The 144,179-nt window shown below is 38.1% G+C and overlaps 1 non-coding gene and 2 pseudogenes across 1 annotated transcript; 1 reads left to right on the top strand and 2 right to left on the bottom strand.

Annotated features, from left to right (window-relative positions):
* Positions 1-11,491: 11,491 nt before the first annotated feature.
* LOC149188512 (small nucleolar RNA Z102/R77) lies at positions 11,492-11,575 on the bottom strand. The gene has a single exon (XR_016256640.1). It is a non-coding gene; the product is annotated as a small nucleolar RNA Z102/R77 (small nucleolar RNA).
* A 29,836-nt stretch (positions 11,576-41,411) lies between these two features.
* LOC149188511 (putative inactive leucine-rich repeat receptor-like protein kinase At3g03770 pseudogene) lies at positions 41,412-111,704 on the bottom strand (annotated as a pseudogene).
* A 32,328-nt stretch (positions 111,705-144,032) lies between these two features.
* LOC149188510 (GTP-binding protein BRASSINAZOLE INSENSITIVE PALE GREEN 2, chloroplastic-like) overlaps positions 144,033-144,179 on the top strand; it is a 12,683-nt pseudogene continuing 12,536 nt past the window's right edge.

Raw genomic sequence — 144,179 nt, 5'->3', positions numbered from 1 at the left:
AGATACACAAACAAACTAATTAGACATCCTCCCCAATGGAGTCGCCATTTTGTTACCGGGAAAAGTGTCTATTTAGAACTGCTCTATCCCACTAAGGTGTGACAGCTGCCTTAGAAACAAACAGAGAAAAACTACTTTTGTATTTCCTTTATGAACTATAGATAGAGAGGAATAGGAAGAACCAACCTGTGTCTTGCGCTAATCCTTTGATCCAATCCCTCTCTTCTTTGACAGCTTCCAGCTACCTGCTCCCTTACTTGCCCAGCTTCACCAAGTACCTGTAAGATCACAGAAGAAGAACACTATACAAAGACATGGATCTATATTCATAAACAACTTAGGATCAGATTTAAGTTAACCATACAATTGTAACAAGCATCAATGATACAAAAGCATGGAGGAAAAACTCAAATAGTTTTTATTGATAAACAAGAAAAGATCCAGGAGGAGTTACAACCGATGATTCCTAACCCAGCATCAACCTCCCAGCAAAGAAGCCCCTCTTCACCTCCAACAAAGCATAGATCACCCAATACTCTGATGTTTGTCTCAAAACCAACAGCAATTCCTTACAATGTGCAAAATTCCAGCCTCTGGATCTCTGGGATGAGAGATCCATATATAGATATGTGTAAGGAGGATGAGTCAGCTTGTGATTTGATTAGTGTCTTCTCTCTGTCAGTTCTTGCTTCCACTTGGAGACTGAAGGCCTCTTACTCATCCTTGGTCGAATTCAGTGAGGCAAGTGTCATAGGAGAAGATTCTGGAAGCTTCCATTGTCTCTCCACCTCGCGGAATGACACTGCCATTTGTCATTTCTCGCCCAACGCACCCTCATAGTGCATTTAGGTGCGTTGCAACGCACTTAGCCAGTGTATTTAGGTGCAATGCAATGCACCTAGCCAGTGGAGCAGCTGAAATGATCCTGTTTTGACTTATTCTGAGTAGTTTCTGGTGGAGAACTTCTGGGAGAAGCTGTAATTTGTTGACCTTGTTCCTTTAGGGGTTAGAACAACACTTTTATGGACTTAGGAGCCCTTGGTTTATGGACATTTCATGCTTGGAGTTGTAAGGCACAAAAATGTCTATAACAGTACTGCTCCTTGATGGCATCCCGGAAGGAATTCCAAGTGGGTGCGACTGAGAACATTGAGTCCGTAATTTCATCCTTCTGCTCACAGTAGGTTTCCCACTAGTCCTTGACGTGGGGGCTGATTTGAGAAGAGCGAACACAATCTTTTCCCGACTCGAAAATTCATGAACAGAAAAATAACCCTCTAGAAGATTTAACCATTTATCTACGGCATCTGCGTCTATCTGACCCTTGAATGTGGGGATTTCAAAATTAACTTGTACCTTAAAGGGCATGGCATTTCCAAAGTAGCTGCTGGAAGTTGATGCGTCGCCTCTGGGTAGTCGGTGAAGGATCTACGCAAAGTTGTCCATCATCGCGTTCCTTTTTCACTCGAGGGCTTCTTCGAGCAAGATTTTGATAGGATCTCCTGCCCCTCGTCTTTCTTTTCATCTGCTATGGGAGGCCGTCAGGATTTGCAACGCTGGTCTTGCAAAGGTTCGACTAGTTCAAGCCCTAACTCCTTATATCCTGACCTCGTTGGGGACATGCAAAGAAAAACAAAGAAAAAGCAGACCGCTATGATACCACCGATCCGAAATTAAACAAGAACGCAACAGATTACAGAGATAACCATAAATACAGATATGCAGCAAAAATAATACTTCATTTCATTAATGTAAAATACTGAAATATGCTTACAAACAGAAATGGAAATAAACCAGCTAGGGCGATGGTAGCTTATCTTTGAGAAGAGATGTGGCAGCTACATGCCTTTGAAGTGCGTTACAATGAGGCTCGAAGGCCTATTTGTTGTTGAGAAACAATGGAAAACCCTTAAAATCCCAAAACCTAACCCTAGAAGATGAAACGTCAAATTGTGGGCCCTGTTTTGGGTAAGTTGGTACATCAACTTCCCGGGGTCGTAACTTCGGCACTCGATCTTCGTTTGATGCGTACAATAGCTCGTTAGAAAGATTTATCCGAGCACTACAACTTTGGAAAGAGCAACATGTGTCCATGGACCCATGGACACATGTTGCTCCCAGATTTCCCAAAAAACATCATTTAGGGCCTCAAAATGGCTCCGAAAGTTCAGGACCCGAAAAACTGCTAAAAATAGTAAATTGTGCTACAATTATGGAAATTGAAAAACTGAAAGAGACAGTTGTGGGGGTCCAAGTGGGATAGGTGGGTGGCCACCAACATCCACCTGGATCATTCCTTCCCCCTTAGGAAGAAATGGTCCCCATTGCGTTGAGTTCCTCCATCCGCTAAGCTTGGTCCCTTGTGAGTTGTTTTGCAATCTCTGATGTGTCTAGTAATGGTGGGAAGCATGGTCGAGGGCGTTCCACATTGAACACTCGGTGCAAGCGAAGGAATGGAGGAATGCTATGCTCCAAAGCATTGTTTCCCACAACCTTGGTAATGCTGTAAGGACCATGTCATAGTGGTCTGAGCTTCTGATGGGCTCTTGTCAGACGTTCTTTCTGTAGATGCAACCAGACTTTGTCACCCACCTAAAACTTGTGTGGTACCCCTGTGGGTGAGGAGAAGTTGTTCCTGTGTTCTGTAATCGTATCCCTTTGTTGCTGCTACTGTATGGAGGAACCCTTCGCGAGGGTCATGGATGTGGCTACGATCTTCCCCTTAGTTTGGGAGCGAACCAGACAAAAAATGAATTTCCTAATCTGGGAGACGATCTTGCTGCATTTCTTAGCAAGATCAAAGAGGTGGCAGTAGGTGGGGCTACCTCCGGTATCTTGTATAATGAATTACCCAAAGTAATAATAACAACGCAAGGCCTTGACTCATACACAACATGTTGCCTCCACAAGTATGGTTGGCCAAATAGTACATCACACACATCCAAAGGTGTAACATCACACAATACCTCATCTGTGAAGGGCTTGATGCTTTAGGGAAGGCGGCACTGCTGGCGAACTCGAAGATCTCGTCCTTGGTGAAGCCACCCAATATTATATGGTTGCGGGTGTGGTGTAGTCAGTAGGCCCAAACGCTTCACGACCTTTGCTGAAATGAGGTTCTTTTGGATTCCATTGTCGATAATGAATTGTAGCGGCGAACCCTTCACCCACATTTGTGAGTGGAAAAGACACTCCCCCTCCTCTGGATCTTTGAGCTCATTCTTCTGGATCTTGGCAGTGGCAATAGTGACGCTAGGCTCTGCATCAATGATCTACTTCCCTTTGCCATTCCCCTTGTCGGGTTCTGACTCAGGGTCGGAACATGCATCTGATTCTAAAGCCTTCAACTCGGCCACCAGCGACTGCTTGGTCCGACACTCACTTGTGTTGTGAGTGGGGCTCTTGTGGAACTCACACCACTTTCCTGTGTCCTTCTTCGACTTCGTGGTGTTGTTCTTTTCTTGCGGCTTCGACGGGTTGTCTTGGGTCACCCCGCCTTGGCTTTGTCCTTTGGTCTTCGGATTTGCAGATCCAAAGTCTCGCTTCTTCTGTTTGAACTTCTGCTCGATTTTGACAGCGTATCGGTACGTCGTGCTGAGTGAGGAGATGTTCAAGAACTCCATCTCTTCCTGGATGTACCTATGTAGGTAGCCGCGGTATTTGAGTACCAAATTCAACTCAGAATCCTTGATACCCAACTGTGTGCGAAGGGTATGAAAAATGTTTGTTTACTCTGGCACATTTTGGTCCCTTCCCTGCCGCAACGTGGTCCACTTTATGTTTTTGTCCTTATAGATTTTGACAGGTTAGTACTACTCCTTGATGGCATTTCCGAAGGAATTCCAAGTGGGTGCGGCTGAGAACAGTGAGTCCGTACTTTCATCCTTCTGCTCGCAGTAGGTTTCCCACCAGTCCTTGACATGGGGGGCTGCTTTGAGAAGAGTGAACACAATCTTTTCTCGACTCGAAAATTCATGAACAGAAAAATAACCCTCTAGTAGATTTGACCATTTATCTACGGCATCTGCATCTATCTGACCCTTGAATATGGGGATTTCAAAATTAACTTGTACCTTAAAGGGCGTGGCATTTCCAAAGTAGCTGCTGGAAGCCGATGCGTCGCCTCTGGGTAGCCGCTGAAGGATCTGCGCAAAGTTGTCCATCATCGCGTTCCTTTGTCGCTCGAGGGCTTCTTCAAGCAAGATTTTGATAGGATCTCATACCCCCTCGTCTTTCTTTTCATCCGCCATGGGAGGCCATCGGGATTTGTGAGGCTGGTCTTGCAAAGGTTCGACCAGTTCAAGCCCTAACTCCTTATATCCTGACCTCGTTAGGGACATGCAAAGAAACACAGAGAAAAAGCAGACCGATCTAATACCACTGATCCGAATTTAAACAAGAACGCAACAGATTATAGAGATAAACATAAATACATATATGCAGCGAAAATAATACTTCATTTCATTAATGTAAAATACTGAAATATGCTTACAAACAGAAATGGAAATAAATCAGCTAGGGCGATGGTAGCTTATCTCTAAGAAGAGATGTGGCAGCTACATGCCTCTAAATTGTGTTACAATGAGGCTCGAAGGCCTATTTATTGTTGAGAAACAATGGAAAACCCTTAACATCCCAAAACCTAACCCTAGAAGATGAAACGCCAAATTGTGGGCCCCGTTTTGGGTAAGTTGGTACATCAACTACCTGGGGTCGTAACTTTGGCCCCCGATCTTCGTTTGACACGTACAATAGCTCGTTAGAAATATCTATCCGAGCACTACAACTTTGGGAAGAGCAGCATTGGGCCATGGACCCATGTTTCTCCCAGATTTCCCAAAAAACGTTGTTTAGGGCCTCAAAACGGCTCCCAAAGTTCAGGACCCAAAAAACTGCTAAAAATAGTAAATTGTTCTACAATTACAGAAATTGAAAAACTGAAAGAGACAGTTGTGGGGGTCCAAGTGGGATAGGTGGGTGGCCACCAACATCCACCTGGATCAAATAATTTCATAATATCTTGTTCATTTATTATCCAATCTTGGTCCTCCTGTAGCAAGGAGAAAGTCCCTAAATTATCTCATCCTCCAAATCTTCATAATCTACCCAATATTCTCACAATATTCTACAAAAATAAATAATATTAGGCACATAATAAGCAAGGATAAACCAAATTCCTAAGGACCCATTAATACTACGAATTAACTCTATGATGTGCAAGTAAGGGGGTCAAATACATTTTTTAAGTGTCTATAAATAATCAAATGGACCTAATAAAATAGACAATTCTAGGGCCCGTCATCTCCCCCCCTACTGAAATTTTTGCTAACCCTTCTTGATGTCTTAGGTAGTTGTAGAGGCGGTTTCTTCTGAATAGAACTCAACCATGGATGGTTCTGCTCTAGGCGGCCACTCTGATCTAGATACTAGTTTGATGGGCAGACTTGGTGTTGTTGTCCCACATCCTCTACCTTCTTTGATTTTGCAATCTGCATCCATTTGTGAGTTCTTCCCCTCTCTTTTTCCGATTCGAATAAGATGGGTACTGTAAATTTCTCAAGAATAATCCTTCATGCTTTCACAAATTTATAATAGGACTCTAGGTTAGGTTGTGGTTTAGGCTCTCGGAGTTCTTAAGGCTTATTTCTACCTCTTTTGATGTTGCTTCCTCCTCTTGTAGCACATTTTCTTGATCTTGTAGTATTTTTTCTAGATTTTTTCCTTCATGTAGTAGCCCTTTCTTTCTTTTGTAGCACTTTTTCTTGATCCTGTAGCACTTTTTCTAAATTTGTTCCTTCCTACAACAGTCCTATCTTTCTCATGTATCACCCTTTCTTTCTCTTGTAGCAAGGTTGTTTGTGCTTTTAGTTTCTTAGTTGTGGTTGATCTAGTGGTTGGCCTTGTCATGGATGTCATAGGTTGTTTACCCTTGGCTTTGGGGAGGTGACCTCCTCAATTTTCCCTTCCCTTGGCCCCAATTATTTTCTTGTTGGCTAGTTGACTCTTCAATTTTGATGGGGATTGTTGAAGGAGGTTGAGGGTGATGAAAATGAGGCTAGATGAAAATGAGACTAATGGTGATGAAAACAAAGTTAGATGAAGATGAGGCTAGTGGGAGATGAAAACAAGGCTAGGTAAAGATTGAGTTTGGCGAAGCATTTAGCTTGTGGATGGTTGCCTTTATTGACCCCCAATACTTAGACACACAAAAGAGCAATTACATAGCACTCATGAAGCCCAAAGGATTCGATTACATACCTTGCCTACCTGTGGAGCTGCTTGATGGTGTTGATGTTTTGGATTGAAGACTTGTTCTACAGGTGTTGTTGGAGCCAAAGACTGTGTTGCAGGTGTTGCATGGTGGCCTGATTCATCATTGATGCCTATTGTCAGAGGTTTCTTTCTGATGTGTTGATCCTTTGATGGTTGCATGGTAGATCTGGACATGAGTGAGGCTATTTTTAATGTATCTGTGAGGTTATTAGTTTTCCTCCCTTGCTTCTTGCAATTTCTTGAGAAAAATATGAAATTTTTATGTTCTTTGCTAGCTGAAACTTGATGATGTAGGTATTTTTCTTTCATGTAGGTGCTCTTGGAATTAGCCACTACTACTTTGTTGGGTGGTCAAGAATTTTGTAGCAACTAATCAGGAGGACTTGTAATTGTTGAAGGATCAGGGTTGTAATCTTTAGATTCCCATGGTGACTGATTTCCAATTCTAGAGCTTTGGCTGCCTTGATGTCTGCATGCTGCTCCAAAAAATGGTGGTTGATCTGTTGACTGTTTGAGGTGCCATTTCCCATACTAGTTGCTCCATGCTTCGGCTCTACTTTGGAAATTTGTGTACATATTTTAGTGAGATGTGCTTGACTGAGCGTTGTCACTATAGGTCTTATTGATGGTGGATCAAGTTGCTACTGTTGGAGATGATCAGTGACACTATAGTAGCTCTGCAAAATATTTGTGGCTGCCCAAGATCAAGGAGATGATCCCTAAATTCTTCATGATGGTCAATTCTTCATTCTGGTGCTTTCAATAGCTTTGATTGTGGTTCTAGAGGGCTTGGGCAGACTGCTACAAGACTGGATTATTTCATGTAGAAGTCACATAGACCTCCCTATGATCATAATAACCTTCACAAAATGCATCCAAAAACTCTGATAATTCATGTTAAACTCATGGAGAAGGATTAGAAGCTTTGGTTGTGGTGAAAATTGTGGGAGAAGGGGTGAAAATGGGTTTTTTCATGGACATAGATGAATTTTTGGATGGAAAATGGCTAAATGGTGTGGAGAATGGATGATGGAGGTGTGGTAGACTTATTTTTTATTCCCCCAAGGAAAACATAGGATCTTACCCCTCCCTCTATCCCGATCACAATCCTATAGCAATTTTGGTCACCCCTGTAACAATTCTGGAACACTCTTGTAGCAAAATTTATCCATATCTCTCAAACGGTAGATTGGATTGAACTGAAATGTTGTGAGCATGTACCAATCATCCTTATGCATCTCCCTATAAAAATCTTGTTTAATGAATGCACGAATCTTAAGAAAAGTTAAAAATGGATGTATGTGATGGTGACCAATTTCTCGAAAAGTGTGCACTCAAACTTGTTGAAATTTCTTGGGCATGTTACCACCGTCCATATGCATCTCCTCTTGAAACATCTCAGTAAAAAATATGCATAGTTTTTTAAATATGGTATAAAAAAATGTCATGTGTATTTTGACAGTCCTGTAGCAAAATAGAACCTTCCTGTAGCACTTTAGGATAGCAAGGAAAATGAATGGGAAAGGCTTGGGAATGATGGGTGGATGTTGGAAATAGATGAGGGTGATGGACTAATATGGCCTTGGTCTTGTTGGAGGATCTGAGTAAAGGAGGAGAAATCCTAAGTTTGACTTTCTTTGACTAGGTTTTTTATCAACTTTTTTCTTTTGGTGCTAACTTTTTCTTGTTGTTTGTGAAGGTTGGAGAGCATCTACATTCATCAAAGAGAGATAAAGGAGCAAAAAAGAAAATGTTTTCATTTTTTTCTCTTTTCTTAAGCCTACTAGATGCCTCAAAAGAGGTTTTCACCTGAGATTTTATTACTTTCTTCTTATTTTTTCTCTTTTTCATTTTTTATTTCCTTTTTCTATCCTACTCTACTTGAAAAAACTAAAATCTCTTTCAAGTATAGGAATACTTCCAATGGAGCCATGTGCGCATCAAGATGATAGATAAACTCGTGTGTAGGTTCGAAATATATGCTTTGACATGTACCTGAATGTGAAAGACCAACAACTTTGATGATGTCAAGAATTATTGAAGAAAAGTGTGTTGATGCAACTTAGTGATTGTCTAGAACCAAATTTCAATACAGTTGTGATGCCCTTGGTTCACTTGCACATTTGGATCATTCTTCATGTCTTCTTTTTATGTGCCATTCAAATCTTCTATTATTTGTTGATTACTCTCTTGAACGCATGGAGGATTTGATGGTAAACATGATATAACTTTCTCAATCTTTGATTCTAATCTCTGCTCTCCATCAAGTGCAGCCCGCGATTCTTTGGTATCCTCATTTGAATCTTTTTTTTAATGTCGTCCTTTAATGGCATCAAGAGAATCTCTTTTTTGCAATACAATCTCTGATCTAAGGTGAATACCATTCACATCAAGAGGATTTGTTTGGAAGTATTGTACCTCAACATTGTAAGTGGGTTGAGTTACTAGATTGTTTGGGTTTGGAAATGGTTGTACAATTAGTTGAGTGGGAGTGGAAATTTGAGATGCATGTGGTTGAGGTTGTGATTGTAGTGGAGGTGGATGGTAGGGATAGCATGGAGTTAGGTAAGGGGAATATTGGGGATATTGTAGATTTTTCCCGTAAGGTTCTTGCCAACCTTGTTGCCAAGATTGGTTTTGGAGTTGAGATGGCCAAGGTTGCCAAGGAAATGGTGTGGTCCAATTACTTTGAGATGGATGTGCATAATCTTGAAATTGTGAATTAGGTTCTTGCATCATATCAGGTTAACTATGCTTTCATGGTCTTCTTGGAGCTACATAACATAGTTGTTTTGGTGATTGACTTGCTCCATTGTCCTCTTGGTAAACTTCCTTCAACCTCGGTAATGATGGGAAATATTTAGTACCATGTAATTATCCATGGATAACATCACTATGAACATCTTCTTTTTTCTCATTTTGCATTCTTAACGTTTCTACTTGTTCGCTTATATTGTTAAGGATATTTTTTTTAGTTACCAAGCAAATTTCCAAGTTCAGTTTTACTTACCAATCTTGATGTTGATTTACTTTACTCCTGCCCTTCCTCTTGATATGCGCTTGCATGTTTCACAAATTTATTCAAATGATAATTGGTATACATCAACTCTACTCATGAAATCAAGGATATCAATCCACTCATCCCTAATTGTTCTAAGTAAGACAGTTTTAGTGTGTGAAATCCTAAATGATGTAAATTTTCCCTCTTAACATTATACATAAATCTATATATTAGATCTTCAAGGCTCTCATCTTATTTTTGGGTCATTCTAAAGATTTATTCTTTAAGATCATGATCTTTATATTTTTCTAGAAATATATTTTTCATATCACTCCATGATCTTATTGAATTAGTCCCTAAACTCATGAACCATTTAAGAGCTCTATGCTTCAATGTTGCCGGAAACAATCTCAATTTTTGAGTGTTTAATAAGTAACCATAAGACCTACAAAGGATTCAAATTCAAATAAAATGGTTTCTGGATCCTCTGACCTCATACCATGGAAGTTGGGAAGGAAAGATGGAGGGATGTTATTCATATGCATGCTAACATCAATATCTTGAATGGGAAATCCAAAAGGATCTTCTTCATTTTCATCATATCTGTCCATTTGTTCTACCCTCTTTGCCACCTATTCTTCTTCTACCTGCAAAAGTGGAAGGCGATGTGGTTCTTACTGCACCACATATGTAACAGCCCAAATAATTCTTAATTATGACTTAAGATCAGAATCACCTTGAATTCATCAATGATATCCATATGGAATTTTCATTCATTGTATTCTTTTCATTAGCTTTATTTTCTCTTAGTTGTACCAGGAATCACACCATCTCTCCATATTTTTCTCATTTTAACTCATCTAATTCTTTCATCATTAGTCATGAATGATTTACTTGTTAGACCTTATTAAACCAAAAGGGAAAGTTAAAACCCTTGTAGTCTCTAAAAAGCATCAAAACTCGACACTCATGAAACAACTCATTGTAAGAAGGGGAGATCAACAAAATAAAAAAAAGTAATATGGCAATTCAATTCAGGTGCCATTATAACATTCCCAAATCATGGGCATATTTTGTTCTCATAATATCCTACCTTATATCGCCGAGTGCATTCAAAGAGTGCATGACATTACAATATCTATAAATATATACACACCCGCTCATGAACTAAACAAAAGCCCTAGCAATCCTACAATGGTAAAACTTGATGAAAATTGCTCCATAGGAATCATCTATTGGGGGAGATCACAGGAAATGTGTTTCTGCCACATTTGCCCCTACAATAGCAACATCTCCATGAGTTCAAGTCATCCCCAATAAAGACACCGTATGAATCATCTATAAGATGAATAGATGAAATTACAAGGCATTGGTGAACAGTATATTGGAGAAGATTGCAAGCCAATTATGACTGGTTATGAATACTGCAGACATCCCAATAAAGATACCCAATGAACCATCTACCCAAAATTAGAGGACTAGACATAGATAATTGGCTATGAATAGGCCATTGAACAATATCGCAAGACATTGTCGCTTGTCAGTGTATGGTCTGGTGGTTATATGGCTCTATTTGCTCCCACAAAACCAATGCTTATGATTGAACCAGTTCTGCATATTTTGAATCTGTTGTATAGGCTTGAAATGCATGTGAGGCAATGTGACCTTGCTTCGGAAAAAAGAAAAACGGGTTTCTTCATACAACTGCATCTATATATCAATGTATGGCTGGACATTGTTGCTTTGGATTCTAGAAAAACGTATTTCTTCACACAACTGTATCCATATACCATATCGTTGGGTATTTATTCTATGAGTTCCTTTCCTAAACATAAACTAAAGAACCTTCTGAACCTTTAGCAAAAAGCTATATTTTCCAAAACGTTTAATAAATGGACTATGAAATCAAAACTAGCATAAATGGTTTACACGGGAAAAAAAAAAAAAAACCTCATCCTCTTAGCAGAGGAAAAAGATAAAAACCGATGGTTCCAACATGGAAATTCAGAATACTTGGGTGCTTTGAAGAAAGAGTTTACCCACAATCCACCGTCTTCGTAACACAGAGTAACCTCCCGTTTTTATAATTCATGTAAACAACCACCCTTTAAATGCCTGAAAGAAATTACTCACGAGAGGCCGAAATCTCCCAAATATTTAAATGCACCCTTTAAAACGAAAACCCATAAATAATAAGCATAGAATGCTCGGCCTGCAGAGTGATCAGATAGACTAATAACTGAGAATGCCATCATCCCGACACTCAAACCAATAGGGAATCATTTGCTCATTATTTTGTTCGGTTGGGCACTATTGGAATTGACAGTTTCTCTGGTCCGAATACAACAGTAAACTCTCACATGTCTTTATTTCTTGATTATCCCACCATATACCATCATCACATGGAAAAAGGCTTCTGGCCCTTGCACTCTGATTGCAAGTACCAAATACCCAGTTCTCCAAAAAAAGGCTCGAAACAAACCTATTAGCTACAATACATCAGCATACGCCGCGAATCGAACCTGGATAAAGGTTCAACATTTATACTAAGCACCATGATCCGAATGAAAACAGGGGGTCTTATACCATATGTAACAGCCCAAAATAACATGTAATTAATCAAGTACTTTATATTTTTTTTTCTATGTTAAGACTAAACTAAGTACCCACGGGGAATTGAACCGGTGACCTATCGCAAGGAGTGCCTTAACAGTGCACCCATTCACCGTCAATCCAAAGCCCCGTGGGCGTCAAGTACTTTATATTCAACATGCAATTATCAATTAATTAATATCAAGTTCAAAACTATGAGTAGAACACTTACCTGTACCTGTGATTTCGGTTGAAGTCTGCTAACTGCAACAAGGTTTTGGGGATGACTCTCCACCCAACCGTAGGCTCAATTGCGCAAGGTCTTGCTACAACTGGCCACCCCCGAGCCCTCAATCAACGTACTACTGCCAATGAATCCTCTGTCTTAGAACACTATTCTCCCAAGAGAATGAATGATAGAATCTTGGAATGATGGAATGCCTCCCATCTTCCTCACCATCTAATAAATAGAACAAACATTGGAAGGGGAACCACATGCACACACTCCATGTGTCTACATGCAACTTTATTGCTTTCTTGTTTTATTTCTTTTTGATAGCTTTACTGATTTTTTTTTACTGTTTTCTTGTTTTATTTCTATTTATTTCTATTTAGAGCTTTAGCATGGTTATTTATTATTTATTACTATTTTTTTATTTTTTATTTTATTTTGTTTTATTCATTGTTTATTATTTATTTTCTTGTATTTTTTTAATATTATTTATTATTTATTATCATTATTATCATTTTATTATTATTATTTATTTTTATTATTTATTATTAAGGGAGGGACATTACAACATAGTCAAATGGGGGACTTTTAGTGTTGGAGAAGTATTTTTATGTTTTTATAAAAACAAATTGAATGAGAATGCTAATGCAATATATTTGTTTTTGAAATGAAATATGCCTAATGCAATTTTTTTGCTTTTGTAGAAAATAAAAGAAATGAATCAAATAGGGAAGAAAACGTTGCATACTTTGACACCTCTCTGAAAATGGCGCCAAAAAGTGATGAGCCTTAGCATTGCAACAAGAATGTTGCAACTCCCAAGGCTACCAACTTAAATTATCAACCCGAGGTTCATACAAACTTAAGAGGTGTCAAAACTATATGTGCAACATGAAATGTGTCCTTCTTTTGTTGATATGATGCAATGAAGTGAATATCATGAAATCAAACACTAGCCTAATTGCAGAATGTAAAAGTTGCATTGAAAAGGAAACCTAGTCTATGGAATGGAAATAATAGTGCTTGAAATAGAAACCCTAGCTTAAGAATAAAGAAAGTAAACTAATCTAACATGCATGAAGGAAAGAGAATGTAATCAATCACTGCATTCCAGAGAGGTTAGATCCATTGAAATAGTTCATTAGATACTTCATGTGGCAATCAAGGAAATCATTATTGTGCTATCTAATTCATAAATTTGTCCATTAACCCAAATTGTTGAGATGTGTTGCAAGGGTAAAAAGGAAAGTCCTAAGTGGTATTTGGTCTTCCTAAATCATGGATTTAGAGCCTAGGGGTCATTATTCAAGCCTAAGAGACAAAAACCAAGCTTTTGGAGCAGATCTGGTCAAGTTTACATGTGTTACAGGAGTGCCACATGAGTGCTATAGGAGTGAGATAACTTGTTGAATTCCCAAGTAAATCAAATGAAAATTAGATGAATTTTTTTTTGTTATTAAATAGGATGTCCTAGGACTCCGTTCCAAGTGGAATCACTTCAAAATACCTTTGTTAACGCATCCTAAAAAATTACAGAAGATTACTACTCTAAAAACTAGAAATTCAAGAATTAGTGAGCTAGTTAACCTACCAAATACCTAAGCTAATAAAGTGAAAATGCTATGGGGTAAATTTTGTTATTAACTTGAATGTTTTTATGACCCAATATATTAAGTGTAATCAACTCAAATGAATCTCATTAACACATTCTAAATTATAGAAGAAAACTACTACTATTGTGCTACAAGGGACTTCTAGAAATTTTATATTTGTGAACTAGTAAACCAATCCAAATAGTTCAATGATGAATATGAATTTTAAAATTTTTTATAAGGATGAATCATGCTTGTGACTCTGTAAATAACCTGCAAAACAACTCACTTCAATCATTTAACCAAGATGACCTACAACAAAATAAGCATGAATAGTAAATGCATAAATAAGAGATGCAAGTGAAAAAGACATTCAAAAGAAATAAAGAAATTGTAGAAGAGGGCTCTGAGGCTCCTGTGATGGCCAAGCCCAAGAAAAATCAGAGAATATGGAGGAAACCAATCTTTAGAAGCTAAAAATGGCACCAAACTTCATTATTTGAATCAATCCAAGTACATCCCTACTAGAAATGAAAGTGGAGCTACTAAATAACAAGTTTTCTCCACAAGAAGACTAAGAAATACATGCCTCTAGAGGAAAATTCGAATTTGTACTTATACAAAGTGATGAGGAAGCATTCTCCTTGAAATGAGGTAGTTTTCCCCTCCAAAATCCCTCAAAAAGTGGATTTAGTTCCCAACACTAGGAATTTGCATTAAATGACAGGGAACACCTTCCTAAATTTTCTCAATCACTAGAGCTCCATAATTTGTGCAATAATTTCATAATATCATGTTAATTTATTATCCAATCTTGGTCCTCTTGTAATAGGGAGCAAGTCCCTAGACTATCTCATCCTCCAAATCTTCATAATATGCCAATATTCTCACAATATTTACAAAAATAAATAATATTAGGCACATAATAAGCAAGGATAAACCAAATTCATAAGTACCCATTAATACTTCAAATTAACTCTATGATGTGCAAGTAAGGGGGTCAAATACATGTTTTAAGTGTCTATAAATAATCAAATGGGCCTAATAAAATAGACAATTATGGGGCCCATCGCATGCCCATAAACATTAGTTGACTCTTTTAATCAATCTACCGCATTCATTATGAATGTGCGTGATGAGTTAGATGAGACTCTGAATCTGTGGTGCATATAGAACCATGTCTGCACAGTTGCACGAGAAAACAATGAGATAACCAAGGAGGTTGCAACCATGTGTGTCAAGGCTTAATTCAACCCGCAAACCATCACCAGGAATAATGAGATTAGATATTCAAGAACTCGTTGAATCAAGGGGAACCTAAAATGGTAATTAACCCCTGCATTCCTCTACAACACTAGCCATTCAATTTCTCTGGTAAATTGTTGAGATTTATTGGTTAGGTTTGTTATTAATTTGGATTTTAGGAAGTTTGGGCACACATATGGCTCCCCTCCACAAGAACAAAAGAAAGGACCTTGTTGCTAGGTTGCTCCATAGCTTGAAAGAAGAGAGGGATGTAATGATTGTTACATTTCATGTTTCTACCTCCTTTGAGCAAAAGTTTTATATTAAGGAATTAGAAAAATGCACCAGAGCCTTGAGAATGTTGATAAAGAAAGGTAAAATGGAAGCTAAAATCATTGACTTCATGAGAGACACAAGAACCTCTCACACTAGAGGCACCAAGGTCCAGCAGACTCAGGAGCTCCACTAGCACACAAAGGGTGTCATTGCTTAGGCATTATTGTTCCAAGAGGAAGAAAAGTAAAGCATCCTTGAGATATTGGATATGGTTGAATGGAAAAAATGGTTCCTTATTATCTTTATTTCTTGGCTTGTTAAAAAATAGGCAGGGGAAATCATGGTGCGGGCATTAAGCGTCTTCAGTGACACTCCTATTGATCTTTCTGATGAGGCAAAGCATTGTGACAAGCATTGAACTCCTTTCTATATATATGCGTTTTTAGTTTCTTCATGCATGCTTGTCACAATCAAAATTTTAACCTAGATTCCCTTCACAAGCAAGCCTTGTTTTGTTATGTTGACTATTTGGGTCATGAGAAGGATTCAATAATTTTAGTTTTATAAATGCACAAATGGACACTGATTTTTTGGGTTTCCATCAATGACTCTATTTATGATAGAAATAACCATTAGAAAACAAGTAAGAGACTAGAACATAATGTATCTATGTCATGGTGTTTCTTCTTTTTAATAATCTAATGCAATAAAAATCCTAACTTTAAAAAAAATGGTAATGTTATGGTAATGTTCTTAATCAAGTTGGTGTGAAGCCTTCAAAATTAAACAATCTTAGAAAAAATATAAATATTAAGAATATTGTTATTAAAAAATATGAAGGTGATTTAAAAGAACTGTGTTCTCAATCAAGTTGGTGTGGAGCCTTCAAAACTAAATGGCCTTTTGGGAAAAAACATTATAATCATAGGATAGATGTTACAGTATGATTTTCTCAAAATTATTTCTAATGGAATTAAAATTTGGTTAATTTTGATTATAAATAAAAATCCATGACCTAGTGCCTTATTATAAGCAAAAAGACATGATTTGGTGATCCTTTAATATTTGTTATATTACAACAAAATTTAGAGAATAAATAAATATTTTTTTATTTAATTAATAAATTTAAATTATTCTCCCCACAGTGTGTGCGTTGATGGGCCATCCAACTCACCCTCGAGATGAGAACATACAAGAGTATAAGGGAAGGCAGGATGCCTTCCACCTTTTAGCCTGCATGGACACAACATTATCGCATGAGGTGGCAAGCATATGGTAAGTTAATGGTTGTTGTTGCAACTTAGAGTTGGTTCATGCAGTGTTTAGGGAAGGTAAAATCGCACATGACTTCATACAGTGAGGAGAGGAGGTCTCTCATTATGGGAGGTCATGGAGTGTAACAAGTAAATAATGTCGAAAGGTGGCGAGAATTATATCAATTGGTAAGGAGAGAGCGCCTATGTATGCTTATACACACCTAGCCATGGTAAGAGGAAAATAAAGTTGGAGTTCTTGGATCAACATAATTAATCCATGGAACAATTGAGGTTAGGGGGTTCGATCCTAATCTTGAACAATCACTGCTTCAGACTCCTCTCTCCTTCTCGAGTGATCTCTTGCAGCACTACCAATAATTGTAGGTTTGGTCTCTTAGTTATGCCTCTTTGGAATCTTGTCTCAATCTCGAATTCTCTTGTTTCTGGTTCTCTTTCATGTATGAGTTTTATAGGATTTTGGTTTTTTCTCCCCTTGTTGGGCTTAATTCTTCTGGGAGGCTTGTTTCTGTTTTAGTTTCACTCCCTTGTCTCTCACACTTCTCACCTCCCCTGCCCTTTCTTTAGTCTCCTCCCATGTCCCTCTAGTTGACCTCTTGGTCGTCCCTCCCCTCCCTATTCCCTCCTTTATCCCTTTCTTTTGTCCCATGTCCCTTTAGTCGACCTCTTGGTCGTCCCTCCCCTCCCTATTCCCTCCTTTATCCCTTTCTTTTGTCCCACCCCCCTTACATCCAACCTCCCCTCTCCCCATTATGTGCTTATAAGTTCCCCTTTTTCCCCTTCCATTGTTTCATCTATTCTATCAATTCACTCTCAGCTTTTGTCGAGTCTTTGGTTTTCCCTTCCCTCTATATGGCCAGACGTTGATTATTTGAGTCATCTTGCATAGGCAGGTGAGAACTTTCTAGCCCATATTCTTCTCCAAAATTCATTCATTGCTCCAGTCACCACACTCGAGCACAATTAGTTGCAAGAAAAATTATGGAAAGATACAAGGACATCATCCCTATAGTTGTTCAAAGAGCAATATCTAATGTGGAAGAACAAGTAAGGAAATCTCGGAGGTACATTCCTAACAAGCATATGGACTAGGAAACTAGAGACTAGATCCCAGGCATTGAGAACTCTACCAAATCCAAAGCCTCCTCCTATATGCAAAGGGTGAATCTATGTTGGCACATAAAGACTCTAATGGTAAGAGCCCTCACAGATAGGGTTGATACTTCGCATGAAACCATCATATAGATGGGAGTGCTTTTGGAGAAAGTGGATAAAATCAATAGGAATATCACACTCCAAACTAAGAGTTTGATAAACATGAATCCCTCTACATCAGACTCTGATAGAGGGCCTCAGTCGCTTGGCCCATAGGACATCCCCGCAGAATGAAAGGCAACAAAGAACCACCTCACAATAACAATTTAATTTTCAATAGTCTTTCTAAAATTTCTATTATATCTCAGATTTTCTATGTAGCATTTTGTGTAGTTTTTCTATCATCATAATTTCATGTTAAATTTATCATGAACAATCACAAAATTTTATGCCTATGCTATTGGTCTAGTTTCCTGAGTGGCAAACCAGTAGCGATAATCACTTATGTATTCCCATGTTTTTTGTCGTAATATAAACATTTTTATCTTACAAAAAAATGAACTTCTTTAAAGATGAAAATAATATTTGCAATATTTAATAGCCAAAGAAGTTACACAGTTCTATATAAATGGTAAAACTATATTAGAACACAACATAATTTTGTAAGTGTTTGAGTTGTAGAGATGAAAACACACTTGACAAGTTTTTATTGCATTGAAAGGCGCTTTGTACACTCCAATATGTTAGGATATAATGCATGGATTTACGTGAGAATGGGTTAGTTTGAGATTATGGATTAGTATTATCAACAAGTTACCATGTTGTGTCTGGATTTGCATAATAGGGATAGATGGTGGATTCAGAATACTCTTCACTCCCACCCTTTTCTACCTTGACCTTTGTTTGAATGGAATATTAGTTTTCAATATAAAATTGTTTAACCTTCCATCACGTAGACATATGATACAACTTACATGAATCTATGAAAATTAGACCTCAATTCAATGTTAGAAAATGATCAGTAGAATTTCCCTTAATCTAAATAGATTAGTAATGGCCTCAAGGTTATGCACAACTTAACCTATTATTTATGTGAATACAAAATGGAAGGTTATTAGATGTTGATATGCACTACTTGAATGTACTTAATTTTCTATAAATATGAATTATTATTTGGTATTGGCCACTTACGACATTGTAATCTCTAAAATGTAGGATATAGAGAATTATATTTTTCATGTCAAATAAGGTTCATTTTTAGAAGAGTCTTATTCTCCAAACAAAGTAATGAGAATCTTAATATAGTGTTCAATCATGATAAATAAAGCAATGATTAAAAGAGTTTCATTGTAAATTTTGGTTATCCCATGTGGTTGGGAGGAAGGAATGGAATCCCCCCCACCCGGGTTCAATTCCTGCAAGTGACATGATGGATGTTGACAGTATTGACAGTGTAAGTATATTCTTCATATGGAATATATAGTGTTGTTCCTATGAAAAAAAGGATGAGAAGAATTTCAATATATATTAATGAATGCTAAATATGAAATTTCAATTGTAAAAGACTTAACTAACGAGTCATACATATGCTTCTTTAAATTATTCCACAAAATAGTCATTTGATAAGGCCATACATTTGTTTGCAACAAATGATTATTCCACAATCACAATAAACATTATTTGAGATACCTATATCACCCTATTGCATGCAATGTTGTTGTGATAATAAGAAGCAATTCTTCTATTGAAACAAATGAGTAACAATTGGAACTTGAATTGCTGATTTCATTTGGTGCTAATGTGATTCTTACTTCAAACTTATGGAAGTCTTATGCATGAATTGTTAATGGTGCAATTGGAAATGTTGAATAAATTGTGTATAATGTTGGAAGTTTATTCTTGAAACCTCTCACATATGTTTTAGTAACAATTCGTAAAATGTGTTTAAGTAATAATTGATAACTCTATGGAGATTCAATGGGATGAATTATTTCCTTGGATTGATTCTATTACACCTATTAAAATAGGTTAAATAAGACATATTCCATTGAGACTTGTTTGGGGATTAGAAAACAATAATTTAAGGGATTGACATTGGAGAAAGAAATATCTTGAGTTAAAGGTTTGAATGGTATTTAATATCAACCTTTTTTCATATTATCATAAACAAAATTTTGATTTGACCACCCAAAATTGGAATCAACATCCATATTATCCCTAGATATATCAAGCACTGAAAGGGATTGAATCTCTCGAGGTGTTAATCTTTCCTCAAATTTTTTCTCTAAAAAAGGTTTGCAACTCAAGGTATTTGATCTATCTAGACCCTTCATAGTTGTAAATACAATATGAATCTAAACTGGTAAATAATCAAATATATATCATGCATAATAAACAAAACTCGTTATAAACAACACTTCTTAAATATTTCTCATAATGTTGTAAGCTTATTTTGTCATTAATTCATGAAATTTTCAACATCTAATGTAAAATCTCCCACAAATATTTATCATTCACACTACATATATATTTATCAACATATTTACAAAACACAACATGAATTAAAAAAATAAAACACTTCTAAAACAAGATCCATGTTGCCAGGCCCACGAGTTGAGTCGGGCGCGCTCACGTGCGACAAGCGTCCGTGTTGACTCGACTGAGGCATTTGTGTGACAGTGGGTAGACTTTCAGTTTTATGCAACCGGCACGCCCATGTGCAATGGGTGGGCATAGCCCTATGTGCAATGAGTCATGCAGAGAGCGCGTCGGTTAAAGGCGACGGATGGGCGCGCACCCATAGTGGCGGGTGAGATCAGCGAGTGCCCGATGAGACGTGCAGAGGATTTGCAACGACAGAGAGCGACTCGTGACAAAAGTGCGACGGAGTGTTAGTTGAACTGTACGACGAGGAGGTCGAGTTTATACAACCGCCTTGGGTGTGCGACATAGGTAGGAAGACGTGTTGAATGGATGGGCCAACATGATATATGCGATATTGAGCAGATAGGCCGACGTGCGGAAGGAGGGGGCCGACCATGGAGAAGGTCGAATGGACGTGTCGATTGGGTGGCGTTTGGGTCCACCCGACCCATATATATTGGAGAAGTGTGTGATCACTTGGAGGAAATCATTCGACCAATGAAATTGCTCTGAAATCACAGAGATAGGAGACGAGCAAGGGAGGCATAAGGAGGTCAGATTACTTTGGGTGAACCATAGGTGGGCGGACGAGTTACAAGCCTGCAGGCGAAGTTGCAAGGCGTGGGTGGGTGACTCGACCCGAGGGCGTCGCAGGGCCTGAGCAGGCGTGCAAACTCGACCCGATAGGCAACCCGATCTGAGGGTGTCACAGGGCGTGGGCGACCTGACCCGATTGGCGACCCAACCGAGTGGGTGAGCTTACCCAAGGGTGCAAGTGCAGATTTGGGCAGGCGGGCCAACCCGAGGGCGTGCAGACTTGAGGGTAACATGGAACCATGTGCAGTGAACGGTGCAACAAGAGGTTTGGGCACAACAAGGCACTACAGGGCATGCGAACGGGCAGCCGAACAACAAAAGTGTCAGTGCGACAGTGAAACTGCAGAATTCGTTCTAAGGCAAGGAAACTTGGGGTTTCATCATAACTTGTGTGGGAAATAGGAAACCGAGTAGCTGCAAGATTGTGACACGACATTTGGTGGATTGTGCAAGCCAACGAAGTTGGCAGCACATGACTATTATAAACTTGTAATTGTAAGATATTGTACATTATAGTTGTATATTATATCGAGCATACTTTAGGGGATTTGCCCCTCCCAAGTATAAGTGTGTATACTTGTATGGTTTATGATTTTAGTTGCATAATAATGATGATGAATTGTAATTGAAGTAAATGTTATTCCACTGCATTGTTAACACTTGAAGAAATGGAAAATTGGCTGAGTGTTGAGTTAGGCATAGTCCATACACTCTAGTATTGGTGAAAAAAAAGTGTAGTGGTGTCACACCCCCTTATGTGTAGTTGAAAGACTACCACCGGACTAGAGGTGTGAAATATGGTATCAGAGGCTTGATTCAGGACGATTCGAGCTTGATTTGAAGGAGGCTTGATTTAGGGTGAGTTAAGCATGATGAAGATTGAAGGTGAAGAAGGTAGTGAAGACTTGAACTTGCTGAACGGATGAAGATGGCAGAAAGAGCTTTTCAAAAGCTTGAATACATGACAGGTTATTGGAAGGACAAGAAGCAGAAGCATTATGAGGCTTTCGTGTAAGAGAGGGAACTCTTGGGGCACATTGGAGATGAGATAGTGGACATGCGAAAGGCCTTGGGTAATCTTCATGGAAGGATTGTTGAACTTGAAGAACTTTATGAGAAGATAGAATAGGGTGACCAAAGACTCCAAGAACTCATGGATGAATGAGTTTGACTAAGGGAGCTAAGTACCATGTTGCAAGATAAAGTCAAGGGACTGGAGGACGAGATCGAGAGGGACTTTCTTGATCATAAACCCGTTGTTATAGAAGAAGTTGAGCTTGATTACATTGACAGACTTGGAGCATATCACTGAGCCATGAAGGAAGATGTTCAAATGATTGGGTCACTTTGAGTGGAGGAAGTCAATGTGTGCCAAGTAGGTGCACTTGGGCAGGATGTGATGAAGGAGAAGCTTGAAGGGACTCAAGCTAGACCAAGATCAAGTTGCTCAGATGAACCGAAAGGGGAGATAACATACCTTAAGAGGACATTCAGGTCGAGGCATAAGTCGAAAGACCCCTCTAAGGTCAAATTGTTGAAGAAGGTTGTTGAGATAAGATGCAAGACAAAGCCTAGGGAGGATGGTGATGCCTTAAGGTTGAGTTTTGTGTAGGTAACCGTACATGGCAAGAAGTTTGTTGCATTGATTGACACATGGTCTACACATAGTTTCCTTGGCAGGAAGACAACAACATCTTTTGGTAGGAAAGTTGAAAGGGAGAAATAGTCAAGTGCTTTCAAGGCTATAAACTCTACCATGAAATTTGTGACAGGTATTTTGAAGAACACACAACTGAGAGTTGGCTTGTGGTTTGGAAGATTGGATTTGAGGGTGTTTGATATGGATGATCATACTATGGTGTTGGGGCAGGATTTCTTGGTAGTTGCACAAGCCATACCGATGGTGGACCGAGACATACTCTTGATCATAGTTGGAGGACAGACCATGATTGTTCTGATGAACAGGAAGAGTCGCTTGGGATATCAACCGAGGATTGCTTCAATGACTTTGTGTCCAAAGGACCCAGATGTGAAGCATGATTATGTGGGGCAAATGGAATTTAGATGTATAAATCAAGCAACGAAGGAGAAGAGGATTATTGATTTCGTTGTGAGAGCTGGGAAAAAATATGAAGGTGGAAAGGCAGTTTCACACATCTTGAGGAGTATGACAGGTGCATCTTCTACTGAGGAACTTCACCATGGAGTTGTTGATGGGAGGGGGAGTTCGAGCACTTCTTCTAAAGCAGTGGTTGGGGAAGGTTTTACAGGTAGAGATCCAACTGGAATCATATACTTTTGCAGGTATGACATGGGCATATATGACTTTCATTTGATGAAAGACAAGTTGGGGAAGCTTGGATGTACACATGAGGACATTGTTGTTGTGCATGAGTACTTGAGGACACAATATTAGTCAGATACATGGGTGGATGAGAGTCAAGGAGGCAACTTCCTGGACCTTCTCACGAGATAGACCTTTGGAGGTGGGTGTGTGCGGTGCCTTAATGATGAGAAGGACTACACCGCCCTCACAAAGGGACCTTTGGGGATGAGGCCTCTCTTTGACATATGATGATGATGATGCTTGGATGGATGAGACTTTTTTGACACCACATTTGCATTAGCATCATGGATAACATGTTGCAGATGGGATGATGGATCACTTCATGGACCTCAGCATGGCTTATTCTACACTTGGGATGGATTCTTGATTGAGTTGAGATTGTGATAGGATGCTAAGAGAAACAACCGAAGGTGGCATGAGGAGGAGCATTCTCATGGTTTGGGCGCTACGGTTGGATTAGCTACCCAACTAGTTCGAGTCATGGGGGAATGCAGTGCACCGAGTTTTATCATAAATATGTCTTGGTTATGGCTGAGATGTGTTGTGTTGGATGGAGTATCATGGCAGGAGTTCACATGATGAAGATACATGATGAGTCGACACAATATATGTTGCAGTGATAACATGTAGCTTGAGTTGGAGGGACCAGCCTTCCATGGTGGGGCAGCATGTGGACATTGTGATGGATGTGGTTGATGATCATGGATTGAGGAGACTTTCCCATTCATGGAGTTGTGAGCCTTGATGGTTTGTGCAATGATGGAGCAGAGGTTGGCAGCATGGACATTTCGAATATGTTGGAGCTAGTGACACTTTATGATGGTGTATGATGGAGTTGTCGAGGACAACAACCTTATTTAGAGTGGGGGAGGATGGCAAGCCCACAAGTTGAGTCGAGTGCGCTCACGTGCGATGAGCGCCTATGTTGACCCGACTCGGGCATTTGTGCGACAGTGGGTAGACTTTCAGTTTTATGCAATGGGCAAGCATGCCCCTATGTATGACAAGTTGTGCGGAGAGTGTGTAGGTTAAGGGAGACAGGCAGGTGCGTGCCCATAGCGGTGGGAGAGACTGGTGAGCGCCCAGTGAGATGTGCAAAGGATGTGCGACGGTGGAGGGCGACAAGGGTGACTCGTAAGACCTGTGAAAAAATTGTGATGGAGAGTTGGCTGAAGTATGCGACGGGGAGGACGAGTTTATATGACTGGCTTCGGCGTGCGATAGATGTAGGCCGACATGTTGAATGGATGGACCGACTTGATATATGCGATATTGAGTGGACAGGCTGACGTGTGGAAAGAAGGGGCCAACCATAGAGAAGGCTGAACAGACGCGTCGGTTGGGTGGCATTCAGGTCCACCCAACCCATATATATTGGAGAAGTGTGCGAGCACTTGGAGGCAATCATTTGGCCAACGAAATTTCTCTAAAATCACAGAGATATGGGATGAGCAAGGGAGGCATAAGGAGGTCGGATTACTTTAGGCGAACCGCAGGTGGGCGGACGAGTTACAGGACTGTGGGCAGAGTTGCAGGGTGTGGGCGAGCGACCCGACCCGAGGGCGTCGCAGGGCACGAGCGGGCATGTAGACTCGACCTGAGGGCGTCACACGGTGTGGGCGACCTAACCCAATGGGTGACCCAACCCGAGGGCGACATAAACCCATGTGCGGTGAATAGTGTGACAGGAGGTTTGGGCATCACAGGGTGTGTGACTGGGCAGCCAAATGATGAAAGTGTCGATGCGACAGTGAAACTGCAGAATTTATTCTAAGGTAAGGAAACTTGGGGTTTCCTCATAACTTGTGTGGGAAATAGGCAGCCGAGTAGCTGCAAGATTGTGACACGACACTTGGTGGATTGTGCAGGCCAAGGAAGTTGGTAGCACATGACTGTTGTAAACTTGTAATTGTAAGATATTGTACATTACAGTTGTATATTATATTGGGCAGACTTTACGGGAGTTGCCCCTCCCAAGTATAAGTGTGTATACTTGTATGGTTTATGATTTCCGCTGCATAATAATGATGATGAATTGTAATTGAAGTAAATGTTATTCTGTTGCATTGTTAACACTTGAAGAATTGGAAAATTGGCTAAGTGTTGGAGTTAGGCGTAGTCCATACACTCTAGTATTGGTGAAAAGAAAAAGTGTAGTGGTGTCGCACCCACTTATGTATGGTTGAAAAATTGCCACCAGGGTAGGGGTGTGACACACGAGGTGGCAATGTCATTGCTCTTGCTTTTTTTTTTACATTGCCACCATGTGGCTTTTGTTTATTGTGCAAGAATGACATGAGTTATGTGTGAAAATAATATTCTTACAAAAAAATATATATATATTTAAAAGAAAGAATTATGTTTTTTTTTAATGTATATATATATTAACAATGAATATAAATTTATATTAATTTTATATTTATTATAAATATTTAAAGATTAATTTTTTAAAAGAAAGATTTCTAAATTTATCAATTTTAATTAATATTTAATAATTAATAGTTTTAATTTCTATAAAAATTCAATCTTTCTATCTTTTATATAATTTATAAATAATAATAAATATAACAAATCCTCAAATTTATTGAATAATTAATACTTTTACATAATAAGATAATCACCAATCTTAATTAATATTTAATTATTAATAATTTCTATTTTTTTGAATTCAATTTTAAAATAAATTATCTATATATTTAATAGTATTTCTATAGATATTCAATCTTTCTCTTTCTTTTATATAATTTATAAATAATAAATACCATAAATGATCAAACTTATTTAATGATTAATACTTTTACATCATAATAAATAGGAGGGATTAGAACAATCCATTCAACATATCATAAATAAAAGAATATAGCTAGATGAAGTGAAGTAACTATACTCTATTAGAAGGGTATATTAGTCCATGATATTGCCATATTCCTGACATTTCTTCAATAGGCACAATTTTTGTATCCAGGATGAGAAAATACAGGAAGAGAGTCATGATTACCATCCAAGCAATATAAAACAGAAATATGTCGAATCTAAAATGGTAGAGCATGGACAAGAAAACATGTGCCAGAACAAAGGTGACCAACAGGTTTATCGAAACATTGACAGTTTGCCCCACAGACTGAATTTCAAGGGGAAATCTCTCTGGGAACCAACTATTAGGGGACCGTGTGACCATCCAAAGGAAAATGCATAAGCACATATAAAAAACACGGCAAACGATAAATATCCCTTGCTCATTCCATTGTATCTGAACTTCAACGCCAGGATAATAACAATCAAAACCTACAAGGTAACGACCAAGACTGAAGGCTTAGTGCTAACACTGATACTCTCAAATTATTCTATCCTTAAAGGATCTTAGAATGAAATCAAAGTGAAAATTTGTACCATGAAATATTGGATATTAGATTTAAAAAATGAAAAAAAATGTGGCAAGATCATGACAAGAGAATGAAATTGTTTTACCCTTGTATCAAACCAATAATTGTTTTACCCTAGTATCAAACCAATTATTATTAGCATTAAACAACAATGATTATTTACATAGAAACATGGTGCCTTGTTACAAAATATCTCTATATAGAAACAGAGAAATTGTAAATTCAGACTAAGTGATAAAAATACAAACAAAAAATGACTAAATCATCATAATTCAACAACTCAAGCAGCTAAACTAAAAAATAAAAACAGAAAATGACATCCATGATTATTCTAAAGAGGATTTATTAACAATGAGAGATTGCATTGTGCTATTGGCATGAAGACATGAGTCGATTATTTAATATCAAAACAAATAAACACATAGAACAACAACAAAAATGAAGTACATCACACATTGAGAGTTGATATCAAAGAGCATAAAAAATATGAATATAATGATTTCATAGATGTTATGTTGTCATCTTTGCATTTAAATAAAAAGTGTTCTTTAATATTGGTATCCATATGGTTCAATGGGCAGGAAATTGGCTTCTCAAGCCACCCTCTGGGGTCCAAGGTACCAATTCATCTATGCAAGCAGGCCACTATGATATTTACCCCTTTCACTTTCAGGAAGTTGAAAAAACATGTTACTCAACCTGTTATTTTTTAAGGATAACTCTAATATATCCTGAAACATAGAGGATACATTATATAGACTCAAGCTAATACAATTGCAACTTTGAGTATTCCCAATGTAAGATGTGTATAATACAAGGTGTTAGAATAAGTCATATATTGTATTATCTAAAATGAAATTATAAGTTTTCAATTCAATGGAAACTCTCATATGCATTATTATTATTGCAATCACAAAGATAGCATATGTTACAATGAATGATCTTATAACACCTGCTTAATATCTATAACTCCTAACGTTACTATGCAAGCACATCCCCTTCCTTTCTTCGCCTTTAGGATGTTGTCAAGACCCTTCAAGAGTACTTTTCAAAATAACAAGCATTAAAATAAGAGCCAAATAAGTTTTTATCCAATAGTTTCCCCATAATTCAGAGTTAAAATCGCCCTCTAATGTGTTATTACTCCAACAGTTAGCTTTTACAAAGACTTATGGAGATTGAAGTGGACACCCTAACCTAATTACCTTAACACTTTTAAACCAATGGGATCCCTATGATTAATTTTAAAAATATCCTCTAGTTTCCTACACTCCTGGAAATTAAGTGGACACCCTAACCTATTTACTTTAATCGTCTTTACCTGTGAGAAATATTAAAGATTATACAAAAAAAGAGGGGATGTATTTTATACATTTGTTCAATAAAGCAGTATTGTGATTTGAATTGGATCATTATATTGTTTTTCATCTATCTTTATGCATTTGGAGTGGAAAAAGTGGAGGAAATAACTCACGGGACCGTTTTTACCAACATGACCCAATTTGGAAAAACGGGGTTTGAAACTTTTTGAGAGCGTTTTGAGGCATCAACCGACGTTTTTTTCGGGTAAAATTTTTCTGCATTAATTCCACATCATTTCATGTTAATCTACATAGATATATCTTTCCAACGGTGCAAGAAGCACGTCAATCAGAATCTGTATGCAAAAGTTATGCCACTCAGAAGTTGACCTTCTTATTTTCACACCTATAGTTCAGAAGGATGTAGTGTCAGCCCCCGTTATTCATGGAAAAGGGGCTAGCCACATGATTATGATGTAAAATATTGCATAAGGGTCTATACTATAACTCTAGTTAAGAGTTAATGTAGTCAAAATTAACCACTAGTAGGCTATCGGGTTGTGTTATATTTGGGCCACTAGGAGGAAGAGGCATTCCATTCTTTCGAGAGAATTTTGTTCCATAGCTGAGAAAAGATAGCCAGGAGAGATAAGAGGTAGAGCACACAAACAGGATATCTGCACTATAGCAGCCCACAGACCACAGGCATTAATTTTTTGTACCTGCAGCTATATTTCCAAACAGAGAGAGAGCAAAGCGGCCTCACCTTTGAGATAGGTTTTCTCCCGAAAGGGTTTCCCAAAGAGAATATCTTGTATCTTATGTGTGTGTGTGTGTGAGAGCTTATTTTTTTGTTCTCTACTTTTATGCATAATTTCCATTCACATGCATGCACTAATTACAGTTAAATCTAAAGATCTTAAAGTTTAATAAAACTGTAATAGTGTAGAATCTCATATTTTTAATATAATCTTATCATATTTTTTGTGAAGGATTGCCCAATGGAATATCCACAGCAATTTACATATCATATTGGCTATCAGAACCCAAGATATACTAATGCTATCATGTTTCCATAATCTTTATTTTTTAGTCAGACTTAAGTCTCCATAACATTATCATATGTTAGCATGATCACAAATGGGCTTTTATAGCTGGTACTACATAGAACATAGACAAAATAAAGCAGCCAACATATCAACCCAAGCATTCCAAATACTCAATTAAGTATAGAAAAATGCACAAAATCTTTTCAACTGTACCTTCACTTCAACTTTCCGCATTGTCTTTATCATAAACCGATCATCATCAGATAGATAAAAAAACATTGCCATTATTTCCTGGAGAGGACAACTCTCGCAATGCATCTTTTCCACAAATAGAAAGCATATATTCAGCAACATCAATTTTGAAAAGTTCACGAAGATGCATGAACATGTAAATGGGTAGTGAGTTAACAAATGAGTTACTTTATCCAATCAAAAAAATAAAACCCAAGTAAACAACTTGTTCGATTCAAGCTTTCACAAAGCATTTCTTTCATAAGAGTCCTCATAGGTTTGTTCATGTTTAAAGCATTGTATAATGGATAACTCTTTGACTACTGCTAACTACAACAGTTAATGTTGGACTTCAGAACATGCCTTGTTTCAAAAGTTACTTATACTAGATATAACATGCATTTTAACTAAAACTGATATAAATTTTTACATCAAATTTCAATTAAAAGACATTGCCATGGAAGCAAAGGTCTCTTTCAACAACTCTACTCATTGAAACATGATAATTTCAATGAAAGACTACAAATCTGAGTCTATTAAATAAAAATAATAAATAAATAGAAATAGAGTAGTTACCTATTATTTTTAATTTACGAATAAATACAAACATAAAGCAAGGAAAAATAAAGAAAACTAATTAAACAAATTAAGGAGAGAAATGCTTAGTAGATCCCAAAAATTATAATATAAGCACAATAATAAAGATAGTTGGAGAAATGCTCCCAACTACTCCATGAGACTGGAAAACCAAAAGGATTCATCACTCTCCAAAGTTGTATTGGTATTGTTGTCATGTGCTCAATATAAAATATAAGGTTTACTTCATTGCAAAGTGCAGTAAATGTTAAGAAGAAATTCAATAAATGCAACAAAATTGACAAGCATTCAACATCCTTTCAAGATTTAAAACAATTAGAATAGTATGTAAATCTCTTTCTTGTGCACTTGATTGAATATTTTGGACCAAGCATATTCATAGGCTAACCGTGTTCAGTTAGAAATTCAATAAATGCATCATTGACAAGCATTAAACATCCTTTCAAAATTTAAAACAATTAGAATAGTACGCAGAGCTATTTCTTATCCACTTGATCGAATATTTTGGCCCAAGCATATTCATAAGCTAACCATGTTTAGTTAGAAACTATAAAGGTTAAATAAAATATTTAAAAACTATAACTGGCTGGACATTCCATTGTTTTTGCATCAAGAACACTTGGGGTTCTACCTTCTGTCGTATGAGATTAATACATACCTTGTATAATCAAGGACAAGTTTCAGTATTTTGTCTTATCTTCAAAGTGTACATTTTTTATTAAAATTTAAAACTACGTAAGGGTTGGACATATAACCCTATTTAGCTCTTTGCTAGCTAATAGAGACTAAAAATCATAGACAAGGAGAATGTGAGGGTCTATTGTACTGTTAAATTTGGATGCACATGGAATAAGATAAGGTTAACCTCATAACAAATAATGTAGTCGTCCAAAAAATGAAATGTCAAACAGTGGTAGTCTATAGCCATTGATGCATCAACAAAAGTGTATTCCGATTGGATTGTTATCTTGGAAATTAAATTATCATAATAAGAAGGAAAACATGATGAAGTTTTATCACTGGTTTATCTAGAGATACTGTTAATTTTGTTGGCATTATGATTCAAGTTTGGCGCTATGGCATAGGTGTTGTACTTGATGGCAACTCACTCAAGTGGCAAATCTCTGTTCTGGCTCTCAAAATGATGGAACATAAGGGGTTCACAGATACACCGTTCAAAAGGTGCGGGCCCGCAGGCACACCGTTCACCAAGTGCGGTCATGTCTGCAGGTTATCCGAACAGAAGGTGCGGACCCCAGTCCACTCACTCCAATGCAGAGAAAGCGCGCACACGTGGGAATTCTTATGTCTGGCCCAAGGTATTTAGCCCGACGTTCATGATCCTATGGTTTTGGTCTTTGGTATAGGATCTAAATTATTGAACCCCGGTTTGGATCCCTTGTATTGGTTTTCAATGGTTTTGTCCCATGGTGTGAATAAGGGCTTGCCTATAAAAAGGAAAGGAGATCACTTGGCTAGTCACTTGTGAAATTTGAATATCTTAAGATCTGAAATTTTGGGTGATCAGTTTGAAAAGCTAGATCTAAATCAAGGTGAAATTTAAGGTGAATCTATTGATAGGTCGTGATCTCTCGGGCGCATGATCAGATCTGTGGATCTGATTGTCTGTGGCACATTGGAGGACTGTTAATTTGGCTCTATTCAGAGGTCCGCAGCGCAGCAGAAGGCGCAGGTGCGGGGGTCCGCAGCGCAGCAGAAGGCGCAGGTGCGGGGGTCCGCAGCGAAGCAGAAGGCGCTGGTGTGGAGGTACGCAGCGCAGAAGAAGGCACAGTGCAGAGGTACGCAGAGGAACAGAAGGACCAGGTGCGGAGGTACGCTATCAGGCAGACAGTGCAGGTGCGGATCTGCGCAGAGGTACGCAGTGTAGCAGAAGGAGTAGGTGCGGAGGTACGCAGAGCAGAAGAAGGACCAGGTGTGGATCTGCGCAGTTTAGACACAGAAGAGCTGCAAATATTTGCAGGTTTCTATTGGTGAAGTTGCGGACTTTTCTTGAAATATTTGTTGGCTGCCTTTTATCTATTGCTGAAAAGTTCTGGGTTTAGATTACTGGTATTGTTTTTCTGGTTATTGCATTCTGAGAGGCTATTGATTCATTGGTTGATTGAAAAATGAGATTGGTTGATTCATATGTACTTGATGATTATTTGATGTTTATGGATCCAGTTTGAAAATTTATGAAAAGTGGTCCTTGGAAGAAAAGAAGTAGGTTAGCACCTACGTACTAGTAGATTAGCTAGTACAAGAGCTAAGGGGGTTATAGCTCCCTTCCAGGAGAGACTGGAAAATGAGAGAAGGTTGTAGCTCTCAGCAGGTTGCAGCCTGCGTACTCGTAAAGGACTGCACCAATACAAAATCATTGTAAAAGAAGTTTCTAATTGAAAGAAGATAGAGACATATTGCAGCAGGTGGTTTTCACCCACATTGGGTTTCCACCTTATATCTGGTGTTCTTTGGTGTGATTATCTGTTTCTCCTATTCTTGCTCATTATTATATGGTACTGACATACAAACAAATGATCAATATATGAAGAATAAATTAAAGTATAAATCTGGAAGATATATTGAAAAGAATTTGATAATACTGATTCACCCCCCCTCTCAGTATTATTTCCAACAATTGGTATCAGATCCAGGTCCTTCTGAAGAAGCTTGATCACTTAAAGGAAGATCCATCATCATGAGCAACTACGAGAGAGAAGCATCTATCAGGCCACCAATTTTTGACGGGACAAACTTCGTATATTGGAAGGTAAGAGTTACTGCCTATCTTCAATCTCTTGGTACAGAAGTATGGGATATCATAGATATAGGGTACACTTTTCCATCGGCAACTCCTACAGATCCGGCTGAGAAGAAGAAATATGAAACAAATGCAAAGGCTGTCAATACTCTACTAGGATGTCTATCAAAATCAGTATTCATGAAGGTTATGCAGTATAAATCCGCAAAAGAAATATGGGACAAGATTGTTCTGAGCTATGAAGGAGATGATCAGGTAAAACAAGCAAAACTTCAAACCCTCAGAATTCAATATGAACATCTCAGAATGCAAAACGATGAAAGTGTGGCTAACTATTTCCTTCGTGTAGATGAGATTGTTAATTGTATGAAAAATTTGGGTGAAGAAATAAAAGAGGCTGTTGTGGTTGAAAAGGTTCTAAGATCTTTGTCCCCTAGGTTTGAATCTAAAGTTTCTGCAATAGAAGAAAAGGAGAATCTACGAAACCTTACCATGTCACAGCTGCACGGAATTCTGACTGCTTATGAAATGAGGAAAGGAGGACCATCAGACAGGAGAGAATCTGCCTTCAAGGCTTCTGACAAGGGAGATTACTATGAGTCAGGACATGTGTCAGAAGAAGAAGAAGAATCAAATTTTGTCAAAAACCTTCAACGGGGTGCTGGACAATTTCGAGGAAAGTTACCTTTCAAATGCTTTGCTTGTGGAAGAGTCAATCACTATGCTGCCAAATGTCCTCATAAGGATAAGATTGACAAGGGGAAGGAACCTGTCAGATGGAACAAGAAACAAAATGCAAATAAGAAAAGCTATTACACTCATGAAGATAGTGATGGACTTTCAAATAGTGACGAAGATGAACGAGGTAGTAATTATACACTTTTAATGGCTTTTGAAGATGATGATTATATGGATGTTGTAGATGAAGAAGGTCTTTACGAAGAGATTTCTAATCTCAAAATTTGTTTAGAAGAGAAGAATGTGATTATTGATTCTCTGCAATGTCAACTGGTTGAAAGGGAAAAGCATCACGAAAAATTGGAATGTGAAATTGTTAGTCTTAGAAAAGAGATTGAGAAAACAAAAGCTCTTAATCTTAAATTTGTTAAAGGGTCTAAAACTCTGGATGAGATTATCAATGTGCAGCGTTCTCCACTAATCAAGACAGGTTTGGGATATAATGGAGAAGCATCTCAAGCATCGACCTCCAAAAGTTATCTTGATGCAGCAAGGAGGAGCGAGCAAAGGCCTAATAGAAATCATCAGGTAAATCAGGGACAGTTTACCTCAAGAACGAACAAAGACTATCAAGAAAATCAGGGGCAAGCTACCTTAAGGACAAACAGAAGCTACAACCAGCCACAGGTAAAATCTTCCCAATTTGCCTCAAGAATGGATGTCAGTAGAAACTACAATCGGTTGGGTGATAGATTTGATAATCGCAGGAGTTTCTTCAATGGCCAATGTTTCTCTTGCCATAACTTTGGTCACAAAGCAGCTCAATGTGTTGCCTATAAGACAATCATGACTAGAGAAGCTCAAAAACAAAGAAATATGATTGGAATCACGAAAAGGACCTATAACAACTTTTCCGCCCTTGAAAGTGAAATTGAATGTTCTATTTGTAATAACTTCGGTCATGAAGAGTCTGAATGCAGGAGCAGGTTTCGGAAGACAACTCAGAAGGAACAAACCTCAAATGCTAGAACATGGAGAATGAAGGAACCACAACCAGAAAGATGTGGGATAGCTTTATATGCAGAAGGATAGGAAAATCAATGGTACATCGACAGTGGATGTTCGAAGCATATGACAGGTGATAAAGAAAAACTTCAATCATATAGTGCTTTAGAAAAAGGAAAGAAAGTTTCTTTTGGAAATGATACCCCTACAGTCATGAAAGGAAAAGGCATTGTTCAGTTGAAAGAGAAAGTCAAGGCTGGAAATGTTTTTTATGTTGATGGCTTGAAGCATAATCTACTGAGTGTCAGTCAGATGTGAGATCAAGGAACTGAGGTAATATTTCGATCAAATGGATGTAGTGTTCGTGATCTTGATATAGGAAAAACAATGATCAAAGGCATAAGAACTCCAAATAATTTATACATATTTGAAGAAGGACAACAACAATGCTATTTGAACAAGAATGATAAACACTGGTTATGGCACTGGAGGTTGGAGCATCTAAGCTTTTCACAAATAAGGAAAGCATGCAAATACCAGGCAGTTCATGGTCTGCCAGACATCAGAATTCCAGACAATACAATATGCAAATCATGTCAGTTTGGTAAGCAAACCAGAACTAACTTCCTTGAGAAGGAAGGATTAGCTAGCAAGCCTCTTGAACTAGTCCATACAGATGTATGTGGTCCATCTAGGAAAAGGTCACCTCGAGGAGAAGAATACTTTATATTATTCATTGATGACTTCTCCAAGATGGTTTGGATAGGACTTATGAAGCACAAAGACGAAGCCTTCGAAAAATTCAAATCTTTCAAAGCCTTGGTTGAAAACGAATCAGATCACAAAATTAAGTGCCTCAGGTCTGATAGAGGTGGGGAGTTTACCTCAAATGAATTTTTCGATTTTTGTGAAGAACATGGAATAAGAAGGGAATTCTCTACAGCTAGGACTCCTCAGCAAAATGGAGTAGTGGAAAGAATGAACAGAACGGTTCAACAAATGGCTCGTGCTATGCTTGATGAATCTGGAACTCCCGCAACCTTCTGGGGTGAAGCTGCATTTGCTGCGGTCGTTATTCTCAACAAAACAAATGTCCGAGTGAACAACACTCAAACTCCTCATGAGCTCTGGTATGGTGAGACTCCTTCGGTAAAACATTTCAAAATATTTGGAAGCAAATGTTATATTAAGAATAATGATGAACATCTTGGCAAGTTTGAACCTAGAGCAGATGAAGGGATTCTCCTTGGTTATTCTCCTCACAGCAAAGCATATAAGTGTTACAACAAAAGACTTGGAAGAATAGTTGACAGCATTGATGTAGTGGTTGATGAAGAAGGAAACATTCCTAGGCAAGTAAATTATGAAAATATCGAAGAGGATGAAGATCATCCTTCAAATCAGACTGATGATGAAGAAGAACCTCAAGAGGCACCAGAAGAACAGATAAGGATAGAAGAGAAGACTCCATCTAGGTATGTTCAAAAGAATCATCCAGAATCTCAAATCTTGGGGCAAAAGGAGGTAGGCGTACAAACAAGAAGAACAATTGCAAAAGCTTCAAGCTATTTGGCATTACTCTCCTCCACTGAACCACAAAATGTAAGAGAGGCATGCAAAGATGAATGCTGGGTCCAGTCAATGGATGAAGAACTTGAGCAGATCGAAAAGAACAACACTTGGGAGTTGGTTCCTAGACCAAAAGATAAGAATGTTATAGGGACAAAATGGGTCTTCAAAAATAAGTTGAATGAAAATGGGGAAGTAATTAGAAACAAGGCTAGACTTGTTTGTAAAGGGTATGCCCAACAAGAAGGAATAGAGTTTGAAGAAACTTTTGCTCCCATTGCTAGACTTGAGGCCATCTGAATGTTCCTTGCTCTCTCAAGCTTTCAGAAGTTCAAAGTATTTCAAATGGATGTGAAATCAGCCTTTCTGAATGGAGACTTAGAAGAAGAGGTGTACATTGAGCAACCAGATGGTTTCATTCTTTGGAATGATCCAAATCTTGTATGCAGACTAAAAAAGGCTCTTTATGGTCTTAAAGAGGCTCCAAGGGCTTGGTACTATCATTTGGAAAAATACATTCATCAACAAGGCTTTTCAAAGGGATCAGCAGATAGCAATATTTATATAAAAATTGAAAATGACAAATTGCTAATACTTGTTGTGTATGTAGATGATATTATCTTTGGCAGCAATGAAGAAACTATGAGTCAAAACTTTGCCTTGGTGATGCAGAAAGAATTCGAAATGTCATTACTTGGAGAGCTGACATATTTTCTTGGTCTAGAAATCCAACAAAATGAAGGCGGTATCTTTTTGTCTCAAACCATGTACCTCAAGCAGATTTTGAAGAAGTATGGCATGGAAGATTCAAAACCAGTATGTACCCCTTTGGTTACAGGATGCAGCCTCAGTGCAAATGATGTATCAGCAGCAGTGCATCAACCAACCTATAGATCCATGATTGGAAGTCTACTTTATTTGACAGGTACCCGACCAGACATCATGCATGTAGTGGGAATAGTTGGAAGATTTCAAGCAAATCCCAAAGAAACTCATCTTCAGGCAGTTAAGAGAATCTTCAAGTACCTTCAAGGAACTCAAAACTATGGCTTATGGTATCCTAGAGATACAGATCTCACACTTCATGCTTATACAGATGCAGATTGGGCCGGAAGCGTGGATGACAGGAAGAGCACAAGTGGTGGTGCATTCTTTATGGGTTCCAGATTAGTATCTTGGTTCAGCAAGAAACAGAGTTTGATTGCTTTATCTATAGCTGAAGCGGAATATGTGGCTGCTGCATCTTGCTACACTCAACTCCTTTGGATGATGCAGACCTTGCAGGATTTTCAAATCACTTGTACACCACCTATCTCCATCTTATGTGATAATACAAGTGAAATCAGCATTTCAAAGAACCCAGCCATGCATTCAAAGACCAAGCACATGCCGATCAAGTATCACTTTCTCCGGGAACAAGTGTTGGAACAAAAGGTCAAATTGGAGTATGTTCCTTCTAAGGAACAAGTTGCTGATATTCTCACCAAACCACTGCCCAGGGAAACTTTTGAATACCTCAGGCAAAAGTTGGGGGTAGTTGATGCATCATCTTGTTGTTGAATCTCATCTGTTTCAGAGATTGTTGGTTGTACGCAAGTTTCATATGGGGTATACGTGTACATTTGCTGGGTTATGGATTGGTCGAAGATCGAATGGCACAGGTTCAGGGGGAGCATATATTCTTCAAATAATGCATTGTTGGCATTATGGTAGAAGATCTTGGAGGAGAACGTACAGAAGGAGAACATGAATGCTGATCTGAATATTGCTGCTAATATGTCTCTATCTCTCTTGTCAAGGTCATGTATGGTGTATAGTAGATTATGGTTCTTCTTGAAGAATTTTTCTTTTACAGATCTAGTCTATAGTCAGGGGGAGCTCATTCAAAAATTTCAACAGACACTCAGGGGGAGTATGGACAGCAAAGGAAGAGAATATCTTGGTCTGCCCTTTGCCCTTGATGTCAAAGGGGGAGAATGACTTTGAGGATCTTGGGGTTGCCATCAAGTCCAAAGGGGGAGATTGTTGGCATTATGATTCAGGTTTGGCGCTATGGCACATGTGTTGTACTTGATGGCAACTCACTTAAGTGGCAAATCTCTATTCTGGCTCTCAAAATGATGGAAAATAAGGGGTTCACAGGTACACCGTTCAAAAGTTGCGGGCCCGCAGGCACACCGTTCACCAAGTGCGGTCATGTCCACAGGTTATCCGAACAGAAGGTGCGGACCCCAGTCCACTCACTCCAATGCAGAGAAAGCGCGCACACGTGGGAATTATTACGTTTGGCCCATGGTATTTAGCCCGACGTTCATGATCCTATGGTTTTGGCCCGTGGTATAGGATCTAAATTATTGAACCCCGGTTTGGATCCCTTGTATTGGTTTTCGATGGTTTTGTCCCATGGTGTGAATAAGGGCTTGCCTATAAAAAGGAAAGGAGATAACTTGGCTAGTCACTTGTGAAATTTGAATATCTTAAGATCTGAAATTTTGGGTGATCGGTTTGAAAAGCTATATCTAAATCAAGGTGAAATTTAAGGTGAATCTATTGATAGCTCGTGATCTCTCGGGCGCATGATCAGATCTGTGGATCTGACTGTCTGTGGCACATTGGAGGACTGTTAATTTGGCTCTCTTCAGAGGTCCGCAGCGCAGCAGAAGGCGCAAGTGCGAGGGTTTGCAGCGGAGCAGAAGGCGCAGGTGCGGGGGTCCGCAGCAAAGCAGAAGGCGCTGGTGCAGAGGTACGCAGTGCAGAAGAAGGCATAGTGTGGAGGTATGCAGAGGAACAAAAGGACCAGGTGCGGAGGTACGCTGTCAGGCAGATAGTGCAGGTGCGGATCTGTGCAGAGGTACACAGTATAGCAGAAGGAGTAGGTGCGGAGGTACGCAGAGCAGAAGAAGGACCAGGTGCGGATCTATGCAGTTTAGACACAGAAGAGCTGCAGATATTCACAGGTTTCTATTGGTGAAGTTGCAGACTTTTCTTGAAATATTTGTTGGCTGCCTTTCATCTATTGCTGAAGAGTTCTGGGTTTAGATTACTGGTATTGTTGTTCTGGTTACTGCATTCTGAGAAGCTATTGATTCATTGGTTGATTGAAAAAGGAGATTGGTTGATTCACATGTACTTGATCATTATTTGATGTTTATGGATCCAGTTTGAAAATTTATGAAAATTGGTCCTTGGAAGAAAAGAAGTAGGTCAACACCTACGTACTAGTAGATTAGCTAGTACAAGAGCCAAGGGGGTTGTAGCTCCCTTCCAGGAGAGACTGGAAAATGAGAGAGGGTTGTAGCTCTCAGCAGGTTGCAGCCTGCGTACTGGTAAAGGACTGCACCAGTACAAAATCATTGTAAAAGAAGTTTCTAATTGAAAGAAGATAGAGACATATTGCAGCAGGTGGTTTTCACCCACATTGGGTTTCCACCTTATATCTAGTGTTCTTTGGTGTGATTATTTGTTTTTCCTGTTCTTGCTCATTATTATATGGTACTGACATACAAACTAATGATCAATATCTAAAGAATAATTAAAGTATAAATCTGGAAGATATATTGAAAAGAATTTGATAATACTGATTCACCCCCCCTCTCAGTATTATTTCCAACAAATTTCTCAATCACTTTGTGAAGAAATAAAAATAAAATAGAAAAAGAAGGGAAATAGAATTAATTGTATTAGTTTCACAGGAAGAAACCTATGTTAACACAATATTATAAATCTTAACCAGTAGAACTGCATAGATATGCAAATAAAAGTGCCTCACTTAGAAATACCCTACCTTTCCATGAGATTTTTCACACATGTGCGCAGACGGACTCAAATTGTGTGTTTCTTCTTCAAGATCCCCCAAAGAAAATGGGGGTACTATGGGATACCCATTGCACCTAGTCTCATTGTTTGAGATATATACTCTTACATAGAAAATGAAAAAAAAATCACCAAAATTATATAGTATCTTTATATAACTTTACATATAAAATGAAATAAACTCAGGAAAATTATATAGCAAGATATTGATGCAAATATTATCCTTTATTTCAACACTTCCAAATATAGCATTAAACTTTAGCCTTGTGCCATATGCTAACTTGCTACAAGTTTCTCGAGAAGGTTACTCATTCTAAAAAATTAGGACTCAATTGTAAGTCATATCTAATATACCCATCCTCTCTCTGTTTGGATGCAAGGATGACTAGAGGCAAGAGAAACTAAAGAAAGAAATCACACCCCTAGCATACATGGGTAGTTGTTGAAAAGTGTGCAACAAGAAATGCTTGTTGAGAATGCAACAAGATGATGGAGCTTAGTGGAAAGGAGTCACCTTCACTAAGTGGGCCCGCAGGCAAATTATGGCGCAAGTTCTATTTTTGAATCCCAGCAGGGATGATCACAGCTAGAGTGACCACAACAAGGATGATCACAGTAGGAGTGACCACAGCAGGGATGATCACAGCAGGAGTGACCACAGCAGGAGTGATCACAACAGGAGTGATCATAGCAGGAGTGATCAAAGTCTATTTTTAGACTGGCTGTCAAAAATAGAAAAGTCGAATATTATTGTCTCATAATAATATTTGGACTATAAACTTGATCTTATTCTCTTGGAGCACTTCAGTTTGAGCTACAGATGTGGCACATGCAGTTGTCAGAAGGAAGTACGCTTCTTTGTGGGTAAGTTGAGTTGTTGCATGCATGACTTCAGTTAGAACTCAATCAATTGAGTTTGGTGGAGTTGATTGTAGAGTTGATGGAGTTGTGTTCAGTTTGACTTGGTTAAACAAGTTGTAATTAGTCTAACTGCAAATAGACTAATGATGAGTTGTTAAACTAATTATTAACTCATAGTGCAATTATAGAATACATCAGTTAACTCAGTTGCATGTCAGTGCATGTTCAGTTCAGCAGGGACAGGTGTTAGAGGATCAGATTGCTATCAGTTGTGACTATAGTTGTGCATGATGATTTGCACAATCAAAGGGATTGAGTATGCCAATGAATTGGCCAATACCAAGTATTATAGCCTCTGCTCACGTCTTTCCCAGTGTGAGTGATTCTTTGGAGGTTAAATACGAGTTTGGTAAACCATTCTCATTCATTCTTGAGCAGGTATTGAGCTGTGGAGGTAGGCAAGCAGTGGAATAGATTTGGAGATCAGATCTGAGCTGTATTGTGTGTAGCATGTGGAGATAGTACTGAGTACTTGTGAGGAGTATTGTACTATGTATTGTTACATGATTCAATCACTATAATATACAGATAGTTGGGGTTTTTAGCGAGATGCTTTCACCGGGAAAATACTGTGTTGATATGTGTGATTGATGCTTCTATGTACGCCTGTTAATGTTTTTTCTTCCGTAAATTGATGATCAACGTAGAGGAGGCTATGTATTATGCATGTTCCGCTTATAAGTGTATAATCAGGATAATCTCTTTGAATATGTGTCATATTATTCAAAATTTCTACAGTAGTTTCATAAAAATTATTAAATATATGAGAGAATATATGGTGCATTAAAATTTGTAACAACAATTCTAATTACAGACACAGTGTACCATGCAACCACAGTGTCTTCTACATATATAGAAAATAAATAAATTATAAGAGATACATTGCACTTCATTCCTTTTTAAATCCATTTAGGGAGAATGCTAAGGATGAGAAATCTAAAGGAGAAACATCTTACTTGCATTAGCTAGAAGATCAAAGGAGAACCCTGTTGAGGCATTTTCTGCTATTAGTTTTCTCGGCGGCTTCATCGCTCTTTTCCTCTCTGATATTTTGAGCAGCACTAGCAGCACAAGTCTTAATGTCACAAATACTCCCACAATGCCCAGCACAATAGCTACCTTGATAGTTCTTGATGCTTTCTCTGACCTTCGAGGATTAACTCCAATTGCAGCTGCAACATTTTTGAAATATGAATATGGGTGTTGGTGTTGCATCTCGGTAACCAAGCAATTCTCGACAAATCTAATGGTTTTCTTTTGGCTTACTAGGGAGATGAGACATGGGGGCAACTTCCCTGTCAAAAAATTCGAATATAGATCAACAAACTCGAGCCTACTGCCACAAGTGATATTTTGGGGAAGAGATCCACTGAATGAATTGGCAGCTAAGTTCAAGTAGGAAATATCGGGCAGTAAGAAAAATGAAGGTGGAGGTGGCTTGATAAGGTCATTCCAAGATAGGTCAAACCTTTGTAATTGGTTGAATGAACTAAGATCCAAAACATGAAACCTGAACTTTTTTTTTCTCAATACAAGCTTGACAACTTGTTTGTTTCCTAGAATTGGGAACATGGGTCCAAGACTATTGCCTTGCAAATCAAGTTCTTAAAAGTTTCTCAAGTTGCTGAGATTTGGAAAATCCCTAGACAACTGATTTCCTGAAAGTTGTAATACTTTGAGGTTTTGCAATGTACTCAGAGAGATTGGCAGAGGACCACTTAACAAGTTGTTCTTCAAACTCATAGAAGTTAGACTAGGGAGGGCGCTTATCTAGTAAGGCATTGTGCCATTCAACATATTATTGTCTAGTATAGGGTTTGGAGATTCCTCCGAAGATAAAGCTCATGCGGAAAGTTTCCATAGAAAAATTTGAAGTGATATTTAGTATAACTAGGGAGGACAAGCGACCTATGATTGTTGATAGAGGACCCTAGATTCCCAGAGACACTAGAGAGAGAAATTTAAGACTTGAAAGCTTGTAGAGGGTAGTTAAAAATGAATCTATTGAAAAAGATGATGACAAAGTCTGGTTTGAAACAAAAAATGTCCTATTTCCCTTTTGAAGAGAACCCTTGTCACCCACAATTTTCAGTTGTGTTATTGCTCCCTCGTAGCATACAATGGTGAGAGATGAAGGAGGAGTAAGGTTGCAAAAATTTGTATTGTTGTTCCAACCTTTTAATGCACTAGGGTACTCCAGGAGCTTCTAGAGTCTCAGCAAGGTCTGGACATTAGAAGAATGGAATTGTTGGGAACCTGGCAAGAGAACCAGAATGAGGATTGGAATCAACACTTCCCACTTCGAATAAGAGAATGAAGCCTTACCTCTTGTCATTGATTTTTGCCTCATTTTCTTTGAATAACTCATATTGGGTAGAATTGTATTGAGTGCTTGCAGTGACATGTTTTTGAAATCAACCATTTAGAACATGAACCCAAGTAGCATATCCCTATATAATCTGCAATGCAAAACAATACCCAATAGTGAAAAAACCAATTTTACCCAAATCCTCTATAGTGTTGGTTGTTCTCTAGAGCTTTAACCCATCTTGGAATGAATGACGATCACCCAAATTCATCAGTGCACTGGACATTGACAACATTAATCCTTCAACATGAATATGTGGTGAATATGCGGTCCTCGTATGAGTAAGTGGTCGAGGAGGGAATACATGCCACAAGAAAAGAATTTTTGGAAAGTAGAGTCGTCGAAGCAAGTGGAATTAAATTAATTCTCTACTTAGAATGGGAATGATCATTATGTTAAGGTTCAACAAATCTGAGACCGTCAATGCATTGTTTCATTTAATGGCATTGATCATTGAGACAAGCATTCGGCGAGTCATGTGAATTTACAAAGTGTACAAAACATTTAAACTGCCAATGCAAAGCATGCCACTACATTGGGCTTTGTAGCCCTGATATGGCCACACTATTGAGGTCACTGTATTGGGAAAATAAAAACCTAAGGTGAACCATGGAAACTCAATAGGTTTTTTTCCAAATTTTTTGTACAGACAGGTATAGTACAAATGTATGGATGATAGATGTCAATGCTATGTAGTGACACAACGACTCCACTCTTGATTTTCCTACTTGCGTAACATGATTTTTCAAGGAGATTCACAATCTTAGTTCCAATAGCATAAAAGACTCCAAGCCTTCTCCAAACAAGTCATAACCTAAGCCTTTATACTCTTGTGTGCCTTTCTACTCTTGCATCACACAAGTACAAAGAAGATTGCATAAGAAGTACATCAAAAAGATACAAATGATATTTAATGATTAAGATTTCATACCAAAATTCTCTCATTCATTAAGATTTCATATATATATGTGTGTGTGTGTGTGTGTGTGTGTGTGTGTGTGATAGGTGAGGAAGGCCAACTATAGAAATAGGGATAAGTCTACAAGAAATTTAGTCTAAGCCATAAAAGTAGGTCCACATGAGGAGTGATCATCTCCAAGGTGTACAAATGTTGCAAGGTGGTTGGATTCCACCTATCAAGTGGTTCATTGTCTAAGATCAAGCTCCACATATCAAGTACTCCTCATCACAAAGTTGCATGTTCTCCAATACAAACTCATATTAAGCTCCAGAGCTTCTCCTCCATATGTGTGATGGGTCTACAATGACTTCCAAGTGGTGTGGTTTCCAAGCAAGTCTCCCTCAAGTCAAGTGCTCAACCTCATAAAGTGTGCCATGTGGTCAATTTTTTTCTTTTTTAAACATCTTAATGTTTTTTAAATTTATTTAATTAGTATTATGTTATGATAAATTACACATATCACATATATTAAATCATAAATGTACCTACTACTCTTAGTGTAAGAATAATTTTTAATCACCTTGAGGGAGCTATGCACCCCATATAGTTCCTTTAGCTTGTTGGTGAGAAGCAACTAACATTGTTGAAAAAAGTAAGTATATGATGATATATCATCTAATGGCTTGCCTTGTGCACTAACACTAGCATCCACCATGAAGAGTGGTTATTAAACTATAATTTTTCATTTGTGCCTTTGTGTGTGTAGCCTTCACTAGGCCTTTTTCAAGTTAAAGTGCTTAATACCAACATTGTGACTAAGCTTCTTTAATTCCTATTACTAATCAAATTGGCATTTGAAATCCAAAGTACAAGATCATTGCTAGCCAAATGGGCAACTCAGGAGGGATGCCAATATCACCACACGAACCCTCTTCTTACTTAAGATTGGCTCTCCTCCAATACGAGGGAAGTTTCCCTTAAATAGGATTACAAGACATAAACTATTAAGGGGTCAAGGTGATGTGAAGGGTTGTCTTAGTAAAACACATTTATGGATGATTAAAATAGGTTAATTTTATTGGTGGTTGATGTGAAATGACTAATTCCAAATATCAAAGAGGGTATACAAAGTCATATGGTGTCTAAGTGTGCTAGAACAGAAAAATAAATGATGGTAAATTTGTTGTTTGAACATATAATATTTGATCGATGAATGCAAATTTTTATGGCTATATATTAATATAAAATATAAGCCCTAAGTTAGGCACTCTATGGATGAACATGCATGCAAAAAAGTGTTCTTTTATTCCAACTAATAAATATCATGCAATCTTCTCATGGAATGACTTAACATAAATAAGTTTAGCTTGAATATAAAAATAATAAGGAAATAAAATTATAGGTAGCACCGGTTATCACTCAAAAGCTATTCTTGGTTGTGAAAGGAAAACTCCTAAGGTAACCCTTTCAAACCAAGCTTGTAGATTGGAGGCTAGCCCCTCCAATCTAGAGAGGGCTCTCTCTGACAGCTTAATCACTAAATGCTTAGCAACTAACTATGTCTTCAAAACAATGACTAGATCTTCAGTTAAGTGGTATCAAAGTAGGGTTTGGTTGGGTATGAGACAATCAGTCCATTGGGAAATGGAGTCAACAAACTAGGTTTTAGATGCAATTACCAAGACATTGGCTACATGATCAAGATGGACAAAGGCATGGTAGATGGTGTACTTTAGACCTAAACAACATAAACTTTGAAATGGGAACTGATACGATTACCCATTTTGTTGCGGTAGAAAAAAAATCAACCGATTTTGAAAAGTGGTAATGCAAAATACACACACACACACACATATATATAGCATAGTTTTTAACACTTTAAATTTTTTTATGTACATTAGTTTTTAGAATGTTAGTGATTTGCATGTTGATTTTTAAAAAGAGTTGATTCTGCATCATGCTCTTTTTTTAAAAGGCTTATTTTTTTACTTTAAGTTTTCTAATGTATTAAATGTGAATAATTATTTTCTAAATTTAACAATTTTTGAAGTGGTTTTCTTCTTCATATTTTCTTGTTTTTCTTTTAACCTTTTTTTTTGTAGTGAGGTCTTTATTTTTTTGCATAGTTAAAGAAGAAGGTTGATATTTTAAAGTTTTGATATTCTACATATTTATATATCGTTAATTATTTTTTCAATGCACATCAAATAATTATCTCTAAAAAAACAATATTTTTTAACAACTGACATAAAAATAAACATACCAAAAAAAATACACATTTTGATAGTTTTTTTTGCTAGAAATGACATGTCAAAATCACAATTTTTATAGGAAAAATTTAACAAAAAATGGTTAAATAATAGTTTTTTTTATGAATTTCATGTCAAATAATAATAATAATCACAGTTTTTTTCAAAAAATAATGATTCACATAAAAATTAAAGCGAAAATCACATAATACAAATATTGAACATATAACAACATTAACTGAATACTTATTCTTCTCATAAAATGTCAAAGTCAAAACATTACAAGTATAACTAATTAATAGTTACAAAAAATGAGTTTGATTTCCAAGCATAACTTAAATTTAATCAATAATATCGCGTAATCCATACTCTTCATCCTCTAGAGTTTCATCATTGTCTTCTTCTACAATATTTTCTGCTTCATTTTGTTCATTTCCCTCTTCTGATAGATCTTTGATGTCTGTGAATCTCCCAATGTATGCATTTTCAATCATTCCATCTAATGGTGGTTGAGATTTCTTTGCATTTTTTGCCACACGTGATTCATTAAAATCCCCTTTCCTCAACCCAATTTCTTGCATTGCATCTGGAAGAAATTGAAGAGCATTAATTCTTTGCTGAATAAATTTGCATTGTACTGGGTCTTTTTCAATGGCAATGCAATTTCTTTCTTTTTGTAGGCAACATGCTAGTGTTGTACCTAATTATCAAGCACAAAAGAAATAATGAAGTAAATTAGTATAATGACATATAAATTAAGAAAGAAGATATTGAAATTCAATTCTATATAATAAAACTTACTTGAGCCTGAAAATAAATCCATAACCCAATCTCCTTCATTTGAACATAAGTCTATAAGATAGTTAATCAATGATTGTGGTTTTTTATCAATGTTAACTGTCTCTCCTTTTGCTTCTTTATCTTGATATGTTAGTTTTTTTCACAATAGCATCATAAACCAGTGGCTATGACTCTTTCCATCTACCCGATTAAGAATCATAGACTTATAGCTATCATCTTTTGTCCAACTATCAATATGGATAAACTCAAAATCATTTATAATTGGTTGATCTTCACAGTTAAGAAGATTTTACTTTTCCTTGTAACATGAAATAGTAAAATTTCAATTAACTTGTACATAAATGATTTTTTTAACATTAATCAAACATACAATTTCAACGTCTTACCATGTAAGCTACATCCTTGAATTTGTTTTCCCCTTGAAGCTTGTCAATAACATTTCCAATTGTGTGTCTGAATGAAATGTCACAAATCTCCATAATGGTGATGATGTGACTTCTACAAATCCCACAACCAATCTACTAAGAGATTTATAAGTATAAGGGTCACTATCACAGTCAATGTTTGGGATATTGAACCATGGAGAATATCTGCAATAACTAGGGAGTAATGCCTTTTAGGTACGAGTTTAGAAATGTCTTCACAGTCACCTTGTATTACTTGATATTGAATAGTTTCAAGCCCATTCCAAATGAAATGAGTAAGAGTTGGATCAAGTTCATCATTCCTAAAACGTTGCGTTCGCAGTCTTTTGATCTTAATTTTTTCAATAAAGCTTTTGAAACTATCTGGTGCTCCATATCCTTCCTCATCTTTAATAAAATAAACAAATATATGTATAAGTTATAAAATAAAAATAATGCACTAGCTTCTAAGATGGGATGGCTCATCCTTACCTCACACAGCCTATGGACAGAGGTGGTGCATTTCAAATACATCTGGCCACTTTAGATAATGGATTGGATTCGTCTCCCAGCATGGCACAAAACATGTATTTCTTCAATATGGTGAGTTGTCCTTCATTCACTGCCCACCATCAGGAATGGACTTGTCTGGCACATCCATGATGGCCAATCAGTGCAGATAGGCATGGATCCTTGGATAGGCGATGGTAATATGTTCTAGATTTCTCCCGACATTATTCTTTTCCTAAAGCACCATGACATCCATAGAATTTCCAACATTGTTGACATGGAGCACACCACCATATTCACTCAATCTTGGAAATCGGCAGAGATATTAGGCATCCCTGATCGATGGCACCAGATTTGGACTAATTATACAAATGCTATGATAGAATCACATGTTTGCATCATGGAAGGTGTTGATGAACTCATTTGGGCTCATGCGGGACATGGTGTATATACACCCAAAGAAGGATATCATATCATACATGCATCCCACACTCCTCCCATGCTTATAGACTGATGGTAGACTATATGAAAGCTCAAAGCACCTCCACAAACAAGACTGTTAATGTGGAATATATTAAGAAACAAAATACCCACTGGGATTAATTTGATGCAAAGGTATTTTCACGGCCCTTTTTGGTGTGTTTTATGTCATCTGGCAGAGGAAACAATTGATCATCTCTTTATTCATTGTCCCACTGTGATCGATTTATGGACAGAGGTTCTCATTTCCCTCTCCATTACTATAAGATGGTGCCGCAATACCATTGTGGAGGCCTGGAATCACTGGAGGGAGGGGACCTCGAACCTAAAACTCCACTGTCTCCCCCTAATTACTAGCTGGTCCATTTGGCTGAATAGGAATGGAGTTATCTTCAGGGACAGAGTTGTATGTTGGCCTGTCTCCATTGCCCGCATTATCAATGCATACAACGAAATCCCATATGTGGACTCTTCTCCTCATGTTCGGGCTGTGATCCTAGAAGTTATAAACCAAAATCTGCCACGGGCTTATTTCGACAGTGTCGCACAAGGGGGGGGGGGGGGGGGGGTATTTTATTCCACCAAACTGAAAACCATATTTTTCGCATCTAGATGGGGTTGTGGGCGGGCACAAATAATTTTGCTGAATTGATCACCCTCCGACACTTGCTCCACTTTGCACTTGCACATGAATGCAGACATTTACAGATATTCGGGGACTCAAAAATCATAATAAATTGGTTCAAAAATTCATCTGCATGTCATATGCACTCACTCAGAAACATTTTGGATGAAATTATGTTATTTAAATCACAATTTGAATATATCTCTTGTCAACATATTTACAGGGAGCGCAATCAGGTTTCCGACCTTCTATCCAAGGCGACCACGGACTAGCCAGGGGGATTTGGCTCATAAACGAACAGTAGGGTGAAGACCATTTCCAATGCTATCACTGGCCATACATAGGTCAGCACTACCAACGGCCAATAGGCCCTAATTTTGTAGTATAATTTTCTCTTTTTCGCAATCTATGGTATATATTTATCTGTATATAACATCTACACGAATAGTCTCAGCATACCCTATTTGGGTAAATTTTGTATAGACTCCTTTTTTATGGCTATTACCCAACATATGGCATATGCCGCACAGGCATCTACAACATGTAATTTTCTCTTTATAATAGAAAATTGTGATTTTTCCTTGGGGAAAAAAAGAAGTTATAAAATAAAAATAGTATACAGATGAATAAAAATGAATATATAAATCAACATACGTTTGTAAATGCAAGATAAAAATCTTTTAGTGTTGATGTAGAACTTGAATCTAGGTAGTTGCATACAACATCATCCCAGCTATCTTCATTCATCAATTTAACCATTTCTTCTTGTATTTTCATGTAAACTTTTTGACTAAATAGATAAAGTAAAAAAAAGTTAATATAATGATATGTATAACAAATACTACCAAGAGAAATATGTTATATTTAAAAGAAAATTATAATCTAGAAGTAAAAATAATTCAACAAACTTGCTTTTGAAATTCCTCACACATTCCGTCCATTGATAATTCCCTTGACTTCACATGAGATAATATTGTTTTGAAAATTTTTTCATCCTTCACTCCTGCAATGCTCTCCAAGGTGTGATAGTCATGTCTTCTGGAAGTTGCTTCATTTCAGGACCTGATTTATTGCTGCTACATATCAATGGTTTAGACTTTTTGACCTTTTGATTTTTAATGCCAATGTTCTCCCACATGCTAAAACTCTCATTAATAAATTCCCATATCTCTCCAATTCTAAATGCCAACTGGAAAATGTTATCAATACTTCTAAATATTGAATTGATTTTTTCCTCAATTTGATAGCCTATTTCCCTACAACATTCCTTCTGAAATTCTAGACTAACATTTATCTTATCCCCACCACATTTTTCTTTAAATTCATAATGAATAAATTTAACCCTTTTGATGAAATTCATAGACATCCTATACTCATTATATGTATTATGATCCCGTGCCAATAACTTTGCTTTTGTATCTGATAAACCAGCATAAATGACACATTTCATTGTTTCAAAACATGGGTATTGGGATATTCCTCCATCAGTTGCCTTTGAGCTTCTACAGAATGGTTCCCCCCAAGCACATAATAATTGTATTCAAAAATTTTTGACTTATCAAATGCTTCTTTGTTGGGAACTTGAACTGGATCAACAAGAAGCAGATAATCAACCATATGAGCATATGGATTGTACCTCATCAATGTCTTGAAGTTGTGAACATACAGGTGGTGTGGCTTTCTAAATTGATATTTAAATTGTCCTTCACTTGGCTTATAGATTTGTCTGACATTAAGCTAAAATGTACAACCACCCTCAATTAAGTTTGTCTTTGTCAATTTATGTCGAATGGAATTTTGTTTTGTTTTAATAATGTCATCTTCTAAATCAGCTCCTAGTGTAATGATTTCCCTACTTTCTTTTGAATTTTCACTAGGATCTTCATTATTGGCCTTGACTATTTGAGAATGATCAACTTTTATTTTCTTCTTCCTCTTTTCTTCTAGATAAGTAAAATTCTCATCATCAACTAGAACAAAGTCATTCTTGGGCATTTTTACTTTTGGTCTTTTATGTCTCTTCTCCTTTCTAACATCAATTCTAATTTCATCCTCAGTAATGGCAACATATTCTTCAGCATCAGTTTCAACTTCCTCATATTCAAAAATAACGTGTCTACCTTTGCTAGATTTATCCACTATAGGCATTCTTTGATGAACCCTTGGATGTATTTTTGTAGCATTATGAATTACTATTTTTTTCTTGTTTGCCATATCTTCTTCCGACCATGAGTAGAAACTGCTGACAAAATTCATAATATCTTGCTCTATGAAATAAATGTCTCCCAACATAATTGAAATATTTTCAATAAAATTTTGTCAAACAAAATATCATATGTCAATAAAAACTAAGTTATAAAAATATAATGATATAGTTACAATAACGTAAAACACATAAATATAAATAACAATACTTACAATATCTTGTGCAATCTCATTTATGATTTGTTTACACATCTTTGTAGATTCATCTGTCGTGGCATACATTGACAATGAAAACAGATGTTTAATCTTGTCATGTGACTTGCGTAGTTTTATAAGTACATAAACAAGTTCAGTGTTCGGTATCAAATAGATGTCTAGTACTTTTCCCAACACCTCATAAATTTCACGATTGTTAGGGATATCAACATATAGATATATCTGCAGATGTTGTTCGCCTTCTGTATCTTTCACATACCATATTTGTTCTGTATGCTTCACTTCTTGTGATTTCTTCCAGTAAGAAATCATTTTCTTATCCTTTGAGGCACTTGATTGATTTGTAGTTATTAGCTCAGGTTTGGTTCATTCGGTACTATTTTTTGAGGATCCACCTTCAATTTTAGCAGTCTCTGGTCCAGAAAGATTCACATAAATCTTCCTTGATACCATTTTCCTGCAAAAAAATATACATGTATATATAAATCAGTAAATTACAAAAAAAAACAATAGCTTAAGTAAACAAACAAAACGAAACAAAATCTAAAAACGAAAAAAGACCAAAAACATGCACATCGACCCCCATGACAAGTTGGATGTTAGGTTCATACAGGAAACAAAAAAAATCCATTCCTTAGAAAAATAAAATATTTATTTTTTCATTTGTCCCCGGTCCCTTGGCAGGCCAGGGGCCGATTTTGAGAATCGGCCCCCTGCATGCCAAGGGGTCGATTCTCATAATTGGCCCCCCACCTGCTAAGGGATATATGTGCCTTAATTTCATGCCGTGAATGTGCCTTTGGGCAGGTGCACTCGATCATGGGCATGCCCACCCGGGGTAAAACGCAAAACGACCCTCTGGCCTGCCACGGGGCCGATTCTCATGATGAAGAATTTCAGATAAATAAAGAGTCGCGGTTTCTACTTAGTCATAATCCTATGGACTATGAGAGCAGCAGTGATGAAGAGCATGATGAAGAATTTCAAATGAATAGAGAGTCATGATTTCCACTTAGTCCTAATCCTATGGACTATGAGAGTAGCAGTGATGAAGGTCGGGATGAAGAATTTCCAATAAATCGAGAGTCACAGTTTCCACTTAGTCCTAATCCTATGGACTATGAGAGCAGCAGTGATGAAGGCTAGGATGAAGAATTTCCAATAAATCGAGAGTCACATTTTCCACCTAGTCCTAATCCTAAGGACTATGAGAGCAGTAGTGACGAAGGGAAGGATGATGAATTTCCAGTAAATAGAGAGTCACATTTTCCACCTAGTCCTAATCCTAAGGACTATGAGAGCAGTAGTGACAAAGGGCAGGATGAAGCACTTAGTCCTAATCCTAAGGACTATGAGAGCAGTAGTGACGAAGGGCAGGATGAAGCACTTAGTCCTAATCCTAAGGACTATGAGAGCAGCAGTGATGAAGGGCAGGATGAAGCACTTAGTCCTAATCCTAAGGACTATGAGAGCAACAGTGACGAAGGGAAAGATGAAGAATTTCCAGTAAGTAAAGAGTCACATTTTACACGTAGTCCTAAGCCTGTGGACTATGAGAGCAGTCCTAACAATGCACATGATGAAGAATATACTGTAAACATCGAGTCAAATTTTCCATTTAGTCCTAATTCTAAGGACTATGAGGGTAGCACTGAAGAAGGGCAAGATGAAGAATATCCTCCAAGTCATTATTTCAAAAGCACAGATGATCATAGTGAGGATAATATTCCTCATAATGATGATGAAGATGCTTATACATATGATGATCCAATGATGGAAATGTTACCAGCAAATATTGTATCGAGGAGTAGGAGCAAACCTTTTCGTATCGACCAAACATGTTCTAGTTATACAAGGCGTAGAGCAGAACATATCACAAGAAGAAGTTCTATCAGTGCTCTCATTTCAAGTGAATGTTGTCAAAAGGATTGCTTGAAACATATGGATTTCAAGTTTGCATTGGAGAAAAGGAAGAGATATTTGTCAACGAATAAAAGCATGCAAAATTCATATTTAGTGGGGTGCATGCAATCTACATTGTCATGTTATGATTATCGTATTCGGTCTTTACTTATCTGTAGAAAGGCTTTCAAAATGCTTCATTCAATGGGTAAATTTCGTCCGTCAAGAATCCAAGAAAATTTGGAAAAGGATCCCACATTTTATTCAGAAGTACATCATAAGTGACAGTTTGGGCCATTATCAAATATTGCACTGTCATGGATGAAAGACTTCTTTTCAAAGCATGGAGAGTGTATGCCAAATAGAGAGACAATACATATTCTAGATAATTTCTCAAGATGAGAAATCTACAACTTATACAAAGAATATGCAGAAGGTGTTGAAGGAAATGGTCGATTTATTACACATCAATATTTTGTGAAGATATGGAAGAAAAAATTCAAAAATGTATGTATTCCTAAGAAGACAAGGATGGGGATTTGCAGGACATGTGCTTCTCTTAAATAAAAAAGGGATAAATGTGAAGGGGTAGAAAGAGGTAAGAATTCATAACATTAATTTTTAAAAGTGTATAGTCATCAACTATGACAACGTATTTATTAATGAATTTCTTTTATGTTGTGTAGATTCCATTGTAAAATTGCTTCAAGAGCATCGCGAACAAAAAACAAGTGAAAGTAAAAAGTTGTACAAGCATCGAAAGAAGTGTTATGATAATCAAAATAAATATTTGTGTTTGATAATTGATGGTATGGACCAGAAGAAAACACTTCTACCACATTTTGTTCACACACCCAAAAATTTACAGCAGGAAAAATTTATTCAATATCACTTGGTCAGTTGTATAGTTTTCAATGGGAAAATGTTGCCAAGGGCATACTTCACAACTCCAAATATTCATAATGATGCAAATCTGACAATAACCATAATTCATGGTGTGCTTTCTCATTGGTCTGGTAATCTTTCTGAAGTTTTGTATCTACAATTGGACAACACTTGTCATGAAAACAAAAATCAGATTGTTGTTGGATATCTAAACATGCTTATTGAATTGAGAATTTTTTAGAAGGCAAAGGTTGGTTTCCTTCTTGTTGGGCACACTCTTGACCATATTGATAAGATGTTCAGTCGTTTTTCAGTCACATTGAGGAGGAAGGATGTTGGGAGCTTTCCATCATTAATTGAATGTATTAAGAAATCATACATGTCAGAGCCTATTTTTGATATGTTGGAAGAAATTGTTGACATGTGAAAGTTTATTCTGGGATCGCATGGTGAGGAGAAATGCATTGAACAACTTAATGACATTAGCTTCCAACATCAATTTCGTATCAAAAAATTGATGGGAAAACATAATATGGGGCAAGAAGTATTCAACTATTGTATAATGGGCGTCGTCATCAGGTTTGGAATTTTTGAATTTCATTCTAGATCATCCAATATTTGTGTCAAATATATTGTTATTACAATCAATTGCTAAAGTTCATAATGCACGCAGGCAGAATAGAGATATAAATTATTCTGATTGCCTGGAAGAAATTAAAAAATGTATTAGATATACATATGAGTACTTTGATATTGTTGATTTAGTTTGGTGGGAGTCTTTTTTCAATAATCAAAGTGATATCATTTCAAGAACAACAAATGAAGATATACCTTTGAAAACTCCATTTATTTTGCCACGAAATGTGTCAAATGAACATGAGGAAAGAAACATTGTTGAACAACAATATTCTCAAGGTATTATTAATTCTTCACAGGTAGAGGAAAGAGAAATGTATATTGGTTCCAGAAGATCTCGTGCACAACGTGAAGCCATGGAATACCTTTACAGGGGTTCAATACAGGATATTAAGGAGGGTTGCATGATCGCAGTGTTAACAGATGGAGATCCCAATGGCTATCCATTTTGGGTTGCTAAGGTTATAAAGTTCATTACAGAAAATGAAGATGTTGCAGGTGTTGAAGTACATTGATATGCCACAAATACACACCCATTCAATGGCGTGTACAACCCAAAGATGGTAGTTGATAAAAAAATGGCGAAAAGAGAAAAAGAAAGGGTACAAATATAAATCATCACCGCACGGACCTCTTAAAATCGGAGGATGTTGACATACTTGTTTATGACTTCAATTTAACAAAGAGAGGAACTCTTCGCTTCAAGACAATAGAGATTTTGAAGAGGTTGTTACCAGAAGAAACAGTGTTGAGATGGGAGTCTGCTGAAACCAGTCGTAGATCCAGAAGAATTTTGAAACCTGAAATGGTGGGCATGCATGTGGACTCATATGGGGAACTAGTTGATGAAAGAGAAGAATATGGAACATATTCATCTGCATCCAGTCATTCATATGAAGATGTCAATTATGATGGTGTGCAAGAAAATATGAGTGATTTTGAATAATTTTCTAAGAAAATTTATATAACTGATGTTTGCATCGTATCTTGAAATAAAAAATTTGATTTCCATATGATGTTAAATGAAGTTATGAGTCATTTTTATGTTTGTTGGATTATATGTTTTAATTATGATGAGTTTTATTGTTTAGAATATCTACAATGCAACAATAACTTAAAGATATAATTTATGTTTCATTCAATCTACAAGTATTGACATTTTGATTAATTTAGTCATGTAATTTGTTCATAATGTCATGGTTTAAATGTGTTGAAAACTTAGAGTTTTTTAATTCTATGGTTGAAAATTTTCCAATTTTTTTTTATCTTTAATGTTATGGTTGAAAACAATTAGAATTTTAGCGATATTTAGTGTCATGTTATTATATGTTTAACAACATGGATGAAAACTGATGGAATTTTAATGTGTTCCGAATCCCATTATTTTATCTTTAATTTCATTACTAAAACATGTTGAAATTATACCTGGGAAAGAAAAATGTATTCTACCAAAAACATTAGTGTGTTTTTTTCCTCAAACACAATTGTTTTTTGCATTAAAAAAATGGTTTTGCTACCATTTTTTAAATATGTTGAAAATTAACCCTTAAAAAAACATTGTTCCAATATACACACTTTTCATTTTTAGCACTATTTTCATGTTTTTTTGGGGTTTTTTGCTAGAGTTCCCATTTTGAGTTTATAGTTCCCATTTCAAAGTTTACATTGTTCCTATCAAAATGTCATTTGAGATGGCGGTAGAATATAGAAACAAAAATCCACTACACCGGGGCATGAAACATGAATCTTATTAGCTTTAGAAGAAAGAATGTGTATGTTTAGAATAGATGAAACAAAGTATGAATTTTGTCACATTACCTTTATTCAAACATTAGAAGACAAACCATTAATGGGCATCACATAGAATGAAAAAATTGTCACTTAAAGAAACACAAACCGGAGAATCACAAGAATCTTTGTGTCATTGATTACAATATTTTGGTCTTGGCACTATAAAAATCATATAATTTTACAAAAAAATGGCAAAATAGACTTCTTTTATTCATAATCCAACCCTTTTTTCCTTCTTTTTCATATATTATATAGGAAAATTACATAAAGTTTAAGATCCACAATGTCTGGGAAATTAATTGTCAAATATTATAATATCTTCGTAATATAATTTACAAAATATAATTTAATTCCTATTAATCTAGCTATTCAAATTTCAACTTGGCATCTAGACAAAAACAAAACATCTATGAAACTTGGTATGATATCTCTGTTGCTTTTCTGGAAAAGATTGAGGAATCAGATTACTAGAATTTTGGATTTGGAAATTGTTCACTAGTTTTTAGGATCATGCATTGTCACTTCACTTCGTAGGCCTCCTTTGTAGCTATTTGTGAGATACATGAACCTGCAAAATTGCCTCAAGTCATGCAATCGATTTACAATTGTCTCCACCTCCTAAGGCACCTTTCTCTTATTGACTTCGTATCAAAAAATCATAGAAACTTCATATGCATGCCTGCTCAATCTTCCATGGTTTCAACTACTTGAGCAAGCATGCTCAAATTTTCCTGACCTGCCATTGATATTGTGACTCTCTTGCCCCTTTCCTAAATGCCTTTGTTAGCTGCTAGGGTTTTCTTTCCTTTTCTTTTTGCAGACTTTGTTTTCACTTTCTTTGTAGATTTCTTTTTTTCTTTGGAAGGTTCTACATTCTCATCTTCATCAATAATTATTGGTTCTTTCAATTTAGGGTTGAATTTAGCTTTGAAATCTAACCTCAACTTGTTGGTAGGCCTAGTATGAGGCTTCTTGAAATAATAAACCACATCCTCTATTTTTTTGTTGATTTCCCTTATTTTCTTGCTTGGATGCTTTCCCTTCTTATCTTCTACCTCCATATGCTCTGATTCCTCACTTTATTTCACCTTATTTCTTTGTCTCTTTGTTTGTCTTTCATAAACCCTAATTTTTGGTTCTCTCAAAGGGTTTTGTGCAGGCTCTTCAATAGGAATTTGATGGCTAGACTCGACCTCTGCCTCTAGATTTAGGGTTTCAACAGGGGTTTTTGTCTTACTCTTTCTCTGTCTTCTAGGTGCAGGGTTTCTCCATGTTCTTTGTCTTAACTTCTCTACATGCTTACTCAATTCATGGGTGTATAACATTTTAATCAAACCATGATTTCATATGTCATGAGAAAATAATTCACTTCTAGTTCTGGCCTTAGTGGTCATTTTGAGCAAACTTTGGTGTAAAAAATATGGCAGACTCATCTTACTAAAACCAGCTAAGTGACATAGAAATCTCATGTGATATAAATAAACTTTTGAGTACCTTCCTTCACACGTGAAAAACATTTGAACATTCCTCGTAAAATTGGTCCATTCGGGCTTCAACATGCTACGAGGAACTCCAACGCTCCAGTTAGGGTTTTGAGAATTTTCCTTCAAGAAGAAATTCAAATCTATGCCCTGTAACATCTTCTTCTTGAACCAATCTTCTCCTTCATTAGGTAACCCTGTAGCTTATGCAATAGACTCCTCAGTGATCATAAATTTTAAATCTCTTACCCTTTTTATGTTTTCATCAAATGAATTAATAAAATCATGACACCAACTTAGATGGTATCCATTGAAGCGGTGAAAAATCGGCTCCCATCCTGCATTGATGAAAACTGGTTTGAGTTCTTCATAAGCCTGAAACCACTCTATGCCACCAGGTTCATATCATTTAATGTGGTCATAATTTCCCATTCCTTAACTAGAACGAAGCTCAACACCTTGACACACGCTGTAAAAACTGCTAAAAACTCATGTGCCTATTGCAAAGTAATTTCCTGGGTATGCTGGAAATGGCTCTTTTACAGACATCGTCTGTTTTTAGGTTTTACCTCTAAAATTCTCTGTTAATGTTTGGAAACCCCTCCAAATGCCACATCAACTTGTAACATGAGTCAACCTTCTTCAAAAAGTGTTTGAGTGTTTGAAATGATCCAAAGGGCTGTTAGAAAAACTTTATTTTTAAAATTTATATAAGTGCTACAAAAATATTTCGTAGCGCCGGTTGTAGGTACTACAAAAATATTTCGTACCACCTATTTTTGATATACTTCATTTGATTGGCTGCAAAACTTAGGTAAAACATTAGGCATGACATAATAAACCTATTTGACATGTTTCTAACCCTTATGCCATCCTTTCACACAAAAAATTTAATATAGTCCAACACTTAAGCCTTCTTTTTTTTTAATGAAATTGTCAGCTAATTTTCAAAACCTTTTGACCTTTTTTAAAGGTACATACCTAGTGCTAACAACACATGTTTATAACTCTCATTTCTCAATGACATTGTTATGCTAACATGAGAAATCAATTGCAATATATTTTAGCATGATATTTAGGCACATAAAAAATCAACAATATGGCAAGTATAGACAACCACATATAAATAGAATAGCCTTCAACAATCACATAGCCTTTCGTGAGATCTTTAATACAAACCAAGCCAATATGGAGTTGTTACCATAAACCATTAACAACCAATATAAGTGGAGGGGTTCATCTTATACAGATTTAGAGCCCAAGCCCTCCTCAAATAAAATAATAATCAACATGAGTTAGATATTTGTAGGTTTTAACCCTGTACAGCAATTAGCTGCAAACAAATTCTTAAAACAGAAAATATACAATGGCAAGAACATAAAACAAATACACAGAGATTTTCCCCTAGATCCAAAAACGGTACTACCAAATTGATTTTTCATTATGTTCCTTTCAATGTTACAATACATATATATACATTCTAAAGCATTCATACACCCCAATCCCTTAACCCTGGATTAGAACATAACCATAGTTCCCTTAACTAAATCTACAAAATACATTAGGCAGAAAACCATCATGCATAAAACCATGTGCAAAACCCATGCACAAAACCATTGGTAGGTTTGGCCACCATCTTTAGGTTAGCCCCCGTCCTTGGGTCCGCATATATATAGGAAAAAAAATTATCGGGAAAAAAAAACCTTGTTGCGCCCAATGCAATGAACAGGGGGGGTTATCGCTCGATGCATGCGATTAGTCATGGAAAGAACATAACACACACCCAACAATATTAGATCTCTCCTAAGGATAAATAAACAACAATTTTCTCCAGTTGATTTTAAACAAGTACAAACCCTATAGAAATAAAATAACTAAATAAAATGGATAAGATAATGGGGATGCCACTTATCCTCATCCTCAAGCAACATGCTCATGAAAGGCCATTCAAAGTTCCATTTTTCATCTTCTCCTTTTGACTTCTCTTCAATACTCGGCTTTGCCAATTAATTTCAATAAAATAGTAATATATGCTAAGTCAAAAAGAAAAATTGTGCTCTCCAGGATGGCACTCCAACCACCAACATAATGTAAAATATCACCTAGAAGAGGCACACCCTTGGGACAAGTTCAAGGAGTTCTTTGGACCACATTGACCAAGCCAAAAACATAAAATACTCCTTTAGAAAGTGCATCATGTGTTAAAAGTAGTTGGTGCATCATAAATAAATGTGCATTGCATTGAAGAGTAGAGTAGAGTGATCCATTAGATGAGGGATCAACAATAGTGAGAAACCAATTCACATGCTAAAAATATTCCCAATAACAAGGGAACTCTTCAGATCAAGTGTTTAGTCCACCTAGAGATGCCAAGCACATGCCTAAAATAGAAGGTGTTTAGGGTGCACTCTCCAATAAAATGACCAACACATGCCTCAAAAAATACCATATAAATATGTGCAAGAAGATCCATATAGCTTCCATAACTAGCTTTCATAACTATCTCCCATAAGTGAAACAATCTCAAAGAATGTGCCAAAAGCATAGATCCACATGAAAGGCCCACTAAACACCTCAAATCATGAGTTCATTATTAAATTCTCCAAGATGCCAACTAGGGGAGAATACCATCAATATAAGTTATCCATAATCATGTGAACCAACCACATGCTAAAAATAGGTAGGGTGGGTAGAATGCTCTCAAAAACATCCATAAATTATGCATCCTAGTAAGATGTGCCTTTGGGTGGTACATTCTCCAATAGCCCAAAACCGCATGCAATAGCTTAAAACCATATGTCAATGCGATTTAATCCACTATAAAACCATGGGTATAAGAAAGAGGCAACTTGGAAGAAGGTGTACAGTTTTTGGGCCTTCTCAATAGATGTGTAAGGTGATTGGATCTATGAGTAAACCATTATAAATCCTCCAATCAATTACATAAGCCATGCATCCTAAGAAGTTGTGCATGAAAGTAGTTATATCATCAATAATAATGGCATGGTACCAACTAGGGGAGTGCTCCCTTAGACCAAGGTGTCAACCCTTTAGAAGAAACACAACCATGCCAAAAATAGCCTAAAACATTAGGTCACTCCTCCCAGTTATCCAACAAGCTCTCTAAATATGGAAAAGGTGGATAAGAGTAATAAATAAATAGTGAAGTAACCTCAATATGTGTGCCCATCATTAACCTCCATATGAGCATGAAATCCCCTCAAATCATGTGCATCATATGAAACCATCCATCAAATCATGGCCAAAAATAACAAGTGCACTCTACAAAAGTGTGAATGAGGGTTAAGGTTTCTCCATAACTAAGCCACACATCCTGATGGATATAGATCACTCTTTTTTCAATAAGAAAAAACTAACTTACTTTCATTATCAAAAAGTAGTTACATATTCATGTTTTTATCTCATCCCCGTACATATTTTATCCCCATATTATGCCCCTTGGAATTATATCTTATGTCATCTTTACATATAATTTCATTTATCAATTCAAAATATTTGTCTTTATTTCATTATTTGTCTTCATAATCACTCTTTCCTTGTCTAATCCTACTACAATATCTAATTTTTTTCTTCAAAACAGAAAAAGGAAAATTTTTAAGCATCATCAAAATCACAGAGTAGTTTATAGAAACTTTCTACGACAATCCTTTAAATTTTTATACTTCTCAAAATTTGAAATGTTCCATTGTCAAAATATGAGTAATTAATCGAACCCGAGGATCCACAACATCCTTCCTTTGACAGAAGATCTGCCACATGGTTTTGCTCCCTGTAGATGTGTAGAAAATATAGTTTCTAAAAAGACTTGATCAATGCTCTAATTAGTTGTATCTGATGTATGAGTGATGGAGGTTCAAAATTTGACCACATTTGTACCCATTCATTAATCACTTTTGAGTCATTGAACACATCTATCTCCCCAATACCAAGCCATTTTACACAAATTAAGACCTACCAAAGAGTAGTAAGCTCAGCTCTATTATTATAACCTACACCATTGAAGCAGTTGAAATGATAGAACATACCTGACTTCATAATAATATACGCCCCAATGCCATAGACCCTATTTGATGATTCCCCGTCAAAGAACATGTTGTCACTACGACAAACACCCTCCAAAATTTTTCTTACACTTGAATTTTGGATCCTACTGAGGATCTCGCTATCGGTCATCCCATGGTCACTTCATTTCATTTGGCCATAGGGATATTTGTAAGGTATGTTGTTTGATGTCTAATAGGTGAAATTTTATTCATTTGATTCCAGGAAGTGTTCCTCCAAACATCAGACCTTACAAATATCTGTATGCCCAAAAGAGTGAAATTGAACAGATGGTTGCAGAAATGCTATAGGCTGGTATAATTCAACCTAGTCAAAGTTATTTATCTACTCCAGTAGTATTGGTGCACAAGAAGGATGGATCATGGAATATGTGTCCATATTATAGGGAGCTCAATGAGCTCATTATTAAAGATAAATTTCCCATTCCTATCATTGACGAATAGTTGGATGAATTACATGGAGCAATTTACTTCACCAAGTTGGATCTTCATTTAGGATATCATCAAATTATAATGAAGATTGAAGACATTCTGAAAACAACATTCATAACTCATGAGGGTCATTATGAATTTTTGTCATGCCTTTTGGAATTACTAATGCACCTTCCACATTTCAAGTTTTGATGAATTCCATTTTCAAACCCTTCCTTAGAAAATTTGTGTTAGTATTTTTTGATGATATACTAATCTACAACAAGTCTTGGAAGGATCATGTTCAACATGTTGACAGGGTGCTCAAATTATTGGAAAAGAAACAATTATATGCAAAAACCTCCAAATGTTTCTTTCGAGTACAAGAGGTGGAATATTTTGGTCATACTATATCTCATGGGGGTGTTAAGGTAGACCCTAACAAAATCAAAGCAATTAAGGAATGGAAAATCCCCACAACCCTAAATCATATTTGAGGATTTCTCGGGTTAATTTAACTGATGGTAGATGTCCACATGCAATTTGTGATCTAGCTCAGTTCTCAAAATGTTATTATCTATCTTTTCAAAATTTAATAGCTTGACAGGAAGTCAAGGAACTTCAACTCCCATTGATGGTTATGTCAGGTTTTCACAATCCTAGTGAGATTCCCTAACCATGTCAAATCTAGATTTTCTCACTGAATTCTTTCCTTCGTATTGTTTCACTGGATGCAAACTCGACTTTGATGGATTTTGAATTTCTCATTATAATTTTTCTATCTCTCATGATCTAATTTTTTTATCAGATCAAGGATATTTCTATAATGAATTCATCTTCATCTAGACCTCTTGTATCTAACTTGGGATTGAAATGTATGCCTTTCATGAATGCACAATATTGTGAAGATGATCTTTGGTCAAAGAATTCATATATGTTGAGTGCTATGATGAACAATCAACTCCTAATATTCATTGTGAATGCCATTAAACTAATCATTTTTATTATTGCCCAATCAATCCTTTTGAGAAACATTAAAGTCTTGAATCATTTAGTGAATCAAACCCCCCATGCTGATATGGATTCTAGATTTGATTTGACATATTCCTTTAACATTTTGTCAACATTTTGTTTCAATCGATTTCTTATATTTACAACGCCAACAATTGCTTTTGATTCTGCAAGCTCTGATATCTCTAGTCTAGTACAGAATTGTACACAAAGGGAACCGATCAACAATCAAGAGTCTTGTATGTTAAGCTACCTATTTGATTATCATACTGGATCTAACAACTGCCATTTCAATAACCATTTTCCCACTAGTATATTTGATTATGGTTGTTTTACATCATTTGATCTAGTTGAATCGAGTGATCTTTATGATTTATCATTTCATTGTTTGGATATTTGTCAAATGATTGAGGCACTTTAGTCTTTGCTGATGGTTATGTCAGGCTCTCACTATCTTGACAAGCCTTCTGAACACAATCAAGCTTATCTTCTCTTACAAAATTTTCATCTTGATCTCGTTCCTTTAATTGAAAATCCATATTTTCAAGGATATTTAGGTTTTAAAGAGTATTGTTTTATATTTCCTAACCGAATTTATGATTGGTTGGAAGCATCTTACTTAGAAGGCCCTTATGCTAAAAATAGGTTATGATCCTTATGGATGTTTGCTAAGTAGGACAACATAGATGCAGGTATATTCACAAGAATTTCTCAAGGTTTGTATGACTGTTGTTCTCATTGAAAAGGTAATGTTGCTCGATGGTTAAGGTTAGTTTTTGTGACACATCTTTCTTCCATTCGATAAGGACTTCAATATTTTGTTCAAGTTATTCACATTCTTATCTCCCCTTTTGTACATCACTATATATCGATTTTAATTGTTGGTATCTTTGTTTCTGTAGGTCGAGAGAAGTTACGATTGTTACATTAGAAATCTCTTTACACTTGACCCTGGAATTCTAGTTGGTTAGGCTAGGAGTAGGTATAGATGTATTCTAGTTTCTCTTTTCGCACTCATCATGCATTTTCTCTCCATCTAGTTTTCGCATTTCTTTTGTTTTATTACTTCTTTCTACATGTTTCTTTATGTTCAACCTCCATTTTCTTGTCTTTTGGTCTTGTTTCTTTGTTTTGTCTTTTCTTTCGTGTTTCGCTTAATAAGACTTTGAATGAACGATGTCTCTTTTTGGCTCAAAATATAGTGGCAAATTTTGAAAATGGAAATTGTGATGATGAACAATGCTTGGCTTATCTATTATCCTCTTCTCTATCTTGGGTTTACATATCTTTAAAGTCAATGATGTCTGAATGGAAAATACAATCCATTCGAACAAAAAGCCTTTGGTCGAACCATAAAGCCTGTATCTATTCTAGGATCTTCATTCCTTGACTTGGTGTTGTAATTAAATGGTGTTCTTCTTTCCGATCCAATCGAGTAGAAGAAGGGAAAGGGGAAAATCAATAGTGAGAAAACTAATATTATAGGTATATATAACCTTCTTTGAGGGAACAACCTCTTCTACTCTCAATAAGTCGGAACCCCTCCTTCATCCCAGTGAAACAAATAAGTGCCTAAGCACAGTCTTATAAATAAATAAATAAAGGGTAAAAGAGGAGAAAGGCTTCATGTGCGAAGAAGTGAAGCAAGTAACTTTTACGAGGTATTGTTGAGGCTCATTGGTAGCAAAGCATTGCTTATGTTCCTGTAGTGACTCTATCGGGGTACTTTCCAAGCATGTTGGCAACAAAGGAACACCGAAGATGAAAAATCATACTTTGATCATCTTAAACTCGCAACTATATATTACCCTCTCCTAGATCGAAACAATTGTGATTTGGAAAACTTTGTAAATGTGTATAGTCGAGAAAAGGAATAGATGTGACTATATCCATAACAGATTCAAATGGGGAGCCAAGGTAATCCATGCAATGAATCAATACTTCCTGAAAGACTAAGGCCTTACTCTTAAGGGTGAAACCTGAGCAGAGAAGTTGAAGTCCTACTAGTCTGTTGCCAAGTGTTGTCATTGTGACAAACACCATCCAAAATTTTTCTTACACTTAAATTTTGGAGCCTACCAAGGATCTTGCGATCTGCCGTCCCATGGTCACTTCATGGTCATTTAATTTTTTGTAGAGTATTAATTATTCTTCTAAGTGTCAAAGTCTCTTGCTCACACATGTTCTATCTTCAATGAATTCACAAACACACATATTTCTATGCAAGCTTAGATAGGCATTTCACAACTCTTGAAGGTAAATCTTGCACAATCACTAGTGACAGTGAATGCATAATGCACTGCACAACACATAATGACAGTCAGTGCACACTCTCCATTGACTTTCTTCCTCACTTCGATTGTAATTGTACTTTTATTTTAATGACTTTTCTTAACTATTTCTTTGGTGCACCTTCGTGGCTATAATTTTTGTTTGCTTTCACTCCAACAAGTGTTATTTTCATGTTATCTTTGCTCTTATATGTGTTTCTTTCATTTTTTTTAAGCCTTTGCAAGTGTCGTTTACACATTTATGTTACTTTCTTGAGTGTCATCTTTTGGCATGGGAAGTGTCACACATCACAAGAAGTGAAGTTATGGTTCATTTCAAGGGGTAACTTTGGTGTTGATGGGTCCTATTTATCATATAGACATGTATTAGACCCATTCCCAAAGTTGCATGCACTATCACACAAGTGTTGTCACTATCATCACAAATTGTACCTTAAGTGTCACACTTGGAGGAGTGTGTTATTTTTCGTAGCAATAAGGGAACCATGTCATTTCTAAGTGTTGAGTGTTCTATATCATGTCGTCAATTGTTCTGAGTGTGTGATCATGTCCAAGTCCAACCTCAGTTTCATATCTACTTCACTGATCCCGCACTTACTTAAATTCTGGAAGAATCCTCTGCTTGATCAACTTGACCTCACTTAGCCTCCTTGAATTGTGCATTGCATAGTAACAAACCTCAAGTTTATCCATTTCCTCCTCGAACTGTGCAATGTGCAATTTCTGTCTCTAAGGACTACGCATTGTGTAGTCATAGTGCTGAAGGATTGCCTCACTTCCCTAAAAAAATGTGAAATCCTGCCTCCCAGTGAATCTCTTGTTGCGCATTGTGTAGTCTCAGACATCAAGTTGCCTCCATGAGTCCTTGAAATACGCAATCCACTGACAAGTATCCCTACAAAATTGCGCATTGTGCAATCTCAAGGCTCAATATTTCCTCACTGAGCTCCTCAACTGCATAGTCATCTTGCCCAGGCCTCCAGATCTGCCCATTGCACAGCCTCAATCTTCAATCCACCACTCCCGACCACTGGAACTACGCACTGCACAATCTCTAAATCTGCCTCTCAGTCCAACACCCAGTTCCAACTCAATCAACATTTTTATGAAGCAAGTTATACTAGGATATTTTTGGATTAATGTAATCTTGTCATGAGTGGAATTTACTTGTAGGTACTATATCTTGACATGACAGGATGATGCCCGGAGAGGAGGAGAAGGAGACTATGCTAAAATACACTTGTGAAGTTGAAACCATGAAGAGGTAATTAAGAAATAAGATGAAGGAACACTAGTTTATGACAACAGAACAAAGATTAGGACCGCATGAATACTCCATACCATTCAACCCCTTGGATGGTGAAGATGAAGAACAAAGCATATCCTTCAGGAAGATGAAGTATTGAACATAACTCTCATGAATATTGAAGACAAAACAATAAGAGAAACAACTTGGCATTGCCACTTCATCATGAAGTCCATATCATCATTGTCAAGTTGTGATTTGTACCAGTGCCATCACAATGTCATGTGTGTCCATGTGTCTTGCCACATCATTTTTGGATGTAATGATGTAATTATCAAAAGGAAAGGACAAAATGTAATGTGTGGAAGTCCAAAATTCACATAGTCATATATGGACAAAATAGTCTTTAGGAAAAGTCCAAAAGTCATATAGAAGTCCAAAGGTCACATTAGAAGTCTAAGAGTCATGAGGGAAGCTCAAGAGTCATGGGGATATGAAAGGTCATTCCTCTTGTTATAAATACACCCTCATAACTCAAACAAATGGCTTTTGGAGGCTTAGCCTTTAGAGAGCTAGCCTTGGCTTCTCCAGCTTAGCATAGGAGATAATTGTTGGGTTGTGTTATATTCTTTCCATGACTACCCCACGCGTGGGGGGGTCACATGGGGGGTGGTAGCCCCCCTACATGGGGTCCGAGGCAGTGCCCTGGTAAAAAAAATTTGGACCCTATATTAGGTGGTCAGACCTACCTATGGTTTTGTGCATGGATTTCGCACATGGTTTTGGGCATGATGGTTTTTTGTCCATGGTATTTTGTAGATCCAATCAAGGGAAATATAGTTATGTTCTAATCCAAGGTTAATGGATTGGGGTTTATGGATGCTTTGACATGTATATATCTATATTGTAACATTGAAAGGAACATAATGAAAAATCAATCTAATAGTCGCAGTTTTGGGATCCAGGGGAAAATCTCTTTGTATATTTGTTTTATGTTTTATGCCCTTGCCATTGTTTATTTTCTCTTTTTAGAATTCGTATGCAGGTAATTTTTGTACAAGGTTAAAACCTACAATAACATCATTCTTTGGAGAAGCAAGAAGTGACTTAATATTCCATTATTAGAGCTATTGGCTCGCAGTTGTAACTGTGTACTTGGATCTTTCACCTAGTAATCAGAAGCTCAATGAGCCAACACATTTTCATGCATGTATCATGAATGTAGTAAGACTATTCTTTATATGTTTATGGTATGTGTTTTATTCACATGTACTAGGGAAATTGAACTATTTCGGTGGCTTTCATACTTATTTTGTTGAATGTGTGTTGTATTTTCTTTAATGATCATTTATGCCTATGTGAACTACTTCGTTAGATAACTAACGAATATTTTCATGATTTCGTGTGTCTCTCTTAGGTCAATACTATTACTTCCTTCCATAGACTCACCCCTCTCTCCCCTCGTGAAAGTCTCCTTTTACACATTGCAATTGTTGTTTCATAGTGTCAACTTTCTTCCTAATTTCAAAGGTTATGTGCATAATCTCTTATGTTATTCATTGCAGCTGAGGAAAATCTCTAAGTTATGGTGGTTAGGTTGATACTCCATATGGAGTTCCTACTCCAAATGGTGTGAGGTCTAATTGGTACTTCACATTGGGGAGACCCCCTTGGTTGACATATTTCCAACACCGTCAACAGAACCCAACTGGGGAATTGGAACAAACTTCCTTAATCTGCAAATTTTTCCTTGATATCACCTTCTTCTTTGGTCCTAACTCTATAAAGTATGCAATAACCTTCAAACAAGTTCCTCTAAAATTTGACTCAAATTGATCGAAAATCATCGTGTTCATGCTTCTCCAAATTCCCCATAAGATATAGAAGGGTAAAAGGCGATATTCCTTAAAGTCCTCAAACCACTACATTAAAAATATCTCAATGGATATCTTATCTCATACAATAATAATATTAAGCCCTTGCAATACCCCACACCAAACTAAGACCACGAATGGACAGGTAAGAAAAAGATGGACCACATCTTCATTATTTTCTTTACATAAAACACATCTCTTGGGTTGGTTAAATCTTCTTTTAATTAGATTTTTCCATGTAAGATTCTTGTTGTGCACAACCAACAAGGTAAAACATGTTAATTTAAGAGGAATCTCCCACTTCCAAGCCTTTTGAAACCATAAAAAAATTATCCATCATGCTTCAATCCTGTATAATATGGTTATAAACGTCTTTAACCAATATCTGATCCTTATACTTACAACCATCCCAAGCCAGATTATCCTCTTTCTCTATCAAGACTATCCCTCATATAATCCAAGGATATCACTCATATAATCCAAACATCGAACCATGTCAAAGTAACCACAATGCCATGGATATCCCATATATTGTGGTGCTCCCCAATTTAAGAGAAATTTGTGATCAATATAGCCACGGGGAGGCTAATACACCAAGAAATATGAGTGGAAGGGGGTAAACACATTATCTCAAGGTTCACAATCAAAATAATTAATTAATAATCTAAGTGAAACCAGGAACCCATGCAAGTTGTTGAGAAACCAAGATGCTAGTATATTAGGATTGATTTCTCTTAACATGATAATTACTTGTGAATGTTTGTTGGCTTATTATTAAATTTACATTCTCTTCATTGAGAAATTACTAGAATGTACAAAACATGAAGATCACAAAGAGAAAAAGGACACAAAAAATTAGGCTACAATCCTAGGCAAACCCCCACAAGGTGGGAAACCCAAGCAATCCTCTTCTTATAGAATCAGATCAATGTGAGATATCTATGACCCAATACCAAGGATTCCACAATGATCTCAAGCCATTCCTCCTCCAAGCCACCTCCAACCAAGTCAAAGTTAATGTTGGTCAAATCTCTGAATTTATGGTCAACCACAGAAAAGTTTGGTCCTGCAATAAAGGTCGAATTTCGGCCTTGTAATAGCTCTAAAAAACTGCGTAAAACTCGCACGTGTGGAAATATTTAGGGAAAAATAATTTTTCTCTCTCTTTGACCTTTCTGTGAAGGTCATAATCCGCAGGAACATCCTATGGTGTTGATCAGAGGAGGTAGAGTGAAAGATCTGCCAGGTGCGAAATTCCATCGTATTCGAGGAGTCAAGGATTTGCTGGGAACTCCGGGTCGAAAAGTCTCTCCCCTTTGACTTTCGCTAATTTTTCTTCTTTTCTTGCACAGAAATCAATGGGATAATTGATGGATTGGTTGGTCTCCAAAGTGGTTGAGTTGACTCTATGCATACACATCCATGAGGGTCGAATAGCTATCCCTAGGGTTGACTTGTCCAGGGAGGGCCGACTTGGACTTGTGGATGACATTTTGACTTATTCTCAAGATAAAAATAATTTTCCTTTTCTTTCAAGAAGTCCAAATGGGAATCGAACTCAATTACATTTCTTTGGCTCATAATTAATTTTCTTTTGACTCTATTGACCCTATAAGCATGAAGAACATGCTTTGACTAGAAATAAAATAATAATAATGAATATAACCAATGAATATAATAAATACATTAATAATACATTTGAATTACATTATGAAGATCGACACTAGTTACATTTCCAACAATCCCTATTAACTAGGGAGGTATTCATAATGACACAACAAGATACTCTCAAGTTGAAATATTCTCATAAGAAGGGATTTAGATTGATAAGCATAAACATAACCAACATTGTCAAAAATAGCAAGGCCTTGACTAACAATATCTATCTCTCTACTAGATCAGAACACAATGTTGGGAGTCATAAATTTGGACAACGTCACCTCTCAAGGTGCATACCCCATCCAGATGTTCACCTGGGATGTCCTCATAGGAATATTATTATCTTGGATACACCTCCTCATAGAATATCGGTCCTTGGGACTATTCTTATCTTGGATACAAATCATCGAAGAATATCGGTCCCGGATGCTTATCTAATCCACCGTTCTCTTTATTAGCACCTTCAATAGGCTCACGACTGTTATTCCTAGCCATATGCATGACACATGGAGAATACGATGTCCACCCTCACTCTCTCTCAATGAGAGAGGAGATCCTCACTCCCTCTCAAACACGGAGAAATAACCACAATCCTAAGCTTGTCTCAAAAATATCCATCAATGCATCAACTATATGTTCTTTCATGGAGATTTGTTTGTAGCTTCTTGTCTTCTATATACATCACACCATAACGAGCTTCGACCTTTCTTATTTTCTGAAAATCATTACATCGAATCCAATGTTTCATCAAATAGTTCATCGAACACCTTATGGATCCAAACTTCATAGTTGATTTGCATAAGCCTTCACAGAATTCAGCTTTCATGTCTTCCAAGAAATATTACCAACTCCCCAAAATTAGTAGCATCTTTATCGACAATAGTACTACCAATCAATGAGCTACACGTATAATATCAGAGTTCTTCAATTTCTTGCTAAAGGGTATTGTCATCGATTTTTCATCTTGTCCTTTTTTATCATAAGCTTGTCTTTTTCTGCCTCTATAGTGTTCACACTTCTGCTATATATATTCTTCTGGGAAGCCATACCATATCCCAAACATTATTGATATCATTCCTAGAGTTTCCAAAACAATCAATATATAATCTCGAGTCAAGTTGTAGGATTCTTCATGTCAATTCTTGCTGCTAGTTCCCTCTGAGGTCAATCATTACTTCCTTCACATTATCTATCTTCACATTGAATAACAACCAATAATAGTGTCAACATGAGTTCTGCCAATAATGTTTATGTTGTTAGACCAAGGTTAATGATGTTTATCATATGTCAAACAACCATCTAGGAGAGTCTTAATGTTTTGACTTTCCTTTCAACTATCTAATCAAGATATATCATGCCTTTGCTATTGACTTTCTGCCCAAGTATATTTCTGATCTATATGCATCATGTTCTTCCTTTAACTCCCTCTGAAGATATAAGTCTTCTTTTGAGATAGTTGATTGCAAGGTATTTATGAAAACTTCCTTTAGAGTAAGTGTACTTCTTCCTTCCATGTTGTTATTTAATTGACTTCTTTGATCAAGTTGTTTCTTTAGACTTCTTTGAAGATGATGTCCATGAAATGTAGAATGATGTGATTCCTCCTTTGATCAGAGTAACCTCATTTATGCTTCCAAGCTGCTAATAGATTGTTCTTCAATGCATATTGATAAGTTGCATGTTTTTCTTGTACTAGAATATACTTATATTATATTTCTTTGATTCTTCCATTCAAATGTTAAACTCTGGTAGTATTGCTAGGTTTGAAACAAAAAATCATGCTGAAGAGACTTCTATAATGATGGCATTTGCCAACTTCTTCAATAGTAGAGGTCCTTGTTGTCTTCAATCTTGGGTTTCTTTTTGCCTTCTTCATCTTTTTCGACATGTGCTTCACTTCTTTCTTTCCTCTTGTTATTTTTCTTATTCTTAGGATCCTTGGGACAATCCCTTTTATAATGTTTGTATTCATTGCAACCAAAGAAATTTAGACATGTCTCGATTTCCATGTGACATGTTGTTGTTGTTGGATCTATGATGAGGTCCAAATCTTCCAAACTTCCTCCTCCATATGGCAACAAATGCTTGAGAGTTTTCATTATTGGTTTTGGGTTGTCCTTAGATTTCAACCTAGCTTCTTCTAGAACACATAGAGCCCAAATTTATTCAAATGTTGGAGTATATTTTGTTGAAAATGGCAACAAGAAATGCTAAAAATAGAAGTGCTAAAAATAGAAGTTCTAAAAATAGCAGTTTGGGTCCAGTGTTGGATTGGGAAATAGGGAATGAAAAATGGAAGTGCTAAAAATAGAAGTTCTATTTTTAGCAGTTCAGGATGGATTCCTATTTTAGTCAATCCCTGGACTAGAAATAGGAAGTAAAAATCGAATTTGATATTAACAACAGTTTGTAAATTAATTAATTAATTCAGTTTGAGTTAATTAGTTAAGGAATTATGAACTTGAAGTCTATGTGAGGACATGCAACAATTTCTCCTTTGATTGAGGGATTTAACCATCAGTTAAAGGATGAGGATGAGTTGTAATTAGTTGGCTCAGTTAACTGAGTCAAGTCCAGTTAGATTAATTTAACAAGTTGTTAAATTAATGAGATTCAATTTGTTAATGCTTGCATGCATGTAACAACTGGTATTTTCAGATAATTGAAGATTCACTCATGGATAACTCATGCATGTCAGTTCAGACAGAGACCCAGTTGAGATCAGAGAAGGGACAGTGTACTATCAGTTGGATGGATTTTTCCTATAAAGGAAAATCATCCAAGCAGAAGGATTAAGGTTCCTTGAGGATTGTGCAGTTTTATAGGGTGTGAGATCAGTGTGAGAGATCAGTGTTACACTTGGTAACAGGAGGATCACCCAGGAAAAACTGCACAAGGAAATAGGAGGCTTGGAGGGCAGAGGAGAAGGCTTAGGAGAAGTCTTGATTTCCTGTGAGCATCCAGGAGGATTGCACTGAGAGCTAGCTAGCTGTGAGAGCTAAGGCTTTGTGTAATCCTGATGTATTTCCACCTTCATCTGTGAGGATTGTACTGAGAGCTGGCTAGCTGTGTGAGAGCTAAGGCTTTGTATAAATCCTATGATTGATAATATAGTGTTGCGGTTTTAGGCTGGTGCTTTCCCCAGTGATATATTCTATGTTATGTGTGATTGATTCCTTCTTATCAGTTATATGTGTTCATGCTTGATGTTGCTCATGGTTGATTAACTTCCGCAAAGTTTATGGTAGATGTAGATCTAGTATTATGCTTTAGTACATTGCATATATCAGTTGGATCTGCAGGTGAAATTTCTACATGATATCAATGAGCTAGCTTATTTGTAGAGAAAATTATACATGGTATTAGAGCTAGCTGATTTGTAGAAAATTTCTACATGGTATCAGAGTACAGGTGATCAAGGAAGAACAATATATTGAGAGGATATTTCAAAGTTTTGAGTTTTGGGCCGAGAGTTTGCAGAGCAGATCTAAAAAAAATTGTACAAATTTTTCAGAAACAAATAGCAGATTGGGATTCCTTGTGGAAAAAGACCCAAATTCAAAAAAAAAATCGGCTGAATCGAAGTTCGGATAAGAGAGATATCGCTTATTTAAAATCAGCTCTTTTTCTAGAAAATTTCGTGAAGGCGGGAAATATGAAACAGATTGGTGTGATAGCCAATAACCTGTATGCACTTGAGGTACAGGCTGCATGCAAAGCCTTGAGGAGCAAGTAAAAGGTTAGATACTTGGTGGTTGAGAGGGAGAGTACATTACCTCTCAACATGCAGCGCCAGAAGAAGTCTCAGATAATTGTGGAGGAGCCACAATTAGAGAAGCAACTTCAGGAGGTTGTGGAGCAGCCATAACTGGGGAAGCTAAGAGGAGACAGAGTGGAGGCATCCACTCATGTAGAGACCTCCAGTAGGGGGAAACTTTGATCCAGGTGGGCAGAGGGATCACATGCAGCCATACCTCCAGGTAGGAGGTGGGGTGATGTGGAGTGATTGTCCCAAGGAGGAGGGGCAGGATCCTTGAGGTACCCAACCTCTTTGATTCGACTTTGCTATAGGAGCACCGATGAGGAGTAGTAGGACTGACTGATTAGGTAGAGATAGATGCGGATGGAGTGGCAAGTAGAGCTACAGTGCGGGAATCCCAGGATAGCGCAGAGCTAGTAGGCTGCATCAATGCGAGAGGCACAAGTGTGTTGCACAGTGCAAGGTAGCACAGAGAGTTGTGCAATGGTGCGAGATGCATGGAGATGTTGCAGTAGTGTAGAGGTCAGAGAAGGAGCACTTATCAGCAGCAGGTAGAGCTTCAGCATCAAAGTATGTTTCTAGCCCAATGGAGAGGTCAGTTGGGAGTTTTTTTGTTCCGAGAGTTGCTGGAGCAACCGCACTTGGTAGAAGTGTTGCATGCAGATCATTCCGGAGGTACAGGATCAAGTTCGAGAGGAAGCTTTTCTTGTTGAGAGGGAGTTTTGAAAATGGCAACAAGAAATGCTAAAAGTAGAAGTGCTAAAAATAGAATTTCTAAAAATAGCACTGCTAAAAATAGCAGTTTGGGTACCAGTGCTGGATTGGGAAACAGGGAATGAAAAATGGAAGTGCTAAAAATAGAAGTTATGTTTTTAGCAATTCAGGATGGATTCCTATTTTAGTCAGTCCCTGGACTAGAAATAGGAAGTAAAATTCGAATTTGGTATTAATAGCAGTTTGTAAATCAATTAATTAATTTTGTTTGAGTTAATTAGTTAAGGAATTATGAACTTGAAGTCTATGTGAGGACATGCAACAGTTTCTCCTTTGATTGGGGGATTTAACCATCAGTTAAAATATGAGGATGAGTTGTAATCATGAGTTGTAATTAGTTGGCTCAGCTAACTGAGTCAAGTCCAGTTAGATTAATTTAACAAGTTGTTAAATTAATGAGATTCAGTTTGTTAATGCTTGCATGCATGTAACAACTGGTATTTTCAGATAACTGAAGATTCACTCATGGATAACTCATGCATGTCAGTTCAAATAGAGACCCAGTTGAGATCAGAGAAGGGACAGTGTACTATCAGTTGGATGGATTTTTCCTATAAAGGAAAATCATCCAAGCAGAAGGATTAAGGTTCCTTGAGGATTGTGTAGTTTTACAGGGTGTGATATCAGTGTGAGAGATCAGTGTTACACTTGGTAACAGGAGGATCACCTAGGAAAAACTACGCAAGGAAATAGGAGGCTTAGAGGGCAGAGGAGAAGGCATAGGAGAAGTCTTGATTTCCTGTGAACATCTAGGAGGATTGCACTGAGAGCTGCTAGCTGTGAGAGCTAAGGCTTTGTGTAATCCTGATGTATTTCCACCTTCATCTGTGAGGATTGTACTGAGAGCTGGCTAGCTGTGTGAGAGCTAAGGCTTTGTATAAATCCTATGATTGATAATACAGTGGTGGGGTTTTAGGATGGTGCTTTCCCCAGTGATATATTATGTGTTATGTGTGATTGATTCCTTCTTATCAGTTATAAGTGTTCATGCTTGATGTTGCTCATGGTTGAATAGCTTTCGCAAAGTTTATGGTAGATGTAGATCTAGTATTATGCTTTAGTACATTGCACATATCAGTTGGATCTGCAGGTGAAATTTCTACATGATATCAGTGAGCTAGCTGATTTGTAGATATCAGTTATATGTGTTCTTATTGATGTTGCTCATGTTCGATTAAGCTTCCACTAAATTGTTTGTAGAAGTAGATCAAGTGCTTTGCTTTAGTACATTGCATTACCAAGTGATCTACAGGTGGGAAATTTCTACATGGTATCAGAGCTAGCTGAGTTGTAGAAAAATTCTACATATTTTCTTGAGTAAATGCTACTTACAAAGCCACTCCAATCTAGGGGTAGAGCATTGAATATAAAAGTGATTAATTTAGAATCATATATGATTTCTCCAAGCCCTTGAAGTTGATCCTTTAATTTTGAGACTTTCATAAGGTATGAGGCCACATCTTCATCTTTTGATATCCTTGTTCTATAAAGTTGATTCCTTAGAGAGATTTTATGACTTGTGGTATTAACAAAATATAGTTTAACCAATTTTTCATAGACTTCTTTGGATGTGGACAGATCTAAAACAAAAGAGATGAGGTGATCCTTGATAGACTCAAAGAGGATTCTTTGAGCCCTAATTTCTCCCTTATTGTATTTGGCCTCTTCTTGAGCATTTCTCTTGTCTGGTACTGGAATTTTTCCTAAAACGAAATCCATGACTTCATTTTCTATGAGAACCAAATCAATTCTCTTTTTCCAAGCCTTGAAATTAGAGGCTCCATCAAGTTTGTTGCCTTCCTTACAAATAGATGCCATTTGACTAGGAGGTTGAGACATAGAGTATAGTAAAGTACTTACTTGTCAAAGGAGAAGAGGCTATTATAAGAGTGCTTCCAAGAATGTTGATGATGCTTCCAAGAGTCTCCAAAGATGTTCTTGAGTGGTGGATTCCTATAGTGATGTCTTCAAGGATGGCTGCTACAATAATGTCTTCAAGTTGCTATAATGACTTCCTCATGATTGGTGATGAATGATCAAGAGCTTTAAAATGTTTATGAAAGCCTTCAATATTCTCAAAAGAGATAGATTGTTGCTACAATGGTCTTCTTCAAAAGTGAGCAATGACTGCTAGAAAGATGATTCTCTTTGGATATTCTTCTTTTTACCCTTGATAAAAAGAATATCTTCAAGTATAATTGTTGCAATAATTGTCATCAAATATAGTTGTTGCAAGTTTGTCTTGAGAGTGAGATAATTGTTGTAGGAGTATCTTCAAATATGCCAACAAAAAGTGTTCTTCATGTTGCCCTCCCTTCACCAAAACTCTAATACCATGTTGAGAAACCAAGATGCTAGTAGATTAGGATTGATTTCTATTAGATTGATGATTACTTGTGAATATTTGATTTATATTCTCTTCATTAATCAATTACCAAAATGTACAAAACATGAAGATCACAAAGAGACAAAGGACACAAAAAATTAGGCTCCCAGCCAAGGCAAAACCCAACAAGGGGGAAAACCCAAACAATCATCTTCTTATAAAATCAAATCAAAGTGAGATATCCAAGACCCAAGACCAAGACTGCCACAATGATCCCAATTTATCCCTCCTCCAAGCAACCTCCAACCAATTCAAAGTCAACGTTGGTCAAATCTCTGAATTTTTGGTCAACCCACATAAAATTTTGTTCCTACAATAAAGGCTAAATTTCAGCCCTGTAACAACTTTGAAAAACCACAGAAAACTCACACGTGTGGACAGATTTAGGGCAGAAACAGTTTGTCTTCTCTCTCTTTTGACCTTTCTCTCTCTCTCCTTTGACTTTCACTTATTTTTCTTCTTTTCTAGTATAGAAATCGATGTGATGATTGATGGATTGATTATTCTCCAAAGTGGTCGAGTTAACTCTATATATACACGTCCATGAGGGTCAAATAGCTACCCTTAGGGCTGATATGTCTAGGGAGGGTTGACTTGATCTTTTGGATGACATTTTGACTCTTTGACTCAAGGCAAAAATAATTTCCTTTTCTTACAAGAAGTCCAAATGGTACTTTAATTCAATTACATTTCTTTGACTCAATAAATTTTCTTTTGACTCAATTGACCCTATAAGCATGAAGATCATGCTTTGACTAGAAATAAAATGATAATAATAAATACATTAATAGTACATTTGAATTACATTATGAAGATCGACCTTAGTTACATTTCCAACACAAGCATACCAAGAAATTAGTTCACCGCATCAAGAAGCAATAATTAACCAATAAAATTAGGAAAACCCTTAGTTGATGGGTATCTCTCTCCATAAATATGAAAAGGGTCGATCAAATGTGTAAGCAATGTTATGCAAGACCCTTAAACACAACATACTAGATACACACCTCCAAACAAGAGATGATGATGCGAACAAGAAAGATAATGTGCATACTCTAACCATGAGATACCAATATCAAACCATAGAACACTCCCTCCATGGTAATGAGCTCTAGTGGCAACAATAACAAGCAAGTGTATAGAAGAAAAAAATCTCTTCAAGACACCTCAACACCCACTAATGGTGGTCAACAATGTCATAAGGGAAGTTACTAAATAATAATGATTGATATGTGCATCCAATAACAAGATATAGAAAAAAGCCACAACACTCCATATGCGACCTACCTAAGTACGATGTTCAACTAGATCAAATGCCTCATGCTATATGAGGGGGTAACACTTGGCTCCATATGGAGACATCCATTCTTGGTGAAGAGTGTACGAAAACCTTGGATCTTTGGAACCTTATAGAAATTTCATAAGAAATAAAATATTATGTGGTGGGATAGGTGAAATTCTCTCATCTGGTAACCCCACATACACCATAATATATCAATATATTTCACTACATCGAAAATATATCTAAAACAAGACATGAGCTAAAATGTTAGTGGGAACATGGAAATCAACAATTACTCCTACTCTATTTCTCACTAACGCTTATTCATCCTATCTTGGTGCAATTATTGTACCCAACATAATATATTATCCTATTGGCACACTTTCGGGGGGGGGGGAATCGGGAACATGGGTTTTGTGGTTAGGACTCTCAATATGGTTTTGTGTTCTTAAAAGTGCACCAAGGATGCAAGTGTGAGACTCTAACTCATGGTTAAAGGTTATGGTCAAAATTCATAATAATTTCCAACTATAAATATTTAAACGTGATTTTTAGGCAGATGAAGGTAAATCTTGAAAATCTGAAACATGGGTTTTTTTTTTTCAGGATACCCCAAATTGAGTATGATATGAACCATTTTCCAAAATAAGGCACAATTTGGAGTTATGGAGTTATGGTTGGTTCTTTAATTAAATTTTTCTTAGATTTCATGTGGACACTCGGATTGCAAAGAAGACAATCAGTTGGATTTTCAGATATCTTATGTCTAAAAATGATTATCAATATGGTTATTGACCTGCCTTGTTGATTCGAAGCCATCCCATGTTAATTCAAATATGTTTATGTAGTTTTTGGCGAGAATCAAATGTTTCTAAAGTCAATTTCATATCTCATGTATAAATAAGGGTGGAAGATCGTGTAGGGAGGTGGTCACTTGGTTAGAGATTGATATGTATTATTGTATTAGATATTTAGAGAGAGTTGAGTGTTATCACCCTGTACCAAAAGTTTGATATTTAGTAAATGATAATTGTTCATTGTTGAGACATTGTGCATCATTCCAACTTGATTTAATCATTCCAAGGACAATTTCTAGGTCGGGAAGGGTACCTCGATCCAGTAATGTCCTAGCCCTTCATGATCCAGGTGGATATTGGTGGCCACCTACCTATTCCACCTAGACCTCCAGTCAATTTCATCTATTTCCTTGATTATAACATCATTTACTATTTTTAGTAGTTTTTCAGGTCCTGAACTTCTAGAGCTATTTTGACCCCCTAAAAGACAATTTTTTTGAGATTTGGAATAAATGTGTTGTCGTATTCAGAGAGATCTTTCCAATGAGGTATCACACGTGCCAAACAAAGATCATATGACCAAGTTACGACCTCGAGAAGTTGATTTCCCAACTAACCCCAACAGGGCCCACAAATTCTTGGCGTTCCATCTCCTAGGGTTAGGGTTTTTGTTGTTTAAGGTTTTCCCTTGTTGTTCAATAATAAAAAGGTCCCTGAGCCTCATTGTAACACAATTCAAAGGCATGTAGTCGCCACATATATTCTCATAGATAAGCTACCATTATCTGAGCTATATTATGTCCATTTTGTATGTAAGCATATTTCAATTCTTTGATATTAATGAAATGAAGTTTTAATTCTAGTGCATGTCAGTGTTTATGTTTGTATATGTATTCTTTTGTGTTCTTATATAAGTATATATCAGTGGTATCAGGGTGGTTTTCTCTTTCTCTGTTTTTCTTTCCATGTCCCCAACGAGGTTAGGGTATAAGGAGTTAGGGCTCGAACTGGTTGAACCTTTGCAAGACCAGCCTCGCAAACCCTAATGGCCTCCCATGACAAAAGAAAATCAAGATGAGGGAGCAGGAGATCATTTTAAAATATTGCTTGAGGAAGTCCTCGAGCGATAAAGGAATGCGATGATGGATAAATTTTCCCATATCCTTATGCGGCTACCCACAAGCAATGTATCTTCATCCAACAACCACTCTTGAGGCACCACTCCCTTTAAGGTACAAGTCAACTTTGACATTCCCATATTTGAAGGCCAGATAGATGTATATGTCGTAAATAGATGGTTAAATATGTTGGAAGTGTTATTGTCTAAATCTACCTCAGGCTGAGAAAGGCAGGATCTAGGGTAACATCAAACCACGCTTAACCTGGTAGCTAGCCCTACCAGGTCGAGAGAGGGCTCTCTCCTTGACAATCTTAGAAAAGATGGCCAATGAAGCTTGAGATGACTGATGTAATGACTGATTTTAGGCTAGGTATGTGTACATAGGTGTTTGATTGAATTTAAGATGGGTTTGTTGGCTCAATTGTGAAAGGCAAATTTGGGTCCGGGGAATGGACACAGTCTTGCAAAGATCTCTATGGGGCGAGGTAGGCAAATGGTTTAGCACTTCAAAATTGAGTGAGATGGAGAGATTTTAGACTGGTGAGGAGTTGGAGAGGGCATGAAAGACTCAGGGATCCTTTTCAACAACCGAAAACATAAATAACTAAACAAAACCCTAGGTAGAGCACTGCAATTTCAATGTATTCTACCTTTATCCTTGTTTGATTTAGTTAAGATGAAGAAAAGAGAGATAATGGCATACATAAAACACATGTGAACTTGCAATTACAGAAAGAAACAGAATAACAAATCAAGATGCCACAAGAATCCCATAAAGTGCTGCAAACCCTGGTCAATTCCTTTGCCAAACTGCTGAAAATGAATGTACAATAATGCTCAAAGCATTCACAAGAGTCCAACCTTTCTCAATGACTAAAAAACTACTAGATATAGGCATCAAACAACTCATGCTAGGATTTAGGGGTCGAGTTCATGAGTTTAGGAGCTGTTTCAACAAGATCTAAACTAAGAACTGAAAAGTAGGCAGTGGAACAGCATGCCTCTAAAACCTAGGAAACTGATTCATTCAGTTGCAAACTACTTTTTCATGATGAATCTACCTCTATGAGTGAAAATTTAGCATAATTACATCAAAATCCATCAAGTCACATTAAATTACATCATGAGTTTGACTATTAGAAAGAGAAAAGTCAAACTGTGAAGAAACTAGGCGAAAAACAGAGTTTTTTGGCCAAAATGAGCAAATTTCACTCTATGTGCCGCGCTGATTTCCCTATGCATAGCGCCCTTTTGCAGCTGATTTTTGAGGCCTTCCCGTGCACCAAATTTGCTCCAAGTTGGCTTGTTGGAAATTTTTGCCTGTCTACTTTCTAAAACAAGTGGAATTTTTGAATTTTGCCTCCATTTTCCCCTCCAAACTTGAGTTCTCCCAACACTGCTTCTTGTGTGTCCAAAAAGGGAAAAAAGGTCATTTTTGAGGTGTTTTTGACCTTTTTGGAAGCTCCAAACCTGTCAAAATTTCTTGGCCATGTGAGGGAATTCATATTTTTCCATGACAAATCCAAAAATTCTGAGTTTTCCTCAAAAGGAGGTCTCTAGCAAAAGCGTGCGCCAAGTGGCGCAGCGCATCGGGCAGAAAAACCTGTTTTTTAGGCCAAAAATTTCAAAATTGCAAAAAGTTTCCCAAATTTCTTGAAATTTGGGCTGAGTGTTCCTCATCAGGTGCTGTGTTGGGCTAAGGAAGCCTCAGCCAAGATCTGGAGTCTATTTTTCTCTTTTCTCTTCCTCATGGCTTTCTTCAATTTGGCCTTCAAATTCCTGATTCTTGCTTTGCACACCATATTTCTTGACAAGTAGTGGTATGCCATGTTCCTCAACATGTTTTTCTCATTGTTGGCCTTCTCTAGCATCCTTTCTAGGTGCATGTTTGTCCTCTCAAGCCAAGATTCACAATCAGCTTGAATTTCTTGCTCAAGTGTGGTCAATTTGATTTTCCTCCTCTTGGCAGCTTGCCAGTTTGCCCTTATGTTTTGGAGCTCCATGATGGTTTGTTGATATTCTAGCTGTTTGTTCCTCTGCTCCAAATAATTAATGATCCACTTGGCTCTTTCCAGGTTGAGAGACAAATGTTGAATGTCATCTTGCTGCTCTTGAATGATCTCTTTAAGTTTTGAGCTTTGTGAGCCCAAATCAGTGTCCTCATCCTGAATGAGGATGAAATCTGTCTCATGACCTCCTGAAGGTCCCTCATCATGCAAGGGCTTCTTGCCCTTGTCCTGTACCTGCTCTGCTGATGGAGGAAACAAGACCCCTTCCACCCCGGGTGGAGATAGTACTCGTTTTGCTACTGCAAACAACCTTCTAGTGCCCTTTTGGTATGTGACAAACACTGGCACACTAGTGGTTTGTGTCTCATGAATCTCCTGCTGATGTGAAGGCCCTCATGCCTCATGAAAAAATATTGGGGGTACTTGAGGACCTGTAAAGACCTCATGTGCAATGAAATCCTCCCATGAGATGTTCAGTAAACCAAGCTGATGCAAGACCACAATTTTGATTAGTGCAAAATGATATATGTTGTTATACTATTGCTGAGGAGGCTTCTTTTGCACTAAGGTGGTCATCTTCTCAATGTTCTGGCAAATGAAATAAGGGAGGTTCATCATCCTCACCCTAGTAAAGTGCATCAACAATTTGATATGATAGGTATACAAACGAGAAAATCTGCCCTCACAGCTGAAATATTTAATTATGAGTTTCATCAAGGGAGCATATGTGTCCTGTAGATACTTGAAAGGAAAAACTCTACTGATATGTCTCTGAAAACCAGCCTTGATGTAAGGCTCATAATGATCTCTGTCTATTAGTTGCCTCTTATTCCATTGCTCACCTACATTTGGAATGCTGGTTGCTTGAGCAATAGTCTCAGGTGTCAAGGTGAATGTCACACCTGCCAAAGTGACTTGGCCATTATGAAGATGGAGCACAAACAATCTGGCCAGCTCATGGTGATACTTGACTCTCTCCACCATCTCACAAAACTGATAACAAGATTGGTGTTGAAAGCATGTGACAGCAAGAGGACAGGCCAACAGCTCGACAAGTGAAGTAGGCTCCTCCCGGTTATGTTTTCCACCCTTGTGAGGCCTCCTTGGTGCATGCATTTCTCTAGAAGAATCACTAACTGTCTCCTCATCTCTGTCATAGGAAGAATCTAACTCCATGTTTGCCAATGTTTGAGTTTTCTTAGATGAGTATGAAGAGATTTTATGGTGTCTTTAGGTTTTTTGCTGCCAAGGATATGAATGTATGAGGGACTATGGAGGGAGTGTGTATGAGGGATTTAGGAATGTTGCTGACAGGTTTTTGGGGAATAGAAGGGTTTAGGGGATGATATTTAGAGTTTAGGAATAGCAATTAGGGTTTGGGGATATTTGACTAGGGTTTGGGATAGTGGGATTAGGGATTTAGGATTAGTAATTTTAGGGATATGGGAAATATGGAATGGGTAGATGAGAATGTAAAGAGAGGGAGAAAATGAAGTGAGGGAATGAGGGAATGAAGGAGTGAGGGAGTGAGAAATGCTTTAGGAGTGGAATTAGCAACAAGAAATACAATTTATAAACCCTATGCAATTGTTTTTGACAAGAAATGCAAGGAGGTAGGGTTTCAATTTTTTCCCATTAAATCACCATAAGCACCAAGATAAACTCATTCATTGGTCATGGAGGAATGTTAACTTACTTGGACAAGTGAGGATTTAGCAATTTTGCAATTTTGGAAGAGGCTGTGAGTGAAATCGGCCTTATAGCCCTGTGCACCGCGCCACCTCACAGGTGCGCCGCGCCCTCTCAATGCATCGCGCCCGTTATGAATTTGCACTGTCAACTGTTGCCCAATGCGCCGCGCTCTCTGAGTGCGCCACGCTCCAAACCCAGTGCGCCGCACCTGCGTTTTTTACCCTCCAAACACAAAATCGCTCCTTTGGCTCTTGAAAACACAAATGACTTGCTCTCTTTCTCTTTGGGCATGCAAATGAATCTTCTAAACATGAAAAATAGTTTATATACATATAGTTTTGATTTTTCATTTACAAAAACCCACTCTTCTAATGTTTGCTTTTAACTTGCTTTTAAAACTCTGTTTTTGGGCAGTTTGCTTTATTTTTGCCTTTGATGGACTGAATGCTTTGAATTTTTGTTTGCTTTGCAAGTGGTGAAGCTGCAGAGGCTTGGCAAGGTGACTAGGGCTGCCTCTGAAGTTATTACATATGGAAAAAATGAAATTACATCAAATTTGTACATGAAAACATAAAAAACTCTGTTTTTCCTCAAAACAGGGTTTTGAGGAAAAATCAATCACTGAGCATGTGATTATGGAAATTATTGTTACTGAAACTTTATTTGACCTCCTCATGTGCTTGCTGACCGTTATTGAGCATTTTGAAGACCTTATTGACGAAACCCTAGACCTAATGAGACCTAAAACCCTAACAATGACTTTTGTAAATTTAAAGACAAAAATTGACTGCAGATGATCTAGATGTATGAAAATGGGCCAGCAGGTAAAAGACATGAGGGAAAATGTATAATATACCGCTACCATCAGATGATCCATGACCCTAATGGAATGCAGCTGATCGAGTGAGACACCTAACATGCAATGCAACAAGAGAATTTGATCATTGATGGAGGGATGAAGATACCGACACTAACAGGAAGGATATTTTTCGATTCATGACTTTCCAATCGGGAAAATATTACTTTTACAATCCTCAAAGTTGCCCCCCATGTCAAGGACTGGTGGGAATCCTACTGTGAACAAAAGGAGGAAAGTGAACCCTCACTATTTTCAACTACACCCACTTGGAATTATTTCTAAGACACCATTAAGGAACAATATTACCCTATTGGGAGCTATGAATATAAATACGTAAAGTGGACCACATCATGGCAGGGAAGGGACCAAGATGTGCCAGAGTTCACAAATATTTTTCATACCCTTCACACAAAGTTGGGTATCAAGGATTCTGAGCGGAATTTGGTATTCAAGTACCATGGATGTCTACACAAGTACTTCTAGGATGAGATGGATTTCCTGGGCATATCCTTGCTAGGCGCCACCTATCAATTTGTTGTCAAGATTGAGAAGAAATTTAAACAGAAGAAGTGAGATGTTGGATCTGCGAATCCAAAGCAAGGGAAAGGTGCCCCCAAACCACAGAATAAAGGTCAAAGCTAAGGTGGGGCAACCCAGGACAACCCACCATAGCCGCAAGCAAAGAAAAGCACCACGAAGACAAATAAGGACATAGGGAAATGGTGTGAGTTCCATAGGGGACCGACTCACAACATAAGTGAGTGTCGAGCCAAGCAGTCATTGGTGGATGAGATGAAAGCTTTCGAATCAAATGCATGTTTTGACTCTGAGTTAGAACCTGAAAAGGGGAATGACAAAGGGAAGCATATTATTGATGCAGAGTCCATCACCACTGTTTCCACCACCAAGATATAGAAGATTGAGCCCGAAGATCCATAAAAGGGGGAGTGGCGCTTCCACTCACAAATGTGGGTGAAGGGTTCTCCATTGCAGTTCATTGTTGACAGCGAAAGACAAAAGAACCTCATTTCAACAGATGTCATGAAGCGGTTGGGCCTACTGATAACACCACACCCGCAATCGTACACCATCAGGTGCCTTCACCAAGGCCGAGATCTCCGCGTCAACCAACAGTGTCACCTTCCCTACAACATCAAGCCCTTCGCAGATGAGGTAGTGTGTGATGTTTCTCCTCTTGAAGTATGTCATGTATTATTAGGCCAACCGTATTTGTGGAAGCGTCATGCTATGTATGAGTCTAGGCCTTGCACTGATTTAATTTCTTTGGGCAATAAGTTATACATGATACCAAAGGTAGCACTGCCTACCACCATCTCTTTTATCTCTGTGAAGCAATGATAATAAGATCATTTCTCAGACCGGGAAATTTATCTTCCTTATGATTCGCCCTTAGGGAAAGAAGAAGATTGTGGCAACATCCACGCCCTCCAGATAGGGATCCTCTGCACGGCAGCAAAATATGGACAAGGTCATGGAGGACTACAGGGACATCTTCACTTCACCCACAGGGGTACCCCTACAGTATCATGTCAAACATTCCATCGATATGACCCCGGGCACACTGCTATCCAACGAGCCAATATATCGATGCTATGTTTTGGAGAATGATGAAATTAAGAGGCAAATTTAGGAGCTCTTGCTGAAAGGGAACATCAGGCCAATTTCATCACCCTGTGGGATCCTGATCATGTTGGTATAGAAGAAGGATGGGACCTGGAGACTCTGTATTGACTATCGGGCATTGAATAAGATCATTGTCCGGAATAGGTATCCAATCCCACATATTGATGACCTTCTGGACCAACTCAAGGGGGGAAAATATTTCAACAAGATTGACTTGAAGTCTAGTTATCACCAAGTACCAATCGAACCCTCCAATGTGTGGAAGACTACCTTCAAATCTAAGGAGGGCCTTTTCAAATGGCTAGTCATGCCTTTTGGATTGACAAATTCCCTCGCAACCTTTATGAGGCTAATGGACGACATCTTGTGGCCTTTCACCAACTAATTTGTGGTAGTGTATTTGGACGACATCCTGATCTTTAGCTAGAGTTGGGAAGAGAACCTCCACCATATTCGACAAGTCCTCCAAACCCTGCGACAAGTCCTTCAATATCTGGGGTAAATAATTGATGAGAAGGTTGTGCATGTGGACCCAGCCAAGATATAATTTATTCAAGATTGGCCAACACCAACCACTCTAACAGAGCTCCACAACTTTCTGGGTCTTGCCAATTTCTACCATAGGTTCGTGTTGGGGTTCTCTCATATCACTTGGTCATTGAGTCAAGTCGCTAAGGGTGGAGAGAAAGAAAATTTATTTTTGTCTAAATCGAGTTGAAGCACCACCTCTACTCTGCCCCAGTGCTCACATTACCATCCCTTCAGCAAACATTTGAGATTGAGACATATGCCTCTAAATATGTTATTGGTGCAGTTCTTACACAACAGGGGCATCCAATGGAATATCACAGTGAGACACTTTCACACATAGTATGAAATTATCACATCTATGACAAAGAGATGTATTACATTGTGAAAGCCCACCGATAATGGAAGCATTGCATTTTGGGGAAAGAAACAATCATCCACATAGACCACTGGGCCCTACAGTTCATACAGACACAAGGAAAGTTGCCGAATGATCGCCATCAGAAATGGTCCACATACCTGCAACAATTTCATTTGAACATTAAGTACAAGAAGGGCAACACCAATAATGTTGCATACTGCCTCAACCGACCGTCATTCATGGTGTTGACCACTGTGCTCGACTATTCTGGACACGATACTTCGGCATAGACACACCTTTATAATAGTGATCCAGAATTTGGCAACACATACCAAATGCTCCTAGAAGGCAAGAAAGTTCATGATTTTCACCTCGAGGGTGCACTGTTATGCCACTTGGGACACCTCTGTGTTCCTTCAAGTGACCATGCCAAGATGATTTTGGAGGCGCACTACAGTTAGGTCGCTAGATATTTCAGAGTAGAGAAAACAATGGCAGTGTTGCAGAAGTATTTTTATTGGTCGAACCTTTGACAGGATGTTGGAAAGTACATCAGATCCTGCACTGCCTGCGCCATCGCCAAACTGACCATCGAGAATCAAGGCTTATATACTCCTTTTCCTACTCCCAGTCAGCCTTGGGAATCCATCTCCATGGATTATATGTCATGCCTTCCTTCTACTAAGCATGGAAACGACTGTGTTTCCATGGTTGTTGACATATTCTCTAAGATGGCCATTATGTCAGCTTGCAATAAGAGTATCACAGCAGAAGCCACTGATAAGCTCTTATTTGAACAAGTGTGGGTACACTTTTGGATCCCACAATCCATTATCTCATATTGCGACCACAGGTTCCTGAATTCCTTTTGGTCAAGCCTCTGGTCGATGTTGAATACCAAGCTCACTTAGCCCATGACCTTCCACCCCCAAACTGATGGCCAAATAGAGGTCGTCAACTGGATGATCGTGCACATTCTATGCATGTACAACTCAAAGCATCCACACACATGGGATGAAATCCTTCCCTATGTCCAACACAGTTACAACAAAGCTCTCCATAGCTCAATTGGCCACAACCCCTTTCAAGTGGGATTGGGATTCCAGCCACTATGTCCCATTGATGTGGCCATACCATTTGCAACTACTCAGGCAAATTCACCTCCTGTCTAGGCCAAATCTAACAGGGACAACAACTTCATTAAGCGCATTCAGTACATCCGCCAGCTAGTCCATGGCATATTGGACAGAGCTAATGCTAAGTACAAGTAGCATCATGATCAACATTGGGTGCCACACAAGTTCCAGGTGGGCGACAAATTTTGGTTACATTTGTAGAAGGAGCACCTCCCTGGGCCCTGCCGCAAACTTTTTCTGCTCTGATATGGGTCATACACCATCACCAAGGATATAGAGGACAATTCCTTCAAGGTCAACATTCCACCATTCCTTGGCCTGCACCCAGTATTCAATGTGGATCAACTGCAACCATACTTTCCCCCATTGTTGGACACATTCCATGTTGTTGAGCAGCTGACACCAATAGATCAAAACCCTAGTTGCATCAAAAAGGCCAAAAATGACAAGATCATGGACACACAGATCAAAAACACTCATCATCAGAGGATCCAACTCTATCGAGTCGTCAAACCAGGCCAACTCCTTCATCAAGGCAAGTGGTTCATCAGGTACTAGGTTCAACAAAAATTTCCTCACCTCATGGAGGCTCTGCACTCAATGGGGACCATTGCTTCCTAAGGGGGGAGGAATGATCCAAGTTGATATTGGTGGCCACCTGCCTATTCCACCTATACCTCCAGTCGGTTTCATTTGTTTCCTTGATTATAGCATCATTTACTATTTTTAGTAGTTTTTTGTGTCCTAAACTTCTAGAGCTATTTTGACCCCCTAAACAATGTTTTGTTGAGGTCTGCAACAAGTCAATGACTATAACTATGAGCGTTAGAAAAATCCTATAGTACTCGGAGATATCTTTCCAACGAGGCATCGTACGCTCCAAATAGAGATCATATGACCAAGTTACGACCCCGAGAAGTTGGTTGCCCAACTAACCCCAATGGGACACACAAACTCTTGGCGTTCCATCTCCTTGTAGGTTTTAACCCCGTACATAAATTACCTGCATACGAATTCTAAAACACAGAAAATAAACAATGCGAGAGCATAACACATAAAAAACATATACATAGATATTCTCCCATGGATCCCAAAACTGGGACTACCAGATTGATTTTTCATTATATTTCTTTCAATGTTACAATACATATTTATACATGCCGAAGCATCCAATACCATGGACCGAAAACCATCGCATCCAAAACCATGCACAAAACCATAGGTAGGTCTGCCCAACCTAATATAGGGTCCAAAAAAAATTCCCGGGGTGCTGCCCCAGACCTCGTAGAGGGGGGCTACCCGCCCCTCTCAAACCCCCTATGACCCCCCCGCTACCCAATCGGCGCAACAAAGGGGGGGTTCTGTCCCCACTCTAACCCCCTGGTTAACTACATGGGCTAGTCATGGAAAGAATATAACACAACCCAACATTCTCCCACTTGTTGTTTTCTTTCCATAGGGGGCCACAAGAGAGCTTAATGATTTATCCAGCCTTGTAATGCCCATTGTTTCTCTACTCCAAGATAACTTCTTAGAGCTCACAGATTTTTTCAATGCATCTGCAGTATTATTCAAAGTGTCCACCTTTACCAGCAACACCTTTTTGTCTTCTATCATATCCCTCACAAAGTGATACTGAACATCAATGTGTTTTGTCTTTGAATGGTAAGCAGGGTTCTTTGCCAAGAAGATTGCACTTTGGTTGTCACAATCTATCCTTATAGCTCCCTGCACTAACCCCATACTTGAACACAATCTCTGCAACCAAACTGCTTTCTTGCTTGCATGAGTGGTTGCCATGTATTCTACCTCTATAGTTGATAGTGCCACTACAGATTGTTTCTTACTCATCCAACTGACTGCACCTCCAAATAGGTTAAACACATACCCACTTGTAGATCTTCTCTGATCTAGATCTCCAGCCTAGTCTGCATCAAAAAATCCATGAATATCCAACACTCTATCCAATCCTGGTCTTCCTTGGTAGCACAAACCATAATCACTAGTGCCACGCAAATACCTAAAAACCTGCTTTACTATTGTGCAGTGCTCCTTCCCTGGTTTTGACATAAACCTGCTCAATACTCCCACTGCATGTGCAATGTCTGGTCTAGTACAGACCATTGCATACATTAGGCTACCCACTGCACTTGCATACGGAACACGGGACATGTCCTCTTCCTTTTCTTGTGTCTTGGGACACTGTTCAGCAGATAACTTCACACCTACAGGAATATGAACCTTCACCGGTTTACTATCCTGCATATTAAACCTTTGCAGTATTGTCTTGACGTACCTCCTCTGGTTTAACCAGTGCTTCCTCTTTGCCCGATCTCTTTTAATTTCCATGCCCAAAATATAGTTTGTAGCACAATTGGGTCTTCAAATCCTGGATAATTTCTTTGTCATTTCCAACCAGCAACATATCATCCACATACAAGACCAAATAAATAACATAGTCACCAATTAATTTAAAATACACACAGTGATCTGCTTTACTTCTGGTGAAGCCAAGTCCCTATATAAATGTATCAAATTTCTGATACCACATCCTTGGTGACTATTTTAACCCATATAGGGACTTCTTTAACTTGCATACCAATTCTTTCTTACCCTTCAGTGCAAAGCTTTTATGTTGCTTCATGTAGATCTCCTCTTCCAGATCCCCGTGAAGAAATGTTGTCTTCACATCCATCTGTTCTACCTCAAAATCAAAGGCAGCAACAATAGATAAAAGTAATCTAATAGAAGTTACCTTGGAAACAGGAGAAAAAATATCACCAAAATCAATTCCCAGCACCTAGGAATAACCTTTTGCTACCAACCGAGCTTTGTATTTCTCCACCTTTCCTTCTACATTTGTCTTCTTCTTGAACACCCATTTTCTGCCAATGGGTTTCCTTCCAGCTAACAACTCCACCAGATCCCAAGCCTCATTTTTGTGCAAAGATGCCATTTCATCAACCATGGCCTCTTTCCAGAGTTTTCCATCCTCTAAATCTATTCCTTCCTTCACAATTCTTGGATCATCATCAGTAACAGATAAAGAAAAATTTGAACAGAAAGTAGATGGACTATACCTTTCTGGCTGCCTTCTTTCTCGAACTGATCTTCTCACACCACGAGTTTGTGGCTCTTCATCTTCTGATTCCTCCTCTATTGTAGAGTCTGATTCTTCCTCCTTAATCTCAAACTCTATCTTCTCAGGTTCCTTTCGTTGGACTTCATGTTTAATAATATCTTTCACCTCTCTGAACACCACATCTCGGTTGTACACAACCTTCCTTGTTACTGGGTTCCAAAGCTTATAACCCTTTAAACCATCCTAATACCCAATAAAGATTCACTTTTCATATTTACTATCCAACTTGGTTCTTTTCTCCTTTGGAACATGTACATTTGCATCACATCCAAATACCCTCAGATGTGAAAGAGAGGGTTTCTTACCAGTCCATACCTCTTGTGGATTCTTAACGTCCAACGCTAATGAAGGTGATCTGTTGACCAGGTAACATGTTGTCCCCACCGCCTCTACCAAGAGTTTCTGTCCTAACCCGACACCACTGAGCATGCTTCTCGCCCTTTCCATCAATGTCTTATTCATTCTTTCTGCAACTCCATTTTGCTCAGGTGTGTATGGAGTAGTCTTCTTTCATGCTATACCACACTTCTTACAGAATTCTTCAAATTGCTTGCTACAGAACTCTCCACCATTATCTGACCTCAACACCTTTATCTTCTTCTCTATCTGGTTTTCCACTAGAGCCTTAAATTCTTTAATGCTGTCAAAGACTTTAGATTTCTTCTTAAGGAAATATATCCATGTATTTCTTGAGAAGTCATTTATAAATGATACATAGTACACAGACTTACCCAATGATGGAACCTTCACAGGTCCAAACACATCACTGTGCACAAGCTATAATATATGTTTCGCCCTCTTACCACCAGAGAGAAAACTCACCTGATTCTACTTCCCATTTACACAATTTTCACAGAAATCAAAATCCAGAGAGCTATTACTCATATCTTCTACCATACCTTTACCATGAAGTATTCGAAGGCCCTTCTTTACAATATGTCCAAGCCTTTGATGCCACAACATGGTCTTCTCTCCAGAGACCACTAGATTTTCTGCTCCACTTTCAGGAACCACGGAACTATTGCACCCATCAACAACAGTGCTACCTCACAGCTTGTACAGAGTTCCAATCCGAACTCCCTGCATCAATACCAATGCTCCTCGAACCATCTTGCAGGTATCCTTCTCAAACATTGTTTTTACACCTGCATCATCCAACTTGCTTACTGAAATCAGATTTCTGGCCAATGTAGGAATATGCAAAACACCCGGAAGTGTTCTAACCCTTCCACCTTGCAACTTCAACTTTACTTTTCCACGACCAACAATTCTAGCCTTCCTGTCATCCCCCAAGAAGACATCACCACCATCATATTTTTCATACTCGTAGAACCACTCTCTATGGGGAGTGAAGTGAAAGGATGCACCTGAGTCAATAAACCATGCCTCATGATCTACATGTGTACTTGAAGAAGCAAGGTACAAATCCCCACCTTCATATGAGGTGGTTTTCGCCTCTGCAGAAGGAGCATCATCAGATCCCTTTCCTTTGTCAAGAGCTTTAGATTTACAACCCCTTTTGTAGTGCCCTTCCTTTCTGCATTTCAAGCACACCACCTTTACAGGTTTTCCTGGAGATTTAGATCTCCCTCTAGATTTAGATCTCCCACTCGATGACTTATTTTTGTTTCTGTTCTGGGACCGTCCTCGTACAAATAAGGAATCACCATTCTAGCTCCCCATATTTTTCCGTCTCATCTCCTCCGTCAGCAAGGATGAGACTATTTCATCAAACTGCAAGGCAGTTGCATTGCTACCTATTTTAATAACCAAATTATCCCACGAATCTGGTAGAGAATACAACAAACTGATGCACTTATCTTCATCTGAAATTTTAATATCAACAGATAATAACTAACTTACCACAGTATTAAATGTGTTCAAATGCTCTGTCACCGAGTCTCCATCTTTCATCCTCAGGTTATACAGCTTTTTCTGCAGGAATAGTTTATTCACCAGAGACTTAGATTGGTATAAATTCCCTAACTTGTCCCACAAATCCTTCGTCGTAGCTTCCCCTGATACATTTAGTAATATTGAATCTGAGACACACAATCGTATTGTGCTCGTTGCCTTCCAATCCAACTTCTTCCATTCTTCATCGGACACTCCTGTTGGTTTAGTACCTAGATCTACCGCGATCCACTAATCTTTATCCACCAACAGATCCTCCATCTTGAGTTTCCACAACTCAAAACTCTAACCATTAAATTTCTTGATCTCTATCTTTGCACTACTCGCCATCTTCTTTCACCACCAGAATCGATCTCGCAGATCTCCCACTGAACAGGGTCTACTACAGGCCCGAGCGAAACCCCTCAGCAACAAAGGCGTCCCCTTGAAGCCAAAACAGCTCTGATACCAAATGTAGGTTTTAACCCCATAAATAAATTACCTACATACGAACTCTAAAACACAGAAAATAAACAATGCAAGAGCATAACATATAAAACACATATACATAGAGATTTTCCCCTAGATCCCAAAACCGAGACTACCAGATTGATTTTTCATCATATTCCTTTCAATGTTACAATACATATTTATACATGTCGAAGCATCCAATACCATGGACTGAAAACCATCGCGTCTAAAACCATGGACCGAAAACCATCACATCCAAAACCATGTGCGAAAACCATGCACAAAACCATAGGTAGGTCTGCCCAACCTAATATAGGGTCCAAAAAAAAATTTCCCAAGGCGCTACCCGCCCCCCTCAAACCCCCCAGACAGGGGGGGAACCCCCCGCTGTGCAATCGGCACAACGAAGGGGGGGCTCCGCCCCCCCTCTAACCCCCCGGTTAACTACGTGGGCTAGCCGTGGGAAGAATATAACACAACCCAACACTCCTGGGGTTAGGATTTTGGTTGTTTAGGGTTTTCCCTTGTTGTTAAATAATAAAAATGTCGTTGAGTCTCATTGTAACATAGTTCAGAGGCATGCAGCTCCCACATCTCTTCTTAGAGATGAGCTACCATCGCCCGAGCTAACTTATTTACATTCTGTATGTAATCATATTTCAGTTCTTTGATATTAATGAAATGAAGTTTTCATTCTGCTACATCTCAGTGTTTATGTTTGTATCTGTATTTTGTTTGGTGTTCCTATATAAGTCTGAATCACTTCAATTTATTAATTAGATTGCACAATGTTGTTTTGTTCCCTGTATTTAACTACATGGAATTCGCATTCTTCAAGTGTGTTAGATTGTAGGTTTAAATCATTTAATTGTATCTCCAAGGTGGGTATGCCATCACTCCCACACAATTACATTGTATTTTTATAAAACTTTATTCTTGTTGTTAATCTATGTTCTAATGTGTTTTTTTGTATGATTTGGTCTCTGTTTATTGTATGAATGTCGATGGCAATCTCACCCTTCAACAAATCACCAAGCCATCCAAATGTGCATTTCCTTTCCCATTTGTGCCCAACACATTCCTCTTTCTACGATCCATCCCATTTATGATGGGTTCATCATCAAATGCGCCTTACATTGTTTCATTGTTGTTCCAATTCACATTCAATTATTGTTGTCCTCAATTCCCATCATTGATCCATGTAATTTTCCGACTTTCATTGTGTTTGGTGTACACATTTGAAGAACTATTTCTGAATTGAAAGCTTGACTGCATTTCTTTGCTGAATTTGAAGTCATTGAAAGTTTCATATGATTTCTGAGTTGAAATCTTGATTGCATTTCTTTGCTGAATTTGAAGTTGTTGTGAGTTTCATTTCTATATTGCTTTGATTGTATTTAATGCTTTTATATAACTTTTTTTTATTTCTTATTTTTCTCTTAAGATAAGTAAGATCCACTATAGTAATATCACTGAAGGATCAAAACATTAGTAAGATTCTTTTGCAAAGTTACATGAACATCCTCATATGAAAGGTTGTAACACAAATTCTTTATAACTATAGTTGTTTAATGGGCCTAGTGACGAATTCTATAGTGTTAATTTTCAATACTTTGAATTCGAAAGTTTAGCCTTGATTTTTTAGAGTATGATATATTGATTGCAAGTTAATTTATATTGCTTTGATTTAATTTCTCATAGTACTATAGGAAATAATCATTGAAGAACTAAGACATTAGTTAAGTATTCCCGCAAAGTTGCATGGACATTTATACATCGCAGATTGTAACTTTGAGCTTTATAGTATTCATTGTTCTAGTGATACATTTCTCAGTATTGCTTTCTAGTAGTTCATCACTTTTCTTGATTTTCTTTCCTTGCATGATTATGCTTGTAACTTGGATAACTAAGATTTAATCCTGCACGTATAGTGCATGCATCTCGCAAGCTTACGAGCCCGAGTTGATATTTAAATGTAACACAATTTATCTCATATAAATTGTCGGACAAACATCCCCATCTCTCAATGGTTGAGATTAAGGGACTATAAATCTACAATCTCAATAAGGTTTCAGGGTTTAAATTTTAGGCATTTTGAGTTTTAAGCTCCTCTTAAATTTCCTTAAAAAGTTTTATAAAAATAGGCGAGAAAGGGTTGATATCAAAGGATTGAAACTCTATAATCTTAGTTTATGGGTTAGGGAATTTTTTGCTTTGAAGTAAAATAATTTATATCTAAGTTTAAATATATTTAAGTCTTAGGTGTAAAACATAATTTGTCGTATGTTTTGTCCCTTTGCAACATCACCATCTCTTAAAGAATTAAGATTAAAGGATTGGAATTATACAATCTTGATAGGTTTTCCCAACTTGGCATTTTGAATTTTGGGCTCCTCATCGTTCACTAATTCAAATGTTTTATGAAAATTAAGTGTGAAAGGGTTGATATTAAATAATCAGAATTCCACATCAAGTCCCACTAGCACAACTAGTTGAGGATGGGCCTCATTTGCAAGGCGACCCAGGATCAAACCTCACGGAGGTTGTTGTGCTCGTGCCAGGGGGAGGAGATATGCTAAAATCTGGTCAGCTTAGGGTTGGTATGGCCCAGGTCGCGTGCGATCCCTGGGTGACTTTGACGGTTTAGATGCCCCTGGGTCGCGGTTTCTCAAGCCATAGGTCAAGCCTGGAGGAACACAGACAACTTGTCAAAAAAAAGGCAGAATTCCACAATCTTAAGAGGGTTCCAAGGTCTATTCTTTACTACATATTAAGTCTTTTGATATTCTTATAGTTCCCTAAAATACATTAAAATTAATTGAGAAAATTTGCTAGTAATATTAGTAGTAGAGTTTAAAATGATGACATCGTCAATTTGAAGACTTGCCTCAAAAGTTATCTTCTAGATTAATAATCTTTTCATTGTGGGAAATGTCATATAAGTCATATCTATCTCAGAATTATTTTTCTTATGGGATTATTCATAACACACACAATTTGAAAGAAAGTTATATACAAGAATTGGATAGTTGACTTATCCATAAACATATATAGCACAAAGAGTAGTAGATATGTGTAGTTGGATTTACCAAATAAAAGGTGTCTATTATTGGAGTCAAACAAAGAGCCTAACCCCAAAAGTGTCAAGAGAATTAAACATGTGACCTCCTAGAGGTGCTTAACAATAGGGACTTGACCAATTAAATTAACCCTCAAGTATATTTATATATACCATACATAACAATTTAACAAAAGACCTCCCATGTCATATTTTCCAAAACATGATATTTCAAATAAAATGCCACCCAATATCACATACAACAATACTAATGCTTCTTGGTATAAGGCGCACTAGATTATGTTAAATAAAATAATCTAAATTTTGTAAACCATATTATCACTAGGGGTGGAATTGGAAATGGAAATGGAGAAATTGTTAAATGGTGATTTAGTAAAAAATTCTAAAACATGTGCATTGATGGACTTATAAAATTACCTCTAATTTTAGAATTTTCCATCACACTCATCTAATTTCTTTAGTCCCCTAGTAATAAATTGATTTTGTAATAATTCATACTTCTTTACTAAATATTTACCATTACATAATAAAAATATGACAATAATTTAAATTTGTTTTTCCTACAATTTTAAAAAATTCTTATCCCAAGCATTTATCATTATACCAAAATATATATTGAGAAAATTAAATACTTGTTTTATGCACTTATGTGATATTTGGCATACTATTAGAAGAATTTACTAAATATTATTTTACCAAAAAAAAATAATGTGGTAGGTTATATGGATAAAGTCACATTAGTGCATATTATAAATTGTGCACCACATTTGGATTAACAATTTTGGGAAAAAAAATTATTGATGCACCATAGACATATAAACAATAAATACTAAATTTTCTTCAAATTTTATAATACATTTTATTTTTAATAAATTTGTAGGTAATTTACTCTAAACATATTATTGGGTGTGTGTTATATTCTTTCCATGTGTCATGGGGTTCGGGTCAGCGCCCCGTAATTCTATGTCAATCCAATAATAGTTGGGGGACCCAAAGATGGTGGGTGGACCTAGCCGTGGTTTTGTGCATGGTTTTTGCACATGGCTTTGGGCATGATGATTTTTTGCCCATGGTATTTTGTAGATCCAATCAAGGGAACTACAATTATGTTCTAATATAAGATTAGTGGGTTGAGGTTTATGAATGTTTCGACATGTGTATATATGTATTGTAATATTGAAAGGAGTATAATGAAAAATCAATCTAGTAGTCTTGATTTTAGGATTCAAAAGAAATTCTCTATTTATATTTGTTTTATGTTCTCACAATTATATATTTTTTTTGTATTAAGAAATCATGTACAAATAATTTATATATAAAATTAAAACTTACACATATAACTACATCAGAGCACACTATTAAAAATTAAATAAAAAAAATTATTTAAAAAAATTAATTGTAATACTTATAAATCATATAAATTTTAAAAAATTAGTTTGTGATACTTATAAATCATATGAATTTCTTTCTCAATGCATATCTTCCGGAGTACACAATGACAGTGTTGCATATTTAAAAAAAAAAATGTTTCCTATGGACATGTAACCACAATGGTGCATTGAGATAAGAACAATTAATTACATTGCATATAAAATTAAATTTCCCATCTTAAACTAGAACAATTAAAAATTGAGATAAGAACTATTAATTACATTGCCTATAAAATTAAATTTCCCACCTTAAACTAGAACATTTAAAAAATGGAGCACTCGAAATAACAAATGAGCACGACAATCATTACAAAGAGATTTCAGAAAGATAGTGGAAGTAATTTTTTTTTTATACAAATCTATGTTCTTCATTCTCAAAATTCCCTGTAAGTGAGCTCATGGTGATGCTTCAACGAAGGACAAATTTATATGTCCATCAGCTAATTTGAGAATTTCCAACAAACAGATACTGGAAAATTCCCAACCCTTGTATCTCACCAAAAGCAAGATAGGCATGATATTTCTTTGCAAGCTTCTTAACCAACTTCTTGTTTTTGTTCATTTTCTTGAGTCCTTCAACATCCATATAATCCAACCCTAATTTTTCAGCCTCTTCCACATGTTGGGCATGTCCAAGCATGCAAACCTTCATCTTAGGGCGAGGAATGTGAGGCAACTTCACAGAGCCACTGAAATGCTTGTCCTTTTGAGGATCATAATTCTGAAGGCCAATTTGTAACTCAATTGTCTCAGTGAATTTCTGTTGTTTCTACTTACTATCTTCCATGTATGGGAGATGGCCTCCCTCAATGCATCACTCTGAAGCTTACTCATATTTGCCTTCTTCCAGCGCCTTCCCCTGCCTGCTCTCTCCTATGCACGAACAACCCTCGATCAGGGTTTAGGAATTGAAAGGTCTCTTGTCTATTGAGTTGGAAAATATTTGCCTCTAGTGTAGGCAATTATTTGCAGAGTTGCAGGGAGGATGCTACAATCCTAGCATGGGCTTAGGTATTTCACTATATGATATAACTTGTATGAACAAGAGTATGGCGAGCTTTTATGCCATGGCAAAGTCTCTCAGCCTAAATACTATAAAGCGGACATCAACATGATGAATCATGAGCGAATGAGAGCTTTTGTGCAACAAAATGTTTATGACGACCGTTTCTATGTACTTCCATGGGAGTTATTGCAGTGTTAAGAAGGAAAAATTAATAGTAATAAAAAAAACCATGAGAAGTTAAATGATGACATGTCACCGCTCAATCACATATAAATGTATATTTATTAATTTTCAATGTATAAATTTTCTTTCAATTGAAAAGTGGAATTGAAGTGTGAATCTGTATAGCAAAATTTGAGTAAAAATAACATTATTCTTTTTTAGAACTATGAATAAAAATAACATAGTATGGTATGCAGATAGATAAATAAAAGATAAATAAAGCGGGCTTGGAGTATGGGTTAACATTGTTTTTTGGGGTTAACGTTTGTCTCTAGGAAACAAGGTAATAGCCTTTGCAGGAGTGAAACTCTACTGCTTTATGGACTATCAACCAGTAATTTCACCCAATGATTACTTTCCAGGCTATTAATTTAACCACTGAATAATAGCCTTTGTAGAAGTGAAAACCTAATGCCTTATGGATTATCAACAAGTAATTCACCCAATGATTACTTTTCACCCTATTAATTTGACAATTGAATTATGATAAATTTTCCTACTGTATTTAAAAAAAGTAATAAATTAAACATATGTAGAAATTGGATATATATGGAATAGTCCAAGTTTATAGATGAAATTAGATGGTTGTGAGAAAAACCTACTCATTAATTTTTTTTATTTATTAACTCAATAATGTTAATTATTAACAAATTATTTTAAAAATTATATATTAATAATATTTAATTTATAAAAGCTTAAATTAAGAGAAAATTGTATTACTTTTTACAAAAGGCATAGTTTATATATTTAAAAAAAAAATTGTTTTATATTTAAGGCTATTTTTTAATATATAATTTTCAATTTGGGAATCATTCTTCAGTTATCTATTTTTAAAAAAATTGTTTCGTATTAAAAAATTATTTTTCAATTTTGGGAAATCATGGTTGAAATGATTTAACTTAATTTTCTGTATTTAAAATGACTTTGCTTATTTTACCTATTTTAATTTTGTCCCAATTTTTTGGTAATTTATTAAGTTTGCACAAGATTAATTTTCTAATATGTTTTTAATTGATGCATTGAATTTATATATATCTAATTAATTTATTTTTATTAAATAGGTATTATATATCAAAACATATCTTCAAAAAAAGGGAATCAACTTTCTATCAAAAAGTTTTTTGGATGGTTTACTACATCTCAAGTTTCATTGTTTGATAAAGATGATCATAATTTTGATCTGATTGAAGATTTAGATAACTTGGGGCATAATGAAGAATTTGATATCTTGGGGCATAATGAAGAATGTCAAGGGGTAGAACCTAGCACCCAAAAGAAAAAAAGAAAAGAAAAAATGAAAGTAAGAAGAGAGTTTCGTGAGCAATGAAAAATTAAGTATAAGTGGTTGGGAGAGGCAAAGCATAAAGGAAAAACATTTATGAAATGCATATGTTGTGAAACACATAAGGCAATGAGGCCATGAGGAATTGACATTGGTTGCTCTACCTTGCAACAAGATTCTATAGTTGTTCGTGCTAGTTCAAGCATCCATAAACTTTCACAAGCAAAGTGGATATGTGGAAATGAGAAGAAAGGGAACCCTATTACAAAACACATTGCATGCATTGATGATAGGAACAAAGAAATAGTTATCACTACTATGAAATTAGTTTATTGGATAGTGCAAGAGGATCTACCACTCTCAAAATATGAATCTCTTTGTTTGTTTCCAATGTCCTTACAAACACCAAATATTCCAAAGAATAAAGATTATACATCCTACACAAATCACATGGTTGCAAAAGAATTTCCTTTTGCTATATCTCGATATCTTGAAGAGCTACGAATTTCAAAAATGCTAGATAGCCCTTTCTTTTCATTGATGTTAGATGAAAGTACATATTGTAGCTTATAGAAACATCTTGTGATTTATGCCACGTTTTTAAACTCAAAAGGGTCGAGGCCTCCAATTTCACAGTTTTTAAAGCTCATAAATGTTTGTGATGGAAGAGGGAAAACAACTTATGATGCAATCAAATATTTAATGGAATCAATGGGTCTTCCAAAAGAAAGATTGATAGGAGTTTCCACAAATGATGCTTCTTCAATGGTTGGTAATGAAAATGGTTTTATTACTTTCTTGAAGAACAATGTACCAATCTTGTAGGTGTTCATTACATTGCTCATCGTGAAGCTTTAGCCATGTCAGATGCGTCAAAAAGAATACCTAAATTATTGTTTGTTGAGAAATTAGAAAATAAGGTATACGATCCAGGTGGATATTGGTGGCTACCTGCCAATTCCACTTGGACCCCCACAATTGTTTCTTTCAATTTTTCAGTTTCCTTAATTGTAGCACAATTTACTATTTTTAGCAGTTTTTCGGGTCCTAAACTTCCGGAGCTGTTTTGAGGCCCTAAATGACGTTTTTTTTGGCAATCTTTTACCAACAATTTTCTATCTAAAATCGTTTTTTTCATCGTAGTCCTCGGAGAGATCTTTCCAACGGGGTATCATGCGCATCAAACAGAGATAATATGACCAAGCCGCGACCCCGAGAAGTTCGTTGTCCAACTAACCCCAACGGGGCCCATAAACTCTTGGTGGTACATCTCCTCAAGTTAGGGTTTTGGTTGTTTAGGGTTTTCTCTTATTGTTCAATAATAAAAAGGCCGTTGAGCCTCATTGTAACGCAGTTCAGAGGCATGTAGCCGCCACATCTCTTCTCAGAGATAAGCTACCATCGCCCGAGCTAGTCTTATTTCTATTATGTTTGTAAGCATATTTTAGTATTTGATATTAATGAAATGAAGTGTTATTTCTAATGCCTCTTTGTATTTATGGTTATATCTGTAATTTGTTCCATTCTTGTTTAAATCCAGATCAGTATATTCTTGGGTGAAAAATTGTATGAAAAGAAATAGTCAGATTATTGCTCTACAAGAACTTATGCAACTTGAAACTCTTCAAGCTCTTCAAATCCATGGAGTTAGATGGATTTCAAGGGGACAAGTCATTGAAAGACTTGTTGTACTTATGCCTCCCATATTAACATTGTGTAAAAATGAAAGAAAAGACTCATGGTATGATAAGGAAACGATATTTTCAATACAATTTTGTTTACATATGCTTGCAGATATAATTTGTGAAATAAACAAGTTGAACAAGCAATTCCAAGAAGAGTATGTTGATGTCACCTCTTTAGGGGCAGCCATAGATGTCACTGTAAACACTTTAAAAAGGTAGTTTTTAAGAAGTGACACATTTGCGGATGCCACATGTTATTTATCTAAATTTTTAGATCCCTCGAAATTTGGCTTTCTAGAAATTTGTGATAAGGATGGGCTTGTTTACAAGCATGAATTATGATTTGTAGCGATTCCACGTGCATATGGTGATTGTGTTGATATACAAAAACAATCATGGAAACCTTGTATTGAAGGTTGAGTAGAGAGTTGCAAACAACTTGCAAAAGATTATGTTCAAGCTCTTGAATTTGAATGGAAGATTCCTTGATCTTGAATTTTTCAACTCTACAAGGTTGTTTAGCCCTTGCCATTATTTAGAGGATGTTCATGGAAGAGAACGAAATTCAAAGCGATGGCTCGAAAAACTTTTTCAACACTTACAGCATTCTTATTGTGAAAGTGAAGAAAACAAAATAACATTTGATTTTGAAGCTTGTTTGAAAGAGTTGCATCCATTTGTTGACACTCTTCACGTTAACTGTGAGGGATGATCCATGAAAGATGCTTGGAGGATTTTTTATGTTACAGGGTTGTATACAAATTTTCCTAACATGTCATAGTTATGGCAGACAATACTTACTATTCTTGCAAGTACAGTCACATGTGAGAGAGGATTCTCAAGGCAAAACATAATAAAGGATGTTCGAAGAACAAAACTATCATTAGCTACTTTGGATGGCTTGATGCGAGTGTCCCTAACTGGAGTTGATTCATCGATGGTGGAATGGGATTGAGTATATGACATCTGGAAAGATGCTAAAGAAAGAAGAATCTTAAATATTTAAAGTTTTTGCTTCTATGTTTATGTTTGTAATGGTACTGTGTTTTGACAATTACCTCTTTTGGTGAAACTATCCAAAGTTTAGTTCAATATTGAATGTTCATAGAACTTTGGGATCAAAGGTATGAGGGAATTTAAATGAGTGCTGAAATATTTAAGGCTGCATGTCGAAGGTAAATTTTAAATTTCTTCTTATTTGAAGTCATTGTCCCTGCTTCTGCCATTGGAATGGTCAACAAAATCAAATTTGTTTTATAATTTTTTCACACAAGTGCTTGTACATTACATAAAAATATAACTATATTAAAAATAATGTATTGGTCTCAAAGTTTATTCACAATCACAATGGATAACGTATATTGAACAACGTTGTAATTTCCAGAAGGTCGACGAACATAATCATGAAACAATTATATAATGTTTCGTTCTGTAAATGTAAGTTTTGAATTTCTTCTGATTTGAAGCCACTACCTGTGCTTCTTCAAAGTTAAAATCAAGGTTTACAAGGGTATTTCAAGGCCACGATTCATAAAATACGATGTATACAGGAGGAAATTGCGCCAGTTGTTTTGTGCAAGGTACACTAGAATTTTTTGTCTTCCCCCAATTTGAACCGTATTTTTCCTTGTGCATTTCTTAGTTGAATATTCACTTTGATGCTTCTGTTAAATTCATGCACAAGCTTCACTTTGATGCGTTTGTTAAATTTACACCAAAGCCTCATTTCCGAGTCCGTGAAAATGCCCTTAACCGTTCTGTATAGGTGCCTTATTTTTAATAGGAATCCCTAAAATATATGCATATGCACATTTATGTTACAATTTTGAAATGAAGAATGAGCATAAATGCACTAACCAAATATGGCAGGGATACCTTAACCTGACCTCTATTGTCCTTTATTGGTTAGTAAATGATCCCTTATTATTAAAGTGGCTTTATCTTCAGTTTAAATGTCAATGACCAAGTGGTTTTATTCTGTCAAATTCATCGGGACTGGCACTTAGCCTTGTCCTTTGAGATACACCACATTTGTGGGCCATCAAGGCCACTAGGATTTTCACCTGGTCTTGGATGTGGCAGTGGCAGTTAACTCCTTTGAAAGTGCTTCAACAGGGTTTTCACCTGATTTTGGATTGTACTTAGCTCTATTGTTCGCATTAACATGGCATTGAAACGAGGCCTGAGCATTATTGGAAGTGCTTTGATTTCACCACTTGACCATTGCCCGGTTGACAACCAAGCCTCCATTGTTTTTTTTTTCAAAGTAATGGTTATTGGATTTCATTAAAACCCATTGCGGCTGAAACCATACAATGATTTGCAAGATTCTAAAATGTTATTTCCACATTCTAAGAAGAATTAGAAACTGTCGAGGGCAATGTTGACTATACAAAACTAAGACCTCCAATTAAAAATACTACAACTATATTGTTTAACTAACTGACCCATTACAACTATATATCGACAAAACAATTTTAACTAGAAAGAGAAAATTTACTGCTCTGGATGCATTCTTGTCAATCCCAGGCTATGGTTAACTCCCAACTTTGCATGTGAATGTTGTTCATGGCATTTCATGACTCTAATTCCTAAGCCTTCAAACTGCTCAACTGCTCTCTAATTTTATGAATAAGAGTATTTCTCTTCTTACTACCTTTAAAGGTCAAGAGGTCAAGGTTTGCAATATCCTTGCCACATTTATTGAGACCCTTCCTAGAGTCTTGGAGTTCCATACTTAAAGAGTGCAAATAGGATATGTGATCCATGAGTTTGGTAAAGTTCCAATGGTGCAAAGAGCATAGAGTGGCATATACCACTAAGAGGGGGGTGAGGAGTTGAAGCCCATTGTCACTGGGTGGAAATGATGAAGGATATGTTTACTGAGAGCCACTGAGAGGCTAGGAAGAAGAGGTAGTTGGTCATGAGAACTAGAGGCCTCTGAAGAAGGGAATGAAACAAAGGTTGGGAAGAATGAATCTAGGTTATAGAAAAGAGGGTAGGGGACAATTCCCATTCTCCCTAGCGTTGAAAGACAAGCTTCGGAAAATCAAGTGTGGAAAGGGCGACATGATCTCTACATATCTGAACAGGCTCACCACCTGCAGGGATGAGCTTGGAAGTGTAGGTATCACGACAGTCGATGATGACATGATGAGTCTTGCTCTCCTCGGTCTTCCTAAGAGCTGGCATATCTACCAAGACTCAGTAAATGGAAGAGAGAAACTACTAGATTGGGAACGACTTTGGTCGGATCTGATGCAAGAAGAGATAAGGAGAAGCACCAGAGATGGTTCTTCATCCAAGGAGGATGAAGAAAACTGCGCCTTAGCGAATAAGGCAGAGAAAGGGAAGGAGAAGGATTCTCATCCCAAATCGAGTTCTTCCCATGGTGGGAAGAAGTTTGAAAAATCGAAAGTGTGATGCTTTCATTGTCATGAGGTGGGCCATTTTGCTACAAACTATCCACTGAAGAAATCCAAGATGGGACCCAGGGAAGGATCTGAAGGTGAGGCATTGGTCTCACAGTTCAAGTTGGATTTCACCCTCTTCGCATGCATGGTTTCATCCATGGTGGGATGTGATTGGTTTCCTGATAGTGGAGCTTCTTTCCACATGACCGACGACAAGAATTTGTTCATTACCTTGGAGGAGAAAGATCTCTAGATACTCATAGCGATGGGTAATGATGAAAAGTATAGTGTCTCAGGTATAGGTACGGTTGTTTTTTAGAGGGAGCATGGAGCTCGCATTACCTTGACTGATGTCAAGTATGTACCAAGACTGAGGAAAAATTTGGTGTCGATCACAATGCTGGAAGACAAAGGCTATGATGTAGTCTTCAGTAAGGGAAAGGTTTTCCTTCGACACATCACCATGAGACAGGTGAAGCAAATCGGTTCACGATTCAAGAACCTGTATGCTCTTGAGGTTCAAGATGCATGCAAAGCATTGAGGAGCAAGGCAACTGATGGAGACTTATTGGTTAAGAGGGAGAGTAAATTACCTCTCAACATGCAGCGCTGGAAGAAGTCTCAGACAATTGTGGAGGAGCCACAATTGGTGAAGTAGCTTCAGGACGTTGTGGAGCAACCACAACTAGAGAAGCCAAGAGGAGACCGAGTGGAGGCATCCACTCATGCAAAGACCTCCAGTAGGGGTAAATTTCGAACCAAGTGGGCAGAGGGATCACATGCATCCATACATCCAAGTCAGAGTGGGGTGATGTGGAGTGACAGTCCCAAAAGGCTAAAATAGAGGTAGGATCCTTGAGGTACCCAGCCTCTTTGATTAGACCTTGCTACGGGAGCCCCGACAAAGAGTAGTAGGACTGGTTAAGTGGGTAGAGGCAGATGCAGATGGAGTGGTAGAGAGAGATACAGTGCAAGAATCCCAAGCCAATGCAGAGCTAGCAGGCTGCAACAATGCAAGAGGCACAGGAGTGTTGCACCAGTACAGGATGGCACAGATAGGTGTGCAACGGTGCGAGATGCATGGAGTGTTGCAGTAGCTCAGAGGTCATAGAGGGAGCACTTGTCAGCGGCAGAGGAAGCTTCAACATCAAAGGATGTTTCTAGCCCAACAGGGAGGTCAGTTGGGAGATTTTTTGTTTCTAGAGTTGCTAGAGAAAAAACACTTGGGAGAAGTGTTGCATGCAGAACATTCCAAAGGTTCAAAATCGGGTTCGAGTTGAATGCCTTTCTTGTTGAGAGGGAGTGTGCAACAAGAAAGGCATTCAACTCGAACCCAATCCTAAACCTTTGGAATGTTTTGCATGCAACACTTCTCCCAAGTTTTGTTGCTCCAGCAACTCTAGAAACAAAAAAATCTCCCAACTGTCCTCCCTGTTGGGCTAGAAACATCCTCTCATGTTGAAGCTTCCTCTGCCGCTGACAAGTGCTCCCTCTGTGACCTCTGAGCTGTTGCAACACTCCATGCATCTCACACCATTTTACACCTCTCTGTGCCATCCTGCACTGGTGCAACACTCCTGTGCCTCTCACATTGTTGCAGCCTGCTAGCTCTGCACTGTCTTGGGATTCCTGCATTGTAGCTCTCTCTGTTGCTCCATCTGCATCTGCCTCTGCCCACTCAGCCAGTCCTGCTACTCCTCTTTTGGGCTCCCGTATCAAGATCTAATCAAATAGGTTGGGTACCTCAATGATCCTGCCCCTATTCCAGCCTTCTTGGGACTGTCACTCCACATCGCCCCACCTCCAACCTAGAGGTATGGATACATGTGATCCCTCTGCCCACTTGGCTTGAGTTTCCCCCTACTAGAGGTCTCTACATGACTGGATTTATTCATCTATGGTGTTCAATGGTTTAAGACTCAAGTATAAATTGATTAGAAATTTCTGGAAATGTCCACTAAAGAAATTTGTAGAAATGGAAGGAAGGGACAGTGTACTATCAGTTGGAGGATTTTTCCTATATAGGAAACTCATCCATGCAAAAGGAATCATCTGCTTTAAAGCATTCAGAACCTTGAGGAATCCATGCAGAAGGAATCATCTCCTATTGTACTGAGAGCTGGATAGCTTGAGAGCTAAAGCTTTGTGTAATCCTGAGATATTTCCACTTGTATGATAATACAGATAGCGGGGTTTTTCCTTTGACTCACTGAACTCACAATTAGTTCAACAAACTATTTGAACTAATCTAACTGGACTTGACTCAGTTAACTGAGCCAACTAATTACAACTCATCCTTATCTCTTTAATTGATGGATAAATTCCTCAATCAATGGAGAAATTGTTGCATGTCTTCACATAGACTTCACGTTTTATTTTCTACAACTAATTAACTCAAGAGAATAAATTAATTATTTTACAAATAGTTGCTAAGATCAAATTCGAATTTTACTTCTCAATTTTAGTTCAGGGACTAACTAAAACTGGAATCTATCCCGAAATACAATTTATAGCAATGTGTTGGAAATAATACTGAGAGGGGGGGGGGCGTGAATCAGTATTATCTAATCAATTGAACTTTTTCAATTTCATACTCAGTTTCATGTATGCTACTTCAGTTAAGTATCCCCGCGTATATACGCGACTGTGTCTATTGCAACTAGCGTATAACCATTAAACTCATGATTCAATTATGTGATCTTCAATGGATGCATCAAAACATTATTATCCATATTAACAGTCAACAGTGGTAGTAAAACAGATAGATCAACACACATAAGCAACACACATGAACACCACGTTATAAGGTGGAAACCCAATGTGGGTGAAAACCACCTGCTGCAATTCGTTTCTATCTTCCTTTATTAAGAAACTTCTTTTACAATGTACTGGTGCAGTCCTTTACCAGCACGCAGGCTACAACCTGCAGAAGGCTACAACCTTCTCTCGTTCTCCAGACTCTCCTGGAAGGGAGCTCCAACCCCCTTTGCTCTTGTACTAGCTAATATACTAGTACATAGGCGCCGGCCTACAATCTTCTCTCCTCCAGGTACCACGTTTCATACATTTTCAGACTGGATACTCCACAAGCACAACACTATAATCTGAAGGCCACATTTCATCAAATTTTCATACTGGACCAATAAATATCATTGAAGCACAAAACAATCAATACTCGCATCATCAATTTCTGAATCACTGAAACATTGAAGCCCTGTCAACAACACAGTCACCAGAACACAGAGCAGAACTCTACAATAACAATCAGAACCAACTGTACCATCAAAATCATGCATCAGAGTGCATACGCTACTTGGAAGTGCTGAACCTGCATGTACGCAACTTCATCAAGGAACCAACGTATATTTCATTAATCACTTATTCATAACTTTGCTACACTCCCTGACTTCGGACATAACCAGATCATGACATATACAAGGATAATATATGCGTTAGCACCCAGATCTAGTCCATCAGATCTCATAAATATGAGTCATTATGATCCTGATCCAATATTAGTTCTCATCCATCAATACTGAAGCTAAACACAATCAGTCAAACAAGATATGCAGAATAGTGACCCTTTAAACTGTCATCAGAACCTTTTAACAACCAGAACCACTTGTAACTTCAAATATCATAGCTCAAAAGGTATAAACTACTACAATGAACTCAACCTGCATACATACACGCTTACACCAAAGTCAACCCGCGTATAGATCTATAAATATTCAATCATGACTTGCAGCGATTACAAACTTAAGTTATACCCAGTTCAGATCATTGCATGCGTCAGTATACAGATCTAGAATAAACATAATCAATCATATGGAGATAGTTCATTTCAAACCATTTGATCCCGATCTATCCTTAGATCCTGTTCTCCATCCACTGGTGAGATCCCTCCTTGGCTCAGATCAAGCAATGCATCATCAACCCATAACCTGCATACTGGATCTCATGCTTCCTCAGATATTCAAGACTTTTTTTTTTGGATTCTTTTGCCTAATGATCTTCTTCTCGTTTTATAGTCTTAGGCCTTGCTCAATACCATGGTCCAAAACCATAATAAATACATACCAAGAGCCCAATACTTGGGATCAACACACTTGTCGAGATACCATGGTCCAAAACCATAGGTTCAAATACCGAGGACTAACTACCACGGACCAAAAGTAAGCTTTCCGTCATGTACGCGCTTTTCCATGCATGAAACTGCGTGTATACCCTACTTGGTATATAGCGAACCTGCATATACGTGACTTGGTATATAGTGAACTTGCGTGTATACCCTACTTGGTATATAGTGAACCTGCGTATATACTCTTCTTTCTTCATTCTTTGTAGTCTGATCATCAATTCTTTGCTACTGACCTGCTGCACTATAATTTGTCATTTGTGTGATTTGCCATCAAGGACAACACTTGTCTCATAATGCCAACAATCTCCCCCTTTGGACTTGATGGCAAAGCTAACTTGTCACACTTAGAACTATCATTTGATTCCTTTGAGCAGTCCTGCATCCCATGCATTCAGTCTGTTAGCCTCCTGCTGCAGCAGGTTAATCATCTTTCATGATCGACATTTTTACATGCCAAATATGTCGTACTATGCATGCTGCAATGCTCCATATTTGCTACAGATGGCCAAAGAAGTGTCCATAAGAGTGTGCTAGTCTAAGTGCCACTGCTGTGTTCCAATTTTGATAAGCAATACATTTTTCGGTTTAAGGCAGTTTTTCAGTTGGAGGTACTCAGGCTGGAATTCACTAACCTCTACCTTTTTCTCATCACCCTTATTATATAACTCCCTGACAATTTTCCCCTTCCCCCTATTTAAAACATGTATATAAATCCCCTTATGTAAATATTCCCCCCTGGCAATATAGCCATATTTTTACTAAGTCAGGGAAATCACAGTCCATCTGGGACTGTTTTTAGCCCATCCGTGTCCAGGGATTACTCTGACATCTGGTCAGAATAATAACCTCTTCCCTAAACCAAAAAACCCATATTCCGCCCCTAACCCAAAGTTTCTGTGCATAAGTATTAAGCCCGCGCCTGTAAAACCCACATAAACCCATTTCCCTAAGTTTTTAACCCACTGGCGCACATATTAAAAAGCGAATATACTCCGCATATACCCCGCACTTAACCCGCCGTCCCTTCACGTCCGCCGCTAGCCGTCCGATCCACAGCCCCGCAGATCGACGTTGGGCGGGCTGCCCCATCCCCGAACCGTCCAGCCTTTAACGTCCGGGAGATGGGCGGTTTTGCCGCCGTACTCCCGCCACCCGTCAGGCGCTGGGCTGTGGCAGAGCCCCTCCCTCCGAAACTGCTCTCCCTGAAGAGCGGTGCGCCACATACCACTTACCACCTCCTACCTAGGTGACGTCACTGCCTACGTCACCCCTGCACAGTCACCGCCCACGTCACCCCTGCACAGTCACCACCCACGTCACCCCTTGTCTAGTCACCCGATGAGTCACTTGCCTGCATAGCCTTCTGCCACGTCATTGCCACGTGTCCCCGCCACTATACCTGCCACATCATCGTCCGTACGTGATGACGTCATGCTGACGTCATCCCGCCACGTCGCCCTGCTGACGTCACCCGCCGTACAATGCTGACATCATGCTGACGTCATCAGCCCTTTTTTGGACGCAGAGGCGCAAAAGTCGCACTTCGGAGCCCCGGAATCGAATTCTGAGGCAGTTTTTGATGAGCGATTTGCGCCGCAAATCGCTCATCGCAGGATTTTTTAGGCCGAAATGGAGAATCTTCAGGGAATCTTTAAGGAATCTTCTCACCATGCGGCCCCAGGAAGCCCGAAAAGGCGCAAAAATGATCCGTTTTCTTCACAGAACATACCAAAAGGATCAGAAGACAATTCCAGATGATACAGAGGCCGAACAGCGGCCATTTACTGGTGAATAGACCCGCAGCACATCAGATCAGCAGTCCAGATTTTGTCAGAGAGTATCAGTGGAAGAAAAGACGCCAGAGAGAATCAGTCATGATTTTTTAGGGGCTCGAGGCACCTGAACATTGATGAAGCCCCCAGAAAGTCAAATCAATAAGCATCAGCCCATCCTTGCCTTCAAATCACCATCAAGGCATTCAAAGCACCAGGACAGCAAGGAAGCAGAAACCCATACTCATTTATTGCAGAAAACACTGCAGCAAGCCACCAAGGACAGCATCATTTATTCAGTTTTGATACATCGGCCCTGAGCACGGCCCGAGATATTTTTGTATTTATTTCAGGATAGGATTAGGTCAAGTAGTCATTTTTTATGACCTAATTAGGTCAAGATGTAATAAAGGAACTCTCCAGAGAGTTTTTGCCCTATATATACCACCCTCTGTATAGTTTTAAGGGTTGGTTAATTGAGAATTTTCACTAGAGACTCGCTGTGTATACCTGAACTTTTCTATGATCAAAGATTGCTTAAAGCTTGGAGAGCGAACTGTCTGTAGTTGATGAATGTTTTGAAGAGTTGAAGATGGAATTCCTGTGCTGCGGTCTGAAGCAATAAGTGCCTCTTATCTCTGTTTATGTGTTTGCCATTATCTAAATAGCAGAAAAAAGGAATAGCCTAGAATTAGTTTAAATACTCTCTATGCTCAATTTCTGCTGTTTCTTTATGTTTTCCTCTAAAGAATTGGTTATGAACATTGAATTCCTTCCGGCTCATGTTTACCCGAATTCACCTGTGTTGGCCAATTATCTAGGGATTCTTAATTGCCCCTAGGTAGCGCCCTGTTATTTTCTCTGCTAATCTGTTGGAGAGATTCTTAACTGCCTCTCTTTCTTTAGCATTCAATTCATCTCTTAAACCTGAAATTTGCTTCAACCTCAGCTATCTTGCTCCATGATCCCTCACTGTTATTAAGAAAACGCACCAGCAGTTCCCCTCCTCGACTCCACGCCCAATGGCTTGAAAGATTCAAACTATACTCTGCCTCTCTACTTGAAAGTGTCAGTTTTCCCACCAAAACTCAATCAAAACCCCTGTGCACCATATCTAGCCTAAAATCATCCCTTTTCAACAAAGCTAAATCATAAAGAGAGAGCCCTCTCTGACTGCAGGTAGGCTAGGACCTGCAGTCCAAAGTTGGTTTGTGGTTACCTCGGCCGTATCCCTTTAGGAGTCAAAAGGGACAACCTGAGTGATAACATAATGGCGACTCCACTGGGGAAGTGAATCATGTGTTTATTAGTGTAAAACCTCAATTTTGACCAGTTCGCCTCGTTTTCTAGAGAAATTGTTCCTTTACTTCAGGGTTTTTCATGATCGGCTCTGATCTGTGACGGTGGACAGAGATCAGGCACTTCAAGGTTGATTCATCCACCTGGCGACTCCACATCATCCTCATAATAAAGACTCCGCTGGAGAAATGAACCCGAAGGAAATATATACGCAGATCAGGCTCTTGACTTGGACTATCATCCAAGATATCATGTTCTTTCTCTTGCACCAGATTTTGCTGTGCATATTGTACTTTAAAAACGATTTTATGTCAGATTTTTATGTTTTTTCTTTGGAAAAGGTTGTTGAAAAGCCTCCTTGCACATCAGAGCAGCAGCTTTCAAATGTTGTTGAAAATCATCATACAACCAAGGAGGAACCAAAAATAGAGTCCAGTCTTCTAGTTCCTGTACATACTCCCGTGCCTCGTAAAGTTCCTGAAAGATATAAGCCGCTCATTTTGCCTCCTGTGCTTGGTCCTCTGCCGGCAAATCATCCTGAATATCTCCCTAGATTTGATGGAGAGAATGGTATTACTGCCCAGAAACATATCCAGGCTTTTGAAGATTATCTTAATACATTTGAAGTGGAAGATGAAGATGTCAGTCTTAGACTATTTGCCCTTTCTTTGCAAAGCGAAGCTAGGACTTGGTTTAAAGCGTTGCCTGAGGCGAGCATCTCTAAGTTTCAGCAGTGTGCCAAGCTTTTCCTTGATAGATGGATGATCATAGGTAATCTCTTTGCGCTCATCGAAGAATACAATCATTTAGAAAGGCATCCAGATGAATCTGTTCAGCAGTTTTCAGACAGATTCAATCAAGTGTATCAGTCCATGCCTTTAAATATAAGACCTCCCCTTGATCTAGCTCTCTTACAATATCCTAGAGCATTTGACACAGAGATGGAATTCTGTTAGAGAGAAAGATGCCCGTCCACTTTGAAACAGATGCAGGACATAGCTGTGGACGTAGAGGAAAATCTAAGAAGGAGGGAAGAACAGCGCAAAGCAGAGCAAGAAGAAAGATTTCATAGTGTGTTACAAAGGACAGAGGAAATGATGCAGCTGATCACAATGAAAGTGGAATGTTCAGAGCACCAGAACAGATCTGTTTCACAACAGGAAAGTAGTGACATTCACGAACAAACCTGCCACAAAACAGATGACATATTCATTCAGCCATACATGATGGAGCAGTCTCCTGATATACTGTGTGAATATAATAGCTTCTCTTCTTTCAACTGTCTACCCAAATATGATATGTATGATGATGATTATGAGCCTAACGATCAAATCAGCCTTGCAGAGGAATCAGATCCTATTTTGGCAGGAAGCAGTGTTCAGATTCAGCAATCTGAACCCAATGATCAGCATGCCCATCTCAACTATGAAGAAAAGGAAGAAAACGCAGAGTGTGTTGATTTCAGTGAAGGAACTTTACCCTTTTGTTTTGAATCTTTTCAATTTATCAAGGATAACTATCATGCTGTATATGATCAAGTGTCACCGCGGGTTGCTATTGACCATATGGAGGTTAATCAAAATATTGTTCCAAAGGTATTGCCTCTAGTTTTGCAGCCCCAAAGAGCCATTGAATATCAGATTGAGGAGGACCCAGAAGCAGCAGCATATGATCAAATGATCCAAGTGGATCCCTTGCCTCTTTATTTTCAGCCATATGAGTTGTTCAAAGAAGAAGAAGGCCTGCAGCCTGCACAAATCAGTCAAGTCCTATTCGAGCCAGATTGTAATAAATTACAAGCACCTCTGCAAGTTCTGAATGACCTATCCACTGACAGGCAGAATGATGAAAGAGATCAGTGCTCTTCTCCATCAACAGGCTGCACGGCTTAGTATAGAGTTGTCGATGATCTCCCGACTCCAAGGCATGATAGCAATCCTCAACCTTCGTACAGATCTTTAATTCAGCCTAGAAATTGTATATATATATTACAGGACAGTTTTGTACAGTATTTAAACACCGCAAAGGAGGTCAGTAGCTTCCTGATCTTCTCAAAGATTGACAAAGCCATAACAAATTGCAAAATCTCAGTTGGTCTCACCAGCAAGCACAAGCAGCAAAGCCCACTCATGTTATTATTGCTTAAGTGGCTGCATTGGCTATTTCACTTCACCTGACAGCAAAGTAAGTACTGGTTAGGGTAGGTAGGTAGGTAGGATCAATAAGGCAGCCAGCCAAGGGAAATTTGTAGAACACAGCAACAATTGAATACAAGGCAGTCTAACCTGCTGTTCTTGACTTTTCACAAGGAAAAGCCATCCCCAAGTGGAGCCACTGTTAGCCTCCTGCTGCAGCAGGTTAATCATCTTTCATGATCGACATTTTTACATGCCAAATATGTCGTACTATGCATGCTGCAATGCTCCATATTTGCTACAGATGGCCAAAGAAGTGTCCATAAGAGTGTGCTAGTCTAAGTGCCACTGCTGTGTTCCAATTTTGATAAGCAATCCATTTTTCGGTTTAAGGCAGTTTTTCAGTTGGAGGTACTCAGGCTGGAATTCACTAACCTCTCCCTTTTTCTCATCACCCTTATTATATAACTCCCTGACAATTTTCCCCTTTCCCCTATTTAAAACATGTATATAAATCCCCTTATGTAAATATTCCCCCCTGGCAATATAGCCATATTTTTACTAAGTCAGGGAAATCACAGTCCATCTGGGACTGTTTTTAGCCCATCCGTGTCCAGGGATTACTCTGACATCTGGTCAGAATAATAACCTCTTCCCTAAACCAAAAAACCCATATTCCGCCCCTAACCCAAAGTTTCTGTGCATAAGTATTAAGCCCGCGCCTGTAAAACCCACATAAACCCGTTTCCCTAAGTTTTTAACCCACCCGCGCAAATATTAAAAAGCGAATATACTCCGCATATACCCCGCACTTAACCCGCCGTCCCTTCGCGTCCGCCGCCAGCCGTCCGATCCACAGCCCCGCAGATCGACGGTGGGCGGGCCGCCCCATCCCCGAACCGCCCGGCCTTTAACGTCCGGGAGATGGGCGGTTTTGCTGCCGTACTCCCGCCACGCGTCAGGCACTGAGCTATGGCGGAGCCCCTCCCTCCGAAACCGCTCTCCCCGAAGAGCGGTGTGCCACATACCACTTACCGCCTCTTGCCTAGGTGACGTCACTGCCTACGTCACCCCTGCACAGTCACTGCCTACATCACCCCTGCACAGTCACCGCCCACGTCACCCCTTGTCTAGTCACCCGATGAGTCACCTGCCTGCGTGGCCTTCTACCACGTCACTGCCACGTGTCCCCGCCACCGTACCTGCCACGTCATCGTCTGTACGTGATGACATCATGCTGACGTCATCCCGCCACGTCGCCCTGCTGACGTCACCCGCTGTACAATGCTGACATCATGCTGACGTCATCAGCCCTTTTTTGGACGTAGAGGCGCAAAAGTCGCACTTCGGAGCCCCGGAATCGAATTCTGAGGCAGTTTTTGATTTTAGGCCGAAATGGAGAATCTTTAGGGAATCTTTAAGGAATCTTCTCACCATGCGGCCCCAGGAAGCCCGAAAAGGTGCAAAAATGATCCGTTTTCTTCACAGAACATACCAAAAGGATCAGAAGACAATTCCAGATGATACAGAGGTTGAACAGCGGCCATTTACTGGTGAATAGACCCGCAGCACATCAGATCAGCAGTCCATATTTTGTCAGAGAGTATCAGTGGAAGAAAAGATGCCAGAGAGAATCAGTCATGTTTTTTTAAGGGCTCGAGGCACCTGAACATTGATGGAGCCCCCAGAAAGTCAAATCAATAAGCATCAGCCCATCCTTGCCTTCAAATCACCATCAAGGCATTCAAAGCACCAGGACAGCAAGGAAGCAGAAACCCATACTCATTTATTGTAGAAAACACTGCAGCAAGCCACCAAGGACAGCATCATTTATTCAGTTTTGATACATCGGCCCTGAGCACGGCCCGAGATATTTTTGTATTTATTTCAGGATAGGATTAGGTCAAGTAGTCATTTTTTATGACCTAATTAGGTCAAGATGTAATAAAGGAACTCTCCAGAGAGTTTTTGCCCTATATATACCACCCTCTGTATAGTTTTAAGGGTTGGTTAATTGAGAATTTTCACTAGAGACTCGCTGTGTATACCTGAACTTTTCTGTAATCAAAGATTGCTTAAAGCTTGGAGAGTGAACTGTCTGTTGTTGATGAATGTTTTGAAGAGTTGAAGATGGAATTCCTGTGCTGCGGTCTGAAGCAATAAGTGCCTCTTATCTCTGTTTATGTGTTTGCCATTATCTAAATAGCAGAAAAAAGGAATAGCCTAGAATTAGTTTAAATACTCTCTATGCTCAATTTCTATTGTTTCTTTATGTTTTCCTCTAAAGAATTGGTTATGAACATTGAATTCCTTCCGGCTCATGTTTACCCCAATTCACCTGTGTTGGCCAATTATCTAGGGATTCTTAACTGCCCAGCACCCTGTTATTTTCTCTGCTAATCTGTTGGAGAGATTCTTAACTTCCTCTCTTTCTTTAGCATTCAATTCATCTCTTAAACCTGAAATTTGCTTCAACCTCAGCTATCTTGCTCCATGATCCCTCACTGTTATTAAGAAAACGCACCAGCAGTTCCCCTCCTCGACTCCACGCCCAATGGCTTGAAAGATTCAGACTATACTCTGCCTCTCTACCTGAAAGTGTCAGTTTTCCCACCAAAACTCAATCAAAACCCCTGTGCACCATATCTAGCCTAAAATCATCCCTTTTCAACAAAGCTAAATCATAAAGAGAGAGCCCTCTCTGACTGCAGGTAGGCTAGGACCTGCAGTCCAAAGTTGGTTTGTGGTTACCTCGGCCGTATCCCTTTAGGAGTCAAAAGGGACAACCTGAGTGATAACACAGTCACATATGATATCTCTTCATTAAGTGAGATGTTCTTCTATGAGAGGGTTTCCATCAAGTACAACACATGCATCATAATGCCAACAATCTCCCCCTTTGGACTTGATGGCAACAACACCAAATCACTCTCCCCCTTTGACATCAAGGGCAAAGGGTGGACCAAGATGTTTTCTTCCTTTGCTGAACATTCCGCTGTCCATACTCCCCCTGAGTATCTGTTGAAGTCTCTGAATGATCTCCCCCTTTGTATATGCCAAGGTGTACCAATCTGTCCATGCTCCCCCTGAGTACATGCCGAGTCTCTGTACTGCTGAAGTGTGTTGTTCATGCTCTTCCTGACTGTAGGCAAGATCTACAAAAGATGTTCTTCAAGAAGAACATGACTCTATACATCATAAAAGACCTTCCTATCGCCAAAAAGACTCAATACATACATCCATCACCCAACCAAGTGGGGATATACTAGAATTGACTCATCCACCCAATCAAGTGGGGATACATCAGAAATATGACAACCAAAAACATTACATCTTCATCCCAGGCATAGTGGGGAAACCAAAATAGGTCGTTGCATGACCTTGACACCATAAAAGAGATACATGACATAGAGACGAAATATCTAGAACAAGACTTATGAAAGTCACCAATAACTGATAGCAGCAGCATCTGTCAATCACCATTTAGATCAGCAACCAAGATTTCCTTCTGTTCTCCCTCTGCCTCTGTTCCATCTGAAACCAACAACAGTTGTGAACTAGAACCAAAAGCTTCTAAGATAATGCCAACAATGCATCATTGGAAGTTTATCTGCTCCCCCTGAACTTGTGCCAGATGGTCTCTGTCAGACCCATATCATAATCTTCTCATTCTGAGTTTGACCCACTGATTTCCTTCAAATTATCATATACGTGACTGTATCCACATAAACAAGCGTATATACGCGGATAGTCCTTATGAACTTCTCATACAACCATTTCCATATCAGCAACCTGTAAATGTCCTGTAACAAGGAATGTATAAACATAGATGTCAACTCCTCCTTTTAAACATCATCATGAAATCATTCACATTATATGTGAAACCACCATATCCATTACATCAACGTCAAGATCTACATGATCCAAGTATCATTACCTGGGAACATCTGCATCAATCAACATATGTAAGTATCAACCTATCATCATATAGATAAGAACTCATCATCATGTCTCCAACAAAGCGACTTTGAGTAGTCATCCATGTATCAGCACTATGTATCTTGAGCTCAAGCTCTTTTGACAAAACTTCTTGATATCATCAACAGCAACAATCCTTATCCACATGAGTGCCTACATCATAACTGTATGATCTTTATGCATATGACAACAACAGTATATGAGTGACTCATCATCAAGTGAGGAAGATGTGTATTCAAGCTTTGTACTTCTCCTTATCCTTATGAAGATCACCATGTAAGCACCATATATGCATCATCAAAGAATCAACCATAAATCTGATCTGAACATCTACTATTTAACTTCAAGAATCATATGAGAGTTTATCATAGACAACTCACAACCACATCATAGCAAGCCATATAAGCATCATCACCAAGGACTATTAACCATAATGCCAACAATGAATTATTAAAGGCATAATCTCCCCCTCAACCTATGCCATCTGTTAGATCTGATCATGCATATATCAACAATAAGTATCAAGACATCATCAAGTCAGGATCAAAACACTTCTAGACATCATATAAGTATCAAAACATTTCCACACATCCTCAGCAGACTGTAACTATTAACCAATAGAGCAAATAATGGACTGAATCATATCAGATCCTTTTTCTGAGCCTGTCCCCACTGCATTTCTTCAGATAGTCATATACACGACTGTGCATCATCCAACGCGCGTATATATGCGACTTCCCTTTATGGAACTTGCGTATGAGATTCAGAACACTGAAGTTTTATACTTTCAGCTCCCTCTAAGTCTGTTATTTCTATGCTGTGCTATGTCTGAGTACATTGTGTTTGCCACATCTTTCTGACTGTACTTCCTTCTTCTTCCATATCTTCAAGTGTGATGTTGTTTTCTCCTTTTGGTGTGATGTCCGTGCTTTGTTCTTGCATTCCTTTGCTATATGTCCAAGCTTGTTACATGCATAACATCTTACATGTTTCATATTTCTCTTGTAGCAATCAGCAGCTTTGTGACCAAACACATTGCAAGCAAAGCAATATCCATTAAAGTACCTTGAATGTGATGATCTTTCTACATGATGGTCTTGAACCCTTCTTCTTCCACATTTAGTTGCAACATGTCCAAGATTATGACATGCATAACATTCAACATTATTCATAGGAGGAGTAAAAGATTTTCTTTGAGGAGTCTCTTTCCTTGATTGTTGATGGGGTTGACCTTTCATCTCCTTGTTGATCATTTTAGATTTCTCTTTAGAGTTCCTTGCCTCACCTTGTGAACTAGATTCACCTTCAGCAGATTCATGAAAACCAAGACCAGTCTTGATAGCAGGAGACCTTTGACTACTGAGAATATCATCCAAGGCTTTAGTACTATCTTGAAATCGTAATAGTTTATCCTTTTCTTCTAATTTACATTTCAAGATATTTACCTCAACTTGAAGTTGTTATTCCTTTTCCAGACATTGTTTCTTCATGTATTCTTCAGCATTTCTTTCCTCTTCCATTTGTTGCTTTAGTTTGAGAATCTCCTTTTCTTGTTCTTCATTCACATCCTGCTGCATTTGATGAATTCTTAAGGCACATTCCAGTTGAGATTTTAAGCTGACAACTTCGTTTTCCTGTTTTTCAATAGCTTGGAGTATATCTTTATTCTGCTTCTTTGTTTCTTCAAGTTCTTCCTTTAGCGAGAGGGTCGTAGCTTCAAGACTTTCATAGTAACTGGATCTATCTCTGAGTTTCTTGATGGTTGTGCTTCTTTCATTGACTTCATCTCTTAGAGATGTTACTTCAACCTGCAACCTTTGATATTTGTCCTTGAATAACTCTCGTTGAGCCTTTAGTCTAGTAACAACTTCTTTGAGGGCACCACTCTTTATGTTCAGGAGTCTTTCTTGTTCACTAATTTTGTTTGTCAGCCTGTTAAATTCTGCCTCTATTTGATATCCTTCTTCCTCACCCATAAGAGCACATTCATTTGTTTCGTTATCACTTCCATCTTTTCCAAATGGATAGATAGTTGGAACATTAGAGGATAGCAAATTCATACCTGATAGTTCATCTTCATTCTGAAATGATTCTGAATTTGATTCTGAATCTGAAGAGCTTCTTATACCTAATCCCTAATCGATTCTCCCACTGTCATAGTTCTTCTGAGATGTCTTCTTCTTCTTAGGTGCTTTCTTCTTAAGCTTCTTTCCCATAGTTCCACGGATCTCCTTCAAGCGATCAAGCTTCTACCAAAGAACCTGCTCTGATACCAATTGTTGGAAATAATACTGAGGGGGGGGGGGGGGGGGGGGGTGAATCAGTATTATCTAATCAATTGAACTTTTTCAATTTCATACTCAGATTCATGTATGCTACTTCAATTAAGTATCCCCGCGTATATACGCGACTGTGTCTATTACAACTAGCGTATAACCATTAAACTCATGATTCAGTTATGTGATCTTCAATGGATGCATCAAAACATTATTAGCCATATTAACAGTCAACAGTGGTAGTAAAACAGATAGATCAACACACATAAGCAACACACATGAACACCATGATATAAGGTGGAAACCCAATGTGGGTGAAAACCACCTGCTGCAATTCGTTTCTATCTTCCTTTATTAAGAAACTTCTCTTACAATGTACTGGTGGAGTCCTTTACCAACACGCAGGCTACAACCTGCAGAAGGCTACAACCTTCTCTCGTTCTCCAGACTCTCCTAGAAGGGAGCTCCAACCCCCTTTGCTCTTGTACTAGCTAAGATACTAGTATGTAGGCGCCGGCCTACAATCTTCTCTCCTCCAGGTACCACGTTTCATACATTTTCAGACTGGATACTCCTGAAGCACAACACTATAATATGAAGGCCACGTTTCATCAAATTTTCATACTGGACCCATAAATATCATTGAAGCACAAAACAATCAATACTTGCATCATCAATTTCTGAATCACTGAAACACTGAAGCCCTGTCAACAACACAGTCACCAGAACACAGAGCAGAACTCTGCAATAACAATCAGAACCAACTGTACCATCAAAAGCATGCATCAGAGTGCATACGCTACTTGGAAGTGCCGAACCTGTGTGTATACGCAACTTCATCAAGATGAACCAGCGTATATGTCATTAATCACTTATTCATAACTTTGCTGCACTCCCTGACTTCAGACATAACCAAATCATGACCTATACAAGGATAATATATGCGTTAGCACCCAGATCTAGTCCATCAGATCTCATAAATATGAGTCATTATGATCCTGATCCAATATTAGCTCTCATCCATCAATACTGAAGCTAAACACAATCAATCAAACAAGATATGCAGAATAGTGACCCTTTAAACTGTCATCAGAACCTTTTAACAACCAGAACCACCTGTAACTTCAAATATCATAGCTCAAAAGGTATATGCTACTACAATGAACTCAACCTGCGTACATACGCGCTTACACCAAAGTCAACCCACGTACAGATCTATAAATATTCAATCATGACTTGCAGCGATTACAAACTTAAGTTATACCGAGTTCAGATCATTACATGCGTCAGTATACAGATCTAGAATAAACATAATCAATTATATGGAGATAGTTCATTTCAAACCATTTGATCCCGATCTATCCTTAGATCTTTTCCTCCATCCACTGGTGAGATCCCTCCTTGGCTCAGATCAAGCAATGCATCATCAACCCATAACCTGCATACTGGATCTCATGCTTCCTCAGATATTCAAGACTTTTTTTTTTGGATTCTTTTGCCTAATGATCTTCTTCTCCTTTTATAGTCTTAGGCCTTGCTCAATACCATGGTCCAAAACCATAATAAATCAATACCAAGAGCCCAATACTTGGGATCAACACACTTGTCGAGATACCATGGTCCAAAACCATAGGTTCAAATACCGAGGACTAACTACCACGGACCAAAAGTAAGCTTTCCGACATGTACGCGTTTTTCCGTGCATGAAACTGTGTGTATACCCTACTTGGTATATAGCGAACCTGCGTATACGCGACTTGGTATATACTGAACCTGCGTGTATACCCTACTTGGTATATAGTGAACCTATGTATATACTCTTCTTTCTTCATTATTTGTAGTCTGATCATCAATTCTTCGCTACTGACCTGCTGCACTATAATTTGTCATCTATGTGATTTGCCATCAAGGACAACACTTGTCTCATAATGCCAACACAATGTTATTTTTAGCATTTCCATTTTTTCATTCCTTGTTGCTATATCCAACATTGGTACCTAAGATGTTATTTATAGCAGTGCTATTTTTAGCACTTCTATTTTTAGCATTTCTTGTTGCTATTTTCAACACTCCCTCTCAACAAGAAAGTCATTCAACTCAAACCCGATCCTGAACCTTTGGAATTTTCTGCATGCAACACTTCTCCCTAGTGTTTTTGCTCCAGCAACTCTAGAAACAAAAAAAAATCTCCCAACTGACCTCCCTGTTGGGCTAAAAACACCCTCTGATGTTGAAGCTCTGTCTGCCGCTAACAAGTTCTCCCTCTATGACCTTTGAGCTGCTGCAACACTCCACGCATCTCGCACTGGTGCACACCTCTCTGTGACATCCTGCATTGGTACAACACTCCTGTGCCTCTCGCATTGTTGCAGCCTGCTAGCTCTGCACTATCTTGGGATTCCTGCACTGTAGCTCTCTCTGCTACTCCATCTGCATCTCCCTCTACCCAGTCAGCCAGTCCTGCTACTCCTCGTCGGGGCTCTCGTAGCAAGGTCTAATCAAAGAATTTGGGTACCTCAATGATCCTGCCCTTATTCCAGCCTTCTTAGGACTGTCACTCCACATCGCCCCACCTCTAACATGGATGTATGGATGCATGTGATCCCTCTGCCCCACTTGGCTCGAAATTTCCCCCTACTAGAGGTCTCTGCATGAGTGGATGTCTCCACTCGGTCTCCTCTCAGCTTCTCTAGTTGTGGCTGCTCCATAACCTCCTGAAGATGCTTCATCAATTGTGTCTCCTCCACAATTGTCTGAGAATTCTTCTGGCACTGCATGTTGAGAGGTAATGTACTCTCCCTCTCAAACACCAAGTCTCCAATAGTTGCCTTGCTCCTCAAGGCTTTGCATGCATCTTGAACCTCAAGAGCATACAGGTTCTTGACTCATGAACCGATCTGCTTCACCTGTCTTGTGGTGACGTGTCTAAGGAAAACCTTTCCCTTACTGAAGACTACATCATAGCCTTTGTCTTCCAGCATAGTGACGGACACAAGATTCTTCTTCAGACCTGGTACATACTTTACATCAGTCAGGGTAATGCGAGCTCCATGCTCCCTCTGAAAAACAATTGCGCCTACTCCTGAGACACTATACTTTTCATCATTACCTATCTCGATCCACATCTATAGATCCTTCTCCTCCAAGGTACTAAAAAGATTCTTTTCACCTGACATGTGGAATGAAGCTCCACTATCCAAGTACCACACACATCCCACCATGGATGAAACCATGTATGCGAAAAGAGAGAAATCCAACTCAAATTGAGGCCAGTGCCTCACCATCAGATCCCTTCGAGGATCCCTTCTTGGATTTCTTCTGTGGACAATTCATAGCATAATCGCCCACTTCATGACAATGAAAGCATCGCACTTTCGATTTGTCAAACTTATTCCCACCATGGGAAGAACTGGATTTGGGATGGAATGCCTTCCCTATCCCTTTCCTCGCCTTACTCGCTAAGGCTATATTTTCCTCATCATCTTACTTTGATAAGGATCCATCTCTGGTGCTTCTTCTTATCTCCTCCTGCATCAGATCCGACCAAAGTCATTCCCAATCTGGCAATTTTTCTCTTCCATTAACCGAGTCTTGGTAGCTATGCCAGTTCTTAGGAAGACTGAGGAGTGCAAGACTCACCATGTCATCATCGGTTGTCATGATCCCTACACTTCCAAGCTCATCCCTACAGGTGGTGAGTTTGTTCAGATATGTAGAGATCATGTTGCCCTTTTCACACTTGATTTTCTGAAGCTTGTCTTTCAGCGCCAGCTTCCTCTAATCGTTGTTGTTCTGATATAGATATTTCAATGTTTTCCACATCGAAAACGGTGTCTCCTTCCCATGGAGGCTCGAGATAATGTGGTCTTGAACTCCCTCCAGGAGGATTCTCCTTGCTCTAGCCACACATTTCTTCCATTTCGCCAATTTTGTAGCATCAGCAGCTACTGACTTAGGGACTTCTTGATCAATGAAGTCCTTTTGACCGTTATCCTCTAATACTGCTTCCATGCGATCCTTCCAGGCTATATAATTCAAGCTGCCATCAAGGGCATACTCGAGTCTTAAACCGTTGAATGCCATTGGTGAAATTGAGATGTGATAAGAACTCGATTTCTATATTCAGGAACCTCAAACTTTGACCTTCTCCCTTCTTGTATACTGTTCTTCGCTTTGATCAACAGATTATGCAATATACTAAAGCAAAATACAAGATCTACTTCTACAACAAACTTGTGGAAGCTTAATCGAATATGAGCAAGATCAAATAGAACACATATAACTGAGAACGAGAAATCAATCACACATGAACAAAGAAGAATAACCCAGGGAAAACCTCAGCCTAAAACCCCAATCTCTGTATTATCATACAAGTGGAAATATGTTCAATATTACAAAAAGAATCAACTCACAAGCTATCCTGCTCTCTCTGCAATCAAACAATACAACTCACAGACTGAATATACACAAGATATGCCTTCCCTTAGCCCTCCAAGCCTCCTATTTCCTTGCGCAATTTTTCTTGGGGTCCAATGATGCCACCTGTGTGATTGGCCTCATCACACACTCACTAAACTAAAGAAGTAACTATGCAATCTCTATGGAATGAATTCCTTCTGCATGCAAGAGATATTCACAATGGAGTATTCCTGCAACTGATAGTACACTGTCCCATCATCTGATCTCAATTGGGTCTCTGACTGAACTGACATGCATGAGTTATTTAAGAGAGAATATTCAGTTATCTGAAGTGCAACAGCTACATGCATGCATGCATTAATTAACTAAACTCACAATTAGTTCAACAAACTATTTGAACTAATCTAACTGGACTTGACTCAGTTAACTGAGCCAACTAATTACAACTCAATATTACAACTCATCCTTATCTCTTTAATTGATGGATAAATTCCTCAATCAATGGAGAAACTGTTGCATGTCATCACATAGACTTCATGTTTGATTTTCTACAACTAAGTAACTCAAGATGAATTAATTAATTATTTTACAAACAGTTGCTAAGATCAAATTCAAATTTTGCTTCTCAATTTTAGTTCAGGGACTAACTAAAATTGGAATCTATCCTAAAATACTATTTATAGCAATGTTATTTTTAGCATTTCCATTTTTCATTCCTTGTTTCTATATCCAACACTGGTACCCATTGTAGCAACATTGTTTGTTCGGGATACCTTCCTATTTTAGTTAGTCCCTGAACTAAAGTAGAGAAGTAAAATTTGAATTTGATCTTAGCAGTTGTTTGTAAAATAATTAATTAATTCATCTTCAGTTAATTAGTTGTAGAAAATTAAACATGAAGTCTATGTGAGGACATGCAACAGTTATCCCATTGATTGAGGAATTTATCCCTCAATTAAAGAGATAAGGATGAGTTGTAATTAGTTAGCTCAGTTAACTGAGTTAAGTCCAGTTAGATTAGTTCCAACAGTTTGTCGAATTAATTGTGAGTTCATTAGTTAATACTTGCATGCATGTAACTGCTGCTCTCCAGATAACTGAATATTCTCTCATAAATAACTCATGCATGTCAATTCAGTGAGAGACCCAATTGAGATCAGAGGAAGGGACAATGTGTTATTAGTTGGAGGAATTTTCCTATATAGGAAAATCATCCATGCAGAAGGAATCACCTCCTTCACGATTGCACAGTTAGATCAGAGGTTAGTGAGTGTGTGAAGAGGCCAATTCACACAGGTGGCAGCATTCGACCCCAAGGAAAACTGCACAAAGAAATAGGAGGCTTGGAGGGCAGAGAAGAAGGTTTGGAGAAGCCTTTGATTGTCTATGAGCAGCATTGTTTGATTGCAGAGAGCGCAGGATAGATTGTGAGCTGATTCTTTTTGTAATACTGAACATATTTCCACTTGTATGATAATACAGAGATTGGGGTTTTAGGCTGAGGCTTTCCCCAGGTTATTCTTTTGTGTTCATGTGTGATTGATTTCTCATTCTCAGTTATATGTGTTCTATTTGATCTTGCTCATATTCGATTAAGCTTCCGCAAAGTTTGTATCAAAAATAGTTGATATGTGTATCAGAAAGATAATTGAAAACTAATTACAAATTGCTACATGGTATCGAAGTAAAGGTGATCAAAGCGAAGAACAATATACAAAGAAGGGAGAAGTTCGAAGTTTCAAGTTCCTGGATAGAGAAATCGAGTTCTTATCCCATCTCAATTTCACCTATGGCGTTCAACGGTTTAAGACTCGAGTATGCCCTTGATGGCAACTCGAATTATATAGCCTAGAAAGATCGCATGGAAGCAGTATTAGAGGATAATGGTCTAAAGGACTTCATTGATAAAGAAGTCCCCAAGCCGGCAACCGCTGATGCTACAGAATTGGTGGAATGGAAAAAATGTGTGGCTAGAGCAAGGAGAATCCTCCTAGAGGGAGTTTGAGACCAAATTGTCTCAAGCCTCCATGGGAAGGAGACACCGTTTTTGATGTGGAAAAAATTGAAAGATCTATATCAGAACAGAAGCGATCAGAGGAAGCTGGCGCTGAAAGACAAGCTTCTAAAAAACAAGTGTAAAAAGGGCGAAACGATCTCTACATATCTGAACAAGCTCACCACCTACAGTGATGAGCTTGGATGTGTAGGGATCACGACAACTGATGATGACATGGTGAGTCTTGCTCTCCTCAGTCTTCCTAAGAGCTGGCATAGCTACCAAGACTCGGTAAATGGAAGAAAGAAACTGCCAGATTGGGAACGAATTTGGTCGGATATGATGCAGGAGGAGATAGGAAGAAGCACCAGAGATGGTTCTTCATCCAAGGAGGATGAAGAAAACTACGCCTTAGTGAGTAAGGCAAAGAAAGGGAAGGAGAAGGATTCTCATCCCAAATCAAGTTCTTCCTATGGTGGGAAGAAGTTTGACAAATCAAAAGTGTGATGCTTTTGTTGTCATGAGGTGGGCCATTTTGCTACAAATTGTCCACTGAAGAAATCCAAGAAGGGATCCAAGGAAGGATCAGAAGGTGAGGCACTGGCCTCACAGTTCGAGTTGGATTTCACCCTCTTCGCATGCATGGTTTCATCCATGGTGGGATGTGGTTGGTTTCTTGACAGTGGAGCCTCTTTCCACATGACCGGTGACAAGAGTTTGTTCAATACCTTGGAGGAGAAAGATCTCCATATACTCATAGCGATGGGTAATGATGAAAAGTATAGTGTCTCAGATGTAGGCACGGTTGTTTTTCAGACAGAGCATGGAGCTTGCATCATGTTGACCAATGTCAGGTATGTACCAAGTCTGAAGAAGAATCTTGTGTCTGTCACTATGCTGGAAGACAAAGGCTATGATGTAGTCTTCAATAAGGGAAAGGTTTTCCTTAGACACGTCTCCACGAGACAGGTGAAGCAGATTGGTTCACGAGTCAAGAACCTGTATGCTCTTGAGGTTCAAGATTAATGCAAAGCCTTGAGGAGCAAGGCAACTGATGGAGACTTGGTGGTTGAGAGGGAGAGTAAATTACCTCTCAACATGCAGCGCCAAAAGAAGTCTCAGACAATTGTGGAGGAGTCACAATTGGTGAAGCAGCTTCAGGAGGTTGTAGAGAAGCCGAGAGGAGATCGAGTAGAGACATCTACTCATGCAGAGACCTCCAGTAGGGGGAAATTTCGAGCCAAGTGGGCAGAGGGATCACAAGCATCCATACCTCCAGGTCGTAGGTGGCGTGATGTGGAGTGGAAGTCCCAAGAAGGCTGGAATAGGGTCAGGATCATTGAGGTACCCAACCTCTTTGATTAGACCTTGCTACGGGAGCCCCGACGAGGAGTAGCAGGACTGGCTGAGTGGGTAGAGGCAGATGCGGATGGAGTGGCAAAGAGAGCTACAGTGCAGGAATCCCAAGACAGTGCAGAGCTAGCAGGCTGCAACAATGCGAGAGGCACAGGAGTGTTGCACCAGTGCAGGATGGCACAGAGAGGTGTGCAATGATGCGAGATGCATGGAGTGTTGCAACAACTCAGAGGTCACAGAGGGAGAACTTGTCAGTGGCAGAGGAAGCTTCAGCATCAGAGGATGTTTCTAGCCCAACAGAGAGGTTAGTTGGGATATTTTTTGTTTCTAGAGTTGTTGGAGCAACAACACTTGGGAGAAGTGTTGCATGCAAAACATAACAAAGGTTTAGGATCAGGTTCGAGTTGAATGCCTTTCTTGTTGAGAGGGAGTGTTGAAAATGGCAACAAGAAATGCTATAAATTGTAGTTCGGGTACCAGTGTTGGACATAGCAACAAGGAATGAAAAATGGAAGTGCTAAAAATAGCATTGCTATAAATAGCATTTCGGGATAGATTCCAATTTTAGTTAGTCCCTGAACTAAAATTGAGAAGTAAAATTCGAATTTGATCTTAGCAGCTGTTTGTAAAATAATTAATTAATTCATCCTAAGTTAATTAGTTGTAGAAAATCAAACATGAAGTCTATGTGAGGACATGCAACAGTTATCCCATTGATTGACGAATTTATCCCTCAGTTAAAGAGATAAGGATGAGTTGTAATATTGAGTTGTAATTAGTTAGCTCAGTTAACTGAGTTAAGTCCAGTTATATTAGTTCCAACAGTTTGTGGAATTAATTGTGAGTTCAGTTAGTTAATGCTTGCATGCATATAACTGCTGCTCTCCAGATAACTGAATATTCTCTCATAAATAACTCATGCATGTCAGTTCAGTCAGAGACCCAGTTGAGATCAGAGGATGGGACAGTGTACTATCAGTTGGAGGAATTTTCCTATATAGGAAACCCATCCATGCAGAAGGAATTATCTCCTTCAAGATTGCGCAGTTAGATCAGAGGTTAGTGAGTGTGTGAAGAGGCCAATTCACATAGGTGGTAGCACTGGACCCCAAGGAAAACTGCGCAAGGAAATAGGAGTCTTGGAGGGCAGAGGAGAAGGTTTGGAGAAGCCTTTGACTATTTATGCGCAGAATTGTTTGATTGTTTCCCTTTTCACACTTGATTTTCCAAAGCTTGTCTTTCAGCGCCAGCTTCCTCTGATTGTTGTTGTTCTGATGTAGATCTTTCAATGTTTTCCACATCGAAAACGGTGTCTCCTTCCCATGGAGGCTTGAGAAAATGTCGTCTCGAACTCCCTCCAGGAGGATTCTCCTTGCTCTAGCCACACATTTCTTCCATTCCACCAATTCTGTAGCATTAGTTGCTGCCAACTTGGGGACTACTTGATCAATGAAGTCCTTTAGACCGTTATCCTCTAATAATGCTTCCATTCGATCCTTCCAAGCTATATAATTTGAGTTGCCATCAAGGGCATACTCGAGTCTTAAACCGTTGAATGCCATTGGGGAAATTTGAGAGGTAAGAAGAATTTGAATTCTATAATCAGGAACTTGAAACTTCGAACCTCTCCCTTCTTTGTATTATGTTCTTCGCTTTGATCACCTTTTCTCTAATACCATGTAGAAATTTCACAGTAGATCACCTGATAATGCAATGTACTAAAGACAAAATACAAGTTCTACTTATACAACAAACTTTACGGAATCTTAATCGAATATGAGCAAGATCAAATAGAACACATATAACAGAGAAGAAGATTCAATTCTATTTATCAACACTTCCATTTTTAGCTACAAAGTTTGATATCAGAGCAAAGGTGATCAAAGCAAAGAACAATATACAAGAAGGGATAAGTTCGAATTTTGAGGTTCCTGAATATAGAAATCGAGTTCTTATCACATCTCAATTTCACCAATGCAGTAGAGACATCTACTCATGCAGAGACCTCGAGTAGAGACATCTACTCATGCAAAGACCTCCAGTAGGGGGAAATTTTGAGTCAACTGGGTAGAGGGATCACATGCATCCATAGCTCCAGGTCGGAGGTGGGGCGATGTGGAGTGACAGTCCCAAGAAGGCTAGAATAGGGGCAGAATCATTGAGGTACTCAACCACTTTGATTAGACCTTGCTACGGGAGCCTCGACGAGGAGTAGTAGGACTGGATGAGTGGGTAGAGGCAGATGTGGATGGAGCGGCAGAGAGAGTTACAATGCAGGAATCCCAAGACAGTGCAGAGCTAGCAGGTTGTAACAATGTGAGAGGCACATGAGTGTTACACCAGTGCAGATGGCACAGAGAGGTGTGCAACTGTGTGAGATGCATGGAGTGTTGCAGCAACTCAGAGGTCACAGAGGGAGCACTTGTCAGTGGCAGAGGAAGCTTCAGCATCAGAGGATGTTTCTAGCCCAACAGGGAGGTCAGTTGGGAGTTTTTTTGTTTCTAGAGTTGCTGGAGCAACAACACTTGGGAGAAGTGTTGCATGCAGAACATTCCAAAGGTTCAGGATCGGGTTTGAGTTGAATGCCTTTCTTGTTGAGAGGGAGTGTTGAAAATAGCAATAAGAAATGCTAAAAATAGAAGTGCTAAAAATATCACTACTATAAATAGAATTTCAGGTACCAATGTTGGACATAGCAACAAGGAATGAAAAAATGGAAATGCTAAAAATAACATTGCTATAAATAGTATTTTGGGATACCTTCCTATTTTAGTTAGTCCCTGAACTAAAATAGAGAAGTAAAATTCGAATTTGATCTTAGCAGTTGTTTGTAAAATAATTAATTAATTCATCTTGAGTTAATTAGTTGGAGAAAATCAAACATGAAGTCTTTGTGAAGACATGCAATAGTTATCCCTTTGATTGAGGAAGTAATCCCTTAATTAAAGGAGATCAGGATGAGTTGTACTTTGAGTTGTAATTAGTTAGCTTAGTTAACTGAGTTAAGTCCTGTTAAATTAGTTCCAAACAGTTGGAGGAACTAATTGTGAGTTCACTCAGTTAATGCATGCATGCATGCAACTAGTGTTCTCCAGATAACTGAATATTCTCTCATAAATAACTCATGCATGTCAGTTCAGAGAAAGACCCAGTTTAGATTAAAGACAAGGACATCATACTATCAGTTGGAGGAATTTTACTATAAAGGAAACGCATCCATGCAGAAGGAATTATCTCCTTCAGGATTACGCAGTTAGATCAGAGGTTAGTGAGTGTGTGAAGAGGCCAATTCACACAGGTGGTAGACATAGATCCCAAGGAAAACTGCGCAAGGAAATAGGAGGCCTGGAGGGCAGAGGAGAAGGTTTGTGAGAAGCCTTTAACTGTCTATGATAATATAGACAATTAGTTTTTCCTTCTACCGAGATCTACTTCTAATATTTCTATTTTAGCACTATTGGAACTAATCTAACTGGACTTAACTCAGTTAACTGTAACTAACTAATTTCAACTTAATATTACAACTCATCTTGATCTCCTTTAATCGAGGGATAACTTCCTCAATCAATGGAGAAATTGTTGCATGTCTTCACATAGACTTCATGTTTGATTTTCTACAACTAATTAACTCAAGATGAATTAATTAATTATTTTACAAACAGCTGCTAAGATCAAATTCGAATTTTACTTCTCTATTTTAGTTTAGGGACTAACTAAAATAGGAAGGTATCCCGAAATGCTATTTTTGGCAGTGATATTTTTAGCACTTCCATTTTTCATTCCTTGTTGTTATGTCCAACACTGGTACCCGAACTGTTATTTATGGTAGTGCTATTTTTAGCAGAGGGATCACATGCATCCATACCTCCATACCTCCTTCTCAGTTATATATATTAGTATCGGAGGATCAAGTGAGCAAAATACTTGATCTACTTCTACTATCAAACTTTGCGGAAGCTTAATCAATTTGAGGAAGATCAATCGAAACACATATAACAGAGAAGAAGAAATCATACACACATGACACACATAAGAATAACCTGGGGAAAGCCTCAGCTAAAACCCCGATCTTTGTATTATCATACAAGTGGAAATATGTCTGGATTACACAAATCATTACTCACAAGCTATCCTGCTATCAGTACAATCCCTCTGCTGCTCATAGACAGTAAAAGGATTCTAACAAACCTTCTCCTCTGCCCTCCAAGCCTCCTATTTCCTTGCACAGTTTTCCTTGGGGTCCAGTTCTACCACCTGTGTGAATTGGCCTCTTCACACACTCACTAACCTCTGATCTAACTGCGTAATCTTGAAGGAGATAATTCCTTCTGCATGGATGAGAGGAAAAATCCTCCAACTGATAGTACATTGTCCCATCCTCTGATCTCAACTGGGTCTCTGACTGAACTGGCATGCATGAGTTATTTATGAGAGAATATTCAGTTATCTGAAGTGCAGTAGTTACATGCATTCAAGCATTAACTAACTAAACTCACAATTAATTCCACAAATTGTTTGAACTAATCTAACTTGAATTAACTCAGTTAACTGAGCTAACTAATTACAACTCAAAGTACAACTCATCCTTATCTCTTTAACAGAGGGATAAATTCCTCAGTTAATGGGATAATTGTTGCATGTCCTCACATAGACTTCATGTTTGATTTTCTACAACTAATTAACTCAAGATGAATTAATTAATTATTTTACAAACAACTGCTAAGATCAAATTCGAATTTTACTTCTCAATTTTAGTTCAGGGACTAACTAAAATTGGAATCTAACCCGAAATGCTATTTATAGCAATGCTATTTTTAGCACTTCCATTTTTCATTCCTTGTTGCTATGTCCAACACTGGTACCTGAACTGCTATTTATAGAAATGCTATTTTTAGCATTTCTTGTTGCCATTTTCAACACTCCCTCTCAACAAGAAAGGCATTCAACTCGAACCCAATCCTGAACCTTTGGAATTCTCTGCATGCAACACTTCTCCCAAGTGTTGTTGCTCCAACAACCCTAGAAACAAAAAATTTCCCAACTGACCTCCATGTTGGGCTAGAAACATCCTCTGGTGCTGAAGCTTCCTATGCCGCTAACAAGTGCTCCCTCGGTGACCTCTGAGCTGCTGCAACACTCCATGCATCTCACACCGTTGCACACCTCTCTGTGCCAACCTGCACTGGTGCAACACTCCTATGCTTCTCGAATTTGTTGCAGCCTGCTAGCTCTGCACTATCTTGGGATTCCTGCATTGTAGCTCTCTCTGCCACTCCATCCACATCTGCCTCTACCCACTCAACCAGTCCTGCTACTCCTCGTCGAGGCTCCCTTAGCAAGGTCTAATCAAAGAGGTTGGTTACCTCAATGATCCTGCCCCTATTCCAACCTTCTTGGGACTGTCACTCCACATCGCCCCACCTCCAAACTGGAGGTATGGATGCATGTGATCCCTCTACCCACTTGGCTTGAAATTTCCCCCTACTGGAGGTCTTTGCATGAGTAGATGTCTCTACTCGATCTCCTCTCGGCTTCTCTAGTTGTGGCTGCTCCACAACCTCCTGAAGTTGCTTCACCAATTGTGGCTCCTCCACAATTGTCTGAGACTTCTTCTGGCGATGCATGTTGAGAGGTAATTTACTCTCCCTTTCAACCACCAAGTCTCCATCAGTTGCCTTGCTCCTCAAGGCTTTGCATTAATCTTGAACCTCAAGAGCATACAGGTTCTTGACTCATGAACCAATCTACTTCACCTATCTCGTGGTGATGTGTCGAAGCAAAACCCTTCCCTTACTGAAGACTACATCATAGCCTTTGTCTTCCAGCATTGCGATCGACACCAAATTTTTCCTTAGTCCTAGTACATACTTGGCATTGGTCAAGGTAATACGAGCTCCATGCTCCCTCTAAAAAACAACCGTGCCTACACTTGAGACACTATACTTTTCATCATTACCCATCGCTATGAGTATCTGGAGATCTTTCTCCTCTAAGGTATTGAACAAGCTCTTGTCACCGGTCATGTGGAAAGAAGCTCCACTGTCAAGAAACCAACCAAATCCCACCATGGATGGAACCATGCATGCGAAGAGGGTGAAATCCAACTTGAACTGTGAGGCCAATGCCTCACCTTCAGATCCTTCCTTGGATCCCATCTTGGATTTCTTCAATGGACAATTTGTAGCAAAATGGCCCACCTCATGACAATGAAAGCATCACACTTTCGATTTGTCAAACTTCTTGGATGAAGAACCATCTCTGGTGCTTCTTCTTATCTCTTCTTGCATCAGATCCAACCAAAGTCGTTCCCAATCTAGAAGTTTCTCTCTTCCATTTACCAAGTCTTGGTAGCTATGCTAGCTCTTAGGAAGACCAAGGAGAGCAAGACTCACCATGTCATCATCGACTGTTGTGATCCCTACACTTCCAAGCTCATCTTGGCAGGTGGTGATCTTGTTTAGATATGTAGAGATCGTGTCGCCCTTTTCACACTTGATTTTCTGAAGCTTGTCCTTCAGCGCCAGATTCATCTGATCACTACTGTTTTGATATAGATCTTTCAATGTTTTCCACATCAAAAACGGTGTCTCCTTCCCATGGAGGCTCGAGACAATTTGGTCTCGAACTCCCTCCAAGAGGATTCTCCTTGCTCTAGCCACACATTTCTTCCATTCCGCCAATTTTGTAGTGTCAGCTGCTACTGGCCTAGGGACTTCTTGATCAATGAAGTCCTTTACATCGTTATCCTCTAATATTGCTTCCATGTGATCCTTCCAGGCTATATAATTCGAGTTTCCATCAAGGGCATACTCGAGTCTTAAACCGTTGAATGCCATAGGTGAAATTGAGATGTGATAAGAACTTGATTTCTATATTCAGGAACTTGAAACTTTGAACTTCGAACTTCTGTGTATACTTGTCACTGCTCCAATAAACTTTTCTCCGATAAACTTGGCTCTGATACCTGAGATTGGGAATGACTTTGGTCAGATCTAATGTAGGAGGAGATTAGAAGAAGCACCAGAGACGGTTCTTCATCCAAGGAGGATGAAGAAAACTGCGCCTTAGCGAGTAAGGAAAAGAAAGGGAAGGAGAAGGATTCTCATCCCAAATCAAGTTCTTCCCATGGTGGGAAGAAGTTTGACAAATCGAAAGTGTGATGCTTTCATTGTCATGAGGTGGGCCATTTTGCTACAAATTGTCCACTGAAGAAATCCAAGATGGGATCCAAGGAAGGATCTGAAGGTGAGGCATTGGCCTCACAGTTCGAGTTGGATTTCACCTTCTTCACATGCATGGTTTCACCCATGGTGGGATGTGGTTAGTTTCTTGACAATGGAGCTTCTTTCCACATGACCAGCGACAAGAATTTGTTCAATACCTTGGAGGAGAAATATCTCTAGATACTCATAGCGATGGGTAATGATGAAAAGTATAGTGTCTCAGGTGTAGGCACGATTGTTTTTCAGAGGGAGCATGGAGCTCGCATTACCTTGACCGATGTCAAGTATGTACCAGGACTGAGGAAAAATTTGGTGTCGATCGCAATGCTGGAAGACAAAGGCTATGATGTAGTCTTCAGTAAGGGAAACACTTGATCCTCCGATAATTGATTGCTCATTCTCAGTTATATGTCTTATATTTTTAGCAAATGGATCACATGCATAATCTATTGATCTACAGGGAATGGAAGAAATGTGTGGCTAGAGTAAGGAGAATCCTCCTGGAGAGAGTTCGAGACCACATTGTCTCGAGCCTCCATGGGAAGGAGACACCATTTTCGATGTGGAAAACATTGAAAGATCTATATTAGAACAGCAGCAATCAGAGGAAGCTGGCGCTGAAAGACAAGCTTTAGAAAATCAAGTGTGAAATCTCTACATATCTGAACAAGCTCACCACCTGCAGGGATGATCTTGGAAGTGTAGGGATCACGACAACCGATGATGACATGGTGAGTCTTGCTCTCCTCGGTATTCCTAAGAGCTGGCATAGCTACCAAGACTCGGTAAATGGAAGAGAGAAACTGCCAGATTGGGAACGACTTTGGTCAGATCTAATGCAAAAGGAGATAGGAAGAAGCACCAAAGATGGTTCTTCATCCAAGGAGGATGAAGAAAATTGTTCCTTACTCTTTAAACAATGGAAACCAATGATTGATGAAAACAATAATCAACACAAGGAAGAATATCAATGGCACATAACACAATATTTATTCGGGGAAAGCCACATCTTAAAACCCCTACTATCTATATTGCATTAATCATAAATCCAAGATGAAAATACAATGATTGTTCTCACTAGAACAATCTCCACACAAGTATAATCAACTCTCTGCTCACAAGCTAGCTCAAGCCAAACCTTAGCCTATTTTGTTGCTCTCCAAGCCCCTATTTCCTTGTGCAATTCCTAGGGTAATTAGCCTCTATTTAATGAGGAAATCCTTCTTTGATAACTGCGCAATCCAAACTGAGGTCCTTCATTGATTTCATGCACCATTTGTACAACTCGGAAAATTATACAACTGATAGTACACTATCCCTGCACTCTAGTCTCAACTGGGTCTTCCTCTGAACTGACATGCATGAGTTTCTCATGAGTGAATCTTCAGTTAGCTGGAGTAGCACTAAGGATGCACCAATGCACCAACTCACTATTAGACCTATACTATTTCGACCAACAGTTAGAACTAGTTTAATTGTCTATAACTCAGTCAAATTGAGTTATCTAATTACAACTCAAATAAACTCAATCTGGACCCCTAAAACTTAGGGATCACACTTACATGACTTCAGATAGACTTCCAACTCAAAATTCCTAAGTTAACTAAATCAACTTAACTCAGTTAACTATTATAAGTTGCCATGAAAAAAGAATTACAATTTAATTCAATGACAATTTAAATTGGAATTTCTGAATGTTATTTTTAACATTTCTTGTTGCTATTTTCAACACTTTAATAGCCTTACCCATTGTTGTTGGATTGGTAGTGAGCATATCATTTTCACAATTCAAGATACTTTTATTGAATATCTAAAATGTAGTAAGAATCATTGTTTTAATTTAACTTTAAATTTCAAAATAAATGATTTAAAACTTTATATAATTGTATAAAAAATTATTATAGTTTTGAATTAAGATTTAATTGTTTTAATATGATTAAAGTTAGTTTTTTTAAATAACTCAATAGTTTAAGGTTTGGACATATTTGGTAAGATTGGAAGTTTCTCTATTTACCAACTAGTCTAGATCCATCTTAACTCTAGATTTATCAAGGGTCGAGCTAGGATGGTGAATATAATTTGAATAAGTTATATAAAACCAGTAAAAATAGATATAAAAAGTCATGTGATGGGTAGTTTAAAAATAAAACAGTAAAAAAAAATCATTGATTGGTAGGGGGACCCATCAGATTTAACCCCTGATCATTAAGGCCACGATTAAAGAGAAGGAGGACGTCCTTTGTAACAACCCTCATGAAAATTCCATGTAATAAAATTATGGGACACTTATTCCAAGCTGAATGTTGGGAAAAACATCCTAGTGTGGGTGTTCATTTGATTTATTATGGCTAACGAAATTGGCAAAGGCAATGGTTAAGGCATTTGGAAAGGCAAAGTGGCATTAATTGACATTTTACTTATGAAAATAATGGAAATTAGGACAAAAGGAAGGTGAAAGGTCACAAGTTGCATGTGAGGATGAAAATGAAGGAAAATAATGGAAAATGAAGAAAATACAGGCCTCATTAATAAAAAGGCTTTTGAGGTTCAGTTTGTAACCTTTTGTTAGTTCAATTTTGGAGCTTTCTCATTATTCCCTCTCTCTCTCTCTCACTCTTGGACACTTAAGAGTTTTCTTGGAGCACTTTGGCATTGGATCAAGAAAGGCAAAGAAGGTAAGAGGAAGGACGGATCAAGTAAGGAAGAGCAAGATCAAGCAACTACAACATGATTCTTTGAAGGTATTTTTTTGCATGTGTGGTTTCCTTGCTATATTTGGCATGCATGGTGTTGCATGCATGTTCTTGGTTCTCTTTCTGTCATTGACATGAGTTTTTCCAGGTGTGACAATGTTTTTAAACCTAGCCGTGCCATTTCCAGATGGCCATGGTGTGATGGGGTTCTCGTTTTTCAGTTGAGTTGAATTTCCAAATGGATTCGACTCTGAGTGAGGTGGATCTCTGAATAAAGGAACACATGGCCTAGTAACGCATGAACTAGACAGTGGGTTGCGGTTAAGCCGAATTTTGTGTTGCCTTGGTGGGCCTAGGAATCATCGATCGGTGAATGGTGGGACATACAATAAATCCTAGAGGTGGGTGCTCTCCATCAGGTCTAGAAATCCTAGGATGGGATATACAGTAAAGCCTGGAGAGTGGAGTCTCGATTAGGACCCAGTGATTAGGTGTGGATTGTGGTAAAGCCTAGAGGCTAGGAGACATGAAAATTCCTCACGATGTAGGTGGAGAAATCCGATGGCATCCATGCTTGTTTTGGCCTAGTGATCTGGTGGAGATCATGGTAAAGCCTATTATTACATGTTTATTGTTTTGGCCTAGTGGTCCAGTGTGGATTGCGGTAAAGCCCGGTTTCTATTGATGAAGGTGAGGTGGTTTAGCCTTGGGATGCCTAGTTGGTTCTTTAGGTTTGAGTCCCACATTCATGTTTGGAATATGGCACATGGGCGATTGGCTGAAGAGAGATTTGGCTTAGCTATGGTCGGGTGGAACGTGGACATATCGGGTTGGCTTTTTCATTCATTAATTAGAGGTTCTTTCCTTGGTATCTTATGTGTAAATGTATTGGTTTATATGTGGATTCTATTGTTGATGCATCCTTGATATTTCTGTTGTTGTTATGCTAGTTATAAGCATCTATTTTGACAACGATGGTGTATGGGTCTCCTCATGCTTTGATTTGTAAATGAATGAACAATGTATCTATGACCTAATAGATGATAATGCAACTAATGATATAAAGGAACAATGCTTCTTAGCAATTCTCAAATAAGTATTAGACCCCTATGCTTAGATATGTTGTTTAAACATGTAGATTACATATTGGTGACATGTTTGACGAAATGCTTGCCATGACTAGTAAGGGTCTAGTCAAGTCCTTGTTCAAGTAATTGCATTTGTAATATTATTTTGTTGTTATCTTTCAGTTGTGAAAGTGTCATGGAGTTCTGCGCAGTGACCTGGGCTCTGGGCCTAAAAAAGTGGCACAAATCCCGTGGCCGTAGGCACAAGACTGAGGAGAAAAGTCCCCAAAGGCACCCATGCCTTGCTCTGGGAGCGTCTGGAGCCTCCTAGACGCACCCTTGTATATACCAAGGGAGCACCCAGGGGTTTGATGCACTAAAACTTCAGTGGGTCCCAGGGACTGGTCATGAGGATGACTGGAAAGACCTCTGGGAGTCCTGCAGCAAGTATAGAAGGTCTATGTTGCGGGTTTCCATCGATTCCACTTCGTTAAGGTCACCTAGGAGGTTGAATCCCATTATAGTGGCCTCTTATCACATATTTACCCAAGTTGGCTGGTTACTTGGGTAGATATGGGTGTTACATCCTTTTTACCATCATAATTTGATCTTTGTACTAAAGTGGTTGCAATATGACCCTCTCTTTACTAATTGTACTTGTAAGATAAGCCTACCTTGATTGATTGTAATATTAAAAAGGAATCTACCCTTTAATTGGTTTCATGCCAAAACATTAATAGGCATTTATTCACATTGGTATTTAATAAAACACATTTACTTACTGGGTACGCATCCTTTCTAGCCAAACATTCCAAATGATTTACACTAAATTTTGTCCTCGTTTAGGATGTATTTATATGACCTATCACAAGTTGTGTGGTAGGAATCACATTTCTTTTTATTAAATCACATCTTAAGTGAATAAATATATGTTTTCTTTGGAATTTTACAATTAAGGAAATTTTGAACTTCTCTATCCAAGGCATAGATGGTTGTATTCTTTTATATGACCTATTGCTTTAGTGTTAGTATAATATTTCTCATAAATGCATGATGTTAATGAAAATGTATGGAGATTGAATTATTATTATGTCATTGCGTAGTAGTGACATCTATCATCCATGCATTTGTATTATACCTATTTGTACAAAAAAATTGGAAAATATCTACTAAGTTTCCATGGTTCACCTTAGGTTTTTATTTTTCCAATATACTGTGTTGGCGGTTTAAATGTTTTGTACACTCTGCAACTTCACATGATTCGCCGAACGCATGTCCCAATGATCAACACCATTAAACGAAATAGTGCAATGGATGTCTTAGATTCATTTAACCTTAACATAATTATCATTCCCATTGTAATCAGAGAATTAATTTAATTTTTCTTGCTTCAACCACTCTACTTTCCAAAAATTCTTTTCTTGTGTCATGGATTCCCTCAACCTCTTGCTCATATGAGGACCACAAATTCATGTTGAAGGATCAGGGTTGTCAATGTCCAATGCACTGTTGAATTTGGGTGATCGTCATTCATTCCAAGATGGGTTAAAGATCTAGAGAACAACCAACACTGTAGAGGATTTGGGTAAAATTGGTTTTTGTACTATTGGGTATTGTTTTTCATTGTATATTATATAGGGATATGCTACTTGGGTTCATATTCTCAATGCTTATGTTCAGAACTATGTTGCTACAAGCACTCAATATAGTTATACCCAATATGATTTGTTCAAAGAAAATGAGGCAGAAATCAATGGCAAGAGGTAAGGCTTCATTCTCTTATTTGAAGTGGGTAGTGTTGATTCCAATCCTCATTCTAGTTCTCTTGCTAGGTTCCCAACAATTCCATTCTTCTAATGTCTAGACCCTGTTGAGACTCTAGAAGCTCTTGGAGTACCCCTGTGCATTACAAGGCAAGAACAACAATACAAATTCTTGCAACCTTACTCCTTCATCTCTCACCATTGTATGCTACAAGGACACAATAACACAACTAGAAATTGCGGGTGACAAGGGCTCTCCTCAAAAGGGAAATAATACATTTTCTATTCTAGACTAGACTCTGATATCATCTTTTTCAATAGATTCATTTTTAACTACCCTCTACAAGCTTTCAAGTCTTAAAGTTCTCTCTCTAGCATCTCTAGGAATCTGGGGTCCTCTACTAGCAAACATAGGTCGCTTATCCTCCCTTGTTATACTAAATATCACTTCAATTTTTTTCTATGGAAACATTCCACAGGAGCTTTCTCTTCAGAGGAATCTCCAGACCTTAATACTAGACAATAATATTTTGAATGGCACAGTGCCTCACTAGATAAGCGCCCTCCTTAGTCTAACTTCTCTAAGCTTGAAGAACAAAGTGTTAAGTGGCCCTTTGTCGATCTCTCTTAGTACATTGCAAACCCTCAAAGTTTTACAACTTTCAGGAAATCAGTTGTCTAAGGATTTTCCAGATCCCAACACGTTGCAACATCTGTACACCTTGGAAATGAGCACTCCTCATGTGGACCTACTTTTTTGGTATAGACTAAATTGCTTGTAGACTTAGTGATATTTCTATAGTTGACCTTCCTCACCTATCATATATATATAAAAGGATGAGAGGATTTTGGTATAAAATCTTAATCATTGTATCTTTTTGATGTACTTTTATTGCAATTTTCTTTGTACTTGTGTGATGTTAGAGTAGAGTAGAAGGGCACACAAAAGTATAAAGGCTTAGATTATGACTTGTTTGGAGAAAGCTTGGAGTCTTTGATGCTAGTAGATTGTGAATCTCCTTGAAAATTCGTGTTAGGCAAGTGGGAGAAGCAAGTGTGGAGTTGTTTGTGTGGTGGAAGAGTTGAAAAAAAACCAAGTCACTTTAACTCCAAAACTATTAAACATACGAACTTTTATACTTAATTTTTAAAATTTGTGGGGTCATGAAGTTGAATTCAAATTTAGGGAAAGCAAGTGTCATCACAGAATTCGTCTTGAGCAATCAAGTTAAGCTTAATAGACGTTAGTAGTAAAATAATTTCATTGTGCTTTACTTGGAAACCCTTGTAACTTGAAAACACTTCGTAATCATTGAGTTCTATGATATGGTAAATTTTGTAGCATATGATGATCCAGGACAGCCTTAAACCCTAAACCCTGAAAACCATCCAGCCATGGTAGCATCCCAATCCTGTAATATCAACCCCTGACATACGGCCATGTTGCATAGGGTTGCGAAGCTTAATGGCAAGTTGCTCGCTGCGTCTCGGACCAAAAAGTGCTTTCCAACATCAATATCATCGGCTTATTGTTCTCATTTGAAGCAAAAAGGTGTCGGCTTTGAAGAGGCCGCCGGTATTCATCGT

This window comes from Pinus tabuliformis, chromosome 3_1 (genome assembly GCF_031772625.1).
Source record: "Pinus tabuliformis cultivar Carrire ecotype Pingquan chromosome 3_1, CPIR1, whole genome shotgun sequence".
Taxonomy (NCBI): Eukaryota; Viridiplantae; Streptophyta; class Pinopsida; order Pinales; family Pinaceae; genus Pinus; species Pinus tabuliformis.
The sequence above is the reverse complement of the archived record's forward strand: the minus strand, read 5'-3'. Positions and strand labels throughout refer to the sequence as shown.